This window comes from Spermophilus citellus, assembly GCF_964194105.1.
Source record: "Spermophilus citellus genome assembly, chromosome: 12".
Lineage (NCBI taxonomy): Eukaryota > Metazoa > Chordata > Mammalia > Rodentia > Sciuridae > Spermophilus > Spermophilus citellus.
Window position 1 is genome coordinate 3768053 of NC_138198.1, and position 144179 is coordinate 3912231.

At 43.2% G+C, this 144179-nt stretch overlaps 2 protein-coding genes across 8 annotated transcripts; both read right to left on the bottom strand.

The window, feature by feature from the left end:
- Positions 1-212: 212 nt before the first annotated feature.
- Positions 213-37334, bottom strand: SECISBP2 (SECIS binding protein 2). Of its 7 annotated transcripts, none has more exons than XM_081262538.1 (17): positions 37191-37334; positions 35813-35961; positions 32482-32731; positions 31799-31922; positions 30014-30243; positions 28050-28131; positions 26224-26312; positions 23597-23719; positions 22022-22111; positions 20626-20767; positions 11802-11968; positions 11025-11154; positions 9232-9388; positions 8254-8474; positions 2145-2299; positions 1610-1778; positions 213-1092 (listed from the first exon to the last, which is right to left on the bottom strand). In XM_081262538.1, exons 1-17 carry the CDS (start codon positions 37224-37226, stop codon positions 989-991), a joined length of 2418 nt encoding a protein of 805 aa, XP_081118664.1. In that variant the 5' UTR covers positions 37227-37334; the 3' UTR covers positions 213-988. The 7 variants fall into 7 exon arrangements, with proteins under 7 accessions (XP_081118664.1, XP_081118663.1, XP_081118661.1 ...); XM_081262537.1 differs by having other exon boundaries at positions 26224-26315; XM_081262535.1 differs by having other exon boundaries at positions 26224-26429.
- Positions 37335-39304: 1970 nt separating this feature from the next.
- On the bottom strand, positions 39305-44455 carry CKS2 (CDC28 protein kinase regulatory subunit 2; the record flags this gene model as incomplete). Its single annotated transcript, XM_081263411.1, has 3 exons — positions 44125-44455; positions 40390-40517; positions 39305-39357 (listed from the first exon to the last, which is right to left on the bottom strand). The coding sequence occupies exons 1-3, from the start codon at positions 44181-44183 to the stop codon at positions 39305-39307; spliced, it is 240 nt and encodes a 79-aa protein (XP_081119537.1). The 5' UTR covers positions 44184-44455.
- Between the last annotated feature and the right edge of the window lie 99724 nt (positions 44456-144179).

Below are 144179 nucleotides of genomic sequence, written 5' to 3' on the forward strand. Positions count from 1 at the left end.
GGAGGAGTGGGGCTGAGTAGGACCTCGCCCTGCAGGCGTGAGCAGGAATGAGACTTCAGCAGTCACTACTTCTAAGCCAGGGGCCGCCGGGCTCCCCCTGCTTGGTCCTGTCAGTCAAAGGCCAGTGTCCAAGAAGGACAAATCAGGATGGAGGAAGGGTCAGGAAGCCTGAGTCCACTGTTGAGCCCGAGGTCACCAGAATCTGATTCAAGATTAAATAATCACTCTTTATTCAAAATAAATATGCCCTCTTACTTACAGGGAAAATATGAAAGTAAGCTCTGTTCCCTGGCCTCTATGACAGAAACCACATTCAGAAAATGTTTACTTAAGAAAGATTTGCAGATTATTAAAATGAAACTAGGAATTTCAATGTACATTGCTTCTCTGGAAAATAAAGACTAAAGGAATAATCCAGGTTAAAAACGTCACAGGTTAGAAAACCAATTTTCCTTCTGAGGCTCATTTTAGCAAACCCTCTCTATGGTTAAGGTGAAGAGCTACGTCCCCTGAGAAAGGGCCCTCCCCAGTGCCCTGTTGCTCCTATGTCAGTGACCCTGTGAAGGGACTGGCACCTCCCCCCAGCCACCTCACCATGGGCCCCTGCAGGCAAGAGCACCACCGCTGCTTGCTGCAGACCCACTCAGCTCTGTTACGGCTCAGTTACGCTGCAATGCAAAATTTCCCTGGAGCCCCAGTACTCAAGTACCCCATTTCCAGTACATTCCAGGTCCACAGTATGCTCAGAAAGGCAGAGCTGCCTCACCAAGCTTTCAGACACGCTTTCTGCATCCATTTGATGGGATTCACTGCTTTGAGGGCCTATAACCACAGTTCACATGCACTTTCATGCCGGTTGATTTCCAAATTCAACAGTCATACAAAACACATTGGGTCAGTAAAAACTGAGACGAAGAAGCCCCAAAGTCTTTTGAAGCCTCCTCCCTCCTTGCCCCAACACAAAGACACACGAGGAAGAGCTCTTCTCTCATAAACTCAAGTTCATCATCTGAGAGGTCGCAGCCTCCAGAGAGTCTTCTACTTCCGACGCATGTTGACCGTTTGCTTCCAGATGCTTCCTCCAGGTGCCAACTAAAACAGGAAACAGCGCAAGTGAGGGGCAGACACGACAGGCCACCGAGTTCCTCCATCAGAAACCATCAGCGTGGTGGAGCAAGTGACAGACGCTGCCAGCACAGCGCTCGCTCTGTTCAGGTGAGTCTCCAGCAGGCTCCACCTGGCTCCTCCCCTCCTGCTGGGCCCAGTACCCCAACAAGGCATGGCACCAATCACACCCTGTGGGAGCACACCTCAGTGACTAATGACCTGGAGAAACCCTGCCTCCCAAGGTGGAAAGAAGACGTTCCCTTAAGGCCCCCTCTGTTGAAGCCTGTCTGAAACAACTCCCAAAGTCGGATAATTGACATCCCACAGGCAATCGCCTGGACCACTGGCCCTACTGCTGTGGGTCTTGGGCGGGCCTTCCACACCCCACTGAAGCCGGTCTTGTAGCACTGGTAGCAAGCTGCTCTCCTAAGGACCCTGATTAAAGTTGACGAGCAACTTCCAGGACACTCACCCCGACACCAGACCATCCCCGAGCACTCACTGTAGTGCGGTTCTTCTTCTCCAGTGGTGGCGGAGGGGCCCTGACTGGGGGTGCTGGGAGGAGTCTGAGGCCTGGGCTCTCCGGACAGCTCCTGCTGCACGTTTTCTAGCATGGTCTTATAAGCCTGCCGGGCTGCCATCGTCAGCTCAACCATCTTATGGAACTGGTCCTTGAGCAAAGTGAAAGCACACAGGTGATGTCCACTGGATGCCCAGAGCTGCCCTGCACACTTACAGCACCCTCCACAGGGGAGCAGGGGCAACATGGGCAGCGTGGCCTCTGTGCCTGTGGGTGGTTAGGATTCTGCTTGAAGAATGGGCCAGGCTGACTTCGCAGGCCTGTGTGGGGGCCTCTATGTTGGCAGTAAGCCTTGAGCCAGAGACCACTGCTCCACTGAGAAGGTTCTGCCTCAGTGGTGGCTTCTCAGTGCCAACCTTCCAGGGGTTCAGGACTATCCTGCAGGCAGGTACGTGGTCTACTCTTCCCCAACTTCCCCCCATGGGCAGGGACCAATGAGACTTGAGCACCTTCTCACCTGGGCCCCATCATAGCTGAAGATCCCCACAACGCTGACAGGAACTGCTTTGTTCAAACTGCGCCCTAGAGCCTTGCGGTTGAGAGCAAACACAAAGGGGATGTTCTGCTCGCAGGCGTAATCAATAATGGTGTGCAGAGTGTCATCCAGCCCACCTGGTGAGAGGACAAGGACATATCACATGCAGCATGGGGTTAATACTGAGTCTACAGAGAGAAACACACCCCACCTGACTTTACTCAGGTCAGTGTTCCTTGCTAAATTCCACGGAGAGGAAGAATCAGTTCTCCAAGAATCGCCTCTGTGACATGATAATACACAGCTGGTACTGTGCTCAAGGGGAAAAGTGAGTATTAGCTAATATTACTACGTATTTCATGCCAGGCCACTACGAAGTTGCTCACATGTGTTAGCTCTGCATTGTCCTCCGCTTGCTGAACCCTTGTTTGCAGATGGATAACCAGAAAAGAGAAGTTCCTTAACCCAGGGAACACCTCTGGTCAGACCCAGGATCTGGCACCTGAGGGCTCACTGCCTCACTGCCCCTACCACCTGGGCACACTTCCAAGTGAGGCAGAGAGGTGGAAGGAGCACTGCATGATGCATGTAGGCGATGCACCTGGCCACCTGCATCTGACGGCCCCTGAGAAGCACTCCCAGCACAAGGGAAGTAGCACACCTCTCTCTCTGCTCCAGTAGCAGCTGGTTAGAATGTACGATGGAACAAATGACTCCTTTCTCTTATATCAGTAATAATTTAATTATCAGTGAACATGAAAGATTACAGAATAATAATGCTAAGTAAACAGTGTAGCCAAACTAAAAGGCATCGATGCTAGGTAAGATGATCTAAGATGATAAAATGTCAACTCTACATTAAGCAAAAACTTTAAAAGAGAATGACTTACTACAAATGGAATTTTCCCAATAAATTAAAAATGAAGAAAAATAATATGGGAAAATGTGAGGTTGGTATCACCAGGTTCCAGGCTTGCTACAAAGCTCCAAAAACATAAATGAGGAGATGCTCATGGACAGAATAAAGGGTGCAGAAATCACCTAACAGATGAAAACTGAGTATGCGAGGAACGGCATTCACCATCAGTGGGGACAAGATCCTGGGGCAACTGGGTAGGCTCCTGGAAAGATCCAGTTAAGACTCATCTTAGACTGAAATATAGTCTACCTAAACATGAAATCCCTGAAGGGGGAAAAAAACAAACGAAAAGGCTGAGAAATGAAATAAAACTTAGGTGCAAAAAATCAAAAAATTTAAAATATCAATGTCTATAGCAACTCTACTTGGTCATAAAAAAGCATATATTAAAAAAGAGGAAATGAGGCCAGGTGTGGCAGTGCACGCCTGTAATCCCAACAGCTCAGAAGGCTGAGACAAGAGGATCACAAGTTCAAAGCCATCCTCAGCAACAGCAAGGCGCTAAGCTCAGTGAGACTCTGTCTCTAAATAAAATACACAATAGGGCTGAATGCTGGGGATGTGGCTCAGTGGCTGAGTGCTCCTGAGTTAAATCCCTGGTACCACCTTCATCCAAGAAAAAAGGAAATGAGTAAAAAGAAGAACTCTCCAAAGACAAAAGGGCAAAGAATATGAACTAATAATTCACAGAAATGCCTCCTTTTTAAGTGACAAAATGCTGACCATCCCTCTTAAGAAAGATGCTAATAAAAACTCCTCCTTGAGACTGGTGTGGTTCGGTGAAAGGAAGCACACAGGCTGCTGTGGGAGGGTGGCAGTGGCCCCTGGAATGTAGCAGGACATGCACTTTAGAGTTGCACTGCCCTTTATGACAAGTATTGAACCTACAAGATACACAATCTTCCCAACTCTTAGAAATGACAAAGGTCTACCACAATTATTTACACCTGTGAGAGTTTCACCTGCAATCTAACTAGATATTATCTCATTTTTTTTCTTTTCTTTTTTAATTTTTTAATGAATTCAACCTTTATTTAATTACTTATTTTTATGTGGTGTTGAGGATCGAACCCAGGGCGTCACCAGTGCTAGGCAATTGCTCTACCACTGAGCCACAACCCCAGCCCCTGCTTATCTCATTTTTAAGAGGCACTTCTCAAAGACACATCTCACCTCTGCATTGGGCTGGACTTGAATTCACTGTGAAGCCCCATGGCCCACCCTTATGAACTCCACCCATCCTAGATGCACCTGAAGAACAGAGAGAGTGCGAGGAGGAAGCATACCAGTTCTGGTTGGGCTGGGTCAAGAGGGAGACGGCAGAGATAGGGTGAGGGCTGTGTTCCTGAGAAACACCACAATGAGGATCTTCTCAACTTATCAGGGAGACAGACAAGTCTCCTTCATGCCAGACATGTGCCCCTCAGTGGAGGGTCTCCCTCTATCCAGTGTCTGGCCAGCCCTTGGGAGTCACCAATGGCATTTGAGCAGCGTATAGAAGAGACTTAACACTGCAGCCTGATCCTCTAAAGGCCTGCCTGTCGGGGTGGCCCTAGCTGGAGTGTGAACTTGGCTTTTGGGAGGGCCGTCCCCACCCTTAGCTGAAGCAACCTGCTCCTCTATGTGTGCGTTCAGCTCCACACCTGCTGCACCCTGCTTCTGCAATGTGGAACTTCAGAATATGCCAGGCACAGGGTACCTGCGTGGCTGGGCACTGTGTCTGTACAGGCTTCTCTGGTAGATAGCAGTTCACACGCTGTCAAAGCTCACTGCCTGCCCCATTCTCCCCACCACCACCTCTTGTCTTTTCCCACACTGCCACTGCTCTGCAGCCTCTGCCACGAATAAATAACAGCCACGAGCAGGACCGCACATGGGGGTGCGCCCCATGACCACTGAGCCTGGAGTGGTCCTCAGGATCCAACATAAGCAGCTAAGTCCAGACTATCTGCTCAACCTCCAAGCCACGGTTATGTATAAGAGATGAAAGCATGGTCACCCCAAGGCTAACTGGCTGAGGTCCCACTAGAGAGCACAGGGAAGCAACCATAACAATCCACCCTGATAAACTTCCACTTACGTTTAGAATTATTAGGTAAAATGTCTAATGAGCAATTACAGTGCACTGTAACATAGTTCAAGTTAATACTATTAATTCTTACCTTTAAAATGATATCTTAACCAACTAGCAAGTTTATAAGATATACAACCATGTTCTTCATGCTGCAAAGCAGAAAAATCCAGAAACTAATGATTGGACAAATACAGTTCAACTGTATAACAAATCCTCAACATGACAAATAAAAACCCAGCCTCCCATCAGAGAAGAGGAAATGCTTCCAGGAAGGCAGTGGACTGTGGACCCAGGTCAGAAACAGCCACCTTTTTAAAGACACAAATCCACAAGATCTCTGAAAGACAAGAGCAGCAAGTTCTGAAAGCTAAAATGCAAAAGACAACTGAGCTAGCTGACTGCAGCCACAGTCTTGGACCCCAGGGTCTCCCAAAGCTCAGCAAAGGGCAACACACACAAGAGAGAGGCACTAGGCAGGGCAAGCTGATCCTGGGAAGGAGGCGAGTGGGTGTCCGGACCCTTAAGGGCAGCCTCTGGTGAGGGAAGGCCATGCCTGCAGGTCCCCAGGGCCACACACCTCTGCTGGTGGGCGTGAGTACTGGCTCACAGGGGGCAAGCCTAGAGTCCTGCCATCAGCTCAACAGGGAGACGAAGCTATCCCAAAGCACTTCCAACAGGACAGCCACCCAACCCGGAGCAGAGGTTCTTCAAATGGGCTCTTCGGGGCAGCGGCGGCGGCACAGGAGCTCCCCAAAGCCCCAGCTCCTTGCTCAGACAGAAACTGAGTCTGTATGTTGCCAGCCTCCTGGGTGACTCTAAAGGAGTCTAACTTAGACTCCTTTCAGACAGATGACCAGGGGCCAGCAGACAGCTATGGAAAACCTCATCATGAGACTCAAAAAAGCAAAGAACGTGGAGGAATCGCAGATCCACACAGGCACGAACCTGGCATCACTGCAACCCTCAGGTCAACTGTGAGGCTACAGCACTGCAGAAACAAAAAGGAGTCTCAGGGGACAAAAACAACCCCGAGAAACGAAAAAATCTGCAGGAAGTTTAGAAAAGATAGTTGAAGAATCCTCATAGAAAATAACGAAAGAATGAGATGAAAAGAGGTAGAGAACAAAGGACAGAGGCCAGTTCAGGAGGCTAGATGGACAGCTCCAAGAGGAGCTGAGCAAGTGAGGAGAGGACTCAGAGGAAAAACTCCACCATGGCAGAGCCAAGGGTGCTGGGTGCCAACTGCCCTGAATCCTAGAACCCCAGAGGGAAGGGAAACAGAAAAAGACTACAGACAAAGGACTAAGAACCAGATTCTGGGGGCTGGTGTGTAGCCCAGTGCTAGCAAGCATGAGGCCCTGATTTGATCCCAAGAACCTTAAAAACAATGATGACAACAAGAAAGAAAACAGATTCTGGATTTCCAGCAGGATCTCCAACACGTGCCTCCCATGCACCCTTTCCTCATTGATCACCAAAGGATGTGTCCAGTCAAACAAGAGTGTACCCCAAAAAGGGGTGGCAATAAGATTCTGTAAAGAAGGTATCCCAATAGGAGCAGGGTGGAAACAAAGGGCATCACCTGCCCAGGTGACAGCTGACTGGTTGGCATAGAGAGCTGAAACAAGTACTCTTTCAGCAGTTGGGAAAGCAGACCACCCGGTGCATCGAACTCCCTGAGAAGCCCACGGCCGTGAGGCAGCTGAGGCCCACTGAGGCAGTGGCTCTGCTTAATGTTAAGTATGTGTAAAATTAAGCAAGGACCCCAAAGTAACAGGAAGAAGCCACACTATGTATTAGGATGCTAGGGGATGAGAGTACAGGCCTTTCCTCTGTTAGGAAGCTGACAAAGTAAAGCAGTAGCTCACAAGACACTTTAGAGGTATGAAACAGCCCAAAATTTGGCCAAAGAGTGTCTAGGAAAGACGCCCACAGCTGCCTTCTCCTTAAACCAACCACTGTGATCAGACCACCTTTTAAACTGTGCACACTGATAATGGTGACAAAAGAACAAAAACATGTGGGCTCACCCCTCCAAAGATCTGGAAAGGCATAGCCAGATGACAGGTCACTGAAGTCCTGTCATATTCTGCTCAGCAGTGACACAGGACCTAAACCAAGCCAAGAACAAGAAGCTGCTAATTGGGCATGAGGATGAGGAGGTTCAGCTGCTGCTCCTGCCACTCTGGGGGCCTCAGACATGCCAGGACACCTCCAGGCTTCAGATATGAAACATTATGGGAAGATGATCAGGGCTGAGCTCCAGGATCTAGACTGGCCCAAGTTGACGCTTACATGGCAGGGGAAAGGACTAAGGCCAGGAAGAGCTTCTGTGTTCAAAGATGGTCCTTCTTTCTCCCCAGCCCTTATGTGATGGAGAAGGGGAGTGTTAGCGGTGGCGCCCTGCACCCACCAGTTTTCCTTCTTTTTTGCAGGTCTGGCAATCGAACTCAGGGCTTTGCACATGCTATGCAAATGCTCTACTGCTCAATTACACCCTAGTCCAGTGCCAGTTCTTCTATTATTAAATGCAAGGACCGGCAAGTTCTCTGGGGGCCACAATGGCACAAGCACCAGGCTAACATCAGACTTCACACACTGGAGTTCAGTGTCACCTCACATACAATATCTGACCAGCAAAACACACCCTCCAGCCTAGGTCAAGTGGCAATTAGACAAACCCATAGCAATAATGAGTGAGCAGACGATCTGCTCACACACTGAACGTCCTGATATGGGCCGGTGAAAGCCCTCCACAGGCTGCCAGGCAAAACATCTCTGGGCGAGACCAGCATCCCTCTCCAGCTCCACAGGAGCAGCCTGCATCATAGAGGAACATCATCTTTTCCTGCTGCCAGAGAGGCCCAACTTAGACAGCTGGAAGCCCACATACAGGACTACAAGACCCGCTGCCTCACACTGTGGGTACTTAGTGAGAAAATCACTCACCTGAAAAACAAAGACAAGAATGAGCTGCCAAGGCCTGCAGGAGTACAACTTGGTCCACAACCAGGTGAGGCGCACAGATGACTGCAAAGGCCAGCGTACCGGGCGCTACAGCAGACTCCCAGCCCTGGAGGACAATAGGAGGCCCTTACCTTTCGACTGGATCTTCTCGCAGTTGGGAGAAATGATGATGCATTTCAACTTCCTGAGCTTTAGGTGTTTGAGAACCTCCCTCAGCCCCAACACGAGCCGGCGTTTGGTCTTAGCCTTGACTGGATCCTTCTGGTACATGCGGTCTTGAAAGCGGACCAGCTCCTTTAGTAGGTCTGTGACACAAGCGTCCACTTCTTTACTGAGCATCTGGCTACAGTAACTGAAAGGGACACAGGACACCATGAACTTGGCCCACTGGCTCCAAAACTGCGGCCCTCAGACTGTTCAACCCCAGGGAGAGGAGAAAAAGACAGCCCAAGACAGGAATCCCAGTGTAACAACAACACTGGTGATAACCATGGGATTCTGGAAGACGTATTTCATGGAAAGAGTGAGGCACCTCCCCCACTTCCAACTACAAGGAACAAAACACCTCTGGGTCCCGCCCTCCACCACAGCTTCCATAGGTCCCCCTCTTAGCTATCCCCCCACCTGGACTGACCAATCTGGAAAAGAAGTAAGATCAAGCAAACAAGTTGCAAATATTCTGCCTCCTGAGAAACTATATGGAGAAACTCAACCATGAAAGGGAATCCAAACACCATCATGGCCACCTCATTCCCCACCCCCCACCTCAAACCAGGACCAAGGCACCTCCTCCATTACTGCCAGCAGGAAAGCTGACAAAGGAAGCTGACAAAGCAAAGCAGTAGCTCACAACATACTTTAGAGGTATAGAAAGAAACAGCCCAATGGGCTGTTTAACTGTGCACACTGACAATACTGACAAAAGAACAGGAATCACAAATTCGAGGATTAGGCCATTCCCAAACACCTAGGTACCTGGCCACTTTCAACCACGAAGACTGAAGCACAGTGTGGCCCAACCACACAGATTTACGGTGCTGAGCACAGGAAGGGTAGGAGAAACCCAAGGCCCCCTCTCCTCGGGCCTCAGTGGGCCGGGGCTCACTCACTCCCTGAATCTCCGGCTGTGGATCTTGGGGACAGCGGCAAGGTCAGAGGCAGGCGGGCAGGCGTCCATGTCCCTCTGGAGCTCTGTGTCAAGGCCCTCTTCTGACTTGCCCTCAACTGCAGGACTGGAGGAGACCGATTCTTCCATATCCTCTGGACCTTCATGGAGGAAAAAGTCACTGTCTCACTTCTATGGGGCCCTGTGCACACAGAGAGGCCTGTGTGCAGATGATGCCAGCCCAGATGGTCCCCCAGACGCAACTGGTGCTCACACACAGTGGCCACCCCCAATACTGTGAAGCAGTGCAGAGAGGGCAGCTGGCGCAGCCTCCGGAACAGCAGAAAGCAGTGGAGGCAGGACGGCTGTCTGTCTTCCCAGGACGGGTGCCTCCTCCCACCTGCTCCCGCGTTTTCACTGAGACAATCTATACAGAAAAGTTACTATTTTAATAATCAATAAGTATGCAATTCATTACCCAAATTTATCTTTTAATTTTGGAATCCAACTGGAACAATCTGTATCAGGAAGTCTTAAAACCAGGGTTACAGTTCTAAGTTTATGAAGTTTAACTGCCCGAGGCCATTCCTTTCTCAAACAATCCCAAGAGCTGAATTCAAACATCTGCAGTATGAGTACCTCAGGATGGGACAAGGCTCAGGGGGACTGTGCCTGCCTGGCCTGAGCCAGGATGAGGTTCCATCCCCAGCACCATAAACAAAACACGGGAGGCCCTTAGCAGGGTGGTTCAAAAACAACTCACTGTCCCCAACTAGTTACTTACATAAACACCCAGACTGACTGCAAGTAAGGTGACAGATCTCAGGAAAGGAATTCAAGAACACACAACGCACCCTCTGGGGTGGCAAGCCCAGGAAGAAATGCCTATGGCTGTCAAGGACAGGAGCACTCACAGATCTCCTGTGAGGGTGTAACTCGCAGGACCTGGAACACTGTGTGGCAGGAGCAGTGGGAGCAGTCCGGCTCCTGGAAACATCCACAGAAGTGAAGCGAGAGCTCCTATTATCCCAACAGTTCTCCCAGTGGTCCACAACGACCTTCCTTCTGAGCCGGGAAAGAACCTGCCTCAGGGCCCCTGCTCAGTGCCTCCTCAGTGCCTCAGTGGCCCGTTCATTCAACTGAATATATGATAATGATAATAATGAATAGCAGCTCCCTGTCACAAAACATCACTGACAGGAGGCATAGGAGAGCAGAACATGCCGGGCAGCTCCACCAGCGTCAAGTTCAAAGCTCCATCATATCTTGCTGCTGGTTCTGCTATTAGGACAGCAAGCTTTTGAGGAGACCTCTCACCTGAGGGCCTGGGGTGAGTCGTCACTGGGCTCTGTTCCGTTTTGTCACCTGGGTGCTGTGTTCATTCTGAAAAGTCCTCGAGCTATACATTTGTGCTCTGTACTTTTCTAAATGTGTAACTGAATAAAAATTTACTTTGAAATGCACACATTTTTTATGGGTCCATGTCTCAAACACTGTTGGTAAGCAATGATGCGGTCAGTGTTATACATTCTCATGAACACTTTGAGTTAAAGGAACACCCAGTGTCACACAGGTCACACTTAGGGAAGGGGGTACTCATCACTTCTGCCCCTCACAGATGCAGAACCAGAGGCCTTGGATGCCATTCCTATCCGTAGGGCTCACTCTCAATGAAAAGCTGGGAACTTGAAAACTTCTGAATCCCCGAGGATCCACATGGACCTGCACACGGTTCTGTTCTCATGGCTGCTCCCAATTGAAGGGTTCTTTTAGGCACAAACACACAGAAATCGGTACCTGTGGGGTCGGCCTGGTCAGGGGCCTGGTCGTCAGCACCACTCTCTGCATCTGGTGTATCATCCCCGGCAGCAGCTGCATTTTCTTGGAGTCGCTGCTGCTTTCTCTCTTCCCGTTCTTTCAAAATAATCTTAAAAATCAAATGAAGGATTAAAGCATCTAAATATGTGTACCTAAAAGAGAACTCTTCTGCAACATCAACTCCAAGTTCATCTTGTTGAATGTGCCCAGTCAGGCGTCTGAAGTTGGGGGACCCTGCTCCCCAGTCCTCCCCTCCCCTGCTGTGGGAGCAGCGCCCCTCCCCACAGGGCTCTGAAGACAATTCTGAGCAGTCACCTCAACGTGCATGAGAACAGAGACCAGGACACACCACAGGGCCCTGCACCACCCTCCTAGTCGAAGGCCTACACACAAGCGTTCAAGTCACAGCTGTGAACATTGGACAAGTCATGGTGGCGGTGAAAGCAGAAGGTGAGAGAGAAGACAATGTAACCCCCCCACCCTTCTGGTTTTCCATCTACATCATTGCAAAGTAAAATTAAAAAAAAAAAAAAAAAAATTCCTTCCAGAGAGCTCGAGTGATTTCTGCTTCAACATACTCCATCATGTCACGCTGGGAGAGTGAAGGAGCATTTGTTAGAGAAGCATGAACACAACTCAACGCAACACGTTTAAGTAACATAAACTTTCAAATCTAAGAATCCAAGCTGGAAGAAGCCAGTGCGAGTATGTGAAACTGAATCCAGTGCCTTGTTTCGAAAGAAGCCCTCTACATACCTTCTTCAATGAGGTGGGCTTCTTAGCCTTGGGGACCTCCCTCTGCTTCCCTTTCTTCATCAGGGGGGCACTGGAGTCCAAAGGGTTGTGAGGAGTCTTCACCTGATTGAAGCGGCGGCCCCTTTCCCCTGAGGAGGCATCTTTGGAGAGGACAGGCACAGCTCCGACTGCAAACACAGGGGGACAAGTGCCTCACAGTTACCTCTCAGCAGCCCTACGAGGCTCTCAGACACATCGGAAGGAACCTCCTAGGCCACCTTCAGACTAACCTCACAACCTTTCTCATCTTTGTCAACTTCTTACATATTCTTTTCACTGGCAGTATTCTAAATAAAATTACTTTTTGGACAGGATCCAAAACTGTACTATTAATTTGGGAAGACCTACCTTTTATTCATAAAATCAAATCTGCTGCTTCTCAATAAATTCTAACAAAATAATGTGTGCATCATCATTTTCGACTCAGAATACTTCCAGGTGGTCTGTGTTCGCCACTGCTGCTGGGAGCCAGTCCCTCATCATACTCCAGCTGGCACTGCCTTTGTAGAAGTTAGCTATTAATTTCTGCACATGTGTCCCTATCTGGCTGTAGCTATTTATTTTTTAGCTTTTTGGTACTAGGGATTGAACCCAGGGCCTCGAGCGTGCTAGGATTGCATTCTACCACTGAGCCAGACCCCACCCACACGCCCTACCTCTACTTTTTAATTAGGAAAATATCCAAATACAATACCAAAGCAAAAAAGACAATCATGAACCCCAACATATCCATCGTTCAGCTTCAGCAACAACTATTTTTCTAAATGCACTTTTACCCACCCTCCTTTTATTTTAGCATATGTTTTTTGGTATATATATTCAGTGTTTTGTCAATAAGGTATGCCCTTAAAATCTCACCTGCACAATTCCCTGCTTCAGTGCAAATCGTTTTATTTGCACAAGTTGTCCAAGACGATTCTACCTGCCTTCCAGGCTGCTTCTCGCCTTAGCTACAGTACAGCTGCTTGCATCTGCAGAGCCTCATTCCTGCACAGTGTCTGAAACATACATGTGTCTGGCTCGGCCCCTGCTCACACTGCTTGCTCACCTGGTACCCAATGCCACCACCAAGTTCAGCCCCTCACCTGAGCTCCTGCAAAACCTGCCACCAGGCCCTCCAGTTCTGCAGCCCCCACACACCACCACCAGGCAGCTCTACACAGAGCTCTACACAGTGGGCCCAGGAGAATCTGTTCCCATAGTAGCAAGGCCATCAACCATCCCTTCCCCCAAAGCAGTCAAGAAGTTGGACAAAACTGCTGAAAACCATCAGGTCAGCCCTCTGGAAAGAGGCCAAAGCCTTAGGGCCAACCAAGCAGCGAGCAGCATTCACTCCTGAGATAACAGCCTTAGGCAGGAGCCTCAGTGTCTGAGAGTTCTTCCCAGGCTGCTTTGCTTTCTCCCTGTTCTCCAGCTCATCCATAGGTGGGAAGGCCCCGAACACCAGCAGCTGTACTCTGTCACTGCCCAAAAGGGCCTGTTGGATGGAGAACATGCTCATTCACAGTGGGCCACAGCAAGCAGGGGATGGGAGTCAGCAAGGTTGGCTTGAGACTGCCATCTCCACAGGTAGGCAATGGACCAGATCAGCTGGAGACTTAGAGGAGTTCCAAGAGGAGCCTCTGCCAAAGGGACCAGTTCTCCACACATCTAGGCTGACCCCAGGGAGTGTGCATGGTGCAGGGGGAAGAGCAAGTCCCAGCCACCTATGCCTCCAGCCAATAGAGCCTGTACGTAGGCCTGGGGGGAACTGAGAGGGGAAGGCCTGAAAGATGGACCTGAGAGCTGAATGCACCCCAGTCCACACACAACTTAAAGTGGATGCCTGTGACCCATTTCTGCTGGGGAGATACATTGGTGACATCCACGGACAGACAAAAAATAAAACAAGAAAAAGTAACTGAGCAAAGATAGCAGCAATTATACTCTGTGAGGAAAGCAGACTGCAGATTCAGATCAGGCCAGTTACTTAAAAAGCAAAATAAGGTAGGCACGGTGGTGCAAACCTAGGATCCCTGTGAATAGGGAGGCTGAGTTCAGATGATCGCAAGTTTGAGGACAGCTTCAGCAGCTTGGTGAGACTGTCTCAAAAATAAATAAATAAATTAAAAGGGCTGGGGATATAGCTCAGTGGCAAAGTGCCCCTGAATTCAATCCTCAGAACAAAAAACTTGAACAAAAAATAGCACCATCAAAATAGTACCATCACCCACTTTTAGAGGGAATAAACCAGAATCCAGAATTGCTACAATATTTTAACTAAAATCTTCAGTATTCAACACAAAATTTTAAGACCATCAAAGAAACAAGAAACTGTAACCCATACTCGGGGGGAAAAAAAGCAATTAAGAGGAACTATCTGAGTGCCCAAGATAGCAGATGGATACTTTTAAGGCAACTATTAGCATAGAATTGAACAGAGATTTCAATAACTAGAAATTATACCAAGGGCTGGGGTTGCAGCCCAGTATTACAGCACTTGCCTAGCAATCGTGAGGCACTGGGTTCCATCCTCTGCACCATATAAAAATATAAACAAATATAGTGTCCACCTACAAATAAAAATAAGAAATTATACCAAAAATAGCTCACGATTTGCAATGTAGAAAAATCAGTAAACCTGATACCAGGTGCAGTAGTGCAGCCTGTAATTCCAGCTACTTGGGAGTCTGAGACAGGAGGATTACAAGTTTGAGGCCAGCGTGGGCAACTTGGAGACATCATATCAAAAAATAAAAAGAGCTAGAGATGTAACTCAGTAATAGAGTGCTTCTGGGTTCAATCCCCACTACCTCAAAAAAAAAAAAAAAAAAATCAATAAATTTAAGACCAGCAGGATTTGGGTTGACATGAATGCAGCCACTACCATGATAGCCCCAGACACCCTGGTTAGCTCTTCTTTCTGCAGGGTGAGGACACTGGGATCAAACCTGGGGTGCTTTGGCACTGAGCTACATCTCCAGCTTTTCTTATGTTTGAGACAGAGTCTCACTAAATTATCAAGGATGGTCTCAAACTTGCAATCCTCCTATCTCAGCAGCCCAAGTTACTGGGATTACAGATATGTGCCACCACACTCAGGCCCTAACTGGACTTTCCCGTGGTTGTCCAGCATCTACAAACAAATCAACCAACCCACCCATTAGAATTATATGCGAAGCTTTACAACCAGACCCAGGTGCCAGAAATGTGCTTCATTCTTTGATAAACCAGGAACATTCCAGCTTGGAGGAAATCACGTTAATCCTAACCCATGTGTACACATCTCTTTCTGACCCAAATGATGGGAATCCACTTGGTCTTGTTGCCACCCAGGACCACACTTCTGTCAGTAAATTCCCCAATAAACTGCACTGTTCAATCCTAGATCTGCCACTCTTTCTTTGGTCTTTGAATACGTGGGGTCAGTTCTCATACCTTGTGGCCAGCTGTTCTGGAATGAAGACAAATCAATGGAAATTATTCAATTTAAAAAAAATACAGAACAAGTCTTAAGGAAAAAAGGACAGAGCTGAGTGCTGTGCTGCACGCCTGTAATCCCAGCAGCTCAGAAGGCTAAGACAGGAGGATTGTGAATTCCAAGCCAGCCTCAGCAACTTATTAGTGAGACACTAAGCAACTCAGTGAGACTCTGCCTCTAAATAAAATATAAAAAAGGTCTGGGGACATGGTTAAGTGCCCCTGGGTTCAATCCCACCCACCCCAAAAAAGGGGCAGAGACTCAAGAGACCTGTGAAGCAATATGAAACACGCTGACATGAATACAACAGGCATACCAGAGGCAAGGAGAAAAATGACCCAAGATAAATAAATAAAAGTTTCAAATAATCCCTGCACTACCAAGGTTTGATAAAAATACATATATATTAGGTAAAAAACCACAACAAACCCCAGGCAGGATAGAGAGAGATCCATACCTACCCATGTCACAAATTGTTGAAAATCAAAACAGAAAGAAAATATGAAATAAAAGAAAAATATATCACATATAATAGACTAAACTTCTCATTCACATCTAACTTCTCATTAGGAACAAGAGGCCAGCAGGTAGTGGAATGACATCCAAAGCCTTGAAAGAGAAAAACTCTCATTCAAGAACTACATATCCAGCAAAGTAAGCCTCCAAAAAATGAATTTTAAATAGATTTATAAACAAGAGACTGGGAAAAATTACTGCCAGTAGAATTTGTGTATGATACTAAAGAGAGCCCTTCAGAGAAAAAAATGGACACCACACTGAGGAATAAAGAAGACCCAAAATCCCAGAAAACTGATTAATTTTCCTTCATATCTTCTCTTAACTTCTTGTATAAAGTAATAATTAAACACTATTGTTTGATTTCTAACACTTTCAGTTAACATCCATAAACAGTAGCAGCACAAAACAGGAGAGAGAAAGGGAAGATACACTGAAGTAAAATGTTTCCCATCTATAAAGTAGCACGTATCATATACCTAGAGCAACCAATAGGAAAAAATTTAAAGTAAAAAGGAAATCAACAAACGAATCAAAATGGCACTCTAAAAATATTTAACACAAAAGACATTAAAGGGGAAGAAACAAATGACATGAAAAAAAATGCCCGCAAAACATATTAATGTGGTAACTACATTAAAAGTGAATGAACCACACCACCCAAAAATGCAGACTAGATGAAAAAAGAAGGACTGATCATCTGCTGTCTATGAGTCACTTGCCTTAGACCTAACAACTGTCTGTTAGGTTACTGGGGCTCACCCTGGTAAGCACACCCCCTCCCTTCCATGAACTGGCCAACCAAGTGGAAGGCCCAATGGGGCTCAGGAAAGATAAAACTCCAGGAAGGCTTTCGAGGTGAGGTGTTTTCTAGATCTCACCCTACACAGGGAGGTGGTGCTTAGCACTAGCTCATCTAACAATAAAAAGGAATCTGAATTCTATTTTGCTAATTTTCACTTTTCTTGTAAGGATGTTTCCATTAGAGACCTCAAAGGAGAAGGCGATGGGCAGGTTAGGATTTGGGTCCCCCTGGGATCTCTGGTCTAAACTATTATTGCCATGCTACCGAAATCCCAGACTCACAATCTCATCACCACAAACTATTTAAAAATCTGTTCTGAGGGCTCCCATTCTTTACTAAGTCCTTATTTCATGCACAATTCCCCCTGAAAGGTCCAACTTAATTCTAAAAGAGTTGGCTGCTACTTACTCAAAGACAGACCCACCCTTTTCTTATTTTCATCCTCCTCTAGAGGTATGGAACCTTGGTCAAAAGGAATTCTCAGGCATTAGATGTACTGACTCCATCTTACATTGTTAGCACAGCTTTATGACCTCCAGAACATATCTGCCACACAGAAGACCACCTGGCACTGCCATGTCCCACTCCAGACCCTGGCCCCTGGGAGCTGACCTACTGGGCTGCTTTGAGAGGACTGTGTGTCTCTACTGTTAATGGTAGTTGTACAGCGTCAGTACACAGGAACACATGAGAAAACAGGAAAACACGAACAGGCCCTGGAAAAAACAATATTTGAATGTATAAAACCAATCTCAGCTTTGGACTTAGGATAAAATCCTAGCTCCAGAGGAGATCTTGAACATCGCTGGCTTTCCCCTCTACCCACCGATACTTATGATTGTTCAATACTCCCAGCAACGGAGCCATAGTCACAAGTGTGGCCACAACCCCTCCTCAATGTTCAACTACTCAACACCAAATACTCTGGGAGATTTACCATGAACACCATTCAACAAGACACTTCCCTGTCAGCTCCCCAGGAAGCTATATGTTCTGTAGAATCAGAGTGTGGAAGAACACTTTCCAGACTTTTCTAAGGGTGAGATAGGCTACTCAAAACACCTGCTCTGGACAACATTTAGGCTAAAGCAATTTCTACTGTAATCCATGGGAAAAGCCCAAAGAGAGTTACTGAGAAAAAGCTGCCTATGCCCACAGGTAACCAGCAGATGAAAATCAACTTTCACCAAAGCACTTGGGTTGGTCTGAAAACACCGATGCCCAGTAACAGCCTTCCTGGCCTTTACCAAAGTGAAGTGGAGCTGCAAGGGGCAAATTTCAAGGAAAAATTGCCCAAGGGGGTGACACGCTCCAGTTTTGGTATAAGAATTACCCAAACATATAATGCATGAAATCTTGATATAAATAAAATTACTAAAATCAATGAGATAATCAAGAAAATTTAAATACAAACTGAATTCTAGATTGTGACATAACAGGAAATATACACTTGGTCTTTGCTCACATTACCAGGCACAGAGCTCTTAAAACCCTTGGAATCACCACAGAGATGCAATGACTAGTGGCTCTCCCCCTCCCATATTTCTTACTGGTATCCTGTAATTACACAGAATGGTGGAATCTGTTGTTACATATTTGTACATGCACACAATGTAAAAATATAGTTCGGTCACTACTGTTCCCTGGGGAGTCCTGAATAGCCTAAGGATGGGGCTGGTTACCAGTGAACCAATTAAGTAACAAGAGTTGGAACTTTCAGTCCCAACTGGACTTTTGGAAAAGGGAGAAGGGCTGAAGGTTATCATTGATGGCCAATGATTTAGTTAATCCATGACCACATAATAGAACCCCCATAAAAACCTTAAAACAGGTTTTGGGGAGTTTCCAAGGCAGTGAACATGTGGAGGTACTTGCACGACAGCTGCCTGAAGAGGGGATGGGAGTGCCACATCTCGCCCCACCAGCTGTTCCTGAGTTGTATCCTGTATAATAAATCAACATGCTAGGGAACTGATTTTCAGAGTTCTGTGAACTGTTGTAGAAAATTATCAAACCTGAAGAGGGAGTCCTTAGGAACCCCAAATTTCAGCTGGTTAGTCATAATTAGGTGACAGCCTGGAGGATGGCTGCCCTCTAAGTTGGGGCAGTCTGACAGAACCAAGCCCACAAACTCTGCAGTTTAATTCAGAGAAATCAGTGTCAACCTTGAATGAAACCTTGGGACAGCCTGTGGCTATCTCCTGAAAAAGTGAAATGCTGTGATCCCAAGTTCAAGGTCAGAATGGCGAACAAAGTCCTTCACTCCAAACATGAAAAGGGCTAGGCATCCCAGGGTTCAATCCCCAATACCAAAAGAAAAGAAAAGAAAATGAATGGATTTTAATGTAGAAGTTGAGTATCCCTTATCCAAAATGCTTGGGACCAGAAATGTTTCAAATTTCAGAGTTTTTCAGATTTTGAAATATTTGCACAGACTTTACCCACATTGTTACATGGGGTAACAGCAAAACAGCTTAGTTAAAAAAAAAAAAAAAAATCAATAAGAGTTGCAGATTGTGGTATTTATGGTGAAATGACATGCTACCTATAATTTGCTTTAAAATATTTAAGGAAAAAAAGTAGCATTACAGATGAGACAAGACTGACCAAGGTTAAATTTTGGAGCTGGGTAACGGGCACCTGGTGAGAGGGTACATTATATTTCCTCTACATTTGGTGCTTTAGAATTTTCCATAATAAAAAAGTGAAAACCAGCTTGGTGTGGGGTAGCACACATATAATCCCAGCTATACAGGAGGCTAAGGCAAGAGGATCACAAGTTCAAGGCCAGCCTGGGCAACTTAGTGACCCTATCTGAAAATTAAAAATTTTTATTTTCTATTGTTTTATTTTATTTTTGGTACTGGGGCGCTTTATCACTGAGCTACATCTCCAGCCCTTTTTGAGACAGGATCTCCCTAAGATACTTAGGGCTAAGTTGCTGACGCTGGCCTTGAACCTGTGATCCTCTTGCTTCAGCCTCCCAAGTCACTGAGATTACAGGTAAGTGCCACAATACCCAGCAAAATAAACTTTTTTTTAAAGGGTTAGGGATGTAGCTCAGTGATACAGCACTTGCCTAGCATGTGTGAGTCCCTCGGTTCAATCCCTAGTACAGTGCATGCAAGAATACACAAGCAAAATGAAAACAAAGACCAGACAAAACACTCCGTTTGTGCACTGGTTAAAATGCCTACTGCCTGATTCCATTCCAAATGTTCTAATGAGTAGGTCTTAGGTATGCCTGGAACCTGTATTTTCTGCAGTACCCAGGTAGTGCCTCTGCAAGCAATCCTCAGAACACAGGATACAAAAGAGAGACTGGTTTTCAACATACATTGTCTACTGGTACCTAAGGTACTGCAGTTTGGCCAGCTTCATCTGCATCCACATGTTTTAAGGTTGTATTCTAGGCTTTCACTAAAAGCCACTAGAAAGTACTATTATACTTAGCTTACTGATCCTTTTTTTTTTTAGTTAATTTTTTTCTATGGTGTGAGGTATGGATTTGACTATTCTTTAGCACCTGGAAATCCATTGTCCCAATATCATTTCTGAGGAGACTGTTCTTTGTTTTTTTTTAATGGACTTGGCAGCTTTGTCAAAAAATCAATTAATCACTAAGTGCAGTGGCATATGCCTAATCCCAGCAACTCAGGAGGCTAAGGCAGGGGGATCCAAGTTCAAAGCCAGTCTCAGGAACTTAGTAAGGCCCTAAGCAACTTAGTGAGAACCTGCCTCAAAATAAAAAGTAAAAAGGGCTGGGGATTTAACTCAGTGGTAGAGTGTCCCTGGGTTCAACCCCCAATTTAAAAAAAAAAAAAAATTGGCTATAGGCTTATTTTTGCATTCTCAAAATATTCCATTGGTATATGTCTATATTTATTCTAGTACCATACTGTTGTGATTATATATAAGTATCTTTTGATTACAAGAGAAAATATTTACAAAAATAAATATCTCAAAAAGACCTTGACCCTGTGCAGAGGTGAGAAGTCTCCTACCTGAGAACACAATGGGTCTGGAGGACTGCTTGGCATGCTGGGCATGCTGGGCATGCTGCTTCTTCTCCAGAGCGGCCAGCATACCTCCCAGGTCCAACTGCACTGGAATCTGGCTCTTCTTTCCACTATTTTTAAAATTATTCTGGAAAGTACAAAAGTCATAAGTTATACTACTATATTTCACACAACAAGCTTTTCATTTTACAAAAAAAATCTCATGTAACTGAAGATTAAATGAACAGACGTAGAAACTAGCACTTTATTTATTTATTTTTTAGGAAGTCCTGGGAATTGAACCTAGGGAGCGCTCTTCTACTGTGCTCTATCACCAGCCCTTTTATCTGCAGACAGGGTCTTGCTAAATTGCACAGGCCTTCTTCAACTTGCCACCTTCCTGCCTCAGCTTTCCAATGGCAGGGATCACAGTCACACATCACTGCTCCCAGCTATAAAAGTCTTAAAATTTTTAAAAACCAAGTAAATACTAAATGTATGCCCAAAATTTGACATATTCTAAGAATATACCATTTTTGTAATGGTAGTGATTTGTATCTTGAGAAAGCATTAAGAAGCAAAACAAGCTCTGCAAGAAAGTCCCCTGACCCTCCCTCAGGGACTGCGTCCTTTGCTCCAGCACCTCCCCTACTCTCCTTCAAATTATTCTCCTACCGGAACCAACAACCTACTGGCTGGGGGCTCCCAACAGGAAAGAGCACCCCATTCAACAAAGGCAGGCAAGGAGATGGGCGCCAGGGACAGAGGACAGCAAAGGGCATCACACAAACTCCAAGTTAATTCACACAAGGGTATAAATTAACACATGAGTTAGAATGTCTTTTTTAAATAAATGTAAAACTATTTTTAGACAATCTCTTTAAAAGATAAAACAATAAATGTGTTGAAATCTAAATGCCCCAAAGTATGAAAGTTCACTTAAATAATGAGTCACAACTCCTTCCCAAATCTACAGGCAGGGAGGGGGCTAGGGTACGAGGAGATTCACTTCCCCTTTGGCTTGTACTGACTTAGAAATTTTGGTGCACCTTTTATTTTTCTTCTGTCACACATTCTGCCTTGACAAAGAATTCTGTTTCCTGAATAAACTAAGCCAACTCTTTTTTCTTCAGTGTTTCATAAGGCAGTTTATTAGTTTGCTTCTTCCTCCTTTCTCTCATAGCAACTGCAGTTACGTCAGACTTTATTACAAAAGGGACAAAACATTTCAGCTTAGGAGCAATTCTGTTTCAACACATGGGATACAGTTCCCCCAGGAGTAACAAATCAAAACAAAACCACCTGTCTTAGTACACAAAGATGTTTAGAGAGATTTTCCAAGAGTTTAGTTTAGCCAGAAACGTTAGGCCTAAAGCAACTATGGTTTCAATCTAAAAATTACCTGTGGCTGCTGTTTAGATTGAAATTTCGGTGACTCTACTCTGTCTCTTCTTTCAGATGCAACTGCCAGATTGGGAAACTCCTCGGCATCCTAAGTAAACCACACACCCCTTTAGCTCTTCATTCATCAGGAGAATGCAAATATGCCAAGTGCAATTTTTCCTTGCTTATATTTTTTTCTTTAGTAAGATTCCACAAAAGTTCTTAAAGGTGATACAAAACAGTCCCAAACTACTAATATTAAGAGCTTCTGTTTTATTTAACTTTTAGAGCAAATTTCAAGACCACATTCTAATAACCCTGTCCCAGAAAGAGAATAACATCAAGAATTTAAGGAATTGACCTTGAACCCAACCCTGGAATGAGAGTATCTAAGAACCTGTTCTTTACTTTTTTTTTTTTTTTTTTTTTTTGGTACCAGGGATTGAACTCAGGGACACTCGACCACTGAGCCACATCTCCAGCCCCATTTTTTGTATTTTATTTATACTGGGTCTCACTGAGTTGCTTAGTGCCTTGCTTTTGCTGAGGCTGGCTTGGAACTTGCAATCCTGCAGCCTCAGCCTCCTGAGCCGCTGGAATTATAGGTGTGCACTACTGTGCCCGCTAAGAACCTGTTCTTTAAAAGAACATGTTTTTCATTAGAGAAACTATCAAATCTGGATTTAGCAGATTTACGTATTCTTGAATTTGTGCTGAACCAGCCTAGTACATGGAAACAAAGGCACCAAGCCTGCTGAGAAACTATTTTAAATTGTTTGAAAACATCTTAGGTCATTTTGTCAATATTTTAGGGGCCTTTGAAATAGTTATGTGGGAAATATGAGGCAGAATTGGAACTGCTCATTGGTCCAACCAAAATGCATTGCCATAGCAGGTGGTCTTCAAACACATAACTGCTATTCTCAAATGGATGTTCCCAGAGCCTTGGGAACCAAGGTTTGTGGGAATGTCCTGGGCTTGACCCTAAGTGGGACACCCGGGCAGCATTTCTGCAAGACACCTGTGCCTGCATAGCAGCCAGGATGCTGCAGTCTGGTAGAGCAGTAGGAGGCAGACAACCCAGCCCCCAAGAAACAGCCAGACCCAGGCTGGCCCCTTATCCTATAATAACAATGAGCGCTTCTGGAAACTCATGGAATTCTCATAATATCAGGGCCCACAATAAATCTACAATATTCCAAATATCTCTTCATAATAAAGCATTTACAAGATTTCTGGATAGAAAAGGAGACCCTGCAAAAGTGGGTATTCTATAATCAAGGAAAACAACAGAAAGAGAACTGAGGGGATGTATTAGTGACATGGCACACCAACTGTTCCATTCTGATACAAGGAGCTCTATTTCCTTACACCATTCACTCAAATGTTCACTGAGTGCCCACCATGAGACAGCTGGCGAGCCCAAAGGAATACGTGGAGACAATGAGTGATGACTATTCTCTTTAGCACTAGGAAAAGGATCATTAAAGAAAATGTTAAAGATGTTCACTTAGGAAACCAGTTGACCCCATGTGTCTATTAACAAAGACCCATTTAATATATCACACAAAGTAAATAATAAACATAAATGTACTTCAATCCTTGGTGGTTCTTGAACTGTCAGGATTTCATATTTTGATTTAGACTTTTCTTTCTTTTTCTTATTCTTCCTTGAGGCTTCATTTTGTTCAAGGTCACCACCTTGTGATGCTTTGGACTAGACAAAAACAATGCAAAAGTTGTGGGTTTTTAGGGGATCCAATAGAATCTTTAATACCAAACATCAGAACTAAATTAAGATATCAAGTTGTATAATCCCATGTCAACTGTACTCGAATTGATAAGGAATTCTATCCTTATCCCCTGTTTTGAAAAGAATCAGCATTTGGTAGATTAATTATGAAAGAAATAAAATCTGGTAAAATAACTGTAAAGCCAAATTCTTTCTGAAAACCCTGTGGATTTGAACATGACCTAGTTTCCATCTTGAGGAGATCAAGTTATCGGTAATCCTACTAATACCAACCTGAGCTCATTCAGACATCTATTCTATCAGTAAGGCCTGTGATCTGCCTGAGCATCACAATCATGACTGACCCTTCCATCAGGCAAAAGCCTCACCCAACATGGACACGCTGAACTGACTCCCACAGTCCCCCAGCCCTTGCTCCATCTTCAATCAGGGCAGGTGTGCTCTGGCCTCAAGGCCTTTGCACTTAACATTCAGATCTGGTGAAGCTACATCTACCTCCTTCAGTTTGGTAAAAATCACCCCATCTCTACCCATCCCCTCCCTCTCTGTCCTCTGACCTTGCTTAGTTTTCCCTTGAGACCACTACCCACTCTCTGACATGCCATCTGCCTACATACTGACAAGCCTCTCTCTCCATCAGAATAATCCACAAGGCAGAGACTTCTTATATTTTGGGTCCTGCTCTATCCCAGGGGGAATTCACCCTTCAGGAGTAAAACGGCCAGCAGCTATTAAAAATGAGCTTTTCAGCTTAGTGGGCACAGTGGAACAGGTCTTAAATCCCAGATACTTGGGAGGCTGAGGCAGGAGGATGGGAAGTTCAAGGCCAGCCTGGGAAACATAGTTAGAACTGGTCTCAAAATAAAATTTTAAAAACAGCTAGGGATATAGCTCAGTGGTGGAGCACCCCTGGGCTCAATCCCAGTACTATGAAATAAAGAAAGAAAATGAGCTTTTCCACTGACCTAGAGGAGTTGTTTTTAGTATTTTATCAAGTAAAAAAGACAAATTTTAAGGGAAATGTGTACAATGTGATTGTATTTTGTCCAAAAAAATGGCTGGGGTATAGCTCAATGGTAGATTCCCCCCCCCCCAAAAAAAGAAAATGAAGAACCCAAAACAAGAGAAATCCCTCTCAATTTGTTTAATGTTTTACAAGTGGAGGCAGGAAGTATTGTGGATTACTAATGTGGGATTCTATAAGAGGTGCGAATAGAGGTGTGGGAGAGAGGCTGGGCTGTAGCTCAGTGGGAGTGAGCAATCAGCATGTACAAGGACCTGGATCCAATCCTTGGCACCAAATTTAAATGTAAAGAGGTATGAGAAAGAAGATCTTTTACATCACTAGATCCTTACAGTGCTACATTTATATTTTCTGTAATAAAATTTCACAGTACAGAAAGTTTCAGAAGAAAACTGCAAAGCCATCTAGATTATAAGATTATAGGAAATGTTAATTTTCTTATTTTTATTATAGAACCTTTCTGAAATAAACTTCTCTTATACCTATAACTAAGAAAATATTTTTAAAGAAAGATTCTAGAAAAATAAAACAAGAGCTGTTAACTCAGAAGGTTAACTGCACAGTAGGAAAACTGGCCTGCATAGCCACCTAGAAGCTGCAGCCCAGAAGTAGACAGTGGGCTGCTGTGCTGTGCTCAGTACCTGGAGCAACCCAGAAACAGGGATGAGGTACCAGCAAAAGCCAAGTTCTGTGTACGCATACAAGAAAAGGTCTCTACACAGAGCAGTGACAAGTAAGCAGTCTCCATCGCACCTTCTTGTAAGGGCATCACAAACACACAGCTCATCATCATGTGGGAGAATCTAAAGACAGTTTTGGATATCAAAAAGCATCCTCATACTCAAAAAGACTGCCCTTCTTACACATTTACTAGACAAGGCCATATTTCAACTTCAAAGGCTTCTATACAATGAAAATTAAGAATATCTAGACTGGGGCCGGGTGAAGCTCAGTGGTACAGCATTTGCTGTGAGGAGCTGGGTCTGATCCCCAGCACCAAAGGAAGAAAAAAGAATTCAAAACAGTTCACAAACATTTTAAGGTATGGGTCTAAAACGTGGGTTCTCATGTTGAAAAATCATCATTTGAATTCCTTGATGAATATCCTATTCTTTTTTCAAGGTGCAAGTAAATAGCTTAGACTAGTGAATACAGGATGGAATGAAGCATGTTCACAGTTAGGACTAGGATGGGGAATCATCCAGTGGCACAGATTATCCCTCTCACTTTCCAATTCATGTTACATATGTATACATAGTATCTGCCATTCTGACCATGTGTAGGTGATCAGTTCAGAAGCATTGCACACATCCGTCATTCCCACTACTTCCAGAGCTCTTTTCCTCTTGGAAAACTGAAACTTTTCCCATTAAACACTAACTCTCATTCCTCTTCCCCATGGATCCTGGCCACCATCTTGCTTTCTGTCTTTGGTGATGCACACCTTTTCAGTAGGATGAACGTGTTTCTCTTTGTTGTAGGAAGGATCCGAAGATAAAATTTCAGAGGATGACAAATTAACACTTTTAGGATCTGCTGATGAAGCAAACGTCTTTAGGTTTATCACGGAAGTAACATTTTTAGGAGCTGGTGACAGTTCTGAAGGTAACGTCTGCCGAACAATATAACCCATTGGTGTCCAAGATAACTCTGCTCAAAGATAACCAAAATTGTTGAACAACCTCAACAGTAAATCAGAAATTTCATAGTTACTCAAACATGCATTACATGAGGTAATTGCTCAGACAATAATTAAAATTAGGTTATTGTCCAAAACATCCCCTTGGAAACTATGGTATTTGCTAAACTTGTCTTTCTTCTGGGAGCATGCATGACACATTTTTCCCCTTTAAGACTGATTTTTCCTAGAAACTAGCTTTCTAACTTGGGAGGATGGACGTGGGGAGACAAACAATAGTTTTGTTAAAAAAAAAAAATCTACAATAACATCCACGTGGCAAACAAACAGAATTAAAGAGCTAAAGATCAAATTTTGGCCCTACTAACCTTGATGTGTACCTTTAACATCAGAAGTCAAAGATCACTAGACTTCAGCTATCACAATAACTGGTAATTTATTTCTCTTAGAACACAGGTATAAGTACAGCAACACTACTCCTTAGGTGCCCATGAAACTCTATACACAGACAAAACAAAAGGACATCCATCAGGACATGGGCAGAGGAACACCTATCAGCAGCTGTGGCTACCATCAAGGGAGGCTCTCTGTATCACTACAGAGCTATACATCCTCAGAGCAGCCTCAGAAGTGGAGATCCATACAAAAGCACATTTGTAAACACAAGAAAACAAAGAAAACACATCAATGAATAAATTCAAGTTTTCTGTTAGAAGAAGCTACTATAAAATTTTCAAAAATAGGGTCCTATTATACTTTTTGACTATGTTACTTCTTGGCCAGGATAGGACAGATAAGCTCGGAGAGGCGCAGAAGTCAAAACTGTCTTCCTAACAGTAGAAAAGCATCAGTTGCTTCCTGCCTCTCCCTCCCTCTCCCGAGTATACCCTGGAGTGTTCCAAAGCTTACATGACATGCAACTGTGGAGCAGGAAATGCCAAAGCAGATCTACAGAGCTAGATGTTAAAGAGCTACAAGTCTGTAATGCAAGGTTGCTCATATTAGTTTTTTAATCTTAGAAAATACTTATTTTTCATAAAACAGACTATGTGAAAATGCAGTGCATGTCTCATTATTTTTAAGTGAATTAACATTTTAAAATCTCTTCAACTTTAAATATAGTAAATCTTGACATATATTGCCCAAATAAAAAGAAATTCTTGGGCTGGGGTTGTGGCTCAGCGGTACAGTGCTTGCCTAACATGTGCGAGGCCCTGGGTTCCATCCTCAGCATACATAAAAATAAATAAACAAAATAAAGATATTGTGTCCAACTACAACTAAAAAATAAATATTTAAAAAAAAAAAAAGAAAAAGAAATTCTTTGGATCTTTATCTTTTAAAGGTATTGGGGATCCTGAGATCAAAAAACTTTTGAAATTAGGTAATACTGAAGGAAGTACTCATTTCTGAGTTCATAATTTCTCACTTAATTGCACATCTATTTCACTTAGAATTCTCATCTCTTTACAATCCTTGTGCATGGATGTTGAATCTCATTGACTTTAATTTTCTACACCAACACTATTAGTTGGGCAACAAAATAAAAATCTTTTTCATTCCACTGGAGTTAAAAATGAACTTAGAAAATATGACACGTTTAAAAATAATGTTTTTGCAGGCACTCTTACCTGTTGTACATGAAGGGGAATTGGTAGCAGCATTATCAGTTACATATTCAGTTGAATTATTATTTTTCACCACTATTTCACCCTAACATGAAAACACATAACATGTCATCAGGGAAAAGCAAATTATAAAAAATGTCATACTACTATTGGAATAGCCTACTATAATACACCTATTAGAATGGCAGAAATCCATTGTAATAGCAACAACCCCAAACTCCAGAGAGTATGTGGTCCAATAGGAACTCTCATTCACTGGAGAGGATGCAAAACACAGCCACTTTGAAAGACAGTTTGGCAGTTTCTCACAGATGACTATCAAAACATGAAAACACATGAAGGGAAGTGAAATGGATATTACTAAGTGAAAGAATCCAATCTGAAAAGGCTACCTACTGTATGATGCCAACGATATGACATTCTAGAAAAGGTACAAGTGTAGGGATCAGTGGCTGGCAGGGTTTGGGGGAAGAGACGAACAGGTGGAGCAGATGACACTACACTGTACACTCTAATGATGGCTGCATGTCATTATGCGTTTGTCTAATTAGGAATGTACAACACCAAGAGTGAACCCTAAAGTAAATTATGAGGTGATAATGATGTGTTTATGTAGGTTCATCAACTGTAACAAGCACACTACTCTGGGGTTGATGCTCATAGTCAGGGGAAGTTGTGCATTTGTGGTGACAGTGATACATGTACATGAAAAGTCTTTGTCCCTTCCTCTCAATTTTACTGAGAACCTAAAACTGCTCTAAAAACTGAAGTCTAATTTTTATTTACTAATTTTTTGCAGTTCTGAGGATTAAACCCAGGGGTGCTCTACCACTGAGCTATATCCCCAGCCATGTATGTATGTATGTATGTAAGTATGTATTTTATTTAAAATAAAAGTAAGTACAGAAAAACATAAAAGAAAAAAAAGAACATACAGAATTCAAGATAATGAGGGAATCAGTATGTAAATCTTCTTCCACAAATGGATGAACCTATTTTATGTTCATAGGGGTAAATGAAAGATCTGTTTCTTTGTTACCCTTCTTCTTCCTCCCGTTTTCATACTGAGATGTACTCCATCTCTCTCTTCAGTGGAAATTTATCAAAAATCATTTTAGAGATTACTAACCCAACACCATCTTTTCCTGGAAGTCTGAAGTCAATCCATTCAAGGAAAATGTCTCAATTTTTTGGACTAAACCTTTTGAGACCAAATGCTGAATACTATGTAATTTAAAATTATAAAACAGCAAACTGAAAGCACCTATTGCACCTTTTTTTCTTTTTTGGGTATTGGTTAGTGAACCTAGGGACACTTTACCACTGAGCTACAGTCCCAGCCCTTCTTATTTTTTATGTTGAGAGAGCATCTCACAAAGATACTTTGGGACACATTAAGTTCCTGAGTTATGTTTCAAACTTGTGAGCCTCCTATCTCAGCCTCCCAAATTGCTAGGATTACAGGTGTGTGCCACTGTGCCCAGCTCTAATGCAATGAATTTTGTTGAATCTGCTGTATAATTAGCAAGACACAGATGCAGATAAAGTTTGAAAATTAAGAAGTTACAATATGCAGTTTTAAATACTACTTTAAAAAAGTCCTTTTTCTCTATATTGGAAAATGGCTATCAGAATGCAATGCTAGAGATGACATATTTAAAATGTGCTGTCAAAGCAATTAGACTAAGCCAGAAACTTTTTCTTCTGAGGCACTACAATACCTTTCATCTACAAGATAAAATGATTTTAGGAGGTTCTTTTAAAAAATAATAAGAGATAGCAGCCTCATTGTAAAAAAATTCAAATAATTGAGAAGGTCAGCTAAGTGAGGGATGAAAAGCTTCCCCAATGATGTGGACTTCACAGCCCTCATCAGGATCATGATAAGGTGGTGGTTGAAATGACATAACTGAAAAGGTATATACTGAGGACAGATAGACAGACAGACACAGAACCCCCCAACTCACCTCTGACACTGTTGCAACTGGTTTTCCCACTTCTCCAAGGAGAGAGATGTTGGTCGAGGTCGAGTGGAAAGGTCCCCACCTGGGTTGTTTTTGTATCTGTGCCATATTATTATTCTGTGGACTCTGCAGTTCAGGAAAATCCAATCTGCTAAATTCAAATTCAGGTTTGGAAGTAGACACATGTTTTGCAATGATTCTGGATTTCTTATCTGTTTGTTTATGATAACCATCTGTAATTACAGAATGAAAAGATATAATTTGGTGACTAATATTTCAGCTTAAATTTCAGAGTAGAAAGTCTATTGCTATTGATGTACCGGGCTGCTGTCAAAAACATCCTAACTGTGCTGGTGTTGCTAACTTTCTTTACAGTAGTATAAAACTCAAATGAGGGCTGGGGATGTGGCTCAACTGGTAGCGCGCTTGCCTAGAGTGCGTGCGGCCCGGGTTCAATCCTCAGCACCACATACCAACAAAGATGTTGTGTCCGCCGAGAACTAAAAAATAAATATTAAAAATAAAATTCTCTTCTCTATCTTAAAAAAAAAAAAAAAAAACTCAAATGACCAGTAACATGGATCATTCTTGTTGCATCATCATAAGGAAATGTGAAATGCATTTCAAATGTGGGGAGTAATTCTAAAGCTGATGAAATAGTTACTTCAACCTGACTGTACAGCTTAGCATTTTAATTATTTGTAATATGTATTTTAGAGTTTTACATGTTTAAGGAGATTCTACCAAAACTTCCTTTATGTAGTAAACTTTCTACCTTTTCAGTTTTCTGGAACAAACTGGAAGAAGGCAAATAGAATGAAACTTACAGCCTCCTTCCCATCATTTTCTTTAAGTGCAACGGATGACGTAGGTTGCAGCACCATGAAGCCCCTCAATAAACTGTGAGGCCAGAGCTACTATAGTTAAGTTAAAACTTTCCTTTCATCTTTCCATGTACCAAATAGTTTATGAGTGAAGTCAGTGAAAAGAGATAAATTTACAAAGTACATAATATAAATGACACATGAATAAATTGGTAGTTCCAGAAATTACACAATTACAAAAGCTTTAAGTCATATAAATAGGTGATGCTTATGATCAAACTGCACTAGTAAATAATTTACAGAAACAAAATAGGACACCACAGGTTGGGGGTGTGGCTCAATGGAGAGTGCTTGCACAAGGTCCTGGGTTCATTCCCCAGCAATAAACAAAAAAAAGAAAGCTTATAAAATATGACATCACACAGAATCACTCATTTTCAACCAGACTGGAACAGAAGTTTTCAAGCTAAGAGTAGATGTGACTTGTGGCACAAATAAAAACCATGCCTCTGAGTAACTACCATGCCCAAATTTAGTATTTTTTAGGATGGGTTTTTTAACCGAAACCTCTTTCACCTACTAAAAGTGTCCCAGAAGAACATCAGAGATGCTACTTCAGAAATGAACATGGTGAAACAATACCAAGGATATGGTGATGATTTGCTTTTATTTAAGAGCATATTTTGAAACTTGTGGTTACCACCCAATTGTCAATAATCTCAGACAAGTTCTTCATGTGTAAAGCAAGGTTCCCTTCTGAATACACAAGGTAAAACATATCACATAGTAATCCCCCACCTGGGAGAAAAGACTTCCAGAATCTCACAGAAAGTCTGATGCCCTCAGCTGTACCAGGCTCCAAGTCTCAATTCTTAAAAGTCACAATGAACAAGTCCAAAGAAATAGCTGATGTTTTGAGGTAGATGGAGTTACATGGACAGTACACATAGTTTGTTATTTTTACCTGATTTCAAACTATTCTCAGCATGAATGGACAAATGATGGGAACCTTTAGCTGATTTTATTTCAGATGATATTGTACCATCGGCCTTTTTACTGTTAAACTTTTGCGCATCACAGTTTTTTTTCTGCAGAAAAGATTTAAAAGCAACATGAAATAAGAAAACCAACACTATAAAAAGAAGTTTAAAATAGCAAATTAGTAAGTAGTCACAATTCGCTTTTAAAAAGTTTATACAAAATCATTTCTTTTTGTGTCCCTGGGGACTGAACCCAGGGCTTTGTGCATGCAAGCCATGCACTTTACAAACTGAGCTATATCCCCAGCCCCAAATAATTTCTTAAGAGGCTAAATACCACAAAAAGATATGTGTGCTAGACACAAAGGTGCATGCCTGTAATCTCAGTGACTCAGAGGTTGAGGCAGTAGGATCACAAGTTCAAGGCCAGCCTCTGCAACTTAGCCAAGGCCCTGTCTCAAAAATTTAGAAACATTTTTAAAAATTAAAGACAAAAAAACAAAAGATCTGGGGATAAAGCTCAGTGGTAAATTCCCAGTATCAAAAAAGAAAAAATGATAAGTAGTGCTTAAATATCATACAAACTGGTATCATATACCAGTTCCTTATATTTTAAACATTAAAGCAACCAACTCAAGGATATAACAAAACCATAGCATTTCCTCACCTTAAGCAGAGCTTTTGTTTCTTGTGGGAGGGGGCACCTATGTTCATTTCGGGGCTTTACTGTCCGAAAACCCCGGTAACAGCTGGGCTGGTTGTAATCATACTGCGAGGCAGGCACTGAGCAAACATTTTGTGTAGACTCAAGGGTATAAAGAGAATAGGTGTAGGGATGCAGCGTTATCTCTGAAGATAAATACTGAGGTGGAAACGTTGATGGTCCAAAGGCTGTTTCTTCAGTATATATCTTCTGTCTAAAAAGAATACATTACAGTTAAGACTTCATAATATAAACCAAGGAGCTTAAAATTTCATAATAAACTCAATCATTTAAGTTTTTAGATCATTCACTTTAACATTGGATAGCACTAATTAAAAGCCAAATAAAGGAGCTAGGGTTGTGGCTCAGTGGTAGAGTGCTCGCCTAACATGTGTGAGGCCCTGAGTTTGATCCTCAGCATCACATAAAAATAAATAAATAAAATAAAGGTATTGTGTCCAACTATAACTAAAAAATAAATATTAAAAAAAGCTAAATTAAAAATCTTTCTCATTTCACAAATAAAGATGCTGACCTGTTTCCATGTATTTTTCTCCATAAGCAATGTTAAGAGGAACCTGCTCCAGCAGCTTTCCACTCTCCTGCTGGCCAGTACTTGGAAACGCCTCTCTGCAACCCTGGTCAAAATGACTAAAAACTCACGCCCTCTGCTGAGAGGCTGCTCAATAGCCTGCAGAGAACACCCTCCTCCTGGAGCCATGGGCTCCTGCAGATCATCTTCCTCCAGTCCTTCCCTGTTCCAAGTTCTCCACAACACTTGTGTTTTGCTGACTATGAAGGCCAGAATACAAAGGGGACAGATTCTTGGCACTGAGGTCAGCAATCACACTCCCTACGAACAACACAGATGCCATTTCTGAAAACTGCTATTGCGTCAATTTTTTCAGCTGGTAGATTAAAGCAAAATATCACTGACTTAAGCAACATTAGTGTAAGACTGGAGATTTCAATTATTTTCCAAAGAAAGCTGATGCAATGACAAAATGCTAAGCAGACAAGTTACAATACAAATCACAACCTCCTTGTTCCCACATTGAAAGGTAGAAAAATCCAAGTCTAGTCATTACACATCCTATGCAGTCTTCCTGTCTCCTTGTTGGAGGCTATGAACATAGGCACCCCTTACTAGAAACCATATATGTAATCTGTTGCAAGTAGAGTCTGTGTGACTGTAAGCTCTGCCTGCCACACAACAATGAGCTTTACTATTTTCACTTCCCTTCAGTGCACATTGCTTTGTATCACGGTGTACTAATTTCATGATGTTATAATAAACTTAGATCTGGTAAGAGCTTTTATTTATAGACATTTACCTCTAATAATGAAATATTCCTAACTAAAAAACAAATAAAACCTTCTTACTGAACTTTTTCTGTTCCACAGAACATCTGACCTATTGCTGCTTCAAACTGCATTGGAACTAGTTCTTTGTAGAAAAGAGGGAGATTCAAAGGTTTGTCCCACTACCTACATGCTCCTGTGAATTTTATGCTTGATTCTGTTCTGAGCCTCAGAAAATCTAATGGAACGGCTGGGGATGTGGCTCAGTGGAAAAGCACTTGCCTAGCATTTGTAAGGCCCTAGGTTCCACCCCCAGAACACCAAAAAGAAAAAAGGAATGAAAAGGGAAAAAGAATGAAATTCTAAAGAAGGGCAAGTGAAGGTGAAGAATCTGTTCTTCAAAAGAGGGGCACAGGTTTATATCTTTCTCAACAAAACATGTACAGAAGCCAGGCATAGCAGCTCACAGCTGGGGCTGAGGCAGGAGGATGGCGAATTCCAGGCAAGCCTGAGCAACTTATTGAGACCCTTTCTCAAACACCACCAATACACGTGTGTGCACACACACATACACATGTGAACAATCATGAAGAGTGTTTTTCTTTTAGCAGGTTTCTAAGTAATTTTTTCTCTATTTCCCGTGCCTGAATCCAATCAAAATCCTCAAGCACTCTTCCTTAAAAATTGAAGGTGAAGTCATTACCTCGTTCAAAACACCACCAAATGTTCCCTATTTCATACCCAGAAAACCTAAACTTTTCTGCAGTATTATCTAGGCTTCCAATCTCTGTGAAGCAAAGTTCAGCTGTTATATATTGCTAAGCCATGTGCGAGTTCTTCTCCAAGCTGATTGGTTTTAACTAAACACATCAGCCAGTGCTCTCTGAAATTTCCAAAGTATACTGCAAGATGCTAAAAATGTTCAACGAACTCTTGCCAACTGTAGTAGCAGTTCTGAAAAATACTACTATTAAACTCAAGCCAAAAGAACTAAATGCTAATTCTGACTCCATGCAAAACCCCATATACCCACCAAAGACCAATTATAGCACATAAGGTTTCAACTTTTATCAACAATTACACCTTCTGATGTTTCTGAAATACAACAGATAAATCAATGATTTTCTTATTCATTGTAGTTTTCATCCTTTTGAAAATAATTCTGGAATTTATATACAGTATAAAAGGAGCATGACAGGATTTGTACATAAGCACTAGAGCTGATTCAGACCTTAAAAACAGAGATACAAATAAATCTACATAATTATGTGAAAGGTTAACACTTATTTTTTCAAATTCAGCAAAAAATGAAAGTCATTTTGGTAAATATCAAGAGAATGAATCTTGAGGAGGAAAGGAGAATCTAAAGAAAAACATAAGCATTCTTTCAATTAAAAGAATTTAAAAACCACAATTTGTAAAATTCATCTGTAGAACATATATAAAGTAAAATAATTAAAAGCAAAAGCCAGAAATTTCTTAAAAAAAAACCTATTCACATAGAAGAGGCCATAGTTACTCACTCCAACCCCTTCCCTGACCAATATTTTAAAATGTTAACCCTTAAAAATAAAGAACATGTTATCTATTTGATTCTCCCTTTGCCCTTTTCTACTTACCCCTCCTTGCCATTTCTTCTTCCATCCCAGATATATGATTCCCCCCCTCCCCAGTACAGGGGATCAAACCCAGGGCCCTGTGTATGCTAGCCAAGCATCTATCACTGAACTATAGTCCCTGCCCCTAGATACATGATACAGTTACTGTATGAACTCTGAGTATGGAAGAAGGGCAGAGGCAAAGTTCCAGCTTTTATCACAGGATATAGTTAAGCTGTACAACTGGCTCAGATGTTTTTCATCTAGAGAGTATGCTCTCACCATCTGCAGAACGTTAATGTGGTAGCTGTGGCATGTATGAAAATCCAATCACTGTTATGTTAAATCCATGAAATAAGCCCCTACATAAGACAAGATGTTTAGAAAATACATACTCAGTCACAGATGGTTCCTGTACAAATGGATAGTAAGTTGCTGCACAGCTAGGGAAGACACATGTTGCTGAGGACTCAGACCATGCTGCATTGAGCCCAGCAAATTTGGGGACAAAAGGTTTGACATCTGCTGACAACTTGATGCTGCCCTGTGGAAAAAGGTGGATTTGAGCTACATAACTTCTAAGAGCAACCAAATGCAAACAAACAAAAATAAAACCCAAAGAGGTACTCCATTATAACCCCACAACCGTTGTTTAAAATCTTCTGCCTAGGTCAGGTGTCATGGTGCACACCTGGTGCACTCCTAGAACCCAGCAACTCAGAATGCTGAGGCAGAAGGATGGCAAGTTTGAGGCCAGCAACTCAGCAAGACCCTTTCTTCAAAAAAAAAAAAAAAAAAAAAAAAAAGGGGGGGGGGGAATGTAGCTCAGTAGTGGAGCACCTCTGGGTCCAATCCCCAGTACAGTTAAAAAATACTTGTATTTTTTCCTAGTAAAGAATTCCTTTACTAATGCTTTATTAGAAAAACATTTTTCAAATGTTAAAAGTGAAAAATAAGGAAAATCAATTAAAATGGAAGTAAATAAAGCCTATATTATGTAATAAGGATTACAATTGCTGTTTCTGTGGTTTTAAATTTGGAATACAGGCATTTAACCTATATCAGTTTAACTAGGTATAACAGAGAGCCTCCTTGGACTTACTGCTGTCAAAAATGCTCAGGAAACACTTAGCACTCACAACACTGTTGCATAAGTTTATTTCCATTAAATTTCTCAGAAAAGTCACACAAAACATTTACTTGTTACTCAACAGAGCACTAAGTCTCTTGCTTTATTAGAAAAATAAGATTTGATTTGGTAGAACATAATCCTATTGTCACAAGCCCCTGGAATTTAAAGTGTTTTTTTTTTTTTGGTTTTGTTTTGAGGTTCTTGAAATAGGTAGTATTCAAAAATAGGTAGTAAGTGACTTACTTTCACCAAGAACTTTTTAAAATAAGTCTAAAGCCAATTTACGTTTTGACACAGCTCGTTCTAGCGGCGAAGGTCGAGGTTAAGAAAACCCAGGGAGCTAGAAAACCAGTTACTCCTTACCCCGAGCGCGGCCAGCTTGCCGAGGTCCCCAATTCTCGCCCCCGGATCGCGGGGAGGGTGGCAGACGCCGGCCTCTGTGGCATCACACCCCGCCCGCGGCGCTGACCACCGGGGGACCTGGGGTAAGTGGCCGACGCCTCAAGGACTACCTAGGATCCTCAGGTGCCCGTTCCCGCCAGCCACCCCGACACCTCCGGACTGAGACCCCCCCAAAGGAAGCCAGGTCTACAGGTTAAAGCCGCCGAGAGCTCGCCCGCCAAAGCCCCTGAGACCTTTACCTCGCCTTCGGACTCCCGCTGCCCCTCTGACGCCATGGCAGGCGGCTCTGAGGAGCCCCCGCCCAACGAGGACAGCCGCAGGGCCCAGATCACTCAGCGTTTCCGCCTTCGGAGGCGGCGCCAGGAAGTGCGTCAGTGAAACGCGACAGCGCCTACCCCGCCTTCCGGCGGGAAGAACTGAAGGCCCCGGGCCTAGGGGAGCCGCCAGCGGAAGTCACCCCGAGTGAGGAGGCGTGGCCTCAGTGTAAGATATAGGAACGTCGGTTGTCTTCCCATGCGGGTTGACGGACTTAGCAGCAGGACTCCAGGCTTAGCGGGAAGCCGTGGGTTACTTGTGTCTGGTTAGATGCCTGGGAGGATTCCTCGGTAGGGTACCCTGGAAAGGCCCTTTGCCGCGGAGGCCTCCCCGCACTTCCCAGATCCCCTCTAGGTTGAAGACTTGGGGTGTCTCCCATACCCTGTGAAGAGGCTTACGGACCTTGTGGGGTTTGGGGGTACTGGGGATTAACCTCTGGAGCACTCAACCACTGAGCCACACCCCCGAGTTCCTTCTGAGCTGCCGGAATTTCGGGCCACCCACCCTGCCCCTGCCAGAGACCCTGTAGGTTTGGAAGTCTATTAGTGTCCTAAATTTAAGAAACACCTAGCAGTTTCGAAGTTACAATGGAAAGGAATTTGACCTCAAAATTGTTATTTCAACAATTGTTGAACATTTAAAAAATGTGCCAGGGGAGGGTAAAGAGATGGAAAACTAAGACTTTTACAGGATGGAGAAAAGGCTCTCCACAAGGGAGGGTGTTAACCGCAAAAAAATTGAAGTACAGGGAGGACAGTAGACATGCTGGAAGCTCGCAGAGCGGATTCCAAAAGATGCTCAAGAAGTTCGCACTCAAGAGTGCGCATGCTAACTTACAGATGAGAAGATGTTTGCCTATAATGCAGACCACTTAAAGACTGTGGGCTAACTAAATTGAAACAAATCCCTTGCAGACTATTGAATAATACAGGCATTTTTTTCAAGCTATAAATACTGGCAGTTCTTGTTCATGTTTCTGTCCAGATGGGTTCTCAGACTGTTACAATTAAAATTGCCTGTATAAACGCAAGCCTAAGGTCTGACAGGAAATCTGTGCTGAAGGTTGAAGGGTCATCATTGGCTGCCACCATTCCCTCTCAGCTAATAAATTTTCTTGTGTTCATTAAATACTTTCTAAACAAAAGTGCCTGTGTTCCCTGGCCAACTTATCACTAAGCACATTGATTAAGATGTATCTGCTTTTAATGCAATTTTTTTTAGTAGCTAAAAGGCAATCTTAAAAAATGCAAAATATAACGTGAAGATGTTGTACAATGCTTAACTTTTAATACTGACAATGTAATTGTTATACTGATACACGTATGAGTAAAAAGACAAATCCTACTATAATGCACAATAAAAATATGGGGAAAACCAAACAAAAAAATTATCCCCACTTGGCAAATTGAGATAGTGGTTTCTCTGCAAACCCAATAGTAGTGGCACTTTTTAGATAAGTGAAAGGAACCCAGATAGTATTGAGGGCTTTTTTCCATTCGCTTGGAGATTCTACACACTAATAACAAAGCTTTAAATCTACTTTGTTTCTAGTTTAATCACACACCTTTTTTTTTTTGTTTCTTCAAGTAAATTCAATGGTATCACCCCCCACCATACCAAGCTATTTTAAACTCATTTGACATTTCTTTCATATAAGTTTATTTCCTCAGGGTTAAAATTATAAAGTGAAAATATCAAGAGTCACAAATTAAATGTAAAAAATATACCTCGGTAACTTCAAACGGTGGTAAATGCAACATACAAACTTTATTTAACAAAAGTAACAGGTAATGTCAAACAGGCACTTACATTAAGAGAAAAACTGACTAGAAGAAATTTTATCTTAAACACCTTACAATAAGCTACTTGCAGTTGCATTTAACTGAGCTCTGTTGCTGTGAAGAATACAGCTCATGCACAGGTAAGGATGAATGATTTGTACATTTTTCAAGTATTCACTGAATACTACCTTATATACACATATACATTAAATTTGCGAAAGATTTAATTGATTCCAGATAGACTTCATTTTTGTTGCTCATTTTTGTTGCTCTTTTGGAAGAGGTCGTCTAAAGAGAAGAATATGGGGTTCTGTGAAAAGAAAAAATGTTTAGTTTAATATGGTTAACAAAACAACTAAACTGATTCAACTATTAATGGGATTATTGTATCTAAAATGAACTTTGCTTCAAAGTCACTGTTAACAGTTATTGAAGGAAAACTTTTTTCTGATAATTAGAACATTCTTCTGATATTTTAGCCTGGAAACAAGTGTTAAGTAGAAAAGCTTTACCTTCTACCTTTACAATCTCCATTCCAGTGAAAAGAAAAATATTCTATTGGGAAAGTACATTCCCTTCAAATCAGCTACTAGCTCTCAACGCTACTGTACATTAAAAACAACCAGAGATCCAGGTGCTGTGGCAGATGCCTATAATCCCAGAGACTAAGGAGGCTGAAGCAAGAGGACTCCAAGTTTGAGGCCAGCCTCAAACTTAGTGAGAGTCTATTTGAAATTTTAAAAAAATTAAGGACTGGGGACGAACCTCTGTGATAAAGCTTCCCTGGGGTTTAATCCCCAATACCAAAAAACACTACCCCACCACAAACCCCAAAACAAAAACAAACAAAAAAACAGGAACCCCTACCTCCATAGAACCCACTGTCAATAGATGGAGCCCCAAGAATCTGCAGTTCAGTTTCTTAGTTGCTTTTGTATTTTGGGGGGAAAGGCCCATTTGATTAGGTACCCCAATACTAAGAAACATGAGTATGGGTAGCACATATATGATCATAAGCTATCTAATTTACCCTTAATGTAGCAAATTCCTTTTTTTTTTTAAATGAAGAGCTACAGACGTTCCAGGTAATGACAAAATACTTTAGATACAATTAACAATGACAAATATTAAAACAGAACTATTTAAATTATTCTTGAAGGTAGAATAATGTAATATTCTCATTGCTATGGAATAGGAATGATCTCCGGGGTCAGAAGGAATCAGTCATTTAAAAAAGCCAAGTTTATCAGAATCACTTTAAGATATCGCTGAATGTTCATGTTACTAAAATTTGATACAGCCACTATTTTAAATTCAGTTGCCACTTTGTAGCAAAACTTACCTGGCTCATGAATCATGTAATGAACCCAGCCTAGACTCTGTTGGACACCAAGTCTCCTCCACTCCTCTTCAGACATTAGATGAGTTTTGGGTACTTGTTTGGAAAGTTCTCTGGGTAACATGACATGCCTGTTAGAAGATATAACCAAATATTAGTGATCTGCATCTTTCATACAATTATCGTTTTATACATGTACCTTTAAGTTATTAAAAATTGTGTGGTGGAGTGTGTATAGCTCAACAGTAGTGTTTGCCTGGCATGAGGGGAGGCTCTGGGTTCGATTCCAAGCATCACAAAAAACAAGGACACTAATAGCTTGAGTTTTGCCCTCAAAACAAAGTTCTTTAAAACAACTCTATGTTACAATGTCTTTGATGTTATTCTTGAGTATAGGAGTCGAGAGTATGCTGTGTTCCTAAACAGAATACATTTTATTTTGGGCAAACTTTTTAACAGAATGCTTGCTTGTAAGTCACTCTTCTCCAGTTAACATCACCGTTTAAGTCACATGGTTACATATCCTAGCCTCACCTACAGCTAGGTTTGGTTACGAAACCAATTCTGACCAACAGATAATCAGAAAACACACAAATTCATGAAAAATACCCTCAAAGGAAAAGAACTTAATCAACTCTTCTTTTTCTTCTTCCCGTTGGAATGGAGGGTGGGTGGTAAGGCAAAAGAGGTTAAGAAGCCTGTTTCCTGATAGTAAAGCTCTCAATCCTGCCCTGGACTACTGGACTTTTACCTTATGGGAACAAAAATTTAGGGTAGTTAAATTTTGTGTCCTGTTAACAGTAGATCAATAGCAGAAACAAGTTATTGTATACTGCAGAAATTGCTTTAGACATCAAGTACTTTGTTCAAAATAAAAATTAAATACTAATACAATTATACATGTATTTACAACTTACATAGACCTTCAGTTTTCCAGTAAGTTACTTATAGCCAAAATTAGTCTTCAATGTCAAATCAAAAGACTATGTACAACTGTAGATTGATGAAGTTCTTAAAAACAAAACCACACCCCTTGTTCCCTTAGAGCATTTAATTTCCATAAAAAGATCTTTACAAAAGACAATCCTCAGCCCCATATTTATCATTTCCAGGGATAGTAAGAGTTGTATACAGAGCCAACCACAATCACTAACCCATTTTTATGACCAGTATGGGATATCTAACCTGTCTCTAAGTCAGCTGGCTAGGCGATTAGTGCAACATAGTCACATTTTAGCATATGCAAAAACTGAACCCATAACAGTTTGGTGCTTAAAATTGGTTATCAACTTAATTTTATGGCCAGTTAATTATGTACCAATTTAGTATTATTTGCAAGGCAAAAGTAAGCCTTAGAGCAAGTTATGTAGACAGATTATACTCACTACCGCAGACCATAGAATTTCCACCAATTCCAGTGAATTATAAGGGGATTTGTAGTACACATCAATAATCACTCATTCTTGAAAAGCTGCTTAGCTTTTTAGGCTCTACAAAAACTCCTTGTATATTCAATACCTTGTATATTGTTGATTAGTATCAAGACAATGAAATGCTTTTGTACACTTGCTTTCATGAACAGAATATCTACATAAATGTAGAATTATTTAAATGTAAGTTTCCAAGTCTTCATAAACCATAAAAAACTGGCTCTCCTTCGTTGGAGTTAAGAGGCAAAAATTTTTAAGTAGATTTAAACTCACAGTGATTCTACCTATATTTTACTACATGGTTGATAGTTTCCAAAATAACTGCATCCAACTTTTACTTCAGTTGGAATAACAGTACAGATATTTTTGCCACTGGGGATAGATCTCTCATGAATGTGAGAACAGTTTTTAACCCTGGATACATCTCAGCCCAAGTATTAATAATTACCAAGAGTTAATAATCCTCAGTTTTCTTCCTGCAAAGACAAGACTCCCATGATACTAGAGAAGATATGGCATCCATCTATTTTACAGCCTTTACAAAAGGCATGCAAGTGCAAGAGAAAGGACTAGGAAATTAAGTTTGCAAATAAAAAGAAAAAAAGACTGCGCACAGAAAAAAGAAATATTGCATGTAGCACCACTATATACCAACCACCCTGGATTCACACCTCAGTGGTGAATTATCAGTATGTACTTCCAGCTTTCAGGAGATTGTTAACCTGCTTAAGGTTAAGTGGCTTGGTCAATTAAGATCAGCTCCTTCAGGTGTGCAGGTACACACCTGTAATCCTACCCACCTAGGCAGAAGAATAGCTCAGTAGGAAAGCATTCCTACGGTCAATTCCCCAGTATAAGCAAAATAAAACCAGAAACTTAAATTATATTGGGTTAGAATAAAGTATTTCAGACATGCCAAGATATTCTTCTATACACTGTCACAAACAACGTTGTAAATCAGATTTAGTGCCTATCATAGAAGATCATTTGAATATATTAAAAATGAAGAGACCTCTAACAGATGTCAGAGAAGTATTTTAGTCTAATTTTAATAGTATGCCCTAGAAGAAATTTACATAGACCCATAAAAGTTTACTCTAAATACTTGGTTCCAGATTGTTCCAAAATTTATAATTTGCCAAATTTTAGAAAAATACTAGTTTACATTCAGTCCCTTGTTGGATATCCCCAGTTGGGCTCTTGGTTAACATCATCCCACAATTACCACTGAGCAGTGTGTAGTTACTACGTAAAGATTTCAAATGCATGTAGGGCCAGAAAAGTGAGAATTTTTTTCTTTTCTTTTTTTTTTTTTTTTGCTAAGAATATGAAGCAATTCAAATAATACTAATAGTTAAAACGGCCTGGAGTAATTCTGCTTTCTTCCTGTAACCTCCCCCTGACTAAGGTTGAGGGCAAAAAGGCCACCCACTCAAAACGTAAATTTCTTCCTCAAACAGCATTCTTGGAAATCTCTTCTAAGAGGGCAAACAAAAACAAGGTCACCGTGGCCAAGGGCAGCGTTTCCCAGAATGCAGCATTGTAGTTATGAGCCAGGAGGACAAGGGGTGGCCTGGTCCTTGAAGCCACGCCCCAATTAAGTTCGCCACACAACAAGGCCAACACATGTAAGCATCCCCACCTCCCACAATTCCATTTGCTAAATTTTACTGGTTCCAGTTGAGCCGCTGCTTTCTAGTGCACCGCTGCAGAATTCCCCAGTCAAAAACGCAATTTGCTCACAGTATACGAGCAGGGAAAAGTGCCTAAAATCCACTCGGGTTTCCCACGGGGTCCTGGGACGAGGCCCGGTCAACCGTGGTGCTTTGCGTGCAGGCGCCCTCGCCTCCGCCGTCGCTCCAGGAGACAGTCGCAAGTCCCCGCGGGCCTCCTTTCTCGGGGACTCCCCTCAGCCTAACTTTCAGTACCACCAACTTGAAAAGCAAGCGAGCGCGTTTCCCCAGGGCCCGCCGCGACCCGGCAAAGCCCGCACTGGGCTGCTCCGCCAGGCCGCGTCCCTTCCTGCGGACGGCGCGCCCGGCACCCGCCGCCCCCTATTCCGCGGCGCGGAGCCTCCCGGGCCGGTTCCGGTCTGGGCACGAAACCCCGGTCCTGAGCGCCGCTCCTCCATCTCGGGGTTGGCAAACAAAGGCCTCCTCCATGCGTCCCGACTCCGGGGCGGCGAGGGCTCGGAGCGACCCCAGCCCTCCACCTCCTGCTGCAGCCCACCTTCGCCACCTCCCGCCTCCCCCTCGGCCCACGCCATCCCGCCAGAAGAGGCCAAGTGGGGTCCGCGAAAGCCGCTCACCGGTACTCATAGTGCTCGTCGAAGTACTTGTCTGAGTAGTAGATCTGCTTATGGGCCATACTGCCGGCGCGCAGCGGGGCGGAAACCGGACTGCAGAACGGGCGAAGCGGAACGCACGTCCGTTTCAGGCCAAGGCAACGACTCGACTAAAACCAACGACCGCCGGCCCAACGCTCTGGATTTGAATCCGACGGCCCAGCGCTGATTGGGCAGCAGCTCCGACCAATCACCTTTCAAACAACCACTAGAGGGCGGAGCCAACGCCCAGCCTATCACTGCTCCTTCTCCACGGCCTTCTCTTCCGGTTAGCCAATCAGAGGCCTGTTGCGAGGTGACCCCAGGGAAAAAGTAAAAGTTTGGTTAGGCGCCGAGTGGGCGGCCCAGAAGGGCAGGGGCGTGGTCAGAGGGCGGAACCAGCACGTTAAGAGCAGCCAGGAGCGTGCGCGGGGTTTTAGAAAGTTCCAGGGTTGTGGAGCCGTTGTGCGCGGACCTGTGGGTGGGTGAAATATCGCGGGGTTTGGCGGGACCGGAAGCGCTGTCCGCGGAACTCTGTGCGGAATGGATCCTTGGGGTGAAGCCAGGTGCTCCCGGCCTCCCCCGCTCCATCTAGTTGGAAAAGGGTTGAGAAGCAGGAAGGCAGAGGGTCTGAGGAGGCTGCGCCGCCCTCTCGGCTCACCTGCCCCCAGGTGTGCCGGCCTGCCCCGAGCCTGACTTCCGGCGCGCCCTCTGGGGAAGCGGCGGAGGCCCGGAAAGGTGGTGGGCCTTCCCTCTGGCCACGCCCCGCCACCCAGGTGTGGGGAATTGGGCCCTTTAGGTGTTCGCAGCCGCCCTCGGTGACGACGCTCTGACCCGCTAACGGATGAAAAGTGATTTTAAAAATGCGTCTCCTCTCGCCTCGGTGCTGAGTCCTAACCTGAAAACTTCCGTTCATGTTCACCACGAAAGCACGCCACGGCGTAAAGAGCGGTAAAGGGGTCCCCGTTTTCCGCAGTGCGCATGTGTCATTTTAATATTAGCCCCAGTTTGTGTAGAGTTTTAAGAAATGTGGGTTCCAGCCCCACGCGTGCCCTCACGGCTGCCCTCACACGCCATCGGGCCGCGGGTGCCCGCAGGGTGTTTTCTGATGGAGGCCTTTTCCAGATTTCACAGCCCACTTTTGTTCTCTAACTTAGAGATAAAGGAGGGAAGAAACAAGCTCTTCTGACTTCATGTAAAGGCACTAATTACCTCCTATGCTGTCACCTGGGATTGGAAGTGCGATTAGGGTTTTTAATGTGGTGACATTAACGGTTCTTTCTTAACACTCTGCTGGACATGGTGGTGCACGCCTGTGAAATCAGCGGTTTTGGAGGCTGAAACAGGAGGATCACAAGTAAGAGACCAATCTCCAATTTGGCAAGAACTGTCCCCCCAAAATAAAAAGGGCTGGGAAAGTAACAGGGTGGTAAAGCATCCTGGGTCAATCTTCCAGTCCCCAAAACAAAACACCTTCAGGTCTCCATTTAAGAATTCCCTCCTATGAAATGTCTTAAAATCACCCTCTTTAGAGAAATTACCTTGCTTTTTTCCTTTACTCTCTGTTGCTAAAATTCTGTGGGCTTCTTGCCCACCGTTTATTACACTTTGAAATTGCATGTTTGCTTAGGTATTGTTTTCCCGGATCTGCACTGTATATACTCTTCCTGTGTCCACTATAGAGGATATGTCTGCTTCGTTCCCCACTCCATGCCTAGCACAATACCAGAGTCCTTTGCACAGGAGAAGCATACAATAGTAGAATATGCCTAAATAGGCATCGTGTACTGTGGCAGTAAAGATATGAATTAACTGTTAAGGGAGATAACGAAATTATGAACTTTCTGGCAGAACCAGGAAAAGTTTTCTTAGGGCAAGTCTTTTGAAAGAGCTCACCACTCAAATGCCGCTGATCCCAGTGACTGAGGGAGGAGGATAGCAAGTTGGAGGCCAGCCTCAGCATGTTCCTAGGCCCTAAGCAACTTAATGAGACCCTGTCTCATGAGAAAAAATAGAAAGCTTGGGATATGGCTCAGTGGTAAAGCACCCCTGGGTTCAATCCCCTGTATAAAAAAAAAAAAAAAAAAAAAAAAAAAAGATGTGGAAAATTTCAGTAATCAATAATCAACTCCATATACCTATAACTCAGCTTTGGCCATTACCATTTTGCCAATCATGGGCAAGCTCTTTATTTTTCTTTATAAAGAGATATCAGGTCATTTTACTTTTAATACTTTCAGATATATCTCTACTTGTGTATGTGCATCTCAAGAAAAAATTTTCAAATGTTTACTCACCAGTTATTATTATGTTTAGAGTTCTTTAGTATTCTCTGAGAGCTGGTTTGAATTAGATTTTCCTGATTATCTCACAGAATACTTTTTTTACAGTTGGTTTGAATCTGCATCTAAACTTCAACCAAAATTCATTGTATTTTGTTTGTCTCTTTTAATCATTCAACAATCTCAGACACACACACCACCTTTTAAAGTATCAATTTATCAAATCAGGTCATCTGTCTAAAGCACTCCACTGTTTGGATTTTTATCATTTCTTTCATGTATAAATTACTGTTTCTACCCCCTGTTTTTCTTTTTTGCCTTTTTTGGCGGTACTATAGATTGAACCAAGCCTTGCAGTGATAGGCAAGTACTGAATGAACTACCTCCCCATATCATGCACCCCTCCTTTAAAAAAAAAGTTTGGAGACAGGATCTGTCTAAGTAGCCCAAGTGGCCTTGGATTTATAATCCTTCTGCCTCAGGCTGCTGAGTAGCTGAGGTTACAGGTGTTCACCACTGTGCCCAGCATATTTCCCGTATTAAAGTCTAGTACTAAGGTTTTAAAAAAAAAATCCATGTAACTAACAAACAACTAGTAGACTCATATGGAGTCCAGCTCCAGAATGAAGCCCTGTCTCTCTTTTATTTTTTCCTTTTTTCAGTGCTGGGGATTGTAGGCAAGTACTCTGCCACTGAACTACATTCCAAACCCAGAATTAGGTTTCTTACTCTATACTGTTTCTTAAAATTCCACATGTAGAAAACCAGGAGAGAGCCGAGGGCTGGGTGTGTTGGCACACTCCTGTAACCCCAGCTACAGGATGTTGAGTCAGAAGGATGTGAAATTCACGGCCAGTATTAGCAAGACCTCCATCTGGAAAATAAAAATAATAGAGTTCCCCTGGGTTCCATCCCCAGTACTGAGAATTAAAGGAGAGGGAGAGAGAGAATATAAACCAGGACAGGGGGATAGGATGTGGAGATCATGAAGAGAAAGTGATGTAAAATGAATCTAGGACTGATGTGGTAGAAAGTTGCACAGTGATGTCTACATCCTAATCTCTGGAACCTGTGAATATGTTTATGTTACTTTAGACACCAAAGAACTTTCCAGATAAGTTTGTTTTTTTTTTTTTTTCAGGGGGGTCGGGGAAGGGCCTTACAGGGGATTGAACTCAGTAGGCACTGAACCCCACTGAGCCACATCCCAGCCCTATTTTGTATTTTTATTTAGAGACAGTGTCTCACTGAGTTGCTTACCACCTCACTGATGCTGAGGTTGGCTTTGAATTCACAATCCTCCTGTCTCAGCCTTCTGAGCCACTGGGATTACAGGTGTGCGCTGCTGCCCGGCTCCAAATAAGATTTTGAGATGTTACAGATGGGCTGGGTTATGGCTCAGTTGGCAGAGCACTTGCCTAACATGTGTGAGGCACTAGGTTCGACCCTCAGCACCACACATAAAAAAATAAAATAAAGGTATTGTGTCCATCTACTATAAAATATTTTTAAATAAAGATTTTGAGATAGGAATCTTATACTGGATTATTGAGGTGGGCTGATGTTATCACAAGGGTCCTTTATGGGAAGAAGACAAGAGGGTCAGAGAAAGTGCTGTGACTTGAGCAAGAATAAGTGATGTGACATGAGGCAAGGGAGCAGGTGGCCTTTAGAAGCTGGGAAAAGCAAGGAACAGATTCTTCCCTAGTTTCCAGAAGGAACTCAGTTCTCCTGGCACCAGGATTTTATCATGGTGATACCTATTTTGGACTTTTGTCTTCTGGAACTCTAAGCCAATAACTCTAAGCTCATTTTAAGCCATTGAATTCATGATCATTTGCTAAAATGACAATAGTAAAGTAAGGCAGTGCATTGCCTCAGCCTAGGAAAGGATTCTTGGACTCTCTGCTAAGAAATCGGTTCCTTTAGATTACGGTCAGTCTTTCTGATAGTCTCAGCAAGGAAGTAGCAGATCAGATGAGATCAAGATAACTGAGAGGAATGTGGAAGATACACTAGAAGGAACTACAGGTGATACCTGTTAGGAACTTGTGGCAGTTAGCAGGATGTTTAGTCATAATGAGGATTTCCATCATGACAGCAGGGTTGATTACGAAAGAGTAGATCTAATTCCAGTAGAATTAAATGTCTCTGCTGTGTGGGGGAGGGGGTGTGCAAGGGCTTGAACCAGGTCTTCAAACATGGCAAGTGCTCTATCACTCAGCCCCCTCCTGCTTTTTTTTTTTTACTTTTTTTTTTTAATGAGTCTTCCGTTAAGTTTAGGATTTAATTAATTTCTGTTGGAAAAGTATTGGCCCACCCTAAACTAAGGTTAGAGCATGATGAGATTATCACATCTTCAACCTACTACCTGGAACTTCTTGACTTCACTAGCATATCAGTGCCGTGATAAAGAGGCCAGTGGCCGAAGTGTCTCCAGCTGGTCCATATTCATTCAGCAAATAACTTACCAAGCAAAGTGCTGGGCAGTGTCCTAGGAGAGCTTTATTGCCAGGAATAGCTTGATTCTGCTGCTCCGAATAAAAGTGCTAACTCTTTAGAAGGCACTTTAAATTTTGCATAAACATTGTTCATTGTCCATTTGAACCTCTACATCAATCATGTAAAATGGGCAGAGTGCATAAAAGAAGTTCAGCTACAAAGCCTTCTTTGATTAAAACTTCTGAATCTACATAAGACAAAATTTTACATGTGTGTAGGTAATAAAAAATGTTACCAGTGCATCAGCACACACCTCCAGCAACTCTGGAGGCTCAAGCAGAAGGATCACAGATTTGAACCTGTATCAACAACTTAGTGAGACCTTTTTTATAAATAAATAAATAAATAAATAAACAGGACGGCTGATGTAGTTCAAGAGAAAAATGCTGCTGTGTTCAATCCCTAGTAAACTCCCTCCCGCCAAAAAAAAAAAAAAAAAAAAAGAGTCAATAGAAGTGAATTATAACAGGGAATTCTATGTGTAAGGAGTAGATCAAGAACATAATTAAAAATGTGTTTACCTTTCCCTACTAATGTAGGCAGCACAAGGTAGGTCATGAACTAATTCAGAACCACCAGTACAGAGTTAAACTGAAGGTAGAGCTCCAACTGCTTACTGTCTGTCACCCTTGATTTTTAGCTAATGTCTGTGCATGAGGGAGAAGCAGATTGTATGTGCCATTTCAGTGACTGCACCCTTGCCGTTCAATATGTTACTGTACATTTATATAAAACTCTTAATTTAAAAACTTAATTCCCACCTAACTCATAGCACGCTTCCTAGTATGCTTTATTCAATTTTGTTTTAAAGATACAGAAATAAAATTAAAAATAGTCTCCTTACTAATTTAAAAGGAATGTACAATATTAGATGATCCCTCCTCTGTTACCACAGTTTTACCCACTCATCATGAGGCAGGATCACCATCCCAGATTAAAACCCTGGGCTAGAGCTTGTGTTTTATTTTTGGCTGCCTGACTGCAAAGCCACTCATGCTTGAATGCCCACACAGTCTGTTGTTGCCCCAGGTTTCCTGGACTACCCTAACATTAGTCACTACCAAAGAGTTGTTTTGAACCTGAGCAGTTCTTTTGTTTTAAGGAGCAAGTATAAGACAAGCTCAGTTAACAAATACATTAAGTCATCTCATTATGGGAATAAGGAATTAAAATTGTATGCTTTCAATTGAGTCAGAAAAACAATCAAGAGATTTTCCAATGAAAGGCTGGTTCTTCATCAAAATCATATAAAAACCCCTGACAGAGAGTCACTGATGAAACCTCTTTGGGACCCCTCGCACACTGTGGGAGCTTTCCTTACTTGCTTCTAACAAATCTGTTACTGAATTCTCACCCTCCATTGTCTGCATGCTTCATTCTTTGGGTGTGTGAGACAAGAACCCTCCAGCATTCACAAGACTTGTGTTACAATATCATTGCAGTCAGTACAGAAGAATTCTGTGACTTCAAAAGTGAAGGAATTTCTCCCCACCAGCAAGAAAACTCTTCTGTGGTAGTAGACGTCAATTCAATTCCATTCTGACTCTTCACCGGGACACAGCGTCAGATCCCACACGTTGTGGGCTTAGTCCCAAGTACTGCTTCCCACACTTCAAGCACCAACTACTCTGATCAGCAAGCCAGTCTGGGTTCCCATGACCCCCCTGGGAACTGGACTAATTTGATCAGGTGGCTAATAGAACTCAAGGGAACACTTACGCTGACTAGTTCCTGATGCAGACACACAGGTCTCCACCTGTGTGGGATGCGGGGAGCATGAAGCTTCCAAGTCCTCTCCAGGAACACACCTTCTTCCAGGAACCCCACATGTTCAGTTATCCTGAAACTCTCCCACCCTGTCCTTTTGGTTTTTTTTGAAAGCTTCATTACAAAGACAAGATTGATTAAATCACTGGCCATTGGTCATCAACTTAGTCTCTTTCCCTTTCCCAGAAGTTGTTGGTGGGACTGGAAGGCCTGACCCTCTAATCCATCCTTGATCTTTCCAGTTACCAGCCCCCACTCTGAAGCTTGATGAAGGCTGCCAGTCACCAGTCAACAGTAGCATACAGAAAGACACCAGTGCTTCAGGGATCCCAAGGATTTTAGTAGGATCAATCTGCCAGGAATAAAGGAACTAAGACCAAATATGTTTCATAATATCACAATGAAATTCACAACATGAACAATATAAAGAAAAAAATTTTAATAGGTGCAAAAAGAAAAACATTTCACAAAATTTACCACATATTTATAGTACAAACTCTTAATAAAGCCACTGCTCACTGATAATAACATTGTAATTACAAGTAAGAGGAAAGTTTGTTAGCCTAGAAATGGTGTCTATTAAAAAGGGGTTAGCATAATTCTTACGAGGGAAACATTAGAGGCATTCCCTTTAATTGTTTCTTTAGCTTCAATTACATTGAGTACTATACTGGAAACTCTAGCCAGCACCCTAAAGAGAAGAAATTTAAAGAATAATAATTGCACCGAGGGCCATGGTCCACACCTGTAATCCCAGAAACTTGGCAATTAACCTTAAGCAATTTAGGAGACCCTGTGTCAAAATAATAAAAAGGGCTGGGGATGTGGCTTAGTGGTCAGCACCTCTAGGGGTTCAAACCCCCCATACAGAAAAGCATAATAATTGCAAAGGAAGAAATAAAGCTGTCATTTGCAATTGACACAGTTGTCTGTGAATCTGAGTATGAGATCAATGTTTTAGACATCAATAACACATAAATAGAAGTAAATTACATTCATGTATACCAGAAACAAATAGCTAGAAAGCATATTTAAAAAGAAATACTGTGACTTTTGTATCAAATGTCACAAACATAGGAGTTAAGAAAAGATAGACAAAACCCTAACAGTCAAAATTATAAAACTTTAAGAGACATAAAAGATTTGAATAAATGGAAAAATATATTCATGTTTATGAACATTTAGTATGGTAAAGACATAAATTTTCTCCATATTCATCTGTCAATATGGTTCCAATAATACCCCATTCAACGAACTTCCTTAATTGATCTCAAAAGGGCCAAGAAGAGCAAACACACTTGAGTGGACTTTGAGAGCATGATTTATTAAGAAGCTGTAGTACTGAAGACAGTGTGGCTCTGTCAAGGGAGGAGGGTCTGAGGAGGACCCAGAGAGGGGGACCTCATTCAGGACGATGGGGTCCTTCACATACATGATACAAAAAGTGTTCAGCATGAGTCAGATATTCTTCAGGTGAGGACCATGCACCTGAAGAATGCAGGCTTTCTGAAGGTGAGAAGCAATTCCTTGATGTGGGGTTTTATATATGGAGGGACAGTATCTAGGGGCTGAACTAGAGGAGGATGAAGAGCGGAGTTAAGTTATTTCATCCCAGTTTTCCTTATGGTTGAATATTCCCTGGCCTCATGCTGCTCTTTACAGAGAAGGACTTGGGCACATGCACTTGGGCCAGGCTGTTCAGGAGCTGCTTCTTTTGCATTCCAAGGGATCATGAGGACTTTCTTTTAAGACACAGTATATCTTTTTCCCTCTGTATCCATAAATTTCTATCGTAGCACTAGCCTATAAAAAAGAAGAGAATGTGGGACTGGGGATAGACTGGAATAAATAGCTCTGTATGGTGTTCAGTGTAGCTTCCTTGTAGGTCCCCTTTATCATTTTAAAGATCTTACATTATTAGTTTGCTTAATTTTTATCATAAATAGATGTGGTATTTCATTCAATATATGTTTTTATTTTATTTTGTTTTTTAATTTTTTTGGTACCTGGGATTGAACTTAGGGGCACTAGACCACTGAGCCACATCCCCAGCCCTATTTTGTATGACAGGATCTTGCTGAGTTGCTTAGCACCTGGCCATTGCTGAGGCTGGCTTTGAACTCACAATCCTCTTGCCTCAGCCTCCTGAGCCACTGGGATTACAGGTATGCGTCACTGTGCCTGGCTTAAGTTTTTTATTTTATGTTTGATTCATTATTTTAGAATTATGAATATCAATGGATATGAAAGGATACAAATAACTGCAGTCTTGAGGGAGTCACACAGAAATATTATTGAAAACCAAATAGTTGAAATTTAAAAGTTTAATAAGTAGACTGAAAGCACAATAGATACAAATGAAGAACAAATTAGTGAACTAGATCAGGTTGGCCAACAGATGCAGAAAGCATCAGGAAGGGCGAAGGAGATAGAAAACATGAAGCAAAAAACCAGAGGTTAAAAGCGGAAGTGACAGAAGTCCTTACAGGAGTCCCAAAGGGAGGGGGGAAAACAAAGAGAGGGGAGTAAATACTTATACAAAGAAGGGCTGTGAATTCCCAAGTTTTAAAGAAGATAAAAGACTTCATTCAGATTGAAAGGGTTTATAGAGCGCCAAATTATGTGTGTGTGTGTGTGTGTGTGTGTGTGTATCAGTCACCATGGAAAGATGAGAGTGCAATTTCAGAAGAACAAAGACCAAGGAAAGTTCTTAAAGCTCCCAAGGTAAAATTGCAGGTTACACAAAGCAACCAGAATAGATTGGCAATGACAACCTGAAAAGCGGCCCTGGATTCAAGAAGAAAATGGTTACTGTTCACAAAGTGTTGAATGCAAGAGTAAAAATAAATACAAGGCAACAATGCAAAATGTATTGGAAATAAGGCAGAGGAAGGAGGAGCGAAAGTTCAAGGCCAACCGTGGCAACTTAGTGAGACCCTGTGTCAAAAAACATAAAAGAACCAGTGATATCATTCAGTGGTAGAGTATCACTTGATTCAATCCCCAGTATGGGGTGGGGGTGGGAGGATGGAAATAAAGCAGTCTTTGTTAAAACTGCAGTTACTAATATGCTTTCATCTCTTTCTTAAAACTTATATTCATAATTAAAGAACAATTATTTATTCAATTTATAACAGTACTTAGCACATGTATAGTCCTAAAAGGCACAGATGTAAAAAGATGTTTATTGTTCATGCATAAACACGGAAAACTGTTATTTTTAAAATTTAAATTATTTATTTACTTGATTAATTTTTTTGTTGTTTGGGTTTGCTCAAACTGGCCTCAAACTCTTGGGCTCAAGCGATCTTTCTGCTCAGCCTCCTGAGTATCTGGGACTATAGGCATACACTACCATACCTCCAGCAAAATTGCAATGTTGATTGCTGGGACAGAGGTGACCAGAGGGAAGGGTCCTCTGTAAGGAATTTAACTTCACAGCTACTAATAAATTTAGGAATTTGAAAGAGATTAGGGGGCTGGGGATGTGGCTCAAGCGGTAGCGTGCTCGCCTGGGATGCGTGCGGCCCGGGTTCGATCCTCAGCACCACATACCAACAAGGATGTTGTGTCCGCCGAGAACTATAAAAAAAAATAAATATTAAAAAAATTCTCTCTCTCTCTCTCTCTCTCTCTCTCTCTCTCTCTCTCTCTCTCCCCTCTCTCACTCTCTCTTTAAAAAAAAATATTAAAAAAAAAAAAAAAAAAAAAGAAAGAGATTAGGAACCCATTACCAGAACTGGTAGCTACAGTCACTTTGTTTCTGCTACCATCTGCAGTAGCAAAACAAGATGTTTCAAATACCACATCCCTGTTTGGGGTAAATTTTAAAGTATTCACAAATACCCCTCCTTCTAGTATGCAATGAGAATTCACCACTCCTTCCTTAGATAAGTGAAATCAATTTTTTTTCACCTCTAGTCTGGTCTTGTGGCTTCCTGTGACCAACAGGTTATGGGTAAAGTGGCATTCAGCAGTTTCTGAGGCTAGTCCTTAGGAAGCACTGCAGTTTCTACCTGTTGGAATGCTGTAGGAATGTGATTGATCTTCAGAAAGATATGTAGGGGAGCACTAAGTTGCCTAGGTGTCCAATAGCACCAAACAGCATACACCTTGAGGGAGGGCAAGGGAAATGGGGATGTAACTGCCCCAGCAACCCTCAGAAGCCTGAAAAGGAATCAATTATTTTAAGTCACTAATGTGGGAAGGTAGTTTGTTAAGCAGCAATAGACAACGGATCCCTTTTATCTTTGTGCTGAATTCAAGTCTTAGCTGAGAATCACAGTAACCCTGAGAATCACAGCAGCACCGAGATCCAGGAAGCGTTCTTCATCTTCCAACCTTTGTAGCATTGGAAGAGCGTTGAAACAAATCATGAAGAAGACACACTGTTAGGCTATAAACTAATGGGAAACCCTATTCAAAATATGTCTTTCAGAAAGTCAGTTTACATCCAAGAAACAGAGGGAAAACAGTCCAACTCATTTCATGAGGCTAGCATAAATTTCAGAGAAGGGAAATAGTTCATGAACACCAAAGTGGAGTCCTTTGGATTTTAAATACAGATGTAAATTTAGCTACTGAACCCAACACTGCCTTTATCAAGGATTTGTCTCCAAAACTTAATAACGATGAATTTAATGGCCATGAGTCAATCTATCGATATAATTAACATGTTAATGGACAAAAGAAAAATGAAATAGCAAGGTGGGCTGGGGATATAGCTCAACTGGTCGAGTGCTTGCCTAACATGCACAAGGCCCTGGGTTCAAACCCCAGCATCACACACACACAAAACAAAAAACAAACAAAAAAAAAAACCAGAAATAGCATGTCAATAGATGTAGAAAAGCTTCTTATAAAGTTGAATCCTGATTTATAATAAAAATAATTAGAGTAAAAGAAAACCTTATTTGATAGAAACTATATACAAATACCTACAGCCAGCACATATTCAGTAGAGAAACCATCTTAATTAGGTTTTTCTCTGCTGTGACTAAAAGATCTGACCAGAACAATTGTAGAGGAGGCAAAGTGTATCTGGGGGCTCACGGTTTCAGAAGTCTCAGTCCATAATCAGCTGGCTCCATTCCTGGGGCTCAAGGTGAGATGAGACTGAACATCACGGCCCAAGAGTGCGGTGGAAGGAAGCAGCTCACATGAGGATCAGGCAGTAGCATGTGAGAGTCCACTCTCTAGATACAAAAATATATACCCCAAAACCACACCCTCAATGCCTACCTCCTGCAGCCACACCCTACCCACCTTCAGCTACCACTTAGTTGATTCTTATCATCGGACTAATTTGCTGATTGGGTTAAGACTCACAACCCAATCATTTCTCCCCTAAACATTCTTGCATTGTTTCTCATGTGAGCTTTTGGGGGATACCTCACATCCAAACCATAATAGAACCTGAGACATACCCACTTTAAAACTGGGAATAGTACAAAGATGCCTACTGTTACTGCATGCAGATATTCCATGTGTACCATGATGTAAAAAAGATTGCAAGCACGGCTACAAAGTAAGATTTAATCTCACAATGAATGAAAACAAAAGATAACCTGTACAAATATCAAGGTATAACACGTTTATGGTACTGCCTATGTACTATTGTGAGATGTCTGTATTCCCCAAATAAATTTATAAATCTGGGCTGGGGATGTGGCTCAAGCGGTAGCGTGCTCGCCTGGCATGCGTGCGGCCCGGGTTAGATCCTCAGCACCACATACCAACAAAGATGTTGTGTCCGCCGAGAACTAAAAAATAATAAATATTAAAAAATTCTCTCTCTCTCACTCTCTCTCTTTAAAAAAAATAAATAAATAAATAAATAAATGTATAAATCCATTGCAATCCCAGAAAAAATTCTAGAGATTTTTTTTTTTAGAAAGTTGAAACATTCATTCTAAAATTTATATGGAGGAATAAAAGTACATAAATAGCTAACTCGATTTTTTAATGATGATACCAGGAAAACCATAAAACAGAATAAGTTGTGCAGAAATAAATTCAAGTATATATGGGGGTTAGGTATTTGAAAAGCATGGGACCACATATGGTGGGGTAAGTATATAGTTGAGAAAAATGTTCCATACAAAGATTAAAAATGGAAAGCATCTTCATGACCCCAGAGTCATAAGAAGCAGGACAGTTATGTAAGCGTAGCTATGAGACCAATAGTTGATGGGTTAGACTACAAGAATAGTATTTCCACAAAATATATTTGTAATCAGGGTCTTGGTGCAAGAGATTTGCAAGACACTTCAACCCACAGAGAACTGATATCCAGATCTTACCTAGAATAACTGAAACTCAGTGTTTTCTTCCACTGTGAATGTTGGGAATGTCAATCTAAACATCAGAGAGATACTCTCCAAATAATGACACTCATTTGGGCATAGCAGAACATTGCAACAGAATATGTGTGACACAGTGAGCTATGTGCCTATTGAAGAAGGTTGAAGGAAGGAGCAAAAAGCAAAAATGAGGAATCATGTAAGATACTTTGAAACAATGCCTGGCCACAAAGATTAGTAACAAGAGTGGTATCAGTCTGAGGTTGAAGAGATAGCTGTTGGGCATTTCTGGCGAAGCATTTTTGATGTAGGCTATGGTGGCCTTTGTGCAAGGTTGTGGTACTGGCAGAGTCTTTTGCAATGATTACTACCACGCAATTGGGTAGGGGAACCCTTCCCACATAACTTCCTGACTTCATTTATTACAGTTGTTACTGTTGACATTGAGGTAGTATAAAAGAAATAAAAAGGTAAGAAGCAATCATATAGGAAGGCCAAGGAAATGTAATTTTAAGTCCTATGTGCTTTCCAGGCCTGTTACTCATCAAGCTAGTCGATCTTCCAAGCCTGTTGCTCCCAAATTTCTGTAAATCTTAGTTACTGTAAATTCATCCACTCACAATAACTACCTTGTGTACTGTTAATTAGCTCACCGGTAAATAGATTAAGCAAGGAGAGAGATGATATTTTAAGCAATCTATAATTCAGAGGACTTCCCAGTGTGATCTACTGATCAGAGAATAAAGACCATATCAGTTAAGGATCCTGAGAACTATCAGATCGATGTCATTCTTACCCACCTTCCCATATGCACCCCTTACGAAGTTTCCTTTAACAAAAGAGCTGGCAACCCTGAAAATGTATCTCTTATTCTCCAACTGGCCACATTCTCCCTGGAACACATACTCCTTGCTTTCCTAAGTAAATCTGCCTGCACCTCTAGTGCCATGTGCTGAAATTCTTTTCTATCAGGTACTTAAAAGACCCCACTGGACCCCATTGGTCCTAAGTTGAGATTTATCTTGTCTCCAAGTCCTCAGGACCCTCTCTCTAAGATACCTCTTCTCCAGTGATAATGAGAGTGACTCCGTTTTGATTTTGAAAACTTCCATATGGGATAAGTTAGAGTAGCATTAGCTACATTGTTTTACAGTTGTTGGGATACTTTGAGAAGATCCCTGTTTTCACTTATCACTATGTGGCGAGGGGGCAAAATTGCGACGTATGCAGTCGAGGTGAGAAATAAAGAATGTCCACGCCTTCTGCCCCTTTCAATGCTTTATTACTAAATACAGGTTCACTCTATAGGTTCTTTGCCAATGTCTTGGCTGGGCACAAGATCACAAGCCACCACACACCTTGTAGATTCAAACAGCAATTCTTTATTCCCGAACTCACACCGGCCTCTACACACGTTCTGGGGCAATCCCAGTTCTCCTCCCCCAATTCACCTACTCCACCAGGCTTTTTTCCAATCTCCTTTTAATCTCACGAGAACTCAACTCAACGGGAACAAGCAGCAGGAACACCCTAATCCCGGCAGCAATAATCTTCAACCTCCAACTTCCCTAAAACCCGTATTGTCTTAAACCGGGAACGCCTTAAACTCAAGGAGCGGGATACTTCCTCAAACCTGATCAGTTCTAAACCCGGATCCGCCTTGGTCCTTGAGCAAGGTCACCTTACATGCAATGTCAACAGCGAAATCCATTTAACATGGGGTATGCTAGCAAGGAAATTTTGATGCGTCATTCCTACTTGGCAATGGCCCTCAGCAGTTCTTAATCAAGAAAACGACAATCCTTAATGCTAGGCACTGCAATAGACATAATCAATTCAATTCACATCAAACAATTCTAGATGAATTCTAAGCACTGAAAACACAATCATGATAGACTAAGGACAGACATCCCCTCTGCAGGCTAAGTTCAAAAGTCTCAAGCCTTAGGCTTGATGTCCAGCAGATGCACACTCACTCAGAGCATGGTGATCGGGTCCGGAACCAAGGCAGGCTTCTCCTGGTGTGGACAACCAGTTGAGAAGAGGGTCCTAGGGAGAAGTTGCGGCTCTCACCAAGGTCCAGATGAGGAGGTAGAGTTTGAGAGTGGTGAGGATCACGCAGAGGCTCAGGAATGATGACAAGTGACGGGATGTCAGGTCCTCATCAGGCTCTCCAGCTCAAGTGCATCCTTGTTTTGGCTGCTGAATCCCCATTCATCAGCTCTAGTATTTATACTAAATTTTGGGTTTTTTGACGCCCCCTCCCCTGTCAATCCTTATCAGCTACCACCAGATTTCTCCATGACATCATTTACCCTGGGGTCAGAAACGTCTGGTCAGGTGGTCTCCACCCTGATCTTCTCGCCTTTCCCTCTTATCAGGGAGGACAGCCTGCCAACTTGTCTGAGGCCACACTGGAGGGCTCTGTGGGTGTGCCTGGTGAGACTGCAGGTTTCCAACTGGAGTTTTTAAAATGGAGTTGCTTAGGCTCAGGCCTAAGGCCATCCTCACACACTATTTCACAATACTGATTAGACTGTTGGATGCTGCTTGTTATATGATCTGTTCAAGAAGTGCACATACTCTTATTATGTCACATCTAGTTTTTAAGTATTTTCTTAACTGTTGCTGTGGATTGAATTGTTTTTCACTTTACTGGCAATGTTGCTGTAAAGTGAAAAACAATTCAATCCACAGCAACAGTTAAGAAAATACTTAAATGAGGCTGTAAGGCTGGGTCCTAATCTGACAGGATTGGTAACCTTGTAACAAAAGAACAAGATCACACCCACATGCCTATGGTTGCAACTTGCAACTCTCTACAAGGCAGGAAGAGAACTCTAGCCAAGAGCCAAATCTTCCAGCACTTTGATCTTGGTCTTCCAGCCTTCACAAGTATGAGAAAATAATTTTGTGTTGTTTAACAGCCCAAACTGATTCATAAGACTGTATTTCAGTTTTAATTGGTTTCATTCTGAATATGCATTTTATTTTATGCAAAGAACTTTCCTGAGAAAGGGTTCATAGGCTTCACTGGGTGACAAAAGAACACATGGCTTGCAAGAGAACAAGAGGCTGGGGACATAGCTCAGTTGGTAGAGTGCTTGCCTCGCATGCACAAGGCCCTGGTCCAATCCCCAGCACCACAAAAAATTAAAAAAATAAAAATCAAAGTGGCCAAGCGTCCCTGGGTTAGCTGGATTTTATGGGCTAGCCTACCCATTTTCCTTCCTTTTCTCCAGTGATTGAGGCTGAGCATTAAATCACTCAAATTCCTCAGCTTGACTTGCTGCTAGAGATAGGCACACATCTCAGCTCTGGCCTATGAGCTGTAAGAGGGACCAAGGAGATGTTCCATGGGAAGAGTCTCCTCTAGAACAGAAGGACAAAGCCCTTGGTATAAGTGTTTTTGTCCTTCTCACAGTTTTTCTACCTGGGATACCGATGCAAAGCCTGAACGTGAAACCACCGTTTTGCAACTCTGAAAGACACACGTGGAGGACAGCAGTCGATTAACATCATGGAGCAGCTGCATTAGCCTTAGGATGCCCACTTCTGGGCTTCTTGTCACATGAGGAAAATCAACACCTGTCTGGATAAGCCTTATAGCCCAGTGTTTGTTATTTGCAATCAAAAGTAATGATAACTAATAGTTCTGGCAGATTAAGACCATGTCTAAATTGTGTTTTCAAATTGCAGTCCCCCATACCTACATCCATGGATATACACTCCAAAGTTTGAGAGCTCTGTGAGAATACTCTTAGTGTTGTGCATTCACTTTGATGAAAAACAAAATAAATAAATAGATGTATCTGTTCCACAGGCAAAAAATCTCTCTCTTTTTTAATGGTACTGGGGATTGAACCCAACACACTTCATTAATGAGCAACATCCTCAGTTCGTTTCTTTCCTTCCTTCCTTCCTTCCTTGCTTTCTTTCACCAGGGATTGAACCCAGGTGCACTTAAACACTGAGCCACATCCTCAGCCCTTTTTGTACTTAATTTAGAGACACGGTCTCACTGAGTTCCTTAAGGTCTCACTAAATGACTGAGGCTGACTTTGAACCGACAATCCTCCTGCCTCAGCCTCCCAAGCTGCTGGGATGGATTACAGGCAGGTGCAAATTTTTTTATTTTAAAACAGGGTTGCACTAAATTCCTGAGGTTAGTCTCAAACTTGTGATCCTCCTGCCTCAGCCTCCTGAATCACTGGGATTCTGACAGTGCCCCACCACACCCAGCCTACACAGGCTACAATCTTAGACTTAATGGATGATAAATTGCGCTTATGAGACATATTTATAGACTAAGTCAGTGTTTCTCCAACCAGGATTCATTGCAGGGACAAGAATGTGCATTTCTAAGCATCCTTGCGAAGTTACTTCTCCCCTTAATAGGGTCTCTGTTAAGTCTTAGAACTGATTCATGAGAAATCTTCTGGGAAAAATGAGTTGCAAGCTAATCATTTAAAAACTAATTTCCAGACATGAATCCCACTGGCACATCACGCATAGCCAGGGAGTGGGTTTTCCGACACACAGCTCTGGAACTATTTGTGGGCTCACAAGCCCTGTGACCCTGGACACAGTCTGGAACTTCACTGAGCTTGTTCTTCCTTTACATAATTGTGAAGATCAGGTAAAATAATGAATATCAGTGCTTCATAGTGTCCTTCACACAGCATCCTTTCCATGAATGCTGGTCATTTCCTTGTGATATCAAATACCTTGTGAAGAATCACTCAGATTACAATCACCCCTCTTCTTTTCTTTTAGAATTCCTTTTCTATTTGAAAACCCTTTAAAAAATAAAGAAAAATATTTTCCATTGTGCTGGTATCACGAGTTGGTCATGACACAGTCTTGGAGATCAGAAACAGGTATTTGTTCCCTGGGTTATTGAACATCAAATACCCTGGAAACCTCTGGGTCAACGTGGAAAGCAAGTTTTATTTAAGAAAAAAGATAGCAATAGACTTCTCCAAAGAGAAGGAGGCCCAGAGTTGGGTGTCCCTGGGTGTGGGTGTGTCTTGCTCTTTTATAGACCCCAGAAACCCCACCTTCTCTTTCTTCTCCATGTAAGTGCCTAAGGCTTAGAGAGGAGGTTAACGGATAGCATCCTGTTGTCTTCTCTGTTTCATAGCCAATGAAAACCAGTCTTCATCCTCTCTGCACCCCATCATTCATTATCTACACTGATTTCCAGACCTTCACCCCTGCCTCAGTTTCTCAGTTTGTCCAGGAAGGTGATATATCCTGTCCCCTCAGGCCATGCAGATTGCTTTTTGGCAAAAAAAAAAAAAGCAATAGGTAGTCAGTACAGTGGGTTCATGGTATAGAATTATTCTCTTAACCTTGTGTTCTCACCATCTTCATGTATCTGTCCGCCTAAAGTAGCATGTGAAGTTCGTAGATCAGAGGAGGAGGAACAAGAAATCTTTCATTTATTGGAACTTCGCAAGATGTTGGAAAGGCAGAGCTACAGAACTGTGTCCTTAGTAATCTGCAACTTGGATACAATGTCTCCACCTCTGATTCTGTTATTCATTTCATTTCATTTATTTTATTTTGGTAGTACTGATGTTCTGACCCAGGGCTTCCTGCTTGTTAGACAAGCACCCTACCACAGAGGCACACCACATTTCTCACTCGGTTAAATATTTCAGGAAGTAATTTTTGTTTGCCAAGATATTGCAGAAAGATATATGTTTAAAAATCCTGTTCTGATAGTTTGGAAAAATGTGTGACAATTCTTGGCACAGTGTATAAACTACAAAGAGGGAAAAAAATCATAATTATAAAGAGGAGAAACTAGCCAGGTGCAGTGGCACACATCTGTAATCCCAGCAGCTCAGGATTACAGGAGGATTCTGAGTTCAAAGCCAGACTCAGCAAAAGTGAGGCGCTAAGCAACTCAGTGAGACCCTGTCTCTAAAAAAATGCAAAATAGGGCTGGGGATGTGGCTTAGTGGTCAAGTGCCTCTGAGTTCAACCCCTGGGATCAAAAAATAAAATAAAGAGGAGAAACTGAAAAACACCCTAGCCATGTTATCAAAATTAATATATAATCAAAATTAATATTATATGGAGCAAATGAAAATCCTGCACCTTTAGTTGTGTATAGAACCTGAGAGCGGTTACCCACATCTCTAGCCATATTCCAACCAAAATGCATACCATGAATCTAATCTTGAGGAAACATCAAACAAGTGAAGGGTTAACGGAGAAGATAAATGGTAATATTTAGAATGTCAAGGACATGAAAGACAAAGACTGAGGACAAAGAAGGGTCTAGATTAAAGGACACCAAAGGGACGTAACATCTAAATGCCACGTGTGTTCAGAAGTGCCAGGAAAAAGAAAAATTGCTCTCAAGGAGATTTGAGACATTGAAAGTGTGGTAGAGTAGGCAAAGTTCTGTGTCAATGTTAACTTCTCTCTTTTGAAAAGTCTCCTGTGGTTAGGTAAAAGAATGTCCTTGATCTTAGGAAATCACTCCCTTTGGTAAAAAGGGATTTACAGGGTAAAAGCAGATCGTGTCTGTAACCCACTTTTAAGTGATTCAAAACTACTTAGGCATGATTACACGGCACTTGGATATTACTGAAGCAGGCCAGAGTCCCCCACCCAAGACCCTTACCGTAATTAAGCAGAAACCCCCACCATATTTGTGAGCATATAAATTCCTCTTAGCACGTCAGAAACCTTTTTATTTATTTTTTTTAGATAATAGGCCTTTTTAAAAAAATTATTTATTTGTTCTAATCAGTTATGCATGACAGCAGAATGCTCTTCAATTCATTATACACAAATGAAGCACAATTTTTAACTTCTCAGGTTGTGCACAAAGTAGGGATTGGTGCAATCATACACCAACCTAGGGTAATCATGTCTGTCTCACTTCACCATCTTTCTTACCCTGTCAGAAAGCTTTTTATCAACAAAAACTTCTACAGAAGGGCATTGTGGTTGGTAGTTTCCTCTTTTCGTAAATGTCAGATTGTCAGGAAAAAAACAAAACAAAACAAAAAACTCTTTCTAGTCTAAAGAAAAAAAATGGAACAAAAAGCACTTGTCATGTAACCCTCCAAGCCCCTCCTCCCACAGGGTACATAGTTCAAAGAATTTCCAAAATCTTTGTCCAGAGAATGTTTGGGCAATAGCCCTCTGTCAATAAATCTGTTTCTTGAAAATTCCTCGGTGTCCGGCCTCCTCTGGCCCACTTCATTACGTGTGTGTTTATCACTATCTATGTATACACGCAGTGTATTTCCCAACGACAGGGGCCTTCTGTCACCGGTGAGTATATAAAGGGGGGGAGGGGTTGGAAAGAGAAAACAACGTGGTAAACGCCGCAGAATGGGAAATATTGGTGGATCTAGGGTAAAGGAGACAGGGGAATTCTTTGTACCATTTTTCTAATTTTTTTTTTTTGGTAAATATGAAATTATTTCAAAGTAAGACACTTTCCCAAATTAGTATGAATTATAAAATCAAGCATGGTTTCATAAAAATCATGTTACTATAATGTATCCTACCTTGAAACTGGTATAGGTTTGGGGAAGTTTCACCTGTATGTACTCTCCTGGTGAAACAGAGAGAAATCAAAAACAGCTTCCTGACAGCTGCTTTTCTGCCCCTGCCTGGCTGAGAGAGGCCCAGGCAGCTGAAATGGAGATGGCCCCTGGCCCTGTCCAGCACCAGCTAACTAAATCTGCATATGTAAATCTCCTGCCTTTTGTCCCTCTTTGCAGGCTGCCTCTTCTCTTAAAAGCTTTCCTGGCCCCACAGCCTCCAAAGATGGAAATTGGAAACAGAAAAGTTTCTTTTATCTTCTTTCGAAGCTGACTTTGAATAAATCCTATTTTCCTGCCAATTTGAGTAGTTAAGTATTTGTGGAGTCCAGCCTCTTGCCTGAGCAGGGAGGGAGTAGGAGTTCCACTGGAACACTGGGAGGCAGAAAACCAGGGTCCAGCCTTCAGCCACCGCCTGGCCTTGTTGGCCAGGGTCAAGTGCGTGGGTTTGTGTCCATGACCCCCGTCATGGCCAGCAGCTGAACAGTTCTGCTGCACTTCCTGTTTTTCTACTTGAAGTCAGAGCTCCCCGAATCTCCCCACTCCTGTGGAATATTTTCATAAGAAGTCACAAGTCCATGTGACAGAAAGGTGCACTCGTTTCTGTACCTGCTAAGACCCCTCTGTCATGAACAAGTAAGGTTCCTGTGTTTCCAAGGAAGAAAATTTAAAGTCAGACACCAAAAAGCCACGCAGGAGGACTTTATTAGAAGAGAAAGTGAGGTGAAAGTAAAATAAAGGCCAAGGGAGGCTCAAGCAGAGAGCATTCTCCGGAGGGAGAGGGGGCCAGTTCTGAGCAGAGAGGGACAAAGGCGACAGCGTCTCCAGATTGGTTACTGTGGCATGCTTTCCAGGAGAGCTGGGGACCACCTCTGGACTCTGCCAATCAGGTGTTCGACTCCTCTTTCACGTGGTGATGGAGTTTTTGACTTTAGTTGGTCCTCTCTGGAACTGTCCTGGTGGCCATCCCCTTTAGGGGGGCTTCATCTACAAGTCAGTCCCATGTTAATGTGGGCTCGGGGGTCAATAGCTGGTCAGAAGTAACCTCAGTGCAACTGCGCTGCTAAAAAATCATCTTCCTTCCCAGGCAGATGGAGACGCTGATAGCTGTAATTCCTCACTTCACACCAACCTCAGCGGACCCTGTCTGGGGCTAGTCCCACCAATCCTTTCCTCTTGATGTATTTTTCCCATTAACTCCACTGCTTCTCTTTATTTTCTACAAATTAACTACCACCCATTGTTTTCTTGGCTACTTTGGAAGTAGTTTAAGGAAGACTCTGAAAGAGTTTAAAGAACACTCGTGACCCTGCCAGGCATTTCACTGCTCATTGTGAGCTACTACCTAACACCTCTTGGAACCCTTAGTCTGCTGATACAGTAAAATTACAATCTCAAACTTGGTTTTTCCAGTACTTTATTTTCCCCACTCAGTACTGGGGATTGAACCCAGGGATGCTCTGCCTGAGCTACATCCCCAGCCACCCCCCCACCTATTTTTTTTTTTTTTTTACTTTGAGAAAGAGTTTTGCTACCCGAGGCCAGCCTCAAACTTCCAATTCTCCTATTTTAACGTCCCAAATCGCTGGGATTACAGGCAGGGGCCACCCCACCCAGCTCTTCCCATACTCCTACTCTACAAGAATCAATGTGGAATAATTCCAGAATGCCAAATGGTGTGGGGATTTCTCCCCACCAGCAAGCCAGCAAACGATTCTGCAGTTTACACAAGCTGAATTATCTTCTAATCCCAATTCAACTCTGACACCCACCATCTCCCTGGAGAAAGCACCAGATCTCACAGGTGAAGGGCTCAGTCCCCACGGCTGTCCCCAAGTCTGTCCCCCCTCCCTACTTCAGATGCCAGCTACCAGCCCCACACGGTTTTCCCAGGCATCTCACCGACTGGCTCTTGGTCAAGGTTCCCATAACCCCTTTGCAGGTTGGATTAATTTCCTAATTAATTTTTGCTCACAGAACTCACAGAAACACATTTACCAGTTTATTATAAAGGATATCTGGAGGGACACAAATGAACAGTCAGACCAGAGACCCACAGGGCATGGTCTGGAAGGGTCCAAGGTCCTGAGCATTCAGGGCTTTGGTTCCTGGGAAGTGAGGGCCGGGGTTGGGGGGGTGGGGTGGAGGGGTGGGCAGTACCCGCCTGGCACGCCAGTGTGGTCCTGTTCACTGCCTGGAAGTCTTCACACATGGGGTCCTTCAAATCCTCCTTTCGGGATTTTTATGGAAGCTTCATAACATAACCACGATTGATCAAGTCACTGGCCATTGGTGATTTTAACCTTCAGATCTTCCAGGGACCCCAGTGTTGGGAGGTGGGCCCCAAACTCCCATCCTTCTGAGCACAAAGTGGTTCCTCTAGCAACCAAACCTCTGTTAGTGGTTATCTGGAAATTTTCCAAAAATCACTTCATTTACATAAACCCAGGTGTATTTGAAAGTGTTTGTTTACATCATAAAAAAACTGTTTTATGGTCTGAGGCTTTTCTGAAGGTGTTTCAGGAACCAAAGAGGAAAGGCCAAATACTTTAAGAAAAAAAATCCTTACTGTGCTAGTCAATGAGGAAATCAAAAGCCAGGAACAGTGGGTAAAATGTGGAATAATTCCATAAATTAGATATTTAATATCTAATTCCATAAATTAGATATTTAATATCTAATTCCATAAAATTAGATATTAAATAGAATTAGATATTAAAATATCACTCCTAATAACCCTTCTCAACATACTACTTTTCCTTGGCTGGACACCCACTTTGGAGTCCTTATTTTTTCCTTTTCTTTTAATGTTTGTTTTAAGTGCATTGTAGTTATACATAATAGCGGAGTTAACTTTGACATTCATAAATACATATGACATACTTTTCTCCATTTCAATCCTCAGTACTATCCTCTTCCCAATATTTTTGCTCTACTCTCTTGGTCTTCCTTCTATTTATTTATTTATTTTTTAGTTGGTACATTACAGTTAAATATAAAATTGGAATGCATCGCTATAAATTCGTACATGCACGTCTTTCTTTCTTTCTTTTTGGTACCTGGGCTTGAACTCAGGAGCACTCAACCACTGAGCCACATCCCCAGCCCTATTTTGTATTTTTATTTAGAGACAGGGTCTTATTCAATTGCTTAGTGCCTCGCTGTTGCCGAGGCTGGCTTTGAACTCCTCCTGCCTCAGCCTCCTGAGCCGCTGGGATTACAGGTGTGTGCCATCGTGCCCGGCTGCATACCTCATTTTCTTTATCCATTCATCTGTTGACAAGCATGTGGGCTGATTGCATGACATGGCCAATGTGAATTGGTGTGCCTATATCACTTTAGTAGGTGATTTTAGATCTTTTGGATAAATACCAAGGGCTGGGATAGCCGGGTCATAAGGTGATTCCATTCTTAGTGTTTTGCAGAATTTCCACACTGCTTGCAGAAGCGGTTGTACTAATTTGCAATCTCATCATCCACGTGTAAGTGTTCCCTTTCCAACACATCCTTGCTAGCAATTGTCATTATTTGTATTCTTTTTAAAAAATTTTTTAAAAGAGAGTGAGAGAATTTTTTTAATATTTATTCTTTTTAGTTATCGGTGGACACAACATCTTTGTTTGTATGTGGTGCTGAGGATCGAACCTGGGCCCCACGCATGCCAGGCGAGCGCGCTACCGCTTGAGCCACATCCCCAGCCCTATTACTTGTATTCTTGAAGGCTGCTGTTCTGACTGGGGTGAGATGAAATCTCAGTGAAGTTTTGACGGGCATCTCCCTCATGGCTAAGGATGCTAAACACTTTTTCATGTATTTGTTGACCATTTATAATATTTTTTTCTTGAAAAATATCTCTTTAGATCTTTTCCCCATTGATTGAGGGGTTATTCATTTTTCTGGTGGTTTTTTTTTTTTTTTTGAGTTCTGGTTATTAATCCCCAGACAGAAGAATAACTGGCAAAGATTTTCCTCCATTTGTAGGCTCTTTCTTCATGCTTTTGTGTCCTTTGCAGAACATTCCTTATTTCAACGAGTGACCAAGGAAACTTCAAGGAATGCTGTGATGGGCCGAGGTTAGGGGAACCGAAGCTGATGCTTCACCTTCAACCTGAACACCATCTGGGGGATGTGAACTTGAACACAACTCCTTTGATCACCATCTTTGTAGTTTATTGAGGACTGTTGCACATGGCTCGGGTCATTGTTCTTTCTTCTATTTCTCCTCTCTCTCCCTCTCTCTCTCTCTCTCTCTCTCTCTCTCTCTCTTTTTTTCCTGTCTGAGGATGAACCCCAAGCCTCACCCATGCTAGCCTAGGCTAGTGCTCTACCACTGAGCTACATCCCCAGCCCCTTTTATTTTTTATTTTGAGACAGCATCTCACTAAATTGCCTTAGGCTGACCTCAAACTTGTGATCCTCTTGCCTCAGCCTCTTGAGTCTCTGACTTCCATCTCCATCACAGGAATGCACTGCTGTGCCTGTCTTTGAGGATTATGTTGGTCCAAAATTTCCTTTCTTTTAGGGGACAGACAGATGGGGATGGTGGGAACACAGGGTTAAGAGAATAATTCTATAAAATGGGCCTGCTGTACTGACTCCCACATGCTTTCTTTGCAAAAAGCAATTGACCTGCAGCCCCGCCTGGCCTAAGTGGACAGGATATGTCACATTCCTTAGCAAATTACCTGTTATCTGCTAGGAAATGCAGGCAAGAAATAACACTGATGAGATCCGAATTATAGTACCTCCCCTGGGCTTCTTTAGCTTGGGAAGTCATTCTCTTTGTGGACAAAGTCAAATATCATCACCTGCTCTGACCTCCCCTGTCATTCAACTGAGCAACCAGGATTCAAACTTGATTCAAACTGTCTGGTGTGTGTGCATGGGTCACATGTGTGTTAGTGTGTATGTGCATGTGTGCACCAGTGTTTATAAACCACATGATCAGGATGAGAAAATCGAGAAATTTCAAGTCTACTTTGACTAACATGATTTTTTTTAATATTTATTTTTTATTTGTAGGTGGACACCGTATGTCCATTTCATTTTTTTTTAAATGTGGTGCTGAGGATCGAACCCAGTGCCCCACGGGTGCCAGGCAAGCGCTGCACCACTGAGCCAACCCCAGCCCCGTGACTAAAGTGATTTTTTAAGGGCAGTAGACCAAGAAGAGCAAGCCTGATTTGGGGTAGGGATGACATTGCTGTTTAGGTGGATGTCCTCACCAGAAGTTCTGCCTTCAAGGTGCCAACTTGCAGCTGGTTACATTCTAATCATTTATCTCAAATGTCAAGCAAAGTGACATTATGGGGCCAGAAATCCTGGCATAAAACGTAGAGGAAAGTATTTAAAAACATCAGAATAAAGGCATGCATACATATACCTATGATGGGTGTAGACGTCTCCTCTGATCATGGATCCAACTGGTCCAGCTACCCCTTGTTAATCGGGTCCAGTTGGTTGACCTGTCCACGCAGTCAGTTGTTCCTGGAACACTGCAGCATCAGGTGAAGGTGGTCGACATTGAACTGGGTCTGGCAGGTTCCTGAAAGCATAAGTCACCATCTAAAAGTCACGGGGATTGTTTAGGGTACCTGCGATGCTGCTTCTCCATCCCTCCCTCAGCCCACACACAGGGCCCCAGAGGGCCAGCCCCCCCGGGGGGGGGGGCGGGGAGGGGGCAAGTGAACATTGTAAAAGAAAAATAAAGGAGCCTGGTGTGAAGCCATGAATCACTGAAGCTTTGTATCTATTTTAGGTGGGTTTGTTGGACAATAGAAAAGGGAGAAAGTTCTCTAGGTAGCTTTGGTTTGAATAGAAAATCTCAGCATCCACTTAGCCTGCAAACCCAGATGGCCAGAGCTTTCTGGTGTAAAAGGAAATGAGTCAAGAGACCCAACAGAGGTTGAAGACTCTGTGATGATTTGGATGTTGAATGTCCCCCAGGATTTTAAAGGCGTCGTCCCAGCTTAGTGCTACTGGGAGATAACAGAACCTTCAGGAAGAGGCCCAGTGGGAGTGTGATATTGTTTGGTACAATATCTGTGCGTGTGTGTGTGTGCATGCATGTGCATGCATATGTGGTGCTGGGGATTGAACACAGTGCCTCACCCATGTAAGGCGTGTGCTCCATCATGGAACTACATCTCTGCCCTTGTACAATCCTGATCCCATCTATCACACTTTTTGTCAATCTCAGATCCTACATACCATGGTGGTCCCATAAGATCCCGTCACCTAGTACCATCACAGTGATTTCTGTCTGTGCAAGTTCACTCTCTGGTGCTCACATGACAGGGAAGTCACCTCATGGCCATTTCTCAGATTTCCCATGATTAAGCCACGTGACCTTGTTTTTCTGCTTTTCCTCACCTTGTGACTTGTTGGCTAGCCTCAGGGGAAGGAGAGGAGAGTTCAAGGGGTCAAGGGGCAAAGGTAGAGGGCAAGGGGAAAAGCCATGTCAGGTCTCTTTAGTCTTTTACCCTGGTCCTCCCAATGGTCAGGTCATTGGAAAGACCACAGCTCAAGGTCTGGTGGCCAGAAGACTCTAGGGGCAGGGATATGTGGCTAAATCACAAGGGACAGGCCCAGAATCCACGCATAACAGTCCTCAATTTGAATGCAAATCTAAAGTCCCTCCCTCTAGGAATGTGTGAGGGATTTTTTTCTCCCGACAACAAATATCGGTGTACACTCAGCCCTCTGTGTCAGTGGGTTCTGTGACCACAGGTTCAATTCACCTTGGATGGAAAATATTTTGAAAGAAACTGCATCTGTAATGAACCAATGCAGGTTTTTAATTTCCTTGTCACCCTTCCCTCAACAAAATAGAACAACAGCCCTTTATGTAGCATTTGACTGTGTTAGGTATTGTATTGTAGTTGTCTAGAGATGTTTTAAAGGGTACAGGAGGATGTGTCTAGGTTATATAAAAATATTGTGCCTTTTATATAAGGGACTTAGGATTCCCAGATTTTTCATCCTGCCTGTGTGTTGGGAGTGGGGGATCCTGGAATCCATCCCCTGGGTATCAAGAGACAACTATATTTTCCAACACCAATTCTCCAGTTCTCCAAATTGGTGTTCAACAATTCAATTAAGGGGCTGGGGATGTGGCTCAAGCCGTAGCGCGCTCGCCTGGCATGCGTGCGGCCCGGGTTCGATCCTCAGCACCAGATACCAACAAAGATGTTGTGTCCGCCGAGAACTAAAAAATAAATAATAAAAATTCTCTCTCTCTCTCTCTCTTTCCTCTCTCACTCTCTCTTTAAAAAAAAAAAAAAAAAAAAACACTATAGGAATTATCACAGACCCTACAGGTTAAGGACTCAGCCTCCCAAGACTGCCCCCATCCTTGTGATGCAAGCCACAAAGGGGTTCCCAGAGTGCCCATACTTCTGCCTGGATGACTACAAACTTAGGGGTTCTCACAACCTTCTCTTCGGGGTTCATAATTTACTAGACTGCTCACAGATCTCAGAGGGACCTTCGACTAATGTTCACTGGTTTCTTAGAAAGCCTAGAACTCAGGAATGGCTAAGGGGAAGAGAAATGTATAGGAAAGGAAATGCATAATGGGGTGGGTGTGTGGCCCAGCGCCACCCTCCTAGCACCTCTGTGAGTTCACCGTCCCACCCAGAAGCCCACCCACCATCCTCCAAGAGTTGTTTGGTAGTAGAGATTGAATCCACTGAGCTGCATCCCCAGTCCTTTTTTTTTACTTTTTATTGGGAGACAAGGATCTTGCCAAGTGCCAAGATTGGCCTCAAACTTGTGATCCTCCTGCCTCAGCCTCCTGAGTAGCTGGGATTACAGACCTTTCAGGAATTCTTATAACCCCCTCTACCTGTCCCTCAGTCTCTGGGAAGTCAGTGGGTAAGCTAATCACATCTTTGGTCTTTCTGGTGATCAGACCTAGGACAGCTAGGGACCCCACTCTAAGTCAACTCATTAGCATAAACTCGGGTAGAGTAGGAAATGGCTTATTATGAATAAGAAGGCAATCAATCACTCAGTGTTTCAGTCACCTTTTTTGATGCTAGGACCAAAGGTCCCAACAAGAACAATTAGGGGCTCACGGTTTCAGAGGTCTCAGTCCACAGTCGGCCAATCCCATTCCCTGGGGCCTGAGATGAGGCAGGACAGGACATCATGGTCAAAGTGGGTGGTGAAGGAAAGCAGCTGGGGCCTAGGACCAGGAAGCAGAGAGAGCTCTGTTCAACAAGGACAGGATATATAACCCCAAGGCACCCACCCCCCAGGGACCTACCAGCCTCACCCAACCTGCACAGCTGCACCACGTTAATCCCTATCAGGGATGAAGGCACGGATCATAAACCTCTTATAACCCAATCATTTCAGCTCTAAACCTTCTTTCATTGTCTCACACACGAGATTTTGGGAGATACCTAATATCTAAACCCTAACACCCAGGAAGCTCCAGGGTTTGAGGAACTCTTTGCCAGGAACCAGGGACACAGACCAGATCTACTGTTGTCTGCCACAGAGACACTTGACAATGATGTGGACTGGGTTTGGAGACGAAGTGTCCTCCAGGGACTCGTGGGTCGAAGGCTTGGTTCCCAGGGCAGCCATGTCCAGAGATTGGGCTTTGGGGAAGTGATGGGATTGTGACCTCATCAGTGGATTAATCCACTGATAGCTGAGTGGACTCTTGGGAGGTGAGAAACTACAACAGTGAGAACTAGGGAAACCAGTAGGTCCTTGAGGGTGTGGCCTTGGGGACTGTAGTTTGTACCTAGCCCCTTCCTCTCTTTCTCTGCTTTCTGGCTGCCAGGAGGTAGGTAGTTTTCTTTAACCGGACTCTTCTGCTTTGACGTCTGCCTCACTGTAGGTCCACAGTGATGGGATCAGCCCACCCTGGACTGAAACCTCTGAAACTCTGAGCCAAAATAAGTATTCCCTTCTCTAACTTAATTTCCTCAGGTATTTTATCACAGCTATGGAAAGCTAACGCAGCAACCAATTATGAAATTATTATTTTTTGCTACCTTGGGCACAAAAACATGGTAAGACTCCTCTTATTGATAAGACTCACCTGGCCACAACCAAGTATCCAGTCTGTAATCTCCAATTGGGTCCCATTTCACCTCTGGGTGCAATTGCTAGATGTCATTTTGGGTTGTGTTTCGCTGGGGAGTGAGGGAACATTCCTGCCCCACACCCCTATTTCTGAGGTGTAATACAGCGTATCTTTCCCTCACTCCCCTCTGCACCTGACCAGTAGCTCACTGCCTGTCAGAGAAAACCGGGTTCAAGCAAAAGGCAAACCCGAGGTCTGGCTTCCTCAAAATCAAGTGAACACAAGGGGTCAGGTGAGGTTCCTCAGAGGACAGACTTACGCAGGACATTCCCTGCAGATCATTCTTTGCTTTGCAGGAGATGAGGCTGGGGAAGCACTTTCATGGGCACCTGATTTCAAATCCTCAGGGCTCATGATTTTTTTTTTTCCCAAAGAGAAGGCTGTTGAGAAGGGGCTTTGCCATTGGTATGACTGGGACAGGAATTCTCCTGAAAAGGTGTCTCCAGAGGGGAGGAGGCGTCTGAGAGTTAGTGCTTCTCAAAAGACCAAGGATGTTTGGGTCTGTTTTGTGCTCCTATAAGAAAATACCCAAGACTGGGTAACTTTTTAAAATTATTTGTTCTAATTAGTTTACCTGACAGCAGGATGCATAATCAACGCATTTTATACAAATAGAACGCAACTTCACATTTCTCTGGCTGTACACAATGCAGAGTCACACCATTTGTGCAATCATTCATGTACATAGGACAACAATGTCTGTCTCATTCTACCATTTTTTTCCCACTCCATGCCCCCTTCCTCTCCCCATACTCCCCTTTGCCCAATCCAAAGTTCCTCCATTCTTTCCTTGCCTGTCCCCCTGTTAAGAATCAGCATCTATTTATGAGGGAAAACATTTGGCTTTTGGTTTTTGGGGATTGGCTTATTTCACTTAGCATGATATTCTCCAGCTCCATCCATTTACCTGCAAATGCCACAATTTCATTCTTCTTTAAGGCTGTGTAATATTCCATTGAACATATGTTCCACAGTTTCTTTATCTGTTCATCTATTGAAGGACATCTTGGTTGGTCCCATCGTTTAGCTATCATGAATTGAGCTGCTATAAACATTGATGTGGCTGTGTCACTGTAATATGCCAATTTAAAGTCCTTTGGGTATAGACCTAGGAGTGTGATAGCTGGGTCAAATGGTGGTTCCATTCCAAGTTTTCTGAGGAATCTCCATACAGCTTTCCATAGTGATTGCACTAATTTGCAGTCCCATCAGCAATGCAAGTGTATCCTTTCCCCCCACATCTTTGCCAACAGTTATTGTTGCTTGTATTCTTGATAATTACCCTTCAGATTGGAGTGAGATGAAATCTTAAGAGTAGTTTTGATTTGCATTTCTCTAATTACTAGAGATGTTGAACATTTTTTCATATATTTGTTGATCGATTATATTTCTTCTTCTGTGGAGTGTCTGCTCAGTTCTTCAGCCAGTTTATTGATTGGGTTATTTATTCTTTTGGTGTTGAATTTTTTGAGTTCTTTATGTATCCTGGAGATTAGTGTTCTATCTGATGTGCATGTGGAAAAGATTTTCTCCCAAACTGTAGGTTCTCTCGCAGGTAATTAAGTCTTTTCTTTGCCGAGAAGAAACTTTTTAGTTTGGATCCATCCCATTTATTGATTCTTGATTTTATTTCTTGTGCTTGATGAGTCTTGTTAAGAAAGTCAGGTCCTAAGTCAACATAATGAAGATGTGGGTCTACTTTTTCTTCTCTTAGGTGCAGGGTCTTTGGTTTAATTGCTTGGTCCTTGATCCACTTTGAGTTGAGTTTTGTGCAGGGTGAGAGATGGGAATTTAATTTAATTTTGCTGCATATGGATTTCCAGTTCTTCTAGCACCATTTGTTGAAGAGGCTATCTTTTCTCCAATGTATGTTTTTTGGCACCTTTGTCTAGTACGAGATAACTGTATTTATGTGGGTTTTTCTCTGTTGTCTATTCTGTACCATTGGTCTACATGTCAATTTTGGTGCCAATACCATGCTGTTTTTGTTACTATAGCTCTGCAGTATAGCTTAAGGTCTGGTATTGTGTTGCCTCCTGCTTCACTCTTCTTGCTAAGGATTGCTTTGGCTATTCTGGTTCTCTTATTTTTCTAAATGAATTTCACAATTACTTTTTCCATTTCTATGAGGAATGTCATTGGGATTTTAATAGGAATTGCATTAAATCTGTGTAGTGCTTTTGGTAGTGTGGTCATTTTGCCGATATGAATTCTGCCTATCCAAGAACTTAGGAGATCTTTCCATCTTCTTAGGTCTTCTTCAATTTCTTTCTTTCATGTTCTGTAGTTTTCGTTATAGAGATCTTTCATCTCTTTTGTTAGTTTGAGTCCCAAGTATTTTATTTTATTTCATTGAGGCTATTGTGAATGGGGTAGTTTTTCCAATTTCTCTTTCAGAGGATTCATCACTGATGGATAGAAATGCATTTGATTTATGGGGGTTAATTTTATATCCTGCTACTTTGCTGAATTCATTTATTAATTGTAGAAGTTTTCTGGTGGAGTTTTTTGGATCTTTTAGATACAGAATCATGTCCTCAGCAAATAGTGGTAAGTTTGAGTTCTTCTTTTCCTATTCTATCCTTTAATTTCTTTCATCTGTCTAATTGCTCTGGCTACAGTCTCAAGGACTATGTTGAGTATAAGTGGTGAAAGAGGACATCTAAACTGGGTAATTTATGAAAAACAGAAACTTATTTCTCAGAGTTCTAGAGGATCTGAAGTTCAAGATCAAGTCACGGCCATCGCTTGAGGGCCTTCTTGGTGAGTCTTCATGTGACAGATGGTGGAAGGAAGGGCCAGAGACGTGACTCTGTTTGTCACATGGTAGAAGAGCAATAGATGAGCCCTTCCTGAGCCCTTCCTGCCATCTCTTTTTACGTGACATCCCTCCATTTATGAGGGCAGGACCTTCGTGACCCAGATACCTCCTGCTAGGGCCCACTTCCAACACTGCTGCATCGGGGCTTAAATTTCCAATACATGAAATTTGGGGAATGTGTTCAAACCCAGGAGAGGATCACGGAGGCTCAACCCTGACACAGAATAAAGCTATCAAAGAAATCTGTTAGAAATGCAAGTTCCTACCCCACAGCCCCAGGGATTCTGATCTGGTAGAACACAGGAACCTGTATGTTTAATAAGCACCCCCAGGACTTTGGGGTGTGGATTCATTGAATCACACTTTCAGGAGTGCCATGGGTGTGAACCAAGTAGGTGACATCATGGATTTGGATTCAAGACCTCTGTCTTTGAGATGATGTGTTGGTCTTTGAATGCAGTCAACAGTGATTGGGGTGAGAAATAAGGAGACCCACAGGTCCTCTCTCCAACACCCGTCATCAGCATGGGTTACAGGAACTCGCACAGGGAAGCTGTACCTTGTCCCTGCTGGCTCTCTGTGATTTCAGAGGACAGGTGCAAACTCTGACAAGGGTGGGAATGGGGACTGGAAAGAGCAGGTGGGATGGCTGGTGGCCTTGATGTCTCTCTTGTCAGCTGTCTTCTGGCCAATGAGACAATACAGCAATCAGAAGTGGTTGGCTGGCCCCTAACACGTATTTAGCATCCAGACAGAGAACACAGTTCTTCCGCACACCAAGGAGAGTTTCACATAACACGTGGTGGCATTTCAATTAACTAAAGAGATTTAAAACTCATCTTTTGATATGTTTTGTTCCTTCATTGAATCATTCTGATAAATGCAAACCAGGGAAAACCTCCTATCTCCTAATTTAGACATCTTGGATAGCTCAGCCATTGTTAGTGGAATGACTTCTCTTGATGACCGTTTCCCTTCAAGTTCAAGGAGAAGTAGAAAGGTTTGCCAATAAAACAAGGAAAACGCGATTTTTGATTTTTGTTTTAAATCAGGAAGATGTAAAAGAAACATATGAATAGACTTATTATAGAAATCAAAGTGACTTCATGTGGGCAGTTCCTAACCTTACTAGCAATGAGTCATGCATATGGTATTTGTAACACATTATTTCTAAAAAAACATTTAATATTAAAAACATTACCTGCAAAATGCCATATGATCCTTTTTAAGGAAACAGTATGTTGCATATGTTTGTAGTTCTAACACTACAAACACAGTGAATGTGCTAAGACAGTTTGACTCTGATAATTCAAATAATCCATCCCAGAGGGTGAGGGACGCATTCTTCCAACTGAGCTACATTCCCAGCCCTACTATTGATATATTTTTTAAAAAATTTAATGCCCCTTAAGCTATTTTTCAAAAATCATTCCACATGGTAATTCTAGGTGACTAGTTCCAAGGTGACCAACTGCCATTGAGTACTGTTGTCCCCACCAAGACTCCTGTTGAGGTTATTTCCTCCATGCAGTAGTGTTGGGAGGGGGGGCCTTGTTGATAGAGTTTGGGTCCCTGGGAGGAGCCCTCATGAATGGGTTGATACCTTTCCTTTGTGAATGAGTTCTCGCTCTGGTGGGACTGGAGTAGTTACCCAGAGAGTGGATTGTTACAAACTGAGCTTGGCTTTCCTTGGCTCTTTCTTGCTCCCCTCTGTGCAGGGGCCTGCTTGCCCTTCTGCTTTCCTGCCATGTATGGAGCCGTGTAAGGTCCTCACCAGAAGCCAAGCAGATGCCAGCTTTTGGACTTCTAGATCTGTAAGCTCCAACAAACCTCTTTCCTTTATAAATTATCCAGTCACATGTATTCTGTAATAGCAACAGAAAACGGACTAGAATGGCAACCATTTGGTTCTTCCTGGGGCTGTAGAATCTCTAAGGATGGTGATGTTCAGTGCCCAAATAGGGACTTATCAAGGAAATGGGTGAAGTTGATCACCCTACGCCAGGGTGAGATCTGTGGTGGGAAGGCAGAAAGGTTCAGGATTCTCAATTGTTTTGACTCTGGACATCTGTTCATTCCAGAGGTCTACTGTGAGAAAAGCGCTATGAGTAAGACAGATGGGCCTCGTCCATACTGAGCTTCCAGCTTCCAAACAGGACAGCTTCAGGTGGAGATAGGTGGTCTGAAGAAATCCAGCCTGCTGATGTGATCAATGCACAGATGTGTGGGTGGACATGGGTTTAGAACAGATGCCCAGAAAAAGCCCTATGGTGAAGAGGACTCTGAGCTGACACCTGAATAACAGAAAGGGGTCAACCAGGGGAAGAATAGCCCAAGAGGCGGCAGGAACTAGACTGCCCGGGACCCAGGGGGCTTGGTGAGCAGTTTGGATTTTATTTTAGATCTGACAGGAAACAATCGTAGAGGAAGGTGTCCTGATGTAATTTGTGTTTCAGTATGCAGTTTGCATTTCCCACATGGCTTAACCGTACCGCTAAGGGATCTAGACAGTTTTGGGACATGTCACCTTTTCTGGGAACAGGTCCACAGTGAACCACAAAAAAATGCCTGGTCTTCAAAAGAAATAAGTCTGCTACACACACACAAAGAAAATCATACTAAGAAGATATTTACAGCTCTTGAGAATGACATCTAAGTGGTGTTCCTTAGGTGGTTTGAGGCAAACCTGGCCAGAGGCAGGTGACATTGGACTACAACAATCAGTACTGTTATTCTCACGCCTTACATAAAGGGTGGGAGAAATCTTGATCTCACCCTCTCAGCCTCTGCACTTCCGACAACAGCCACAAGAGGGCTTGCTGCTCCCAAGGTTTATAAGCTTTAGCGATAGCATTTCTCCTTCTCTGGGTTTGTAGGCAATTCTGTCCTAAATCCACATTTAACAACCCACTCTGGAGAGGTGGAGGAAGCCCTAGTAACATTTGTTGATTTCTGATACTCCCCAATTATCAGATTCCAAGTCACCAACTGCTCAGCAATAGGCTCACAGGATTCCTAATAATTTCACCATTGGCAGAAGCAGGTCTGGCCAGACCAATCCAGCCTATCACCTGCTGTAGGGTGCCAGGAGTAAGCTGGGTGTGGTAGAAGATGATCAGGTGCCCTCAGGGGATGAAGCCATACATAAGAGAAGCTAACTGGAAAAGTTCTAAGTTGGCTTTTCTCACTGATAACTCTTTTAAAGTAGTAAATAAAATGTTTAGAAGAAATACCAAGAGACAGCCGGAAAAGTGAAACAAGAAGAAGGTATCTTTCTTTAATCCAATAGTGAGGATATTTAGTGGGAAACTATATGCCCTTTTAGGGATAAGTACCTTGAATCATCATATGCACTTATTATCAATTTCTAATAAGGTACAACATCGTTTTAACTTGTCATAATTAGACTTATTTCAGATTTTGTGTTAGTGGCTTATTAAGTAGCCAAATCAACAGAAGAACTTCAGAAAATAGACTATTTATTTATTTGGGTACTGGGGGTTGAAATCAAGGGCACTCAACCACTGAGCCACATCCCCAGGCCTATCTTTAAAAAAAAGACATATATATATATATTTAGTTGTAGTTGGACACAATACATTTATTTATTTATTTATATGTGGTGCTGAGGATAGAACCCAGAGCCTCACACATGTTAGGTGAGCGCTCTACCACTGAGCCACATCCCCAGCCCTATTCTGTATTGTATTTAGAGACGGGGTCTCACTGAGTTGCTTAGTGCTTCACCATTGCAGAGGCTGGCTTTGAGCTCACGATCCTCCTGCCTCAGCCTCCGGAGCCGCTGGGATTACAAGAGTGCACCACGGAACCCAGCCTGGAATGTTTATTTTGTTATAATAAATACCATATAATTAATACCATATAAAACATAATAATAATAATAATAATAATAATAATTAATACCATATAAAAACAAAGTATGCTGGATGAAAAGAAAAGGCTTTTATTATTTGATTTTCTAATAACTTGGCTGTGTAAAGTGGGTGCATGTGAAACTCAAAACCAAAATGAAAATGAAAATTCAAGGAAGAATATTAGAGCAAAACGAAAAAGGAGAGTGTTAGGTTCATCCTTCACAAACCAGCACACTGAGGCATGATGTTAGCGTCTGACACAACAGGAGACCTGGGGCCCTAGCCTCCCACAGACACTGATTTTGGCAACTTTACCTGGACAAGAGTACCTCTGTGGGAGCCTGGGAGTTCAGGGGAGAGGCCTCAGGACCCCACTAGAGAAAAAAAAAATCCGAGAACAGACCCATTAAAGAGGGGAAGATGAACAGGTACACTTGACCTGCATGAACCCACCTCAATGGCACTACTCAGTGACAAGCCAGTGATTTCTTTCACTTGACAAAGGACTTGGGTTCTATGACCATCTTGCAAACTCCATCAAGAGCCCCCCCATCCTCACAGAATGCAACCCCTTCCGACCCCCTGAAACAGCCCAGATGTGCCCCCCTGCCTCTGCGATCCCCGGTAGCTGGGGTTTTCTTAGCACCCTTCAGATGATGCAGAAGCACTGTGGACAGACAGCTCAGCTCCCCAGGACTGGGGAGGATAGTTAGCCTCCAGCACTTCAGAGCACTGCCACAGGGAAAATCATCAGCAGTCTCTAAGCACTTGGCCTGCTTTTGTGAGACTGAGCCTTTTCCCCAAGAGGACACAAGAGATGTGGAGGGGGTAGATATACAGAGAAGTTCAGAGAGACACCCAGAACGCCTGGCTGAACTAATTAGCAGAGGTCTTTCTCTTCCAAAGTCAATCAATAACGAATAGAGGAGATGTCTGTCTCCTGTCTCAAGTGTGAAGATAGCAAAGCAAGACTTTAGGAAACAAAAAAAGTTAAGGAAACCTTATGTCACCAAAGAAACACAGTAAAGTCCCCACCTCCCAAGACTGAATTATATAGAAATAGAAAATCCAAACAGACCGATAATGACTAAGGAGATTGAATTCCTAATCAAAGACCCTCTGACAGAAGAAAAGTCCAGGCCTGGATGACTTTGTTGGTGAATGTTACAAACATTAAAGAAGAATTAGTCCCAATTCTTCTCAAACTCCTCCAAACAGTTGAAGAGGGGGGAACGTTTCCAAACTTATTTTATGAAGTTGGTGTTACCCAGATACCAAAGCCAGACAAAGAGGCTACAAGAAAAGAAAATTAAAGGCCAACATCTTTGAAGAGAAAGGATGCAAAAATCTCACAATGAAATGCTAGCAGGACAAATACAGCGTGTTAAAAGGATTGTACACCGTGATTAAGCAGAGTTTATCCCTGGGTTGCAGGCATGGTTCAAAACACATACACATCCGAGAAGGTGGTACACCACATGAACAGAAAGAAGGATAAATAGCATATGGTCATCTCAATAGATGTAGAAAATGCACTTGACAAAATTCAACATCTTTTTTTTTAAAAATTTATATTGACAGTGAAATGCATTGCAATTCTTATTACACATATAGAGTGCAATTTTTCATATCTCTGGTTGTATACAAAGTATACTCATACCAATTCATGTCTTCATACATGTACTTTGGATAATAATGATCATCATATTCCACCATCATTATTTACCCCATGCCCCCTCCCATCCCCTCCCACCCCTCTACCCTATCTAGAGTTCGTCTATTCCTCTCATGCTCGCTCTCCTATCCCACTATGAATCAGTCTCCTTATACCAAAGAAAACATTCAGCATTTGGTTATTTGGGGGATTGGCTAACTTCACTCAGCATTATCTTCTCTAACTCCATCCATTTACTTGCAAATGCCATGATTTTATTCTCTTTTATTGCTGAGTAATATCCCATTGTGTATATATGCCACATTTTTTTAATCCATTCATCCACTGAAGGGCTGGCTCCACAGTTTAGCTATTGCGAATTGTGCCACTATAAACATTGATGTGGCTGTGTCCCTGTAGTATGCTGTTTTTAAGTCCTTTGGGTATAGACCAAGGAGAGGAATAGCTGGGTCAAATGGTGGTTCCATTCCCAGATTTCCAAGGAATCTCCATACAGCTTTCCATATTGGCTGCACTAGTTTGCAGTCCCACCAGCAGTGTATGAGTGTGCCTTTTCCCCTCATCCTCGCCGGCACGTATTGTTGTCTGTCTTCATAATAGCTGCCATTCTGACTGGAGTGAGATGTTATCTTAGAGTGGTTTTGATTTGCATTTCTCTAATTGCTATCGAGGATGAACATTTTTTCCATATATTTGTTGATTGATTGTATATCACCATCTGAGAAGTGTCTGAAAATTCAACATCTTTAATGGTAAAAAGTCCCTCAGCAAATTAGGTGTCGAAGGATGGTAGCTCAATACAGCATGAGCCTTACATGAAAAGCCCACAGCTGCGTAGTGAAGAGCTGAAAGCTTTTTCTCTATGATCAGAAACAAGACCAGGAGTCCCCCTTCCTGCTGTCATTCAACATAGGATAAGAAGTCTTAGCCAGGGCAATTATGCGACGAGAAGAAATAAAAAACATGTGAATCAGAAAGAAGCAAAATTTTCTCTATTTGCAGATGACGTGATCGGCAACACTAAAGACTCCACCAAGAAAATTAATTCAGTAAAGTTGCAGAACAGAAAATCAATACACACACACAAAAAAATTAGTAGCGTTTCCAGGCGGTTACAACAAACTATCTGAAAACGATCCCATTTATAATAGCATCAAAAGGAACAAAATATTTAGGAATAGATTTAACCAAGGAGGTGCAAGATTTGTATTCTGAAAACTACAAATCGTTGATGTTAATGATTGAAGAAGACACAAATACATGGAAAGATGTCCTGTGCTCATGACTGAAAGAATTAGTACAGATAAAATATCCATACTTCCCAAGTGGTAATACGGACACAAGGCAATCATTCTCAACATTCCAATGACATTTGTTTTTCACAGAGATTAAAAAAATACTAAAATTCACATGAAGCCAGAAAAGATCCTGGATAATCACTGCAATCTTGAGCAAGAATAAAACTACAGTAGCAGAAACAATATGGTACTGGGATAAAAACAGACATACAGACCAATGGGACAGACGAGAGAGCTCAAAGATGCATTTAAAAATAAATTAAAAAATGATACATAGACCAAAAAACATCCATGCATTTACAGTCAAGCAATCTTCAGCAGGGAGTTCAAGAACATGCAGGGAGGAAGGGAGAGCCTCATTCAGTAAATGGTGTTGGGAAAAGTGGAGATACATAAGCAGGAGAAAGAAACTGGACCCTTCTCTCAGGTTGTATGCAAAAACAAACCAAAAATGAATTAATGATTTAAACACAAGATCTGTCACTGTGAAGCTGTTGGAAGAAAACCTAGAGAACATGTTTTATGACATTGGTCTGGGCAATCATTTCTTTGGATTTAACCCCTAAAAATTAAGGCAACAAAAGCAAAAATAGTCAAATAGAATTGCTTTAAACAACAAATGCAAAAGAAACCTATCAACAGGATGAGAAGACAACCTATAGAACGGGAGACTTTTTTTTTTTAAATCATAAATCTGATAAAAGACAATATTAAAATATATAAGGAACTCAACTGATTTAATAGTAAAAAAGGGATTATAAGTAGCAAAGGACCTAAATAAATAGACATTTTTCCAAGAAGGCATACAAATGACCAACAGATTTATGAAAAGTGCTCAACATGAGAGAAATCCAAATGAAAACCATAGAGCTATCAACTCATATGTTAAGATGGCCACGATCAAAAAAACAAAAGATACGATTTTAATCTATTCTGTGTTGCTATAACAAAACACCTGAGTCTGGGTACTTTATATAAAAAAAAGAGGTTTTAATTAACTCACAGTTCTGGAAGTTCAAGAGCATGGTGCTGGCATCTGCTTGGCTCTGGTGAGGGTCACATGGCAGGTGGTATCATAATGGTGGGAATGTATATGAAAAGGCAGGAAGAAAGAGATTCTGAGGGACCAGGCTTAATCTTTTTATAACAATACAATGTCTCAGGAACTAAGCCACTTTTGGGACACCCAACCCAGTCCATGAGACCAGCATTAATCCACTGATGAGTTTGGAATTACCTGGTCTACTTCCCTTCCCTTGGCGCCACCTAGGGACTTCAGCCTGTGGGGGACAAACTACGTCCAGACTGTAACTCCTGCCGTTCAGTTTAGAAACTAGAATGTTTCCAGTACCTTAGAACTGTCTGTTGCATCTTGAAGCAATTGCTTTTCAGGATAGAGGATGTTGGGCTTTGAGATATTATTTTTATAAAAATCTCAATTTTTTATTACTTCCGAGTTCACAGTATTAGTTAGACAAACATTTTAAGGTTAAAACACAGCTTTCATCTATTGCGTAACTTCAGGTTGGTCTCGTTTATAGCGTGCTCATCCTCATCCACATTCTATTTGAGTTAGTTTTTCCTTAAAAATTCTTTGTTTCTGTAAACTTCGGAGTCCACATTATTGATTGGTTCAAGGTTGAAGCACATTAGTTTTAATTAACCACAGCTTCAGATTTTGGTTGCAGCTCATAGTGCCTCGTTAAAATTTTATGATTCAGCCTCCCTCCCTCCCTCTTTCCTTCCTTCCTTCCTTTTGCAAAAATATCTGGTGCTCAGGCAAAGACTGATTAAACTAGCTATACAGGCATTAAAAGTTAATGCCTTTGTTTCATTTTTACCCACATATCAGTAGTTACCATGGTTACTGAGAAAGGTTCAGGTGGTGCCAACTTGCAGATGTGCTGAAATGCTTTCCCAAGCTTCATCTCCCTGTTACTGTCACGCTCTAGCAGCTAGTTTTCTGGGGAGGAAGCATTTTTGGTATGCTAGAAAATTTGGATGAACTTATCTCTTATTTTACACCCTTAAATCAACCAACTCACTATATATAAAAAGAACTGGTATATAGGCAGTGTGTCAGATGTCTAGCAGAGATGAACTTATAAGAATGACAATCTTTTTTCCCTCCTTGATATTTATCTATTTTTCATTATTTGAAAGCTGAAACCAGGCCACAGTCTCAAATCCTTATGATCTCAGTAGGGATCTTAGAATCACTTTATTTACTTATTTTTGGCACTGGGGGCTTGAACCCAGAGGCTTTTGGTCAGTGAGCTACATCCCCAGTCCTTTTTAATTTTTGTTTTCTTTTGAGACAGGGTCTTGTTAAGTTGCTGAGAATTTCAATAAGTTGCTGAGGCTGGTCCTGAATTTGTAATCCTTCTGCCTTCGCCTCCTGAGTAACGGGGATTACAGGAAGGTGTATGTGCCTGGTTTACAATTACTTTAATTGCAAGCAACAGAAACCAGCAAGGGAAACAGATGTTTCCTGGCACCTGGAGCAGGAGTAGAGTTGGAACCAAGTTTTATTTATTTATTTGCACTGGGGACTGAACCTAGGGGTGGGTGCTTTAACACTGATCTACATCCCCAGTCCTCCTTATTCTTTATGTGGAGATACTGTCTTGCTAATTTTTTTCTTTTGAGACAGGATCTTGCTAAATTGCTGAGGCTGGCCTCACACGTGAGATCCTCCTACCTCAGCCTCCTGAGTCCCTGGAGGAGTGAATGCTTTAGAAATCCGTCTTCTTTTTTGTTGTTTGCTTTGATTATTTTTTAAAACGTGGTAAAAGTTACAGAATATAAAATTGACCAATTTAACCATTTTTTGGAGTATAGTTCAGTGGCATTAAAGCATGTTCACCTTGTTCTGCAACCATCCTCACAATCTACCTCCAGAACTTTGTCATCTTTCCAAATGGAGACTCTTGACCAACTAAAGAATAACTCTCCATTCCTTCCGGGCCCCAATTTCTGGAAATCACCGTTTTACTTTATGGGTCTGAATTTGACGACTCCAGGTCCTTCACACATGTGGAATCATACAAAATCTGTCTTTTTGTAACTATTTATTCCACTGGGAATGTTGTCTTCAAGGCTCAGCCACACTGTAAGCATGCCAAAACTTCCTTTAAGGAAGTCTTCTGCTGATGGATATTTGGGGCCACCTTTTGGCCTTTGGCAGCAGTGCTGCTCTGAGCATGGATGCACACATCTCCCTCTGCGCCCTGCTTTCCGTACATTCAGGCGTGTGTTCAGAAGGGCACTTACAGAATCATGGGATGACTTGAGAAATCGCCCTCCGCCGTGGTTGCACCATCTTGCCTTCACCTGAGCCATCTACAAAGGTCCTCATGTCTCCATCTTTTCATGAACGCTTGGTATTGTCGTTCTGGATCTCCCTCTCTTCGATCCTTCCTTCCTTCCATGGATAGTGGCTGAACCATCTACCATCCCGTTGTTCCAGGCAGCGGGATAGGTTGTCAAGAGATCAAGGACGACATCTGGGGCTGGGATGCGTGATACAGGGCTGATGGAAACGTGGGACAGGGACCGGCGGCATCTTGCAAGACAGCAGTGCCTCCTCCCCCTCTGCACACTCTGTCCTGGATAGGCACTTCCCTGTCCTGGGCTCTCTGGCCCCGCTGGGGAAAGGCGTTTATCCATCAGGCTTCAGAAGCAGGGGCATGACCAGCATCACCTGCTTTGCTGCTTGTAGGATGCGAATCCCCAGGAGCAGCTGTCCTGATACACACGCCAAAGCCCAGCTCTCTCCAGATCATTCCAAGACGGCCTCGTTCCCAGAACAGGTGGGAGAAGGTCAGCATCCTCCTTTCCTGGGACATTCCTGACCCAGGTCTGCTCTCCTGTCTCCCATGACTTTGGCCACGTTACTGGGACTGTGGTGCCAGGGGCATGGTGTCTTTCTTTTTTTTTTTTTTCTTTCCCCCAAGGATGCTAGAGTGGCCCTTCTTAGCTCACTGAGGTTTTGATTTACACACCCCTGATTTTTAGCGACATGGAGCACATTTCCATGTGTTTACTGCCATTTGTATCTGCTTGGAAGAAACGTCCGTTCAAGCCGATGGCCCATTTTAAAATCTGTATTTTTGCTGTTGTTGTTGAGTTGTTGGAGTACCTTATGCCATCTGAATACTAATCCCTTATCACATATGTGATTTATAAATACTTTTTTCCTGTTCTGTGAGCTGACTTTTCTCTGTTGATAGTGACTTTCGGGGCCTCAATATTTTTAAATTTGACAAAATTCAATTTATCTATTTCTTCTTCTTTTTTTTTAAATACCTTTATTTTATTTATTTATTTTTATGTGGTGCTGAGAATCAAACCCAGGTCCTCACACAAGTTAGGCAAATGCTCTACTACAGAGCCACAACCCCAGCCCTATCCATTTTTACTTTGTGGCCTGTACATTTGGTTTTACATTCAAGAAACTTTTGCCAAAACCAATGTTATGATCATGTTTTTTTCTTTCTTTTTTTTTTTTTTTTGGTACCAGGGATTGAACTCAGGGGCACTCCACCACTGAGCCACATCCCCAGCCCTATTTTGTATTTTTTTAAGAGAATTTTTTAATATTCATATTTTAGTTCTCGGCAGACACAACATCTTTGTTGGTATGTGGTGCTGAGGATCGAACCCGGGCCGCACGCATGCCAGGCGAGTGCACTACCGTTTGAGCCCCAGCCCCAGCCCCCTATTTTGTATTTCATTTAGAGTCAGGATCTCACTGGCTTGCTTAGCGCCTTGCTGTTGCTGAGACTGGCTGTGAACTTGAGATCCTCCTGCCTCAGCCTCCCGAGCCACTGTGATTACAGGCATGTTCCATGGTTTCTCCCCATATTTTCTTCTAAGAGTTTTTGCCAATGTCTTGGCTGGGCACAAGATCACGAGCCACCACACACCTTGTAGATTCAAACAGCAATTCTTTATTCCCGAACTCACACCGGCCTCTACACACACGTTCTGGGGAAATCCCAGTTCTGCTGCCGCCCAATTCACCTACTCCACGAGGCTTTTTTCCAATATCCCCTTTGAATCTCACGAGAACTCAACGGGAACAAGCAGCAGGAACACCCTAATCCCGGCAGCAATAATCTTCAACCTCCAATTTCCCTAAAACCCCTATTGTCTTAAACCGGGAACGCCCTAAACCCAAGGAGCGGGATACTTCCTCAAACCTGATCAGCTCTAAACCCGGATCCGCCCTGGTCCTTGAGCAAGGTCACCTGACATGCAATGTCAACAGCGAAATCCATTTAACATGGGGTACGCTAGCAAGGAAATTTTGATGCGTCATTCCTACTTGGCAATGGCCCTCAGCAAGTTTTGATAATCTTAACTCTTCTATTTAGGTTTTTGACAGATTTGAGTATAAGGTGTAAGATGAGGAAACTAACAATGAACCATTCAGAAAGGAAATTAAGAAATTGATTCCATTCAAAGCAGCATTGAAACAGAATAAAATATTTACGAGTTGGGTTAACCAAGGAGGTGAGAGCATTGTACACCAAAAACCACAATGTGTCACTGAAAGAAATGAAAACACAAATACTGGAAAGAAATCTGTATGCATCGATTGGAAGCAATATTATTAAGATGTTAGTATTACCTAGCGTGAACTACACATTGAATGCAATTCTTATCCAAGCTCTCAGTGACATTTTTGTTTGTTTGTTTGTTTTTGGTGTGTGTGTGGGGTGCCACAGGTTGAACCAAAGGGCATTTAACTACTGAGGCACAAAACCAGCCCTTTAAAAACTTTTTTTTTTTAATTTTGAGACATGGTCTTGCTGAGTTGCTGAGGGCCTCACTAAATTGCTGAAATTCCCTCAAACTTGCCATCCTCCTGCCTCAGCCTCCCAAGTTGCTGAGAGTACAGGTGTTGGCTACTGTATCTGGCCATTTTTTTAAAAAAATATTTATTTTTTAGTTCTCGGTGGACACAACATCTTTGTTGGTATGTGGTGCTGAGGATCGAACCCGGGCCGCATGCACTCCAGGCGAGCACACTACCGCTTGAGCCACATCCCCAGCCCTGGCCATTTGTTTTTGTTTTCAAAGGGGGAATTGTGTTGTTTCAGTTTTTGGCTTTGCAGAAACAGAAAAACCCCTTCCTTAGACTCAAACAAGGTATCAAGGGACCCACCCGAGAGGCAAAACAATGTTGAAAAAGAACCCCAAAATGGGACATCTCACACCTTCTGATTTGAAACCATATTACAAAGCTATAGTGATAAAAAGTGCTGTACAAGCCATGCATAGCTAAAAAGAACAATTTTTAAAAAGTGCTGAACTAGCCTAAAAAAAAATGCATGGAATAGAATAGGGAGCTTAGAAACAGTTCCACAAAAGGAGAAAAATGCAACTTTTTCAACAAGTGGTGTTGAGAAATCTGGATATCCACATGCAAAGGCTTGACGTTGGCCCCTACCTCACACCATGCTATGGTTTGGATACTGTTTGGAAGTGTCACCCAAGAGTTCATGCAGGGAAATTTAATCTCCATCTTGAGGGGTTAAGAGGGTGAACATTTATTCTAACATTTAGAGGCAGGGTGTCTGCGGCTGATTACGATTAGATAAAGCCATCAGGGTGGAGCCCCCAGGATCGAATTCTGGTGGCTTTAAAGAAGGGGGTAGAGAGAGGTACCAGAGGACCCATACATGTTCACCTGCTGTCTCTCACCCTGTGCTGCTGCGTCACCTTGGAACTTTGCTAGTAAGATGATCATCACCAGATGCAGCCCCTCAACCTGGAGCCTCAGCCTTCAGAACCATGATCCAAAATAAACCTCTTCTTATTTTATTTTACTTTTATATCTTTCTTTCTTTATTTTTATGTGGTGCTGAGGATCGAACCCAATGCCTCACACATGCAAGGCAAGCGCTCTACCACAGAACCATAACCTCAGCCCCTAATTTTATTTTTTAATTTAAAAAATATATTTTTGTGGTGCTGGGATTTGAACCCAAGATCTTATACATGCTAAAGAAATGCTCTGTCACTGAGCTGCAACCCTAGACTTAAACCTACTTTTTATGAAGTTACTGTCTATAGTAAAATACACAAACCAATAGACAGAATACAAAATTTAGCTCCAAATGGATCAAAAACCTAAACATAAGGCATAACTCTTAGAGTAGAAGAGTTATGTTTGAAAAAACTTCAAGACATTGGATTTGGCAATTGTTTTCTGGATGTTAAATTAAACATCCAGACAACCAAAGAGAAAAATAGATAAACTGGACTCCTCCAAATGAAAAACTTTGGTTAATCAAAAGACACAATCAACACAGTGAAATGGCATGTAGAATGAGAGCGAATATTTTCAAATCAGATGTCTTGTAACATATTAATATTTATACTATATAAGGAAACACCTACAACTCAACAATGACAAAAGCAATCTGATTTTAGCCAGGCATGGTGGCACACCCCTGTAACCTCAGCAATTTGGGAGGTTGAGATGGGAGGATCACAAGTTTGAGGCTGGCCTTAGCAACTTAGTGAGGTTCTAAATCACTTAGCAAGACCCTGTCTCAAAATAAAAAATAAAAAGGGATGGGCATGCGGCTCAGTTGTTAAGCACCCCTGGATTCAATTATCTGTGCACAAGTACACACACACACACACACAACAATTTGATCTTAAAATAGGCAAAGTTATTTTTCCAAAGATGTAGTAATGGCTAATAAACACATGAAAAGTTGTTTAATGCTAATCATCATTAGGTAAATACAAAGCAAAACCACAATGAGATACCACCTCATATCCCTCAGGATGATTGAGATATCTATCCATCCATCCATCTATCAATCTGTGCAGAAAATAAGTGTTGGGGAGGACCTAGAGAAATTGGAACCCCGCAGTTGGGAATGGAGAATGATTCAGTGGCAATGAAAAGCATGATGGTTCATCCAAAAATTAAACACAAAAATACCAGGTGATCCAGCAACTCCACTTAATTTTTTTTTTTTTTAGTTGTAGATGAACACAGTGCCTTTATTTATTTATCTTTCTGTGGTGCTGAGGATCAAACCCAGGGCCTCACACGTGCTAGGCAAGTGCTCTAGCACTGAGCCCAACCCTAGCCCTCCACTTCTTGATACATATTCAAAAGAAGTGAGTGAAAGATATGTGCACACCCACATTCACCAGTGCATTCCTCGTTTCTGCTGAAGTGTGGACACAACCCAGTGACCATCCGCAGGTGAATGGGTATGCAAAGCGGTACACAGCAGAGGTATAAAAAAGGATGCACATTCTTCACTTTGAGTATCCATGCTGCTTCCTACAGGAGGAGGAGGTGCTGGCCCAGGGAACCTTGCACTAGTGAATACCCCCATCTTAGTTCCCTCTGAAATGTCACAGGATTCTGACCTCTTTGCCTCTGTACTGCACAGGCCGTGCACTATGTGTGTGCAAATATCCACAGAGTCTGGCACATACAGGAAAGTCAGTAAGGGCACTGCAGCTGGTGGGTCCCTGCAGAGGGGTTTCACAGAGCACAAAGGGCTTTAGGCGAGGAAGAGACAGTGAGAAAGAGCAGGGAGGGGCAACCGTATTGGCAGAGGCCAGGTCAGGCCCAGCAGAGGCCTCAAGAAGGCAGGACAGGTTCAACCAAATCAAGGCTGACCAGGCCTCTGAGCCAAATGTTGAGTCCCAGTCACAGGGAAGATTGCATGTTGCTGGAAGGGATAAAGAGTGGGGCTGGAAACTCCCCAGGTAGAGCTAAGGATCTGCATATCTCCGTGTTTAAGGGGCACTTCCAGAAGTATGAAGCACGAGTCACAGGACTAGAATGTCAGTCAGTTGTCTTATTAGAGCTTTATTTTGAAATGTTTATGAGTAAATTGACTCCAAATATGAGATTCCCTTGAAGACGCTCCAGGAAAACAAAGTTTGGGGTTTAAGAAATTAGATTGGTAAAATATTGATAAGGGAGAAATCTCAATGATAGTAACATGACGTTATAGCATATATGTGATATTATCATATTACTCTGTCTGCATTTTTGTGGTTTAAAATTTTTCATGATAGAAAGTTATTAAGATTGAAAGTTATGAAGATTGAACAAAACGTCAAAATACCCCCACAGAATCTAAGTTGTTGATGCTTTATTTTGTTACCATTTTGTCAGAAATGTGCTTTGATTCTTCCTATATAATTAGAGAATGTCTATGTAAGGGTAAAATTTCTAAGCTGATTCTAAACTGCAAAATTAACATGTAAAAGACCCGGGCATCGCAAAGTTCCTCTGCTACCTGAAATTCCTGAGATAGTTAAGACAACGCCCTACTGGCCATTTAGCCTAGGGCCCTGTGCAGTTTATCACAGGGCCCGAACCAATCAGTTTGAATGTGTATCCCGCTTAGGAGTGACCAATCACCCCCAATGAATGTGCTAATCACCTCTCAGAGTTGTTGTTCAATTTTCCCGCGCCTCATGATGATTTGTTCTGATGTATGCAAAGCCCACCACCCTCTCCAAAAAGTGTACTTAAGCTCTGCTTGACCTCTGCTCTGGGCTCTGGGCTGCTCTCCCTTCTTGAGTGAGCACGGAGCCCCAGCGCGCTGGGACGGATCCCTAATAAATCCCCCTTGCCATTGCATGGAGCTAGTCTCGTGTGGTCTCTTTGAACGACGCTTCGCCGGACCCTTACATCTAGATCTTCCTAATTTACCAAAAAAATTAAATATTCCTCTTAACTAATACCATCCTTTTTCATCAGACCACTCAAGGAAAAAAACCCTTTTGATAATTTATTTCTGTGGGTCATGGTCCAGCCAGAGAAGGGTGTGGACCCCAGAATTCTAGAATGTAAAAAAACGAAGGCATCTCTAGACTCAAGCTCCTGTATTCACTACCAGATGCTGCCAGATCATTCTGGCCACAAGGGCACATTCCTTTGCCCCTAGTCCTCGATACCCTCATTCATTCGTTCATTCATCCAGCAAGTTCTTACAGGGTGTTCCATGGGCCAGTTACATGCTGGGCGTTCAGGGAGGAAGAGGCTCGTGGGGAACTCAGGAAGCAGCAGTTACACCTAGGTGTCACTGGAGGTCTGAGGGGTTCCTGGAGAGGTGTTCTCAACTCAGGACAGCTGGAGTCCTTGATGCCTGTGATGAAAATAAATAAGTAAATAAATAAACGTGAAATTACAAAAAAAAAAAAAAAAAAGAATTTCAGCACACACCAGTCCGAGACCAGTATTAATCTAGGAAAGCAGAGGCACATTCAAGGGAGAATGTGGGCTGTCCAGAAATTGAGAAGCATCTCCCTGGTCTGGGGTGGCAGTATTTGCAGAGGCACAGTAGCTAGGGGCTGGACAGGAGGCGGAGCCAGGGAGGAGTCATGCAAATTCACGGGATGTTTTCAGGGCTCATTGGTTGCTGTCATGCTACTTTTTTGCAGGCAAGGGCATGACTGCTCACGATTTGCTTGCTTTGTACTCTTTGGGTGCATTTTTTTTTTTCCACATTCAGGTGGTTCTTTTGAGACACTTCTTTTGAGACTCAATGTTTCTTTCCCTATTACCCCAAATCCCTATCTCATAGGGATTCCAAGAACCTTAATCCAGCCTAAAATGGGTCAGGACATACCCTCTGAAGGCAGCCTCATTGAAAATTTGGATGGGGATTCTTCAAAGCAGAAAGAAAGGCATGTGCTTTGTGATAACAGATGCTCCTTGACCAAGGTCTAGGCAGGCTCCTCTCAACTAGGAGGAGTTGAACAAACACTACCCAGTTTTTAAAAATTTATTCTAATTAGTTATACATGACAACAAAATGCATTTCAACTCATTGTCCACAAATGGAGCCCAGCTTCTCATTTCTCTGACTGTACACGATGCAGAGTTGCATCATTCATGCAATCAATCATACATGTACCTAGGTAATATCTGTCTCATTCCACCATCCTTCCCACACCTACACCCCTCTCCTCCCTTCACTCCCCTCTGCCCAATCCAAAGTTCCTCTATCCTTCCATAACCCCCTTAAGCTAATGATGTCTGTCCCATTCCACTTTTTTCCTACCCATTTGCCCCCCCTTCCTTTGCCCCATTCAAATTTCCTCCACTCACCCCCTCCCATTATGGATTAGCATCCACTTATCAGAGAAAACATTGGATCTCTGGTTTTTTGAGATTGGCTTACTTAGCTTAGCATGATATTCTTCAACTCCATCCATTTACCTGCAAATGCCAATTTTATTCCCTTTTAATGCCGAGTAATATTCCATTATGCATATATACCAGTTTCTTTTACATTCATCTATTGAAGGGCTCCTAGGTTGCTTCCACAGTTTAGCTATTGTGAATTGAACTGCTATAAACATTGATGTGGCTGCATTAGTATAGTATGCTGATTTTAAGTCTTTGGGATAGCTGGGTCAAATAGTGGTTCCATTCCAAGTTTTCCAAGGAATCTCCATATTTCTTTCCAGAGTGGTTGCACCAATTTGCAGTCCCATCAGCAATGTGTGAGTGTGCCTTTTCCCCCACATCCTTGCCAACAGTTATTATCGCTGGTATTCTTTTTTTTTTAAGAGAGAGTGAGAGAGGGGAGAGAGAGAGAGAGAGAGAGAGAGAGAGAGAGAGAGAGAGAGAGAGAGAGAATTTTTAATATTTATTTTTTAGTTCTCGGCGGACACAACATCTTTGTTGGTATGTGGTGCTGAGGATCGAACCCGGGCCACACGCATGCCAGGCGAGCGCACTACCGCTTGAGCCACATCCCCAGCCCATCGATGGTATTCTTGATAATTGTCATTCTGACTGAAGCGAGATGAAATCTTAAGAGTAGTTTTGATTTGCATTTCTCTAATTACTAGAGATGTTGACTTTTTTTTATATGTCTGTTGATCGGTTGTATATTTTCTTCTGTGAAGTGTCTGTTCAGTTATTTAGCCCATTTATGGGTTATTTGTCTGTTTGTTTTTGGTGTTAAATATTCTGAGTTCTTTATGTTTCATGGGGATTACACTAACCAGTTCTAACAACTGAAGACCTGACCTTGAAGACTGGCCTGATTACTACTAAAGGGCTGGCCTGAGATCGAGTTATCTCAAGCTCTAAAAATACTTGACTATTGTTTCAACAAAGCCTCAGGGCAGAGTGCTTGTCTCCAAGCCTGGGGGTGGGGGTGGGGTGTGGCTGGACAGCAGCGGCTAAGGTCTCTAAGTATCTGGAGCAAATCTAGGCAGGTTTCCATGGGCTGACTCCCGTTCCTGCTTCTTAAATTTCGTGCTCCTGACCCTGCTGAGGCTCTGTTTCTCCCATTCCCTGTTCCCTCCTGGTCCCTTTAGGAGACCTCATCACGTCTACAGATCCATGTTGAGTTCAGTTCTCTTTTCTCTGTTGTAATTGTTATTACTGATTAAAATCTGTTCTCACTATTGCTGAAATCTCAGTTCTTATCCCCCATGTCAATCCAATAATGAGGATGTGGTTTTGAGAAAAAGGAAAAAGAAGGCTTATTGCTTTGCTAGCAAAGGAGAAACAAAGAGGACTCCTATCCCAGAGGCTGTGATTCTACCCATCAGCAGGAACAGGGGGCTTTTAAAGAGGTGACTCAGGGCTGTATTCTCTGTCGGAGTTGTAATTTGGGACACAGTCAACTCTGAGATCTCCTGGTGCCATCCACTAGGTCTGGAAGACTTTGTTCCTATGGCAGGTGTGTACTCAGGGACAGATAAGTCAGCCGGGGTTGGGGAAGAAAAGTAATCCTGTTTCCCCAGAGCCAGAGATTAGGGAGCAGCAGGGAGAGGGGAAGAGAAAGAAACATGTCCATTTTAAAAATAAGTCACAGTGGCAGAGCAGCAGGGGCTACCTTCAAAGCATAAAGTGGACATTGTTACCACTGAGCCAGCCTCCTGGGCTGTACCCAGAGCTGCAGCAAAGGCCCATGTCAGAAAGGTCCATGTTTGGAGTTTTAAAGTTCCATGGGCCTCATCCTGAAATGTTTACTTTTATCTGCATGTTTTTTATGAGTGAAGGTGATGAGACCATAAAGCAGTCCTTGGGACCTGGGATCTTAATTCACACGGCGCCACTGTCACCAGACCTAGGTGGGACCTAGGTGGCGGCCAGTGCACACACAGTGAGAAGGATTCATCAAGACAAAGAGAAGCACTTAAGAGAGTTTCTTGGAGGAAAGACCCTGACGGAGACCTACCTGCCAGCAGCCTCTGGTCTTATATTCCTTCTGAGTTCTTTCTTGGCCTTGGCGGGGCTTTTTGTTAGTAGTGGTTCATGCCAAATGAGGGGTGGTTGACTCCTGTCTTGCCCATAATGCCTACTGCACATATGTCGAATGCTCTTTCTCGGGTTTGACATTAGATGCCAGTAACATGTGTGGTTGTTAAACAGAGGCTTTTCCTTCTTAGGTTACTGTAAGTGGAACTTGGGGTCTCTGCACAAGCTCCCCCAATGGTTGGGCAATATTTTGAAAACAGGATCTTGTTTACAGTTCAGGGAACTTAGCCCCTCCCATAATGCAACAGGACAGGATGAAGGAGAGAGGTCCTCAGGCTCTGGTCAGTTCTGCTGATTGGATTGTGGTGGTGTGAGGCCTGGAACTAGGTAGGGTCCCTAAGCTGTCCTGCCTGAACCAGAGGAGCGTCTGTGACAGGGGACAGACAGATGTGAATGGCCGGAATGCCAGGTTCAGAGAATGATTCTGTAATAAGGAACCACTGTGCGGACTCCACAGGCTTTCTTTCCCCTGAAGCACTTTGCTGCAGCCCTGCCTGGCCTAGGTGGACAAGCGAGGTCACATTCCTCAGCAGACTACCTCTTTTCTGCAGGAGGAATGCAAGGAATGTGGATAAGCAGAAGTTACCCTGAGGGGGAGACTCTGATGTCGGATGTCATCTTGCTGGACCTGGGTGGGACTCTGGAGACTTCTCAGGGATCCCCAATAAAACTGGAGTGCAGGAGACTGTCCACTGTCCCTCTCCTCTCTGAGAGGGCCCATTCTGTCTCTCAAGAGTGTCCCCTTTCCCTTCTCTTGTCCTTTCAATAAACTCATTCCTGTTATTTTTAGCAACATGTCTGAAATCTTTCTGACTTGATAACAAGAACTGAGGTTTGAAGGGGGGGGGGGGTCTTGGGGCTGCCTCCGTTTCCCAGAAGGCCCCAGCTCTGGAAAGGGGAATCTGGACTCAGGACAAGAGAGGCCCTTGCCCTTTGTGATAGAAAAAGAATTACAGCACGCACCAGTCAGGCAGATTTATTTAGGAACGTAGATACGCATTTCAAGGAAGAATGCAGCCTATCTCAAGGGAGAGACGTCTTTTTGGGTCAAGTAAGAAATTCATGTTCATGGGAGAATGCTGGCCATCTTGGGAGTGAGAAGCTTTGGGGGAAAACACGTACCTTGGAAGAGTTAGGCAGGAGGGTCCCATGTTCTAGGCCAGCCTTGGCAATTTAGTGAGAATTTGTATCAAAAAAAGAAAAAAAAAAAGGCTGAATATAACTCGGTAGTAGAGAAACACCCCTGAGTATAATCCCAGTGGCACCAAAAAAAAAAAAAAAGACCACACATTCAAAGGAGAATGCAGGCCACCTCACCCCAGAGGGAGAGAGAGCAGCCCTTTGATGTGGGGTGTTAACATGGTGTTTTATTTGTTTACCCCCATGAATGCTTAATCTTAGTGAGTGATGATTTGATTTACATTTTGAGGAAGATTCCAAATTGCCTTGGAAAAACTGGCTATAAAACAGGTGATGTTCAGCATTAGGTGAATACATGTTTGAAAACGTTGTGGCTGAAATTTTAATTTTTTTTTGTTGGGGGAGGCTGTTAACATCTCTAGAGGGACAGTTGCTAGGGGCTGAACTAGGGGTGGAGTCAGGGCGGAGTTACACAATTTTATTTTTCTGGTACTTGAATATTGCACCCAGGTTACCTTCGAAGGCTCAGAGGCCCAGGGCCAAGGGCAGATGCTGGGTGGTTTGGGAATGCTTGTTTTGCATTCCGAAGGTGCACGTTTCCTGCATTCCAAGGGCTCCTGGGAGCTTATGTTTTAAGACTCAGTCTACCTTTCCTTTTCTGTCCCCCCAAATTCCTATCTTACCACCTCCTTCTCTCTCCCCAGGGGGTCTTGATTCCTATCTTACCACCTCCTTCTCTCTGCCCAGGGGGTCTTGCCGGCTTGCTTCTTGGTCTCCCAATGCTGGGCTGGAGCTGACCCATCTCTCCCATCCACATTCTGGGATCTTACTATTCTCTTAACCTAGCATTCCCGCCATTCACATCTGACCACCTCACAGGAGCCTGGGCACTGGTGGGTGTGCCCTGTAGCCCCTTAGGTGAGGCATTGTGGGCCACACAACTGCAGTCTGGCTGTACCACCTCACACCAGTGGGCAGTCAGCTGGGGATCACCTCTGGGATGAGACTCTCATCCAGTTAGGAAAAGATCCAGATAAAAATCCCTGGGGGTAGTTAGCACAAAAGGACTGAGCAGGGTGTAGACTTCAAGATCAGCAAAAGCCTTTATTCAGCAGCAGAGCCACGCCTCTGATGGACCCACTTTCCTGGTGGAAAATGAGCCACTGGCCAGAGGGGGAGTCTGTGCTTACCCAGGGTACTCTGAGAGTTGACTTAATTAATGAGCATGTCAGTTTGGGCATTCAGGGATTTGGGATCTGTTTTACTGGCCAAGATGGAAGGCGTCTGGAGTTGGTGGTCAGTATCTGGGATTTGTCTTTACTGAGCCAGATGGAGTGTCTGGAGAAGGATCAATGCTTTGGCCTCTTCCCAGAGGATGTCATTCCAACTTCATGGATATCTCCTCCCCAGGGTCTGTCTTGTCGCTGGGAAATAATGTATTGAGAAAGGATCAATGTACTGCCTTCTTCCTCATTCCCTCTCCCAGGCACAGTCTTCTAGGGTTTGTCATTTTCTGTATCCAAGAGTAGTCCCAGGAGAATAGGAGTTGCCTGACTCTACTTCCTCAGATCTGTCCCCCACTGGGGCTCGAGGTATCGGTCCAGCAGCTGCTCAGCAGAGAACCAGTAGCCCTCAAGCTGTGGCAGTGCCAGCACACTCTGAGTTCCAGGTTGGAGTATGTGGGCCAGGAGAGTGTGCCCTGCACTGGTTCTGTGTCAGGGGATCTCCTCCACCCCACTGCCAACCTCCCGGAGCCTCACTGTGCTCGTCCCTCTGGCCAGGAAACACCAGCTAGCTGTGCGTTTCCATGATTCTGTGTACAAGTGAAATGCTCTGGTATTTGCATGTAAAACTGGCATTGCACAGTAAAAAGATGAGCGATAAAGCTAATGACAATTTAAGTTTTTATTTATTTTTTTCTTAAGATCATCATTAAATAGTAAAAAGCACCATTATAAATGTAGGGGCAGAGGGTGAGGAGGAAACACAGAAGATGAAAGAAACCTTCAGCGTGCCTTTACTCCCTCATTTTCCTGCATTTTTGAACAAGGTGCTCAGCATTTTCACTTTGCCCTGGGCCCTGCACGTTAGTTGCCATCCCTGGAAGGAGGGTACGAGGCCAATGTGACGAGGTCAATGCCTGGGCAGCAAACAGGTCTAGGAGGACCTTGCAAACTGTACGCAGGAGCTCAGGCCTATCTTAAGGACATTGGGAATGGAGCAGGTAAGTTACCTAAGAGCAGCAGCTCTCGTAGGAGACAGATGCTCATTCCAGTCTTCAGACAGAACCCCCAACCTGGCAATAGTTGATTGGATCACAGGGAACCAATCCAAAGGCTTCCCGATATCCAGTAGCCAATCATAATGCTCTGTCTCAAAAATCTGAATCAGGAGAAGAGAGTAGGGAAATTAGGCAGAAACAAGCCAAGTTCAGGGAGGAGTCACAACAAGAGGTCTGCTGTTGGTATTCAGACCTGCCCTGGGGCCTGTCCCTCAACTTGTCCTTGGGTTCCTAACTTGGACCAACTTTGTGGAAGGGTGCAGAGCAAAAGTGTGCTTTCTTTTTCCTGTGCAGTCAGGGCCCCCAGACACCTCACTCCAAATGCCACTTAACTTTAGTCTTTCCTGGTGGCCCAGGTCAGGAACAGAAACCCACTGACCTGAAACTTGTTTTTATGCATCTGATAAGTGCTGATTCTTTGGGAAAGCACACAGGTTACTACCTAGTACAGCAAGTTTGCACTAGAAATATCTTTACTTCCAAGTGACCCTCCTCTGGATGACCTGGATTGGCTCCTTAAATAATCATCTTCCAAGTACAGTCCAAGGGACAATGGGAGATGCTTCATGCTCCAGGAATATGTCCTTTTGCTGTTTATATTTCTCAGAGGACAGTGCAGTTTTGCTTCAGCATACATACATGAACTATCACCGCTGATATGATTAGTTGGGGTCATTCAGAGCAATGAGCTTCTTCTAGTTGCACTGACCGTAATTATTTTTGTGTGGCCCACCAGGCTTGTAGGTTTCTTCAGGGAGGCTGTGAAATCATCAAGTTTTCAAAGTTAAATTAAATCACTTTAGTTTTTGAAACACATATGTCATGGAGAGGAAATGTAAGGACAATGGATTTTGAGCAGCTGAAATATTGCAGAATGGTTGGGCTGGGGTTACTATGAGAGAGAGGATTTGTATGGGCTGAACAAAATCAACAAAGATAGAGCAATAGGTGTGAGGATCCTTTGCTTATGATGTGTGCACTGTTAACCACCACTGGCAATATGGTGAGGAGGTTGGATCAGTGTTCATGAAGGGCTTAATATATGATAGGGGCCATGGGGTATATTTTATTTGGAGGAACTCATTTAATTTCCACACACAAAAACTTCTATGAGATTGGAAGTATTGATTGCATTTTTAAGGAGGAGGAAATTAAAAGAGTTTGGCAACTTGCAAACAGCATTCAGACATCAGGACTTGCATGACCACTGTGAAGGTTGATTTTATGTATTGACTTGACTGGGTTAAGAGATGCCCAGATAGCTGGTGAAGCATTATTTCTGAGTGTGGTATGTCTTAGAGGATGTTTCTGGAAGGATTAGCATTTGAATTGGTAGACTGAGTAAGGAAGAACCATGTTCACCAGAGTGGATAAGCATCATCTGATCCATTGAGAACAAAGTCAGAGGAGGGGTAAAATCATTGTCTCCCCGAGCAGCTGGGACATTGGGACATCCATCTATTCCTGCCCAGACTCTTAGTTCTTGGGCCTTTGCATGGCCTGGAACCATGCCACCAGCTTTTCTTAGGGTTCCATTTATGGGTAGCATATTGTGGCACTTTTTAGTTTTCATAGCACATGAGCCAGTTCTCATGATAAATTTCTCCACAACTCCTAGAGCCGTGATGGACAGCACAAGATGAGATTAAATAAAAATGAGAGAACATGATGTGATGAAGAGACACAATAAACCCAAGATGTAACAGTTGTTCATGGTCATTATTGAGCATTACGGACTCTATACAGTTGGACGTTCTGGGCTTTCATTCAGCTGGCAGCACAGTAGGCTTGTTATAGCAGCTTCACCATAGACACACCGGGGGTATGTAGCACTATGACATCTCAACAGCCAGATGTCACTAAATGGTAGGATTTTTTTTTTCTTTTTTGGTACTGGGGATTGAACCCAGGGGTGCTTAACCACTGAGCCACATCCCTAGCCCTTTTAAAAAATATTTTTAGAGACAGGGTCTCACTAAGTTGCTTAGGGCCTTTGTAAGTTGCTGAGGCTGGCTTTGAACTTGCCATCCTCCTGAGCTACTGGGATTACAGGCCTGTGACAGTGTGTCCAGCCATGGTAGGAATTTGTCAGCTCCATTTTGCTCTAATGGAACCATTGTCACATGTGAGGCTCATTGTTGACTGAAGTGTGTGGTATAGGTATGCAGATGGCCCCAATTTAAGAAGGTTTGACTTTATGACTGTGTAAAAGTATATCCACACAACCATTATGCTTTTTACTTTTGGTATTGTGTTCAATAAACTATAGGAGAGCACCAACATTTTACTGTAAACGAGGATTTATGTGAGGTGACTTTGCCCGACTATAGGCTGCTTGTGCTGAGCATGTGTATCAAGGCTGTTTGTGAGATTCCATAGGCTGGGTATACTGAGTGGTATTTTCAATTTACATTAGGTTTGAGGGGATGAAACCAGTTAAGGATCATCTATGGAGCCCTTACTGGTTCCATTTCTGGAGAACCCTGACAAACACAACCACTGTGTTTCCACAAAGCTCTAATTCTGGGTGTAATCTGCTCTGTATTGATAGAGGGAACGCCTAAAAAAAATTTTTTTTTTCCCTCAAAAGAAGCTGGGGTTATGGATCAGTGGTAGAGCACTTGCCAAGCATGTGTGAGGCACTGGGTTCGATCCTCAGCAGCACATTAAATAAATAAATAAAATAAAATAAAGGCATTTGTCTGTCTACAGCTAAAAATAGTTAAAAAAAATCTTAAGAAAAAAAAACCCAAAACAAACAACAACAAAAGAAGCAACAGGGAGCCGTGGCACATGTATGTAATCCCAGTGGCTCAGGAGGCTGAGGCAGGAGGATCCCAGCTTTGAAAAGCTAGCCTCAGCAACTTAGTGAGACCTTTAAGCAATTTAGAGAGACCTTGTCTCAAAAAATACAAAAATAAAAAGGGCTGGGGATGTGGCTCCTGGTTCAATCCCCAGTTCCAAAAATAAAAAGAAAGAAAGAAAAAAGAAAAAAGAAGCAGATGTGCAGGGTGTAAGTCAGGAAGCCAGATCCTGGGCTCAGGTTAACCAGAAGCATAAACGCAAGTGATCGACCACCTCTATGTCCTTCCTAAAGTGGGACTGACAATGACTTTACGTTACCAAAATACCACCCGAAGGGTCAAAGCCCTGAGGAAGTGGCGTACTGAATTTCTCTCGGAAAGGATCTGAGCCTTCCTTGGTGAAGCGTCCAGAACAGCTTCATCGCGTCCATGCAGCGGGGACGTTGAGATCCCAGCAGTGCGTCCCTCGCCTTTTGCATCACCGCGGCAGAGGCCCTGCTGACCACAGGACATGCAGCTAGCCTCAGCTTCTGCATCTCTGAATGACGACTCCCATGGCCCCCCTTCTGCTGGCGGTCTCCCTAGCAACATGCTCACCACAGTGTCCCCAAACCCAAACCTGGATACACAGCGGCCCTGTGCAGACAGAAAACCTGCCCCAAGGCCTCCTAAGGGGTCCAGCCATTTTCCCTCCCCCTCCCAGGCTGCAAGGGGGCTCCTGGAAATGTGGGCCATTCAGCTGGCACTTGACGGACCCCGCGGTGACAGCAAAAGGGTCATCAGCAACTCTCAAGGGAGGGCCCACACAACTCGAATAAACCACTCTGCGGCCTTGGAACACAAGTGGAAGGAAGCCCCCAGGCTCCAGAAATGCCGCCCCAAGCAGTCCTGCGCTTCAGGCCGATTTTCCTGTGCACTGTCAACACCTCCCATGGCTCCTGCCTTCTCTTTGGCAGTGAGGTGTCAGGGGAGGAGACCACCACAGACTCAAATTCGTTGCCCGGCCATGGCAGGTACTTCTCCAGCTCACAAGAACCAGTTGTTAAATTCACAGGTGTTTTGTCAGCTTCCTGTTAAATCAGTAGTTGAAACTGGTCCTGGGGGAAACTTTACATCCCGGAAACCGGCCCACGCTACCCATCAGGGTTTGTTTGTTTCCCAGAAAGCTGGTTACCCCATTTACCGGCACCCCCACTGCCCACCTGCCACTCCCCAGGTGGGCTCGTCCCATTTCTTCACTGTTCCAAACTTTATCTTTACTTATAAAATGAAAATCACAAACCCATTCCCCGAAAGCTATTTTTTTTTTTCTGAATGAGAACAACGAATCCAAAGTGCTTTGTAAGTTACCAAGTGATGGACAATGACCGCATTATTTAATCTCACGTCCCAATCCTTAAAATATACATGAATTCATTGGCCTTCCTCTGCCTTTAGGAAAACTAGAAATTTCAGTTTGATTTGTTGAATGCTCAGGCCCGTCTTAGTCTGTTTTCTGTAAGCTATAAAGAAAAATGTTTTATTTTGGCTCACAATTTGGGTTCAAGGTAGAGGGGCGGGGTTCCAAGGTGGTGCAGGGAAAGGTGGAAACAGGGAGCATGCTCTCTCTCTCTCTCTCTCTCTCTCTCTGACAGTGGGATACATTACAAGGGAGCATGGGTATTTAAAAATGGCTTCTCCAAATTTTTACCCAAATGCAGATTGCAGAATCACGTTGGTTACACATCCACAATTTTACATGATGCCCTATTAGTAACTGTTGTATTCTGCTACCTTTCCTATCCTACTTGAATCTAATGTATGAAATATGATATGTCAAGAGCTTTGTAATGTTGTGAACAACCAATAAAAAAAAAATAAAAATGGCTTCTCTAGCAGAACCTCTTTTATACATTAATCTGTTAGTCTCCTGATTAATTCATGCCTGAGGGCAGAGTCCTAATCACCCCTTAAACATTTCACCTGTCCCACTCTTAAAATCTCCTAATAATTATGAAATCTCAACATGAGTCTCAGAGGAGATGTACTCTATTCAAACCACAGCCATGTCCCTTGAATTAAATTTAAAGTGAGGACTGCAGACTTCCTTTTCTCTTTCTTCAAGGAGAAAGTCGATATAAAAGGTAGCAATATTCTAAAAAAAGTACAGAAAAGGCTAGACCCCTTTCTATTTTCTGGGTTCTTGGCATGTGTGAATTGAGGGCCAAGAAGATGGGTGGACCCGAAGATGCTTGTACTAAGGGCTTCAGGCCGGAGCAGGAAGTTTGCCCTGTGAAGAGGAACCGACAGTCATCTCCATGTGCCCCCCAACTCTAGAACATTCTTACCTCTACTTATTCACAAGTCCATATTGACTCATATTAGATGTTCTGCCCAAAAGGAAGGCATCCGGGCTGCCCCATCATGTCTCTTATGAGTGCCTGTGTGGATAGGTGTTCTGTGCACCAAGAGGAAGGAAGCAGTGGGGAGGGCACATCTGGAGGGAGAGGGTTTGAGCATCCCTTGGACCTCCAGATGGAGATGCTGAGTGGAAGACAGAATTGTCCAAATAAGGATGCTATTAAAAGGACCCTGCAGAGAAGTCGTGTGGTGGCACCCCCTCCTCCACAGAAAATGTTGACTAAGCTTCTCCAGAAATCTTCACCATAGTTGATTTTAGGACTGTCAGCAGAAGAGTCTCTACAAAAAAGTTCATGTATGTAAACTTCCTATTTTCCTGTTGCTCTATTTTACTTGGCCAGTGGCCTGGAAGAAATCAGCACTCCAGGTGCTGGAGACCCCTTTACTAGTTTTTCACAAACATTTATCCAGTATAGGAGTTTGTAGAAGTGTGTTTGCAAATGCAAAGTGTGATTAAAAAAAAAAAAAGACAAGTCCTTTAACAAGGCCTCTGGCCTTGAGCTGGGAGCTTCACAGAGATAATTTCTAAGATTAGAAAAGTTACCAATTGGGCTCCATGGTAACAGCTGGCAGGGGAGGAAAGAAAGGGGAGAAAAAGCTCTCCCTTTCTCAGGTGTTGTCCTTGAAGGGTTAACTTGCCAAGAACAGTGAAAGAAAAAGCTACTTTTATGTAAACTTCTGCAGACTGTAAACTTCTGAGCCCCTCCCCGGACATGCTGGGTATAAAGTTCTGAAACTACCTGAACTCGGGGTTTAGGAGATTAATTGATTACAGCAAAAGCAGTGCCCTCTGAGCCTGGCTGTAGCCAAATAAAACTGTTTCCTGCTCTCTTTTGTGCCCTGCTTTGTCTGGGCACCAATACAGTAGATGTACGGTTTGGGTTTGGAATGTCCCCTAACGGCTCACGTGTTGAAGGCTTGATCCCTGTGTTTGTCAGCTTTTCGTGGCTGTGACAAAATACCTGACAAAAAAACATTAGAGAAGGGAAAGTTTATTCTGGCTCACAACTTTAGAGGTTTTTGTCCCCTGGCCATCAGCCAGCTCCATTGTCCTGGGCCTGAGGTGAGATAGGACATCATGGCAGAGGGTGTGGCAGAGAAAAGCTCCTCAGCTCATGGAAAGAGAGAGAGGAGAGGAGCCAGGAACAAAAAATATAAGGCCCAAGGCCACGCCCCTAGGGACCTATTTCTCCAGCCATGCCCTCCCCACTACAGTTCCCACCAGTAATCCTTTCAAATTATTAATCCAGCAAATGGACGAATCCGGCCATTAGGTTACAGCTCTCATAAGGGAATCATTTCACCTCTGAACATTCTTGCCTTGTCTCATGAACTTTAGGGGTACACCTCGTATCGAACCCATAAGAGTCTCCAACGTAGCACTGTTCAGATGTGGGGGTTTGGGAAGCGATTGGAGGCTCTAACTCCATTAGTGGGTTCATCCATCCACAGATTCATAGCTGAAGGCACGATTGGGAGGTGATGGAAATGGCAGGAGGTAGCACCTCAATGAAGGGCATTTCTCGTCCCTGGTCCCTTCCTCTTGCTCTATCCCTTTGCTTCCTGGATGCAATGAGGTGAGCATCCGCCTCTGCCACATGCTCTTGACACCATGATGTTCTGCTTCACCACACACCCAGCCAACTGTGGACTGAGACTTCTGAAACCATGAGCCAAAGTAAACCTTTCTTTCCTGAAATGGATTTTCTTAGTTATTTGTGATAGCCACGGAAAGCTGACTAACATAGAACACCAAAAATAATAAAACTAACAAATAAAAGAAACCCCAAACCAACCAGCCAAACAACACAAAAGGTTGAAATCAGGACTCCAGGAAGAATGGCAGAATCTTATTGGTGTTCTGCTCTTCAGAGGTAAGATTTCTGGGAATCCTCTTACTCTTAAAAATACGTTGACAAAAAAACTCTCCCAGGAAGAAGTCAACATTTTTCACCAGAATTAGAGGCTACTTTTAAAATAAAAATATGTGCCCACTGCAGAAATTTAGGAATAACTCGCTAAGTGGCATGTTATTATTATTTTAGTTCAAATATAGACAAGCACCTGATGTTCTCTAAATATACACGAAATCTCCCATAGTGGCCCTAGAATTTCCTAAATGACAAGACATTCAGAAGTTATAGCACTGATAGGAGCTACCTATGCTGGATAAATTGATCAACAAAAATAAAAGAAAAAAATCATTATGCATGGTAATTGACCAAAGCACTAAAGATACCCAGTTAACAGAAAATTCTATCAAATTCTTGGTGAAGCTGTTTATGTTTTTTGCAATAGGCTCTTGCTACATTGCCAGGACTTGTCTTTGAACTTGTGACCCCTCCCCCACCACATCAGTCTCCCAAGTACCTGGGATTACAGGTGAATACCATTTCTCGAAGTTTGATGAACTTGCTATAAAACAGTTGCCACACACAGTCTTTCTGCCTCACACATACATAACCAGTCCCTTTGGTGGGATTTTTATGTGGATAAACATTTAAATGCACAGGACTCCTTTCATCCCAGAAAAAAAAAAAAAATTGGCCGCCAAGAGCTTCCAAAATGCTTTGAAAAAAATACAATATGATTGAGATTTAAAATGGTAAGCATTTGAGCTAAACTCTTTGGATGTAAGACTGTCAGAAACACGCTTCGAAAAATAATTTTAAAAATTCATGGTGTGTTCATTTCTTAAATACACTGAGAACAACTGTCATTATTTCAATGAGAAATGCCTGTGAACTCCTCCCGCCTGCTCTCTTTTGCTTCCTCTCAGAGACTCACAATGTGTTTCCATGGCAACTCTGTTGCTAAGGGGGACCCCATAAGTACATCAGTGTGTTATCTGCAGCTTGGAGATTGTGTTAGCCTGAGAGTCAGGGTTGGCTGGAATATTTAGATTTAATTTAGGACTGTTTTCCTCCATCTATTCACAATGAATCCACCAGAAACTGTAAGAGGTCTTCCCTGTGAGAGGGAGAAGGACGTACCCTTCCCCAGTTCTCCTCTGACCTTTTGTGCACTTACAATTGCATCGATCTTCCTTGAAGACTTCCACTATCCCCCTTGTTACTTAGACACTAGGATCATAAGACCAAAACAATAACAGCAATTACAAACATTATTAAGATGCCACATGAGACTGGTTTGTTGAACATTTATAAATGGCAAGTATACACCAAACATAAGTTGTCAGCAATAAACAGCATTTTGAATCATTAATTGGAAAGATTTTAAACAGTAAATGTTTAGAAAGCCCCAAATGAAGCAAATCAAAATATTTTTGAAGTCTCCCTTTCAATGTCTCTGAAATCATATTCTGGCAAGCAGATTGTAACAGTTCATCAGAAATCCTGATTGGAATCCAGAATCTTCCACCAAGCCAACTTTCATTGATGTGCTGGGGGACATGTTTTGTTGATGTAAATAATAATTCCTTAAACTAGCCCATTTCCTGATTCCTGTTTCTGTATGACCCCTGACTGCATGTGATGAGAAAGAATATTCCTGGAGGTACCGAGGTGGTTGTCTGAGGCCAAAACCAACCAACCAAACAAATAAATAAAATAAAAAAATAAGAAAAGGAGGGGGCTGGGGTGTAGCTCAGTGGTAGAACACTTGCGTAGCATGTGTGAGGCACTGGGTTCGATCCTCAGGATCACATAAATAAATAAAGGCATGCTGTCCACCTACAACTATACAAGAAAAAAAATGGAAAAAAAAATAAGAAAAGGAAAACCCTCTGCTAATGGTATGGGGGAGATTGCTGAGTTGGGAAATGGTTTACCGGTCCTGGCTGCTGTGGACACTCATGCCCTGGGACAGCCATGTTGGTTACACCTCCCATCCTCTATCGCCCCCTGAGTGACAGGAGAGACAGCCATCAGACTGCAGTACTCAATGATGGGCACCTCTTTATCAGAGAGCCCGTTCCTGAACCCTGGGGTGTGACTGAGGAGGCCAGGCCAGGTGGCTACCATAGGCTGGGCAAGCCAGAGACACACAAGCAATGTCCAGGTAGATGTAAGTACTGGACCTCAGATGGGTCAGGATGAACTCTACCTCTTGGGCATTTGTTCCTTCCACCCTGTTCCCTGCTGCTTGGGGACCCGTTCCTGCATACCTACACCCAGTGGGTCCTTGGAAAGTCTGCGGAAGAACAAAGCTCTGACTTGGTCAAGGCATTTGTCCACTGGGTGACTGTTTTGGTCAGGCTTTTCATTGCTGTGACCAAAAGACCTGACAAGAAAAATGTAGAGGAGGAAAAGTTTATTTGGGGGCTCATGGTCTCAGAGGTCTCAGACCATAGATGGTGTCTCCATTGGCCTGGGCCTGAGGCCAGGCAGAACATCATGGTGGAAGAGTGTGGTGGAGGAAAGTGACTCAGAACATCATTGCACCAGGAAGCAGAGAGAGCTCTGCTCAACCAGGACAAAATATGTACCTCAAAGGCACAGCCCCAGGGACCCACCTCCTCCGCCATACCCCCCCCCCCGCCCCCTACAGTGACTACCCGGTTAATCCCTATCCAGGGATAATGCGCTGATTAGGTTAAGGTTCTCATGACCCCATCATTTCACCTCTTCTTGACTCACACATGAGCTTCGGGGGGGAACCTCACATCTAAACAATAACAGTGGACCCTCTAATCCAGGGGACCCTCTAAGGCTCTTCTGATTGTCATGCTGCTCAATAAATCTGCCTGATAGAGCTGACAAGGTTATCATCACTCCTGCTTAGTGACTGGGGAGGCCCTGCAGGCCCTGCCTTCCTCACACTGCTGATCTGTGGGAGGACGACTTTCTCAACAAAAGACCCGAGGAATGGAGCTTCTTGGATCCAGGATTGCTGCTGGCCGTGTCCTCGTGAGAGGATGCAGATTGGTTGAGAGGCTGTCATGGCCGCCCCACGTCAGGCTGCATGGATCTTGGGACTCACCCCTTTCATAGATTCATGAGCTGCCCTGCCACCAGCCCTGAAAATAAAACTAAAACCAGAAACTCTCTGCCAAGCACAAGCCCATGGAAAGTCTGTCAAGCCCCTCATCCCCTCATGGAACGCTTCACAGAATGCTCACCAGCTGAAAGGGCAGTGGACACCCTACCCCAAGGTGTGTTGAGTGAGGGAACTGCCCCTGATGTGTGGGGACAAAGAGGTAGACTTTGGTGGCTGGAGTTCAAATGCGAACTTAGCAGCTTTAAGGGAGATAGATCCCCATCTCCAGGTGACCCCCACCTTAAGATTAGCTGCCAGAGGACCAGTCCACTCCTGGATGGCGAGCCACACTACAGAGATGTGCTGCTGAGGCTCCGTTTCTACCTGTGACGCACACAACTGCCGTGGAAACAATATCAACAGCTCACGGAGCTTTGATCATCCAACGGTTCCAAGTTCAAATGACTTCTCCTTCCTTCTCCAAACAAGTGATGGCCCCAAATCACAATCACCTCCCAAGTCCAGAGGTGATATCATGAGCCCACAGGCAGAACTGAGTCAACAGACACACATGCACACCCACTTACGCCCCGCACTCATTGTGTAGCACACACACACAAATGCACACATACACACATACAATACACACACACCACACATATCATCTGTATATAGCACACAAGAAAACTTCGCAATACATCCCCCATATCACACATACACACATGCCATAAGCACACCATGCACACACACACACACACACACACACCACATACACACACTATGTCATTTTCTGAGGTTCCTGCATCTGATTGGATATAGATTCAATTGGGGAAGGGGGCAAGGCTTTGGAGGAAGACTACCCCAAGATTCATCCCCAGTGTGGCACAGATTGAGCACCTAGTACTCAGATGGACCCGGTGCTCGGAAGGAGATTAGTAGGAAGGCATAGAGTCTTTTCCCAAATTTTGCTCTGTGGTAGAGCCAAATGGGTTTTTCTGAGTATATCTTAATCTACACGTGCTGCCTCATCACAGTCCCAAAAGCAATGGGGTTAACTTCATGGTCCGAAACCTCAAACCATGAGCCAAAAAGAAGACTTTTCTCTTTAGAGGTATTTTGTTACAGTAGCAGAAAACTGGCCAAGACTGATGCCGGCATTGGGGATTCCCCCACAAGCTCTCTGAGTTCTCATGTGGCCCCACACGCAATGTCCTGGACCAAGACCAAGAACCCCAATCATCTTGTCAGTGGCGCTTTCCTCAGAATGAGCCATAACCGAGGGCCAAAAGACATCTGGGGAAAGCCTCTCACTGAAGAGAGATTAAGAAACCAACAGGAGCAGGCAACTTGGAGGAAATGATGAAAACTAAGAAAAGTCTCAGAAATGTCATGAACTTGGCCATGAAACAGTGGTTTTCACTTTTAAATAGCTGGGGGGGGGAATCAAAAGAATACCATTTGTGTCGGTCAGCTTTTTGTCACTGTGACCAAAATATCTGATAAGAACAAGTAAGAGGAGAAAAGGTGGATTTTGGCTCAGTTTCAGAGGTTTCGGTCCCCGGTCAGTTGGCTTCAGGTGCAAGGCAAGGTAGGACATAATGGCGGGGGAGCAGGGTGAAAGAAAGGGCTTGGCTCATCTCAAGACAGCTAGGAAGCAGAGGGGAAGATAGAGAGATAGAAATAGGGACAGATAGAGACAGAAAAGGCCAGGGACAAGATATAGTCCTCTGAGCCTTGTTCCCTGTGACCTACTTTCTCCCACCATACCCCACCTGCCTACCATTGCCTCCTCCTTCCCTCAGTCCATTTGGCTATCAATAGATTAATCTCTGATGAGCGCAGAGTCCTCCTGATCCAATCATTTACCCAAGGGCCCACCCCTGGACCTTGCTACCTTGGAGACCAAGCTTTCAGTGCATGAGTTTTGGGGGGCATTCCACATCCAGACCGTAACACTATTTAAGATACATGACAATTATAGAAAATTCAGATTAACAAAGTTTGATTGACACATAGCCTTGCCCATTGTTTTTTACATCTCATTTATGTACTGCCCACATGAAAGCAGCTGAATTGAATGATTGCACAAAGCCTAAAGTATTTACTATCTGCCTCTTTACCAAAAGGTCTGCCAGGTTCTGCTCTATCCCTAGCAATGGGGTAGACACTTAATGATTGTATTTCTCCATGGAGATGTCTCCTGGAGGGAAGCGGAGAGCAAACCCAGGACATGGCGAGTTCCCGTGCACTTCATGGCCAAAAGCACACTGAGAACTCGGGCGATTCGGACAAGCTCCTCCAGTGTGGGAAGAAGGCCTGGAAGGCAACCCTCCTCACCTGGGCTGTTCACATCTCTGGAGCCCATGGGCATCATCATTTGATGGACGTCACAGACTGCCCACTGGCCCGTTCTTTCCTTTCCCTCTCTCCGTGATGCTGGCTCCTGCCTGCCATCTCCTCCGTCTCTGCAGGAGCCACAACCCAAGGAGATGGAATGGAAGGGACTGGTCACTAGGAAGGGCCTGGGCAGGAACGGCTCACCACACCACCCTGAGTCCCAAGTCATCGGTAGGAAGCCTCCTCTCTAAAGTGCAGGACTGTTTCCTCAAGTGAAGGACTTTGCAGATCAGGAATTCAAGAGTCCAGTTCTCATTCTTGGGACTTCCCTAGGTTCCATGTCACGGGCTGCGAGGGCTTCTCTCACAAGCACACTGGGGACATTCACAGCAGTGAGTTCTCAGCATTCTGCAGACTTGAAGCTCAAGATCAAAGGCCAGCGTGGTCAGGTTCTGGTGAGAGCTCTTCTCTGGGTTTACAAATCACTCACTTCTGTGAAGGACGTTGACGGAGAAGGATCAAACTTGTGATCCTTCTGCCTCGCCCCCGAGTCACTGGGATTTCAGCGGTGCACCCTGATTCCTAGCCTGCACTCATTCAGCAATAAGTGACAGAAGTCCAACTCAAACCAGCTTTTGTTTTAAGGGGCACACCTGGATGCAGGTGTTCCGCGGTGACATTACGCTCACTCCCACTATTCTTCTTGGCTCCATTCTGAGGCCCGTCTTCTCAACATGGCAGCAAGACATCAAATTAACTCCCGACTCCCGTGAGTCCTTTTGGTTCTTACCTGCCAGAGGGAGGGAAGGATTTTTCTGAGCTCAATTCCCAGGGAAGATGATAATTGGTCTGGTGTGGGTGACAAGCCAGACTCTAAGCCAATCACTGAGGCCAGAAGGTGGGTTTTCTGATGGCTCAGGACTGGGCTCACAGCACAAAAACCCACGAAGTTTAAGTAGGGCTTTGAGAATGGCCAACAGGAACTCCTCCCTGACCCCCCAAAATGACCCTGGGCCCTTCTGTCCTTCACACCCAGGCAGTATCCTTGGTGAGTAGAGTCTACACTCTCAAACTAACTGGACACATGGGCTTCTTAATTGGTTCCACGGTCTTCATGGATATGAATCATCATTGATTTATCACATTTTTGACTTATATTTTCAGCAGAGGAAATGGACACATTTTATTCATTTACCTCCTGCTCCCCCCAAAGGCCGTATAATGGAAGGAAATGTTTGGTTTCACTCTTTCCTTGTCTTTGAGGACTTTCTCTTTAAATGTTCTCTGACGTCACAGAATTTTGTAGGTCACACCTGAACATTGCTGAGCAGCAGTACTTTCCGCCTCTCCCTTGGAGGAAGCCTGGCAAGATCTCATCATCTTGCAGCCTCTGACTGCTCCCTTGCCTTCAGTCATGTAGTCTGAGACACCCACCAACTGCCCAGGCTGCACTTCTCTGCATTTGGAGACACTATGTTTGGGAGGATGGCCTGAGGTCTGCCCCTACAAGCAGAACACCACGGTGCTCAGGGTGTGGGCACAGGATTTCTGTTTCTCTTTCCTGTGTCACCGTCCAGGTGGGGATAGGTGTGGTAGCAGAAGGCATCCTCGTCGGTCACTGGCGAGGATAGTAGTTGTGGTCAGGTGGCCTGCCTCAGCTGCATCTTTTCCATAAATGAGGACACGCGACGTGAAATGCACCAGGCCAGGTGGCATCGCAAACCCAGGCTGTGTCCCCACCAAAGTCAGAGGAGATGAGCAGGTCCCTCCAGGCTCCCATCCTGTGTCGTCAAGTTTTCAAGTTTTCCAGTATCAGCATCGTCCTGGAGGGCTGCCTCCCGGGCCCTTCTCTGAGAGGCGGACGCGGAGGCAGGCGGGCTCTTTGCTCAGCTACTTCATCTGTGTGTAGCTTTTCAGATCCTAATTCACAGCTGGAGGGGAAGGAAGGGAGGGTCCTGTTGCTGGGGAAACCTAGCAGCTGCCTGCTCAGGCTGCCCTGGACTCTGGCTCCATCATGCATGTGGTCCCTAGAATGTGACCGACCACCCAGCCTCCCACAGGCAGATCATGGAGGAGGCTTCTTCCCCTACAGGTGACAAGTCCTTTCCCTTCACTTCTCTCTAAAGCTTGCTGACTTGTTGGCCTTTTTCTGGGTCTGCAGATGACCCTTTCTTGTCCACTCACACCATGTCCTCCCCTCCCTCAGGGCCATGGATTCCCTTCTGAGTTATACAGCCTGGTTGCAGCTGGCCTAGGAGGAGGAAAGCAATTCATTATGGACCTACAGACCCGAGGAAGGGTAAGGTGGTAAATGCCCTGGGCTTTCTTTCTCCCTCCATGTATTCCAGACTGAGCGCTGGAGAGGCCTGAAGCCTGCATCTGGAACGTCCCCTCAAGCCTGTGTGTTGAAAGCCCAGCTCTCAGTGTGACGGAGCCCAGAGTCAGGGATGGAAGTCCGTGATGAGGGTTCTGCCCTCCTTAGGGGATGAATCCATTTGCTGGATTAATACACTGACAACTGAATGGACTGGGGGGGACCTCGTTGGATAAGGGAGGTCACTGAGGGGTGCCCTGGAAGGGCCCCTGTAGCCCGGCCACTCCTGTCCAGCTTCCTGGCTGCTGTAACATGACAGCTCCCCTTCACTGGGCCCTTTCACCATGATGTGCACCTCCCCTCAAGCCCAGAGCAATGAAGCCCCCAATAAACTCTTCCTCCTCCAAGTTGTTTTTATCGGGTATTTTGATCCCCATGATGAAACACTAACACCAGTCTAGATAAAACCGGAACAAACAAGCAGAAAAAGATAACCAAATGCAAGACAAATTTACACCTTTTTCTCTCTCTTTCTGGTTAAAAGCCCAGGAAAGGACAAACCCAACAGAGACCTAGTGGAGACCCCCTGAAGAGACCCCCCTTGCCTTGTTGGCTGATCTATACCCAGAGGTAGCTTCAATGCCCCACCTGTTCCACCACCAGAGCAGAAGTGTTTGGGACCATCCCTCTACCGGCCCAGCATCTGCTGACTCTCCAGCCAGTGGGAGAAGGAGACCCAGGCCCAGGAGAGTCCACGCTGACCTCAGAAATGGCCCAGCATACCAGGCAGATCATGGAGGGGCTTCTTCCCCTACAGGTGACAAGGGCAAGGATGGTGTGAGAGTCCCAACACCACCAAAAGGTGACCTAAACCAGAATCCAATTCTGAGGGCAAAATTGCCATCTTAACTACAGACCAGGAAAGTAGGAAGAACCCCCCCCCCCCACCACACACACAGTAAAATCAAACAGGGCAACTGTGTGTGAGAAGAAAGGGCTTGGCATGGGATCGAGAGTCTCCCAGTCTAAGAACCGAAATGTCCCCACCCAAATGAAAATGATTCATTACACCAAGAACCACGGATAACAATCACAAATTATCTTGAAGCTAATTTTAAAAAATAGGAAATCTCAGCAAAGAAATAGAAGCTAAACAAAAATAATCTAGTGGACATTACTATGACTGAAAAATATAATAGTTCATTTCTTTAAAACTCACTGGATGGACTCAATTGTAGAGCAGAGATGACAAGATAAAATCAATGAGCATGAGGACAGATCAATAGAATTTACTCAACCTGAACCGCAGAGATAAAATATATTCAAAATAGGAACAGAGCTTCAGTGATCTATGAGGCAGTGTGTGTGTGTGTGTGTGTGTGTGTGTAAAATATGTTTAACATTATTGAAATCTCAAGAAATAATATGAAAAAGTATTCAAAGAAATAATGGCTGATGACATCCTAAATTTGGAAAAAGACATACACTTGCACTTCAAGAAAATGAGCAAAATCTAAATTTGACAAAGTCAATAAAATTATGTCAAAACACATCATAGGCTTAAAAATGAAAGAAAAGAAAATATTATCAAGAGCCAGAAAGAAATGATGTATTATCTACTGAGGACAGTAGTTTTCTCCTACAAAACTACTAGGCCAAAAGGAGATGAACAAAAGTTTCAAGTTTTAACGGGGATTGAACTCAGGAGTGCTCAACCACTGAGCCACATCCCCAGCCCTATTTTGTATTTTATTTAGAGACAGAGTCGCACTGAGTTGCTTAGCGCCTCAGTTTTGCTGAGGCTGGTTTTGAACTTATGATCCTCCTGCTTCCGCCTCCCTAGCTGCTGGGATTACAGGCCATGTGCCACTGCACCCAGCTAAAGTTTCAAGTTTTGAAAGAAAAGAATTGTCAACTGTGAATCCAATATTTGATAAGATGATCCTTTGAGGAAAGAGGGAAAGTAAAGATATTTTTATTTCAAACAAAACTAAGATGGTTCGTTGCTAGCATAGTTTTCCCTAAAATAGGTAAGAAATCTTTATGAACAGAAAGAAAATGGCAACTAAAGTAGTTTTGGAACTTCAGAAACAAACAAAAAAGAGGAACAGAATGACTAAAAGTGGAGGCAAACATAACAGAATCTCTTTTAGCTTGTGAGTTTCTATAATCATGTTCTGGGATGGAAGCAAAATTTATGACGCCATCTGATGTGGTGCGCAGAGTACATAGGTGAAATTCAGGGCAATTATACTTAGAAATTGAGGAGGGTAAGGGGACCTCAATGAAAAAAATTTTCTTCACACGAATTAGGAAAATGTCATGACAGTGAACTGTGATAAATTACCTACAACAATCACTCAGCAAATTGTGATAAGTGAGATTAATTTTTTAAAAATATTTTTTTAGTTGTCAACGGATGTTTATTTATTTTTATTTGGTGCTAAGACTTGAACCCCGTGCCTCACACATGCTAGGCAAGCGCTCTACCACTGAGCTACAACCCCAGCCCCCAAATAACATTTTTTTTAACTTTGACAAACAAATCAGGTAATCCACTGAAAGTTAAAAACAAACAAAAACAAATCCAACAAGACAAAACAAAACAAAAAGATTAAAAAAAAAAAAAAACAGGAAAAAGAAACAGAGGGAATAAACAGAAAGCAAAAAAACAAAATAGCATACTTAAGCCCTATTAATAATTACTTTAAACGTAAATTGCCTAAACATATCAATTAAAACTACAGAGATTGTCAGAGTAGATTAAAAACCATTATTATTATATGCAATCTACAAGAAGATTCAAATTAACGGTATAGGTAACTTAAAAGGTCAGAATATGATAGATCACACTGTTGTGGCTCTAATATGCATCTTAAATTTTATACATTGGACACTTAATCTCCAAACTCACAGGTTGATGGTATTTGGAAATGGGCATTTGGGAGATAATTAGGATCAGATGAAGACATGAGGGTGGGACTCGAATGATGGCATTAGTGGCTTTATAAGAAGAGGAAGAGAGCCCTGAATTCACCAGCTTTGTTGGTCTCGCCCTGTGGCTCCCTCCACATGCTATGATGCAGAAAGAAGGCCCAGTGCTAAGGTCTTGGACTTCCCAGCCTCCAGAAGGATGAGTTGCATGAGCTGTACCATCAATCCTTTAATCTTTATAAAATTACCCTGTGGTATTCAGTTACAACAACAAAAAGTGGGCAAAGATACACAAGTCAATTTTTAAAAAAGAAAAAAAATAAATATATTAATATCAGACAACACTTCAGAGCAAAAAAACATTACTGTGGAACAAGAAGAGCATCAGACAATGTAAAGGATCAGTACACCAAGAAAGCACGGTAGTCTTAAATGTGTGTGCACCAGACAACCAAGTTTCAACATACATAAAGCACATACTGATTGAGAGGAAAGAACTTATAAGTCTAGCTGGGGACTAATACCCCATTCTTAGCAATTTCTAGAATCCCAGACGAAATATTGGCAAGAATACAGAAAAGGTGAACAACCCCATCAAACACTGAATGTATTCTTGGATCAGAATGGAATCAAACTAGAAATTATGAACAACAACAACAACAGGGCTGGGGATGTGGCTCAAGCGGTGGCTCGCTCGCCTGGCATGCGTGCGGCCCGGGTTCGATCCTCAGCACTGCGTACCAGCAAAGATGTTGTGTCCGCGGAGAACTAAAAAATAAATATTAAAAATTCTCTTCTCTCTGTCTCTCTCTCCTCTCTCACTCTCTCTAAAAAAAAAACAAAAACAAAAACAAAAAACCAAACAAGAACAACAACAACAACAAAGACCCAGTAAAATATCTGAACACTTATAACTTTAAAATGCACTTTAAATAGTCATGGGACAAAGAAGTCTTGAAATAAACACACAGTACACACAGACAATTGAATGAAAATGAATTATCTCAGGTAATTCTGGACACTTATTCCTTGCTTGGTCCTGAAGAACATCCGCTGCTGAATAAATTCTTACAGAGACAATGGAAAGACAAAAGAAAATCATGTGTCAAATTTGTGGAACCAACACAGAGCCAAGAGTTATATTATTTTTTTTTAAAGAGAGAGTGAAAGGAGAGAGAGAGAGAGAGAGAGAGAGAGAGAGAGAGAGAGAGAGAGAGAGAGAGAGAATTTTTAATATTTATTTTTAGTTCTCAGCGGACACAACATCTTTGTTGGTATGTGGTGCTGAGGATCGAACCCCGGCCGCACGCATGCAAGGCGAGCGCGCTACCGCTTGAGTCACATCCCCAGCCCCCAAGAGTTATATTAATATGACTAGAGGGTTTCATTAGAAAATACAGAAGGTCAGAAATAAAACATCTAGATTCCTACCCTTGAGGAACTAGTAAAAATATAACCAGAGTCCCTAGGTCAAGGGCCTGACTCTGGGGTCCCAATGGACCAGGTCTGAACATCCCTCCCAAAAAGGCCAGTTGGAGAGAAAAATGTGGTGATGGCAAGAAAGAAATTTATTCTGTGTGGTCACACAGGGGAGAAAAACAGCAGTCTGGTGACTGCAAGTCTGTTTCTCTATGGGGTTAACAATGGTCTCAGGGTTATATAGTAAGGTTTGGGGACTTGCATAGCCACCAAACTTGGTCAGGCCATGGTCTGATCACTATGTCAGGATTGGTCAGATGGGGTCCTGATGGTGATGAGAAAGTTGCTGCTGCTCTCTGGGAAGTCATTTCTACTTTTGTCACTAGGTGGTTCTCCATCAGACCTGTTGTTCCTGGGACCTAAGGTGACTTTAGTAGAGACAGACATAGTCACCTAGATCTGGGCAAGAATCTGACCCTACATTTACGGTATGAAATGAGTCATGTGATATGAAAACGGAGATGCTAAGATTTTATCCTGTTTTTAGTTACCCATAAAACATCCCATGTCCTGGGTGAAAAGTCAGTGGTTTTAGCCAAAACAGCCTCTAAATCCCTGTTACAAAAAGACATAAAAACAGGAAAGATGAAATTCATGAAATTGAAAACAACAGAGAAAATGAATGAAACAAATAATTTTGAAAAAAAAAATCAATTGGATTGTCACGCTTTTAGCAAGTGAAAACATTTTTATTTGGACGCTTGTACATTAATGTTCATAGCAGTGTGTTTTGTTTTGCTATTGGAAGAGAAATCTCTTAAAAGTTTTACAGTACATAATTGTACCTATTTATGGTGTGATGTTTTGATACTTGTATATACTGTGTAATGATCAAATCAGGATGATTTTACATATCCATCATCTCAAACATTGATTGTTTCTTTGTGGTGAGAATATCCAGAAGCTTATAGTTTATTTTGAAATATACAAGGCATTATTGTTTCTACGGCCACCCTCCCATGTGACAGAACACTAGAACTTTTTCCTACTGTCTAACTATAATTTTGACCAGTGGTTATCAGAGGTTGGGTAGGACAGAAGGAAGGATGATAGTGAAACATAACTGGTTTTGTTTAATCTAAAACAGGAAACTACCCACATGTCTTTCAACGTGCAGTGTTGTGATACATCCATGCTGTGGAATACCCCACAACTAAAAGGAATGTTATTGATTCATAAAACAAAATGTAATCCTGCACCTTAACTCCTCACAAGGTCTGGAGGAACGTCCCCTACTGAGTATATTCCTAGACAATGAAAAAACAAAATGAAATCACATTTTTGTTACATTACACCTGTTGTGCTTGGGTATATTTTATAAATATGTAATGTACAGCAGCCCAGCTTAAGAGTCTATGATATCCAACACACAAAAGAATATTTAGCATTTTCAGATAGTTTTCTAAAAGTACTATACATGAGATCTAAACCAATCTCCCAAGGGCAAGTAATGGATTTAAAAATTATTAATAGCTTACAAATAAATAATTAAAAGATGTGTCATAATGCTTTGGTTCTACTTCTTTGTGATGTTCTGATTACCTGGAAGGAAAGATTCTCTGGAAACACACAGGGAATCACCAGAACAGCAGGACCAATAGGGCCGGTTCTTGAAAACCAGAGTCAGCTAATTTTAGAGTCTGTCATTCAAATTGAAATTAAAACATTTTCTGTAATCTAATTAGCCATTAAAATGTTTTAGCCACATTTAAGAAAATATTTATTTTCTTATTTAAAAGATGTTTGTGATTTGAAGAACTGAAAAATCCTCTCATGTTGTGAATGTGCTAAAAAAAAAAAGTCAAAAATTATGAAGGAAGAATGAAGATTTCCATCCACTAGAGATTGATAATAGATTTCCTGGTCAGGCAAGGAAAATCATATTAGCAAACCTCTCATCTTAATAGACTATGTGGTTTTTCATAGCTACCTACAAGGATTGAGTTTTATATAAATGACACTTTTGATATATTACTTATTTTCTTCCTTGCCAAACCAGCAAAACTGACCTCAGAATTAAAATGAGATTTTTTTTTTTGAAATGACAAATAATTTTTAAAAAGTATCCATAGCACTACGTTCAAACAGTTCCATTACACATATATCTTTACATTCTTAAAACATCAATTTTTTTAAGTCATCGTCGAATACGGTTTGACTAACTTCATTAAAAGAAACTCGAGGATTGCAAAATAGTTGAATCACTGGCCAGGAACCTGAAGGGTTTCATCCGCTCGCTCGGAGCAGTGCTGCGTCTTAGGCGGATTTGCACGTTGGTTCTCAAAAAGCCCTTTTCTGGGTCTGTGCTTCTACTCGTCGCTCACCCCCCGCCCCCCACGGCGGCCAATGAAGCCCGGTTCAGGGGAAGATCTGACCGCTTCCTCCCCAGGACCCCTCTTCTCCTGTCACCGCCCCAAGCAGGCTCTGCATCGCGGCCGCCTGAGGATGAAATCCGTGTGCATTTCACCCGGACGGGCTCCTCCGACTCTCCAGTGACTCCGAGGGGCCTCGCGTCTTTGTCCTTTCGTGGCGCCGAGGTGTCCCTGGGATTCCGGGCTCCGGGCGTGGCCGGTCTCGGGTGGTTATGGAAATGGAGCCTGACCTGCGTGGGGCTCCGGCGCCGAGTCGTGACTGCGCCTCGCTGCGGGATCCTCCCCGGGGGACGCGCGGCGGGCGGCGGAGGCGGGGCGCACGTGTCGCGGCCGGTGCCGGGGCCGCGGGGAGCGCCGGGCGCACGCAGCGCGCAGCAGCAGACCCGCCGCCAAGAGGCAGAGCGCGGCTCGCCGTGGCCCGGAGCCCGGGGAGCGCGCCACCCCAGGGTGCCGACCCGCGGTCTCACCGCTCCCCCAGGGAGGCGTCAGCGCTGGTGACGCGACAGGGCAGGGATTGTGGCACAGCGGAATCCGACCCGTCATCTCGGGGGGAGAGCGCCTCCAGAGAGATGAAGGTCCTCAGTTGAGGTCTCTCCGCGACCGAGGAGCCCAGGCCAGACCGCACACCAGCCACAGGCATGAATGATGATTCTTATTTAAGATGAAAGAAAGGGCCAGGTTGGGGAGGGAATTCACTTCTCTCAAGTTGTAAATGCGCTTCCATTCTTCATGTTCCTCCTGGGAAAAATGGGCCCACTTTCCTCGGTGGTCTGTCTCACAAATCCACCCCCACCCCCCCACTGGGTACTGGGGATTGAACCCAGTCACCACTGAGACCCCTGTCTAGCCCTTTTTATTTTCTATTTTGTGACAGGGTCTTGCTAAGTGGCTTAGGGCCTGGCTGAGGTTGGCTTTGAACGTGTCTTTCTCCTGCCTCAGCCTCCCAGTTCTCTGGATTACAGGTGTGGGCCCTAGGAAGATCTGGAACCAAAAATTTCATTGATATTAAGCACCTTAAGTACCTGTTATGCAAATATTCAATGGTTGAGAAAATAGCAACACCTATCAATAATGTGTCACAAAATTGAGTGGGCGAATGTTGAAAAAAAAAGTCTTTCAACCTGTAGTCCCAGCAGCTTGAATGGCTGAGGCAGGAGGATCACCAGTTCAAGGTTAGTCTCAGCAATTTAGCGGGGCTCTAAGAAAGTCAGTGAGACCCTCTGTCTAATAAAATATAAAAAAGGGCTGGAGGTGTGGCTCAGTGGTTGACTGTCCCTGGGTTCAATTTCTGGCACCAAAAAAAAAAAAAAAAGAAAAAGAAAAAGAAAAAGAAAAAAAAATTCCCAGAGGCAGAAAGTGGGGACCCCAAAAGAGAGGGACAAATCGGGAAGGACAGATGGACAATACCACTAAACTTCTTTCCCCCATCTAAAGTTTACTTTTAGGTGGTCTGGCTTGCAAGCCCTGGATCCTGCTCCCTGCTCCGGGCTTTTGGAACTCCCTCCCTCCAGCTTGAGGCTTGCCACTCAGGATCCTAGCTCTCACGGAGGCAGCGTTTGGCCTCCAGGCCTCCAGAGAAGATGCGGTCTCTCCTGAAGCTCACCTGGATCACAGTTCTCCCTGTCTTCCTCTCTTACCTCCTCGGGGGCCTCCTGCAAATTGCTTTTTCCCTCCCTGAGGACATCTACTCCGGGCTCTCCCTGGGGAGCCTCCGATATCCCCCAGTACTTCCCCTTCCCACAATATAATGAGAAATGGCAACTGTCATCTCCTCACAACACCTGTGCAATGTCATATGAAAATAAAAACACTCTGCGTATATGTATAAATAGTAGTAATAGAGAATTGTCAGAGGAAAAATTCCGTTCAAGTAGTCCCTGCTGGGCTTTACTTAGCCAGCCCTAAATAGATAGTAAAAGCCTCTCACAATGCCTTTGTGTGTTGGATATGAGAGACCCCATTAAAATGCATGTGCCGCACAGGCTGTGAAACACACCCAGCGAGCACAACCAGTGTGATGAACAGCGTTCCTGTTTTCTGTTTACATATTTATTCGGTGGGGATAGTCAACACTGTCCCTGATCTAACAAGCCCCAAACTTGCTGGCCACTCCCAAGTTAAAAAATAATCTTATGGTCATTTTAAGTGGTCAACATGGTCTCATTTTGTTAGCCCTATCCTCTCTCCCTGCCCTGGGCTGCAGGGAGAACTGCTGTCCTTTTTTCTTTCTTGCTTGTTGGCTGATTTCTCCGTGGCTATCGGCTCTTTCTGATCTCTCTGGACTTAGCTGAAGAAAGGACCCCCCACCGCCCCACTCCCCAACCCCACCATGGAAACAATTGCAAAATGGCTTTGTCTTCTCTGGGACGGGTGTCTGCCAAACACCTGCTCTTTCTCTGATGAGTGCTTTTACACACTGGATGTCTGTATATTCCCCAAATTCATATGTTGATACTCTGTCTCCCCATGAGATGGTATAAGGAGGTGGGACCTTCGAGAGACATTTAGGATTAGATGAGGTAGAAGGGTGGAGGCCTCATGCATGGGATCAACGCCCTGAGAAAAGTTGTGAGGGAGCTTGCTCCCGGCTTCTCTCTGCCGTGTGAGGAACGTAGGGCTCCAGCTTGACCTGATTGCAGCCAACTCCAGTGTAACCGCCATTCTTGCCTAGTTGGCTCCCCGCATAGTTTCCCAGCATACTGGGACAAAACTGTTGGAGAGGTATATGGCGCTTTGTGACTCGAGCCTGGGCACCATTAGCACCAGAATGTGCCAGACTCTTCAATATTAGCTTGTTGTAAACCTGGTATATTTGGACTTGGATCAAGTCACCTTTTTCCCTGTTGGTACTGGGAACTGAACTCAAGGGACCTCACATGACAAGTGTCTTGATCAGTGAGCCACATTGCTAACTTTTTAAAAAATTTTAAGATAGTGTCTGGCTAAGTTGCTAAGGCTGGCCTCAAACTTGAGATCCTCCTGCCTCAGCCTCTCAAGTAGCTGGGATTATAGGTCGGCACGGTGAGGCCTAACTCATAAATTCACTTTTGTCTTGGCCAATATATATGCCTCTACTTTTGACCCAAATAACAGGGATCTAGTTAGTCTGGCCACTCAGGACCATACTTCTGTCAGTCAGTCCCTTAGTAAATTGTGCTGTGTCTTATCCTGGATCTGTCTGTCTCTTTCTTCAGTCTCACAGCACCTTGGGGCCAGTCCTCAGACACTAGGGCCAGATTGTTTTGGAATGAGGATAATCTGCACCCTGATCAGTGGCCCTCACCACAACCCAGTCATGCTGGCCCCTGATCTCAGACTTCTCTCCCCTAGAACTGTGAGAAGTAAACCAGTCCTTGTGGTAGCAGGCTGTGCTAAGACAGGCACTTTCAAAACAATTGCTATGATCTGGACGCTGTCGGTCCCTCAAAAGTTCCTGTGTCGGAAAGCCGGTCCTCAGCATGGTAATGCAGCAGCTGTTGGAAACCTTAAGAAGTAGGGCCTGGTGGGAGGTCCTCCGGTCACTGACTTCAGAAGGGAATACTATGTTTCTAAGGTGAGATGCTCTGAAAGGGAATCCTACTGCAAGCTGCAGGCTGACCCCTGAATCCTCCTTTGGCTTCCTGTTTCACAGTGTAACTCACACACTCTCCTATCATTGCTATCTATTATGAATTGATTCAGCCAAAGGAGACCCTACAGAGACCCTGCACCCATGGCTTTTGGATTTTCAGACTCTGAAAGTGTGAGCTAAATAAACCTCTTTATGAAGTTAGCTTGCCTCAGGGATTTCATTATAGCAATGAAAAATGGACTCATTCAGAAGTTAAGAAGCAACCCTGCTACATTCCTCCTAATTCAACTCCCTGAATGTGGGCAACACATGCTTTTCCCCAGACTGTTCCCACCTTATCCCTAGATTCTGGTGGTACCCCTGTCGCTGACACTCAGGAGAGGGAACATTGCCTTTGTAGGGGTCAGGAGCCTCAGGCTGCTACACTCTTATCCACAGCCGATGAGTGAATTCTGTTCCCTCTACCCTGCCGAGCTGTTCTGGTTACTATCGCTACATTAAAAAAAACACCCCAGAACTTAGTGGCATAAAACCGCCACCATTTTATTGTGATCGTGATTTTTTAAGTAAGAAATAAAATCCTAATAAAAAAGCAAGCAAAATAATAGAACAGATACTTCACAGAGAGTGAATATAAAAAGGGCGAGGGAACACAGAAGTTCAGCAGTGTGAATTCACGAGGGAAACCAGACTGCAATGAGATGTCACTACCTCCCTATTAGAATCTCTACCATTTAAAAAGATGACCAGGCTAAATGTTGGTGGGGAGGTGGAGAAATGGGTCAAGTCTGTGCTTTAAATAGTTGATTGTATGTCCATTATGCTTTTTATGTTTTTATTATTGTGTGGCCATGATACATGACATTGAGGTCCATTTTGACATAATCCTACATGCAATGAATATAATTTGGCCCCCTCTGTGCCCAGTACTTCCTCTTTTCCTCCCTTTCTCTCTTCCCTGTTCCCCTTCGCCCACTCTACTGGTATTTCTACTCTTTATTTATGGTTTTTAAAATTCATGTTTTATTGATACACATCAGGGTGAAATTCACTGTAGTCTGTTTGTATATGTTCACAGCATGATTTGGTGCATTTTCTTCTCCGTTCCCCACCCTCTTCCCTCTCTCTTCCCTTTCCTCTTCATCCCCTTCCTCTGCTCCACTGATTTTGGTTCTATTTCCCCCAGGGTCCTCCTTTTTTCTTTTATCCCCCTTATTTTACTCAAGTGTCTGCAGAGGAGAGAAAACATTGGACCCTTGGCTTTCTGAGTCTGGTTTATTTCACTTGGCATGATGGATCGTCTCCAGTTCCATCCATCTACCTGCAAATGCCATCATTCCATTCTCCTTCATGGCTGAGTAGAGTTCCGTTGTGCATGTATGCATCACATTTTCTCTATCCGTTCATCTGCTGACAGGCACCTGGACTGGTTTCAGAACTAGCCAAAAGAAGTAAAGTCAGCATACTGCAGAGATGTAGGCACATCACTGTTTACAGTAGCAGTATTCACGATAGCCAAGTTTTTATATCTTTTAAAGAAAATGATTGTATACCAACCCCATGATTTAGGGAACAGTAGTTCATTTTGAATTCTCCAAAACCGTTTCCAAAAAATAGGAACTGGCTGTTCCTTAATGGTAATAATGCCCACTCATAAGATTATCTCTCCCTGGGTGAAGGGTGGAACTCGAAAGTGGTGGGAAGACTTTTCAATATGGACATGATTTCTTAATCATTTGTAGGCCAACTGAAATTCATTCATTCTTTCTTCCTTCCTTTCTTTCTAACAGGGATTGAACCCAGGGGCACTTAACCACTGAGCCACATCCCCAGCCTTTGTGTGTGTGTGTGTGTGTGTGTGTGTGTGTGTGTGTGTGTTAGAGACAGGGTCTCACTGAGATGGTTAGCACCTCGCTAAGTTGCTGAGGCTGGCTTTAAACTTGAGATCCTCCTGCCTCAGCCTTCTGAGCTGCTGGGATTAAGGGCGTGTCCACATGTTCTCAATTTTTGGAACTGTTTTGCAAAGGCTGAAGACACGGTACAACTGATCACACAGTCTAGTGCAGGGACTGGACTACAGCTCACGAGCCCATCACAGCCAACTCCTTAGGTTTGTGAAAAAAGTCTTCCTGCAACACATCACCTCATTTCTTTTACGTATTTCCTATGGCTGCATTGTTGAACAGTGTGTCGGGGACCACAGTCTGCAAAGCCTAGGATACTATCTGGTAGAAGAAGTTCGCTGACCTCTGGACTAGCAGAAAGGGCTGTGTTCCAGAGACAGATGGGCTCAGACACCAGCACTGCCACTTACTGGCTGAGCCATCCTGGGTTAGTTGTTCACCTTCCCCTGCCTCAGTTTCCTCTTCATGGGTTAACGTGAGCTCACCACGTGAGCTTAGAACAGTACCTAGCTCACAGGGAGCACTCTGCAAATGTTAGCAATTATTATTTATTTGATGCAGGGCTCTAAAGATGAGCTTTACTTTCAGATTTTTTTTTAATTTTCAAATATTTTATGTCTTGACTAAATGTCTGTCTAATGGATACATCCATTCATGAAAGAGACTTGTTAAAATCTGCCACTGCCTTTGTATATTTAGATAAGCCAAAGGTGAGTTGTTAGGTCATACAGTCTTAGGAATATCTTCCTGATAAATGGTCCCTTGTTCATTAAGTAATGACCCTTGCCATGGCTTGGGTAGGGGTCTTCTGAAGGCCCATGTGTTAAAGGCTTGGTACCCAGTTTGGCACTGTTGGGAGGTGGCAGAACTTTTAGGAAGCAGGGCCTCGTAGGAAGTCTTCCAGTCATTGAGGCCAGCCCCTGCAGGGGCTATCAGAACCCCGGCTCCTCTCTTCCCTTCTCTTTCATACTCAATCATGAAGTGAACAGGCCTCTTCTGCCACAGGCTCCCACCATGAGGTACTGTGCCACTTGGCCCAAAGCAACAAGGGCTTTGGGCTGACCATGGGCTGAAACCATGAACAAAAATAAACCTTTCCTCCTTTTAAGTTGATTACCTCAGGTACTTCATCACAGGGACAGAAAGCTAACTAATACGACTTTTATTAGTCCTCAAGATTTTTCCCCCCATAGTGTTTACTTAATTTGAAATTTATGTAGCTATATCACCTTTCTTTTTTTTCTTTTTTTTTTTAAAGAGAGAGTGAGAGAGAGGGGAGAGAGAGAGAGAGAGAGAGAGAGAGAGAGAGAGAGAGAGAGAGAGAGAATTTTTTTTTAATATTTATTTTTTAGTTCTCGGCAGACACAACATCTTTGTTGGTATGTGGTGCTGAGGATTGAACCCGGGCCGCACGCATGCCAGGCGAGCGCGCTACCGCTTGAGCCACATCCCCAGCCCTATATCACCTTTCTTTTGTTTACTAACATAAAAAGTTTGTCTCACATCACTGTCAATATTTGTGGCTTCTGTTCGAGGTGTCTCTATCATAAGCCATAGATCCTGGTTGATTTTTATTTATTCCAAATGAAAATTTCTGTCTTTTGTTGGATTCACTTAATTCATTTTCATTTGTTATGATTACAGATATATGTATTTGTACATATATTTGTATATATATCTGTGTACACACACACACACACACACACGTATCTTTGGTGTGGTTCTCTATTTTACCCCATCTTCTATTACATTGATGACATTTTCTTCAAATTCTTTTTTTTTATATACTTGTTGGAAGCTGTATTCTGCTTTTGTTAAGACAGAGACAAAAGAGAGACGGATATTTTTACAACTAAGTAGCACATCACAAAGGATGATTCAATCACGAGTCCATCCATGTACCCATCGCACAGTGTCTCTCCCAGTTCCTTCAGTTCCCTCCCAGGGATGATCTGGACGTTGGGCAGCCACTTTAATTCCTCCACATGCTAATTGTCAAGTCTACTACTTCAGTCTCCCCCTTCATCACATTTCCCCTACTCCTCTGCTCTTCCAGAAGGAGGGAACCTCCAGAGAGAGACGAGGAGTGCGGAGAAGAATTTGGAAAAGAGGGAGGGAAAAAAGGAACATTATCAGAGAAACTTTAAACTATTGATAGCACCAAACCGTGTCAAGGATGCAGAGAAGCTGGTTCACTTTGCAGCCACATTAATGTTAATAGCCAAACTATGGAACCAACCCAGATGCCCTTCCACGGATGAATGGATAAAGAAAATGTGGTGTATATACACCATGGAATATTACTCAGCCTCAAAGAAGAATGAAATTATGGCATTTTCAGGTTTACCTGGATGGAGCTGGAGAATTCATGCTAAGCAAAATAAGCCAATCCCTCCAAATCAAAGGCTGAATGTTTTCTCTGATAGACAGAGGCTGATTCACAATAAGGATTAGGCAGAGGGGAGGGGATATGGGGGTAGGAAATACAGTAGAATGAATCGGACATTATTACCCTATTGGCATATGTGATTACATCACTGGTGTGTAATTCCACATCATATACAACCAAAGGAATAAGAATTTATGCGTCATTTATGCATGATGTGTCAAAAATGGATCTCTACTGCCATGTATAACTGATTAGAACAAATTTTAAAAAAATAATGCAATCGATTTCAATCTAAAAAAAAAAAAGAAACTGGGTTACTTATTTGTTGCCAGTTGGGATATTAAATAACAGAAAAACCTTGGTAACCAGTTTCTTACAAAGATAAACATGCAATTACCATATGACCCACAACTTGTCTACCTGAACATGTATCTCAGAGAAATATATCCACAAAACTGCACATTGATATTTATAGTTAATATTTATAAAAGCTTCATTAGTAATAGCCAAAATCCAGAAAGAGTTCAGGGGTCATTAAATGAGTAGTTTAAACTGTGGCAATATACGGTATACCATGGGATACTACGTAATTTTTTAAAAATGAACTGCTACAAGCAGCTACTTGGATGAATGTCCAGAGAATTATGCTAAATGAAAAAGTTAACACCAAGAGATTATCTCCTGTATGTTTCCATTTGTATAACATTCCTGAAATGAGAAAATTACAGCCATGGAGACCAGATTAGCGGTTGCTGGGCACTGAGGACAGTGGGTGGAGGGAGATGGGTGGGGCAGGGGATCACGGGATTCCTGATGGTGATAGAACTGTTCATGGTTGGTGATGAACTTGCACAGGCCTGAACACAGGCACACACACAGATCAGTCCATATAACAGGCCTGAACACAGGCACACACACAGATCAGTCCATATAACAGGCCTGAACACAGGCACACACACAGATCAGTCCATATAACAGGCCTGAACATAGGCACACACACAGATCAGTCCATATAACAGGCCTGAACACAGGCACACACACAGATCAGTCCATATAACACTAAGCAAATCTCAGTAAGATAAGGGTGTTCTATCAGTGTCCATCCCCTGGCTGTGATATGGTTCTATGGTTTTGCCAAGATGTTACCATTGAGATAAACCGTGTAGAAAATGCGCAGGATCTTTCTATATTATTTCTCACAGCTGTATGCAAATCTACAATAATCTCAGAATTTTAAGGTTTAACAATATACACTATATTTGTAGCAGCATTATTTGCAAAATAAACTTAAATGTTTTTTTTGGTTCACAGTTTCATAGGTTCAGTCCATGGTCTGTCAATTCTATAACTCTGGGCCCTGGGGTAAGGCAGAAGGGTATGGTGGAGGAACCTCAGGTCATGACAGCCAGGAAATAGAGAGAGCTCAGTTCACCAGGGACAAAATGTAAACCCCAAGGTACACCCCCAGTGACCTACTTCCTCTAGCACACCCTACCTGCCTACCTTACCACCCAGTACAGTAGTTCTTTCAAATTGTTAATCCATCAATGGATGAATCCACTGATTTGATTACAGCTCTCCCCATATGACCTCTGAACATTCCTGCCTTTGTCTCACACGTGAGTTTTTTGAGGAAGCCACGTCTAAACCATAACCAGTGCAGAGTGTCAGTTTTGCAAGATGAAAAGAGTTGTGGGGATGGATGTTGGTGAATGTACAATGTCAAATGTACTTATGCCATGCTTAAAAATGGCTAGGGTGGTAAATTTTATGCTGTGTGCATTTTACCACAATTCAACATTTTTAAAATTTAATAGTAATAAAAACAACTAGCCTGAGTAAAGAAGAATGGAAGTAATTCACTGGCTGGCCTGGGGTTACGTCAGGTACGGCTGGCTATAGGGGTTCAAATGATGTCATCAGACGTCTTCAGATCAGCTACTCACGCCATCACCTTCATTTCAGGCCAGTTCTCTCTACTTATGAGCACAGATGGCCAGGGACAAGTGCAGTTTCCTGTTGTTTAGAATGAATAGCCTCCAGATAGAAGATAAAAACCCTCCCTTTGCCAACAGCCACATCATTCCCTGATGATATAACTCAGTGTGGCCAGTTGAGGCTTCGGGTCACACCTGGGAAGGTAGGGGTATGTGGGTAACACCCCTGCCCAGTATTCCCTGGGTTAGACTGCGGGTCCATTTCCAGAAGGAAGATCAGGCAGGTATCTACTCTAAGAGAACACAAAATCTGTGACATTAAAACTATACTGGGACATGATGTTACCTAAGTATAAAGAGACTTTTCACCAAATAAATAAACCCTTGAGCACCCAGACATAAAAATAGCTGGGGCTATTTTAAGTGGTAGAGCACTTGCCTGGCACGTGTAAGGCACTGGGTGCAATCCTCAGAACCACATAAAAATAAAAAGATAAAGGAATTGTGTCCATCTGCAACTAAAAATATATATATATTAAAAAATAGATGAACTTGGGGCTGGGGATGTGGCTCAAGCAGTAGCGCGCTCACCTGGCATGCGTGCGGCCCGGGTTCGATCCTCAGCACCACACACCAACAAAGATGTTGTGTCCGCCGAGAACTAAAAAATAAATATTAAAAATTCTCTCTCTCTCTCTCTCTCACTCTCTCTTAAAAAAAAATAGATGAACTCATGCATTCACAGAAACAATTCTCTAGTGATAGCTAAATCACTAGAATTATGTAGTGTTCAAATTTTACATTATGAAAAAATGAGAACTTATAATCAATGGAGATAAAGTGGCTTAGAATTAGGAACAAAAGTTTTCTGTACTTTAATAGCATCTCTTTCTGCTGTATTTGGCAGGAGGTGTTATGAGAGTCTCCCTTCCGTGTTCTGGAATCCCTCCTCTACACAGTCTGCAGGGATGGCTGGGTTGGAGCAGGCTCAGCAGGTACACAACCATGAGCCTAAGGTACTTATCTTTGCAACTTGAACCTCCTCCTATCATCAGAACTTGTGCTGAGCAGCATTTGCAGGGTTTGTATATTGAGCAAGACCTAAAAAGAGAGGCTGTGGGATGATGGCCGTGGCCTGGGCTCTCGCTGAGTCAGGGTGAAGAAGGCCACACACATATCCGGTGGACAGTCTCTGTTATAGCTTGGATCTGCAGGGTCCCCTCACAAGCTCTTCAAAAGCTTTATCGCCAAGTGGAAAACTCAGAGGTAGGGATTTTAGGCAATGATTAGGGCCCTGATGGAATCAGTGGGTTAATACATTCCCTGGAGTAATCCACTAATCCACTGGTTGCTGGATGGACGACTGGGTGGTAACTGTAGGCAGGTGGGGCATGGTTGGAGGAAGGTCACTGAAGGTGGGCCCTTGTCCCTGGATCCTCATGGAGGCACTTCTGTTTTCTGTGTCTCTCTGCTTCCTGGCTCTGTGAGCTGAGCAATTTTCTTTCACCATGCCCTTCCACCATGATGCTCTACTTCACCTCAAGCCCAAAGCAATGAAATCAGCCGGCCACAGACAAAGACCTCTGAAACCCTGAACCCCAAATAAACGTTTCCTCCTCCAAGTTGCTATTGTCAGATGTTTTCGTCACAGTGTTGAAAAGCTAACACAGCCCCTGTCAGCTTCTCCCACACTCTCCCCTCTACAAAGTGCAGAATGCTTGACAGAAGAAAGATAGAGGTGACCAAGATGGTACAGGTGTGTCCAGGAACGGAGGACTGGGAGAGAGGTCGGGATCTATCCCAGGGCAGGGCCTGTCACTCGGGAGGGTGTTTCTGCCAACTGTGGTTTGTTCTATGTAGCACTAGGCCATGGCCTGCTGTGCTTCCCAAGAACTCAGCCTCTTGCCTGCTTGATCCTGGATTCACTCCAGCTAGAGTAAGTTCATTTGCAAAAGACCACAGACACTAGAGGGTCAGGATTGACAGGTTGGTTGACTCTGAATGCAGCAATCCAACTTTCACCACTGGTTGTGCGAAGCTCCTGTGCACCAAGCAGTGCCACCCTCTGCTAGTCCCCTGGGTCCCCTCAACAATATCCTTCACTTCTAAGCACAGCTGGTGCTTTTACTTATTTATTTATTTATTAGTTCTAATCAGTTACACGACAGCAGAAAGCTCTTCGATTTGTGGTACACAATGGAGCAGAATTTTTCACTTCTCAGGTTGAGCATGAAGTAGAGTCACACCATTTGTGCAATCATACATGTACCTAGGCTAATTATGTCTGCCTCACTCCACAGTTTTTCCTACCCCCTTCCCCCCCTTCTTCTTTGCCGCATCCAATTTTTCCTCCACTCATCCCATGCCCTCCCACCCCAATAGGGATTAGTATTCACTTATCAGAGAAAACATTTGGTCCCTGGATTTTTGAGTTTGGCTTGATTCGCTTAGCATTATATTCTTTAACTCCATCCATTTACCTGCAAATGCCATAATTGCCTTCCCATTTAATGCTGAGTATTCCATCATGTATATTTACCACAGTTTCATTTTCCATTCAATTGAAGGGTATCCAGGTTGCTTCCACAGTTTAGTTATTGTGAATTGAGCTGCTATAAACATTGATGTGGCTGTGTCCCTATAATAGGCTGATTTTAAGTCCTTTGGGTATAGATCTAGGAGTGGGATAGCTGGGTCAAATGGTGGTGCCATTCTCAGTTTTCTGAGGAAATTCCATACTGCTTTCCAGATTAGTTGCACCAATTTGTAGTCCCACCAGCAGTGTATGAGTGTACCTTTTCCCCCACATCCTCACCAACATTTATTGCTGTTTGTAATCTTAATAGCTGCCATTCTGACTGGAGTGAGATAGAATCTTGGAGTAGTTTTGATTTGCATTTCTCTAATCACTAGAGATGTTGAACATTTTTCATATATTTATTGGCCAATTGTATATCTTCTTTTGAGAAGTGTCTTTTCAGTTCCTCGGCCCATTTATTAATTGGGGTGTTTGTTTTTTGGTGCTAAGTTTTTTGAGTTCTTTATATATCCAGGAGGTAGTACTCTCTCTGACGTGTGTGTGGCAAATATTTGCTCCCAAAATGTAGGCTCTCTCTTTACTTCATTGATTGTTTCTTTTGCTGAGAAGAAGCTTTTTAGTTTGAATCCATCCCATTTATTAATTCTTGATTTTATTTCTTGTGCTTTGGGAGTCTTGTTAAGGAAGTCGGGGTCTAATCCCACATGATGAAGATTTGGGACTACTTTTTCTTCTATTAGGCACAGGGTCTCTGGACTAATTTCTGGGTCCTTGATCCACTTTATGTTGAGTTTTGTGCATGGTGAGAGATAGGAGTTTGGTTTTATTTTGCTGCATATAGATTTCCAGTTTTCCCAGCATCATTTGTTGAAGAGGCTATCTTTTCTCCAATGTATGTTTTTGGCAACTTTGTCTAGTATGACATAACTGCATTTATGTGGGTTCTGTGTCTTCCATTCTGTTCCATTGGCCTACCATTGGTCTATTTTGGTGCCAATACCATGTCATTTTTGTCACTATAGCTCTGTAGTATAGTTTAAGGTCTGGTATAGCAGTACCACCTGCTTCACTCTTCTTGCTAAGGATTGCTTTGGCTATTCGGGGTCTCTGATTTTTCCAGATGACTTTCATGGTTGCTCTTTCTATTTCTATAAGAAATGACATTGAGATTTTAATTGGAATCTCATTGAATCTGTAGAGCACTTTGGGTAGTGTGGCCATTTTGACAATGTTGATTCTGCTTATCCAAGAGCATGGGAGGTCTTTCCATCTTCTAAGGTCTTCTTCAATTTCTTTCTTTAGTGTCCTGTGGTTTTCATTGTAGAGGTCTTTCACTTTTTTTTTGTTAAATTGATTCCCAAGGGCTGGGGATGTGGCTCAAGCGGTAGCGCGCTCGCCTGGCATGCATGCAGCCTGGGTTCGATCCTCAGCACCACATACCAACAAAGATGTTGTGTCCGCCGAGAACTAAAAAAAGTAAATATTAAAAATTCTCTCTCTCTCTCTCTCTCTCTCTCTCTCTCTCTCTCTCTCTCTCTCTCCTCTCTCTCTCTAAAAAAAAATTGATTCCCAAGGTTTTTATTTTATTTTATTTTATTTTATTTTGAGGCTATTCTGAATGGGGTAGTTTTCCTAATTTCTCTTTCAGAGGATTCGTCACTGATGGATAAAAATGCATTTGATTTATGGATATTGATTTTATATCCTGCTACTTTGCTGAATTCATTTATTAATTCTAGAAGTTTTCTGGTGGAATTTTTTGGATCCTCTAAGTATAGAATCATGTCATCAGCAAATACTGCTAGTTTCCGTTCTTCTTTTCCTATTGGTATCCTTACAACTACTGCTCCTCTGTGACACAAGCACCAACTCAGAACCAAAGCTGAGTCACCGCCTTTGTCTAGAAGCTCTGCCTCACGGAAGCCAGCACAGTCACTTCTGGACAGGGGCTCCCACGGTCCTCTGCACATGTCCACTATGGACCCATCACACTGCTCCCTGGCTGCATGTACACATGAAGAGTCCCGGGTAGTTCCAGATGAAAGATGCTTCTTAATGAAATTGAATTAACTCATTTTATTACTCATGATTCTCCAGAGAAACAGACGAATAGGATCTGCATGAGACAGACCGAAATTGACACAGAGATGAACAGAGGATTTATTTTAAGGAATCGGCTCTCATGATGATGGAGCTGAGAAATCCAAAATCTGCAGGGCAGGCTGGAGACCCAGGAAAGTGTTGGTGCTACTGTTCACATCCAAAGGCATTCTGGAGGCAGACTTCCCTCCTTCTCAGGGTCGATCAGTCTTTTTCTTAAGCCTTCCACTGATTGGATGAGGGCCAGCCATGTTATAGAGGATACCTTGCTTCCCTCTAAGTCCCCTGACTTATATGTCGATCCACTAAAAACACCTCCATGGGTGACATCCAGACCGATGTTTGACCCCATAACAGGGAAATGTGACCTAATTGAGGTGAAAAATTAAATCATGTTCATTTTATATGCTTTGTTCAACACTTAGTAAATAGTCAATAAGTGAGGAAGGAAGAGAGAAGGAGAGGAGGAAACAGAAAAAGAAATCAGCCGGTTCTGAAAATGTCTTGGCAGATCACGAAAAAAAATTATTAAAATAAAAAATGCAGTTTTCCTAATGCCTACTTTGAACGTCAATAGCTTGATTATGTAAGTTCTGATGCAATCACCGAAAAATAGATCACATTCAGTTACTAACGGGGCTAGAGAACTAAACACAGGCAGTGGTCCATGGTGCACTACGTCCGACAAAGTCCAAACTCTCCAGGAGGAATTTGGGGACCTTCACTTGCTGGGTCCCGCTCTGCTCTCTTAAGAGGCTAGACCTAGAAAGCCAGGACAGCTAGGGAACACTTTCCCCACCCTAACACATCTGCTTTTATTTGTCTCCTACTTTATCCAGCCGGAAAAGTTTTTTAGACAATTAAAACAAAGAATACAGAAACACTAAATAGAATACTAACACCAAAGAGTAAAAATCTAAATACATAAAATCATCTCCATAGACTCAGTCCTCCTGTTCTATCCACTTAAAGGAACAGACCCAATTGTCAAAGGATCTCCAAGTGGGGATACGTAAAAGACCCACAACATAAGTAACGCTCCACCAGACTGATGTTTTAAGTCTCAGTCACGGGCTTTTCATACAGGGATTTCAACTTCTATTATTTTATACTCACTGCTAACCTTTAGTAACACATGCATATTCACGGATCTCCGTAGCTTACAAGCTAGGTCACTGCACACTAGCCAAATAAACCATTTCACCATGGAAGCACAAGCTTAAGATTTGAAAGCAAGAATGGATCCACCACCTCCCACCCAGCAAGTGAAAAGAACAAGAGTGACTGGCAGAAGGATGGGCAGAGGGGCGCCTAGCTGCATCTGGGCTTCCTCAGTGGATGGGTGTGCTAAAGTGTGTGAGAAGGCAATTCGGTTCATGGTTACCATAGTTTCAGTGTATCCCCCAAAGTTCACAGTTTGGAAACTTCATCCCTGCTGAGAGCCACAGCGGAGTCAGAGTGGCCCCTGGCATTTTACCAGAAGTATGGTTGAGAGGCGAGCCACTAAGATGATGTTGGATTGAAACAGGTTGGGTATTCAATTGTATATTAGAGCTTTACTGTCCGGTCATAGGATGGCTCTTGCTACGCTACTTTAGAGTTCCTGTTGAGTTCTCGAGGGGGTTCGGAGAGTGAGTGTGTGCGCAGTCTCCGGGAGGGAGTTCCGGTTGGTGTGTGGTGTGTTCCTGGAGGAGCCGAGTGGGTGGCGTTTAGGAGAGTTCCCGGGGAGTGTGCTGGTGGAGTTTGGAAATAAAGTTTGTTCCTGCTTGAGTGGCTTGTGATTTGTGCCCAGCCAGACTGCGGCACATCCCCAATGCAAAAGTGTTGGGAGATGGGACCAAATAGAGGTGTTTTGTCCTCTTGGGTGGATAGACATTATTATGGGGGAATGAACTGGTTATAAAAGTGGGTTGGCTCTCCCTTGCACTCACACTTCCTGTCTCCAGTCTCTCTGCCTGGCATGCTCTCTTGCCCTTCCACCTTCTGCCAGGGGGTGACACAGCTAGGGGTCCCTTTTCAGGTGTAAACCCCTCCACCTTGCACTTCTCAGCTTCTAGAACTATAAGGAATAAATATCCGTTCTTCATAACTTGCTCAGTCATAGGAGCCAAAATGGACTAAGACAATGATCCATCTAAACTGATAGCAGCCAGTGTTAAAAAAAATTATTCATGACATGTTAAATTACAGTGTATTTGTTCATTTTCTCTGGCTGTAAAAATATACCTGAGGCTGAGTACTTTGAAGAAAAGAAATTTATTATCTCATAGTTTGGGAGTCTGAAGGTCCAAACAGCATGGCACTGGTTCTGGCCAGGGCCCACCTGGCTCCATTACATCATGGCAGATGGAATCACAGCAGGAGCACATGCCAGAGACACTGTGAGACATGAAGCCGGGGGGGAGGTGTAGGGGTTCTGTATTTGGGATTGGGGTCCCTGATGACTTCATGGCTGTGACATGCTTGGTGCCTGGGAAAGTTTCTGTGCATAGGCATAGGATGCCTGGTTGCCATGGTAATGCCCGCCACGCTAGAGTCTTATCAGCTTCAACCTTAATCTTAGGCACATAACTCCTGGGAATAAAGGAACTTGTTTGCTTAAAAACTACAATGTTTCACCAAGATCCCTTGCTCCTGGAGCTGCCCACCTAACAGTAACTTCAGACAATGGACTTTCTTGAGAGCTGCACAAAGCTCCTGACATTGCATATTGTAACTGTGAAATGTAACTGCAGAATGAGCAACTTAACTGATACTATAAACAATAATGTGGTGATGGTACTAACGACCTAATGTGACTTATCGGTATAGATAAACGTGGCCGCTTGGACAAAGAGCCACTCTGCCACCTTCCCTGCCTGTGCACCTTGTCTCTGCGTCACCTCTTTATTATTATTTTTTTTTTTACAGGAAAGAGTTAGTCACAGTTTTTGTAGCATTCCTCTCAAGACACTAACTAGGGTCCTGCAAGAACTATATTCGTCCCTTTGAAGGGCAGGACTTAAAAAAAGGTGTCTACACAACAATAATGCTTGTCATTGAAAGCCTGAATCCCATAATGTACTTGATTAGAAGAAATCATTTTTCCAAAGATGGAAAATATCACTGAGAAGAGGACATGCTTTGACTCACACCCCTCCCTGGAACACCGCAGGGAGAGGATCATGGAGTGGGGGCAGCTGGGGCTCCCTGGCCCTCAGGGTTTTGAGGCAGGAGCTCCTCATTGTCCGTACCAACGTTAGGCCCCACCCCATTAGTTCCTGCATCTGAAGAGCCTGTCTCACCTCAAGCACCAAGACGTGGAGTCCGCTGACCATGGCCTGAAAAATGCCTGAAACCGTGAGCCAAAATAAATCTTTCCTCCTTTGAGTTGAATATGTCAGGTATTTTGGTCACAGTGATGAAAAACTGACTAACAGAAGTTTTCTCAGAAGTGCCTACATCTACACAAGGCAAATATCAAAGCCCTCAGCCACATGTTCTCCGAGAGCCGAGAGTGATAGGGAAATAAGCTAGACATAGTTGCGGGGTAAATCCAACTCGCCACCTGTGATTCTAATGGCATTTCTTGCCTCACACTGGAACACATGGTCGACTGGTTCAAGCCTTGGGAGACTTATTCATGCCGTCTGCCCAGGATCTTACCAGTTTTAAAAATTAAAGGTCCATGAGCCAGGTACCCCCTCAATTCTGGTCAAACGGGAACAGTTAGCTCCCTTGCTTAAGTCCAGCGGGACTCTGATAAAAGCCAATGACTTGAGACCCTCCAAACAATACACCCTGCATGATTCTACTGGCACAGAATTTAAAAACAGGCAGAAGTATTGCTGTTAGAAGTTGGGAGAGTGTTAACTCGATGAGATTAACAACTGCAAAGTGGTCCATGGGTCTTGGGGAGCTGGTCAGGTTCTAGTTCTTCACCTGATGCTGGCTGCATTGGAGTTTCAGTGTGTGAACATTCTCTGAGCTGCTCACACATTGAGGCAAAGGATAGATTTTATGTAGGTAGACAGAAATGGGGACCCCAGAGAAGGGGGTCCTGCCACCCCAGATTGAAACCCTAGGCTAAAATTCCTTCTTTGCTTTTGGCTGCCTAACTGAAAGTTCCACTTATGCTTGGGCTCCCAAACCCTAACCTTAGTCAACTTCAAAGAGGTATTTTTAACACAAGCGGTGCTTTTGTTTTAAGGAACCAACTCAGGTCAACAAAGATATTAAGCCATCCCATTAGGGGAAGAAGATATTAAAATCATCTGCTTTCCATTGAGACAGAGGGACCTTCTAATGAAAGACTAGTTAGTTCCTCATCAACAGAGCATGGAGCTCCTAGACAACAGACACCCGTTGGCAACCCTCTCTTGGGACCCTTTCCTCTCCTGGAGCTCCACTTTCTTTCTATCACTCTCATGAATCTTGTTATTGTGTGCTTTCTCCCTTGTTTTCCACAGATTTCATTCTAAAAATCGGCAAGACAAAACCCTCATCCATGCACGCTCCGGGTTGCAGTTTGAGATGTGCACTTTGCATATCAGAATCTAAAGGGAGAAGGAAAGACTAGGCATGTACATTTGGGAATGATCAGACTGTGCAGTATTTAACATCATAAGAAGACCAAGTCTTGCTTCTATGAGAATCAAGAATGGATCCCAGGATTGGGGTATGTGAATGCTCCTCAGTGACCTAGATGAAGGCAGATTCACTGGTTCCACAGAGAACAGGAGTTAAAAAATGGAGACCACCAGGCATGGTGGTGCACACCTGTCATCCCAGCAGCTCAGGAGACTGAGGTAGGAGGATCTCAAGTTCAAAGCCAGCCTCAGCAAAAGCCAGGTGCTCAGCAACTCAGTGAGACCCTGTCTCTAAATAAAATACAAAATAGGGCTGAGGATGTGGCTCAGTGGTTGAGTGCCCCCTGAGTTCAATCCCTAGTACCAATACATACATACATACATACATACATACATACATACCAGACATGGAGACCAAGCTTATAAGAGTATTTCCTATGGACTTTATAATGTGAAGCTAGGAGAGGCGCAAGGTAAGGTTGTGGCCAGAAAGGAAAGTAGAGTCAGGAAAAGGATTCAGTTGAAGAAGCGGTGAGAGGTATCTCCTCTTCTATGGGTCTGCTAATCTTTATTTGGGATCTGTTTTAAAGCTAGTGATAACGATAGATAGGTAGGTAGATGGTAGAAATAGTTAGGTGATGTTAGATGAAAGATAGATGACTGACATGATAGGTAAATGATGGGTGATAAATACGTACAGTCTAGATAGCTGATAAGTAGATGACAGCTAGGTAGGAAGGTCAGTTGATGATAGGTAGGTAGATATGATAGGAGATGGGGTGGGGAATTTATTTAATCATTCTATTGATTAAAAATAACCTCATTAGGAGAGACTGACCAGGGTCCTTGAAGAAGTGATATGGGACATGAGACTTGAATGCTCTGAACGTAGGGAGAGGAGGGTTACCAGAAGAGGGAAAAACTCACACAAAGCCCTAGCGGGGACCTGAGGCACAAGCAGAACTGAAAGGGGCCAGTGTGGCTCAAGAGCAGAGGAAGAGAAAGTAGAGCCAAGGGGTCCCAGAGAGGTCCACGGGACAAGCCAGGCAGGGCCTTGTGGATGCTGAGGGGTGCAGATCTTGGTGGTAAGAGGAAGTCTCTAGAGGCTGTTGAGCAGGAAGTGATGTGGTCACTGTGAGATGTGTGGAGACAGGACAGAGAGGATGCAGGTTCCTGCAGGAGGCCAGTGCCCAGGTCAGCAGTTTGGGGTGCCCTGGTCCAGAGCCTGTAAATGAGAGAAGGCAACTGTTTCAGGGGAGTCATGATGTGAAGGAGGGGGGATTTGCAGTCAAGGCGGAGTCAAGGGTGAGCCCTGGGATTTTGGCTTGCCCCCCCCCCCCCCACTGAATGAGTGGCCACAGCCTGTGCTGGCAGGAGGGCACTGGAAGGGACCAGTCTGGGACGTGTGAAGTGTGGCTGCAAAATTGCAGAGAATCAGAGGTTCTGCTGGAGGCAGAGGTCAACAGACCCCATCGAATGTGAGAGATTCCCTTTTCCCAGCAGAGTCATTGGGACACAGGTTTTCATCTTGTTCACCAATCCTGACCCCAAACATGACCGCCTGAACTGTGAGCTAGTGGCTTCCTACCCAATTCTTCAACCCTGTCCCATCCCATAGTCATGCTCCTTCCCATTCCTAGTGGGTGACCGAGACAGTGGGAGAGTGTGCTACCAGGCCAGGGATGCAGCAGTCAAGATCCACCTGACCCAGCCACCTTAAGCTGTAACCAACCTGTGTGCTCCTGAGGAGTGCGGAACCTGTTTTCCTAGCAACCTGTAAGTCAGCAAAACCACTGGAGTGATACATGGAGCTTCACAACCAACCAGATCCTGGTGACATCAATACCAGAAATGTGCTTGATGTTATTCGCTTAAGTTAAACCAGCTACATTCAAGTTTGGATGAAATCACTTTTGTCCTGGGTACTTTATAAGCCCTGTCCTTCTGATGCAAATTACAGGGACCCACTTGTCTTGCTCACACCCAGGACTCACTTCTTTCCATGAGTTTCCCCTTTCACCCTGGGATGATTTCACCCTGTGCAATCCTGGATCTGTCTGCCTCTCTCAGGTCTCACAGAACCTTGGGCTGGGACCAGGTATCTTTTTTTCCAGAACCCTGGTTATCTGAGTTTCACCATGGTCACTCAGAACTGCAATATCAATCATATTCTCCTGGGAGAACTTGTAAGAACACCAGCTGCTCCTTTATATTCTCAACCCTATGGAGTGGATGAAGGAATTTGCAGTGGTTAGAGTTGAGAACCTCTGCAAATGGCAAGCAGACTCGAGATAGTTTCTGCTTACTCTAGGTAGAAGTGGATTGTCCTCACAGAGAAACCAAACCCAGAAGCTTGAGCAGCACCCACCAACATGAGACCAAAGAGGAGAAATGAATAAAGAAGGTGCAGGTTGGCAGAACTTAAGGAATCCTCCAAAAAGGTGAAGCACCCTGAGCTGCATGGTGATATTAGTCACATGACCATGTGTAGCTGCAAGGGAAGCGGGGAAATAGAGTCCTCATTCTAAATAGGCATGTGTTCAGCTAAAATGATATTGCTCTGGGAGGACAGATCTTGAATGATAACAAACCACTCCTAGACTATTAGTCTTACCTTGTCATTTCTGAATGCTTAAAATAGTTTACAAGATAAATTAATTGAAATTCTGGTGACAATTTAGATTATCTCCATTGATTCATTTCAACATTTTCAAAATGTTCCAATGGTTTATAATCATCCACAGTGAATTCTAAATAAATTCCTGCATTTTATCTACCTCCATCCAACATTCTCTTAAGTTTAAAAATATTATTGACTAAAATAAAACATATTTTAAACTGACTTCGCTAATTTTTATAAGATACATATCAATTAAGAATGTTTAACACAATAACTAATATACCACCATGCTGTTGGCAGTTATTCATTGTAATTCTAAATGGTAGGACTTTTTGAAATGTGTTTATTTTAGCTTTAATCCTGTTCCAAATTTCTGCACCAATAAGACACTTTCCTCTCTGTAGCTCCATCTGCTAATTGAAATTTTGTTTTAAGAAACCATGGTAACACATGTTTTGCCATAACACAGAGTGGAAGGAATCAATTCCAGGTTCTTTGGGCAAAATTGAGCCTCTTGCAAAAACACAAAGACAATGAAAATATTGGAAGAGGTATTCTGTGATTGACAGACTACCATAAAACAGCACCTAGCACATCTTTATAAAATGCATGTTTTGAACCTCCAGTAAAGTGCACTGAATTTGTCATACTCTTTAATGTGTAGGGTCTGATTAGCATCTGTTTGAAGAAGCTTCTCTTGTTCTGTGTTGCTGTCCTGCTCAGAGCTACCTGCCTGTCTGTTTCTTTCTCTATTGCCTACTGCAGACACCTCCTGAAGGAGTGTGTCTTAGGCTAAGATGTGTTGCTGTGTTATGGTACTGTGATGTGTGTGTGTTCACACGTGTGTGTGTGTGTGTGTGTGTGTGTGTGTTCATTCATACAATGGTTCTGAGCTTTTCTCCTCTGGCTTTCCCTTTTGAGTACCACATTTA

Excerpts from the sequence above, each read along its gene's own strand:
- SECISBP2 (XM_081262535.1), bottom strand. The coding sequence starts at position 37,226 with ATGGCGTCAGAGGGGCAGCGGGAGTCCGAAGGCGAG. Across the intron at positions 26,430-28,049 it reads TTCCCCTTCATGTACAACAG|AGTTATCTTGGACACCAATG; the intron begins GTAAGAGTGCCT and ends ATCTTTGAGCAG. Across the intron at positions 11,155-11,801 it reads AGCCCACCTCATTGAAGAAG|ATTATTTTGAAAGAACGGGA; the intron begins GTATGTAGAGGG and ends TTGATTTTTAAG.